The sequence below is a fragment of the Trachemys scripta genome, chromosome 4 (assembly GCF_013100865.1).
Source record: "Trachemys scripta elegans isolate TJP31775 chromosome 4, CAS_Tse_1.0, whole genome shotgun sequence".
Classification (NCBI taxonomy): Eukaryota; Metazoa; Chordata; order Testudines; family Emydidae; genus Trachemys; species Trachemys scripta.
In genome coordinates, this window is record NC_048301.1 from 140,922,071 (window position 1) to 141,023,356 (window position 101,286).

General features: G+C 50.6%; 5 protein-coding genes across 7 annotated transcripts; 3 read left to right on the top strand and 2 right to left on the bottom strand.

The window, feature by feature from the left end:
• Positions 1–1,111: 1,111 nt before the first annotated feature.
• On the bottom strand, positions 1,112–7,980 carry LOC117876302 (NACHT, LRR and PYD domains-containing protein 1-like). Its single transcript, XM_034768326.1, has 10 exons — positions 7,880–7,980; positions 7,341–7,397; positions 6,766–6,848; positions 6,364–6,428; positions 5,465–5,688; positions 4,653–4,912; positions 3,882–4,007; positions 3,479–3,620; positions 2,951–2,992; positions 1,112–1,919 (listed from the first exon to the last, which is right to left on the bottom strand). The coding sequence occupies exons 5-10, from the start codon at positions 5,550–5,552 to the stop codon at positions 1,663–1,665; spliced, it is 915 nt and encodes a 304-aa protein (XP_034624217.1). The 5' UTR covers positions 5,553–5,688; positions 6,364–6,428; positions 6,766–6,848; positions 7,341–7,397; positions 7,880–7,980; the 3' UTR covers positions 1,112–1,662.
• An 11,791-nt stretch (positions 7,981–19,771) lies between these two features.
• Positions 19,772–34,446, top strand: LOC117876243 (NACHT, LRR and PYD domains-containing protein 1-like). The gene is made up of 13 exons (XM_034768197.1): positions 19,772–20,324; positions 21,245–21,327; positions 22,119–22,180; positions 22,948–23,171; positions 23,445–23,707; positions 25,272–25,397; positions 28,586–28,727; positions 29,020–29,061; positions 29,327–29,495; positions 32,502–32,815; positions 33,242–33,307; positions 33,502–33,731; positions 34,321–34,446. The coding sequence occupies exons 1-13, from the start codon at positions 19,832–19,834 to the stop codon at positions 34,345–34,347; spliced, it is 2,241 nt and encodes a 746-aa protein (XP_034624088.1). The 5' UTR covers positions 19,772–19,831; the 3' UTR covers positions 34,348–34,446.
• LOC117876293 (apoptosis-associated speck-like protein containing a CARD) lies at positions 34,348–51,820 on the top strand. Its single transcript, XM_034768307.1, has 5 exons — positions 34,348–34,455; positions 41,496–41,820; positions 46,911–47,126; positions 48,040–48,288; positions 51,329–51,820. Exons 2-5 carry the CDS (start codon positions 41,538–41,540, stop codon positions 51,502–51,504), a joined length of 924 nt encoding a protein of 307 aa, XP_034624198.1. The 5' UTR covers positions 34,348–34,455; positions 41,496–41,537; the 3' UTR covers positions 51,505–51,820.
• A 1,781-nt stretch (positions 51,821–53,601) lies between these two features.
• On the top strand, positions 53,602–75,703 carry LOC117876260 (NACHT, LRR and PYD domains-containing protein 1b allele 2-like). 2 transcript variants are annotated; one of them, XM_034768227.1, is made up of 12 exons: positions 53,602–54,216; positions 55,037–55,147; positions 56,071–56,136; positions 56,683–56,745; positions 57,635–57,717; positions 63,100–63,164; positions 64,308–64,531; positions 67,335–67,405; positions 70,006–70,134; positions 71,109–71,250; positions 73,326–73,367; positions 73,666–75,703. In XM_034768227.1, the coding sequence occupies exons 1-12, from the start codon at positions 54,114–54,116 to the stop codon at positions 73,923–73,925; spliced, it is 1,359 nt and encodes a 452-aa protein (XP_034624118.1). In that variant the 5' UTR covers positions 53,602–54,113; the 3' UTR covers positions 73,926–75,703. The 2 variants fall into 2 exon arrangements, with proteins under 2 accessions (XP_034624118.1, XP_034624117.1); XM_034768226.1 differs by having other exon boundaries at positions 53,969–54,216; positions 67,335–67,588.
• A 9,506-nt stretch (positions 75,704–85,209) lies between these two features.
• On the bottom strand, positions 85,210–99,649 carry LOC117876263. 2 transcript variants are annotated; one of them, XM_034768231.1, is made up of 8 exons: positions 99,279–99,649; positions 95,381–95,637; positions 92,939–93,046; positions 91,684–91,828; positions 88,960–89,001; positions 88,274–88,603; positions 86,622–86,663; positions 85,210–86,250 (listed from the first exon to the last, which is right to left on the bottom strand). In XM_034768231.1, the coding sequence occupies exons 1-8, from the start codon at positions 99,343–99,345 to the stop codon at positions 85,823–85,825; spliced, it is 1,419 nt and encodes a 472-aa protein (XP_034624122.1). In that variant the 5' UTR covers positions 99,346–99,649; the 3' UTR covers positions 85,210–85,822. The 2 variants fall into 2 exon arrangements, with proteins under 2 accessions (XP_034624122.1, XP_034624123.1); XM_034768232.1 differs by lacking the exons at positions 95,381–95,637; positions 99,279–99,649 and adding an exon at positions 94,352–94,934.
• Between the last annotated feature and the right edge of the window lie 1,637 nt (positions 99,650–101,286).

Here is a 101,286-nt window from a genome sequence, read left to right on the forward strand (position 1 = left end):
AGACCATTTCTCCAATTTGTCCAGATCATTTTGAATTATGACCCTGTCCTCCAAAGCAGTTGTAATCCCTCCCAGTTTGGTATCATCCGCAAACGTAATAAGCGTACTTTCTATGCCAATATCTAAGTCGTTGATGAAGATATTGAACAGAGCCGGTCCCAAAACAGACCCCTGCAGAACCCCACTTGTTATGCCTTTCCAGCAGGATTGGGAACCATTAATAACAACTCTCTGAGTACAGTTATCCAGCCAGTTATGCACCCACCTTATAGTAGCCCCATCTAAATTGTATTTGCCTAGTTTATCGATAAGAATATCATGCGAGACCTTATCAAATGCCTTACTAAAATCTAGGTATACTAGTTACTGACCCCTGATGTCACTACTTATTACCCATTTTCTTGTCCATGTTATTTTAATTAAAACATTTTCATTTTTTACATTGTTATTCTGACCTTATCTTTTAGGAATCAGTGTGATTTTGCTATTTTGGGGGGATGTTTTTGTACCATTTTTAATATTGGGATGTTTTGGTACCACTCTTCTGAAATATGTTTGCATAAGTTCTTTGTGCCTAGCACTTCTTAAAAAAACATGTCACTGTAAGACCCCTAGTCTCCATTCTTCCTACTTGGCCCACACATACACAGGAAGGCTTGCAGGTAAATAAACCATTTACAACCAATTGTCCTAGTTAATGGGAGCCATCAAGATTCTAAACCACCATTAATGACCCACACTTGGCAAAATTACAATGGGACCTCAGAAAAAAGAACAGGAGTACTCGTGGCACCTTAGAGACTAACAAATTTATTAGAGCATAAGCTTTCGTAGGCTACAGCCCACTTCTTCGGATGCATATAGAGTGGAACATACATTGAAGAGATATATATACACACATACAGAGAGCATGAACAGGTGGGAGTTGTCTTACCAACTCTCAGAGGCCAATTAAGTAAGAGGAAGGGAAAAAAACAAACAAACAAACCTTTGAAGTGATCATCAAGCTAGCCCAGTACAGACAGGTTGATAAGAAGTGTGGGAATACTTACAAGGGGAGATAGATTCAATGTTTGTAATGGCTCAGCCATTCCCAGTCCTTATTCAATCCTGAGTTGATCGTATCTAGTTTGCATATCAATTCCAGCTCAGCAGTCTCTTGTTGGAGTCTGTTTTTGAAGTTTTTCTGTTGTAAGATAGCCACCCACAGGTCTGTCATTTGTTATAAGTGAAAGGATGGTTGTGGGTGTGCCCAACCTCACCACATATTTCAGTAACACATACAGCAGTACTTCATAACTTCCCATACAATGATAGCACACACAATCCAACAGGCTATTAATGATTCAGATTAAGACTTTAAAAATGATACCTCACAAGGCATCCTTTGTACAAAACTTATAATAATTACATGACTGTGGTGAATATAGGGGTTCCAGGGTGCTGCTTTTGAGGTACAAAGTGTCAGAGCCAGGAAAGTTTAAGGAAGCAGAATGGATTACCCAGTTGGGGACACTGGGTTTAACCCAACATGGGCAGATTAGTCCAGAATTGTCAAGGAGGAGGGTCTTGCACCTTCCTCTGAAGTAGCTGGTACTGGCCCCTGTCACAGACAGGATACTGAGTTAGATGGGCCCCTGCTGTGAGCCAGGGCGGCCAGTCTTATGTCCCCTTAAGCTCCTGGATGAGGAATTTCTGCTTGGCCTCCAGCACCTGGTAGAGCTGGTCCTTGCAGGCCCGGTTCCAACTCGGGAGCAGGTCGAAGAGCTTCCGCATTTTCTCCGGGTCCGTTCTCTCCGCTCGGATGCTCTGATACTGCTCGTTGTCCAGCACGGTGTTGTACAGTTTATCCAGCAAGCTGTCCACCTGGCGCACCCGTTGGATCAGCTGTTCTCGGTGCTGGTCGATGAAATGTTCTTCTGAGGGGAGAGACAGAGAGAAAAAGAGAACTGCTATTTCTCATCATGCCGTGGAACAGCCAGACCTTCCGTTTCTCTAGGGCCTAATGGATTCCAAGCTTTGTACAAGATTTACAGGCTTCCGATGCAAGCATCACATCACTCATTGCCACAGATTGCTCCCCCAGCCCTGAATTGCAGCCACCTCTGGGGTGGAGCACAGCAGCAGTGCTACAAAGGGATTGCTCACTGAGCAGTGAAATGCACCTGCCTCTGGGGTGAGACATGGCAGCTGTTTAGTAACAGTAGTGCACAAGGATCACTCGTGAAGTGGTGAATTGCAGCTGCCTCTGGAGTGGGGAAGGACAGAGAACAGGGACTAGACTCGATCTTGCAGGTGAGTGCCCCAAACACTGGGTTATTGAGTCTTTCTCATGATCTCTCTTTGGTCCAATGACTATTCACGTTTTTATACACAATGGAACAGCTTCAACCGGAGAGACTAAGGGCTTCCTCAGAACAAACTATAGCTTGGTGATCAGGGTCCTCTGCTGGGATGTTGAGACCCAGGTTCAAATTCTTCCTCCAGAGCACAAATTTTAACCAAGGTCTCCCCATCCCAGGTGAGTGCTCTAACACTAGGTATAAGGGGTTAGAGCCCTGCCCCTAGTTTGTGAATCCAGCCCTGCATTTCCTTTGCTTTATTAAAAAGAGCTGAAATCAAAACATTTCCATTTTGGGTCAAATGAAACATTTCATTCGACCCGATATGAATTCCACCCCCACCCGTCCAGGTTTTCGGAGCTGCCAAAGCAAACAAACAAATCCATTATTTGCCCGGCTCTATTCATGTTCCAAAGCAATCTTGCAACTTTCCAATGTGGAGAGTCCACAGGCGCCAGAGATTTCAAGACAAGTCGACATTGTGGGAGGATCAATAACGCTGGACACCAAATGATCACAAAAGGTCGCAGGGGCTTTCACAAGCCGTGTGTGTCCAGAAGTGCTGGGATCGGAGAGCAGGTTTTGCAGCTCAGCGAATCCCTACTAACCTGTCTGCATTTGGGCAGATGAAACACAGACCATCACGTCTTCTGGAAGAGAGAAGGGAAGGGGAGTCAGCGGGCTGGATCCAAAGGGTTTTGATTAATGCTGCTGCTGCTGGTAACGTCCTAGCGGGGACTGTTCGATCTGATTGGCTAAAGTCACATGGTAGCTTATGTATTTATTGCCACCATGTTGCAGCAAAACATCCATCCAGCACTAGACCCTAGGATGCTGGTTTATTTAGCTAGCTACATCCCTGGATCCTCATACGCTGATCTGGCTAATCTAAATAATCCTATTTCATTAGCTGCTGGTCTATCTATTCATCTGTCTATCCATCCCCATACACCCTCCATCCATGCCCATTCATCCCTCCATGCATGCATCCATCCACCCACATACACTTACCATCCATCCCCAGACACACCCATTCATCCCTCCATCTGTATATGGACCATTCTATCTCTCCGCTCATTCCTCCCCCGTCCCCATACACACACTTCTGTCCCCATCTCCGGCTGGGCTGAGCCTACCTGGTCTCACCAAGGCCTTCCAGACTGGTTCCCCTTCTATCTTTTCCAACAGGCTGAGCTGCAGCCCCTCCTGCATGTCCCGGGTGTAGATCTCCAGGTACGGCTGCTCCAGCGTGGGGCCCAGATAACAGAACTCCAGCTCCTGATGGGAAGAGAAGACGGTCCATTAGGAATGACCCTGCCTGAGCCAGCAGACCCTCCTGAGCTCCCCGCTACACATCATTTCCTGCAGTGCAACGGGGGCACGCCATGCTGGGGCATCTGGTCAGCATTGGCTGTGAGGGGAGAGCGCCCCCTACTGAGTCCCTGCCCTTCTCCCTGCAGCACAGCGCCCCCTAGTGCCACACTGGGACAGAACAGAGTACGGACTTGAGGGGCTGGTGATTTTAAGCCTGTCACTCACCTCGGGTATCACCTCAAGCCGGGATGAGCTGGACACCACACAACAGGAGCCAAATTTCAAGGGCTTGGTCCTGGAAGGCTTGTGCACACGCACCGAGGGGCATTTGGACTCATGGTCACTAACGGCCTGTAGGGCACAAGCAGAGCCTTGGCTGGGGATACAGACACAGCCCTGCGTACAGGTTCCTGCCATCAGGGTCCTGCTTCCCCCGGCCTTCCCGCACAGCCGCCCACGACGAGAGGGAAAGGTTGGCTTGTGTTAAGGCATTGAGCTGGGACCCAGGGGAGCCGGGTTCAGCCCTTGGCCCTTCCACAGATTCCCCGTGTGACCTCGGGCTAACCCCTGAATCTCTCTGGGCCTCAGCTTCCCCTCTGTGAAATGGGATGAATAATCCTCCATTGGTTTATTTAGATTGTTAACTGCTAGGGGCAGCGACTGTCTCACTTGATGTGTCAGTGCAGCGCCCGGCCCAAGGGGGGCCCCGATCTCGGTTGGGTCTGTGCAGCGCCCGGCCCAAGGGGGGCCCCGATCTCAGTTGGGGTCTGTGCAGTGCCCGGCCCAAGGGGGGCCCTGATCTCGGTTGGGGTCTGTGCAGCGCCCGGCCCAAGGGGGGCCCCGATCTCGGTTGGGGTCTGTACAGCACCCGGCACAATGGATTTCCTCTGCTGCTCTGTGGGCAGTGCCCGCATGCCCTGCTATCTGCTCTCTCACACTCTAGGCTGACTGGTGGCTCTGGCTCCCCCCGGGTGTGTGCGGTCGGTTCCCGGTTACCTGTCTCAGGGAACGGTCGTTGGGGATCAGGTAGAGGTGCAGGGTTGTGTTCGCAGCCCTGAGCGCCCGGTAGAGCAGTGCCAGGGAGTGGACTTTTGCCTGGCATTTAGACTGTATCTTCCTCCAGAGCACGCCCAGAGGGGAGAAGCTGGGGTTCTGCAGCACGGCGTGGAACGGCCTCACCCCCGTTGGCTCCTCCAGGGTCATCCCCCCTTCAACGAAATGGGCAATTCGCATCCGGGAGGCATCGACCTCTCCCCCTGTGGGTGGATTATAAAGCAAACAAAGGTGACGCGTGGGTAGGTAAGTAGAGTGGCCAGGTGGGAGCCAGGACTCCTGGGTTCTACCCTGGCTCTGGGGAGGGCAGTGGGGGTCTCTGATGGGTTAGAGAAGGGGGGATTGGGCGCACTGGACTCCTGGGTTCTGTCCCTGATTCTGGGGAGGGCAGGTGGGTCTGATGTGTTGGAGAAGGGAGGGCTGGGAGCCAGGACTCCTGGGTTCTGTCCCTGGGAGAGGAGCACAGGCTGGTGGGTGAGAGCAAGGGCTGGAGGCCAGGATTATGAAGATCAGGAGACACTCTATGATTAGGGCTCTGTTTCAGGCTGTGATGTAGCTAAAACCCTGATTGGTCTAAGATTACAACTCACAGTGTCACCGTGGGTCCGACTCAGGAGATGGTGGTTATGGGTCAGTGTGGCTTTCATGGCTGGGTTTCTAGAGTTACCGTTCCCACGGTGATTGCAAGCACACGGGCGACCGGGCTTGCTATTACCAGGTACAGTTATTGCTACGTTGATTATTTCCGGCCGTACCCGCCAGGCACAGGAAGTGCGGGAGGTGAACGGCTGCCACGGCCCTGGCTGGTTCCACTTGGATGTTGAGCAAAGGGCCGGCCACCATCCACTGCTGCTTCTCAGATGGGTTCAGATGCTGATCCCAGGAGTCGTATCCGTACTGGATGGTCACAGCTGCCCTCACCTCGAACCCCAGCTCGGTTTCAGAGCAAAGGAAGGAGCCTGGCCCCAGGAGGTGAACCCTGCACGGCGTGAGGAGAAAAGGGTTAAACAGCACTGGCTGCATCCATCTCGCGTCCTTTTCCAACTGACCCCAGGTGCCCTCACATTTATCCCCTTAACTCTGCCTCCAGCTCAGGCCTGGGCTTCGATATCAGGGTTACTCTGTAACCAACCACTGAAGTTGGGTGATCATGAGAACAGTTGGTCCTTCTCAGACTGTCCCTCTGAGGAGAGTCAGGCTAAATGAGTGGATTCATTACGCTCCTCCGCATCACATGGGGGAACACTGTCTCCCCATTTGGGGAAATTGAGGCACGGGAGAAGTGTCTTGTCCTAGGTCACTCAGGGAGGAAGTGGCAAAGTTGAGAGTAGAACGCAGATCGCCTTAGTCCCAGCTCCCCTGCTCCGACCCACTAAACCCCCACTCCCCTCTCGGTGCTGGGGATAGAACCCAGGAGTCCTGATTCCCAGCCCCTGCTCCTCAGCTCTGACCCACTAGACCCCACTCCCTTCCTAGAGCTCTCAAGACTCCTGGTTCATTCACCCCCTGCTCTGCTCTACCCACCCACACGAGTGTGTCTTTACACAGAGCCCACCCCATGGGATGCTGCGCACTCAGTGTGATGGGAGCTGACCTGTGCTCCCAGACACTGCTGCAGTGGGGGTGACACCGAACTCCCAGCCCCAGCTCTCACCTGTACGTCTCCTGCTTCCCATCTGGGCCCCAAACAGTCTCAGGCTGTATTTCTTCCGGAGGCCCCTAGAACACAGGAACAGGCGTTAACTCGGCCTCACTGGGGATTTCCCACTGCAGAGTCTTTGCAGAGGTAACTGGGCAGCTGTGGCCAAGTGTTCAACTGAGGGATGTTTCTGTGGCCTGGGATCCTGGCAGAGTGGCTGGCAGGGGGGACTCTGTGATCAGCTGGATTCCAGCCCCACAGTCAGTCATTCCCCAGGGGTGTTTCCCAGGTGCCCGAGATGCCCCAGCCCAGAGCATTGGTGAAAGACTCAGAGGTATGGCTGAGGCGAGGGAGAGAAAGGAAGTGCTGATAGATGGACAGACAGACAAGGATGGGAGTGATCCCACAATTCTTTACCTCCTCTCTGGGACATAAGTCACATTTGTCCTGTCCCCAGGGGTCCCTGCTGGGATCCTCACTCAGGCTGGTCTCTTCTGCGGCTGAGAGAGTGAAAGGCCCTTTCACATCTCACATTCTCACAGCATTGAACAAGGGGCCCTCATTCCCTGTGCAGAGCAATGGGACCTGGGCATTTCCATCAGCAAACTCCCCTGCGGATGGGTCGGTTCTGTGTGTCTGCCCAGCCCTGACACTGCCGCTGTGCACAGAGCACTGGGCTCGCAAGGCCCGTGGGAAGGGCTCTATGCTGGGTCAGAGGGTGGGGTGGGAAAGATGGGGTCAGGGAGGGGGATCAGGGCGTAAAGGGGAGAGGAGTGGAAAGGATGTGGGGCAGGTGGAGTGGAGGGAGAGGAGACCCCAGAGTGATCCTGCAGACAGTGGAGATTAAACCTGATGCAGGTGCTGGGGGCAGAGACAAGGTCTGATCAGGGGATGGTCAGAGCCACAAGGGGCTATTTTTGGTTTCTCTCTGCTCAACCATGAGTGAGGCCCTTCAGACCACCCGCCACCTGGTCCATTTCAACCTCACTCACCGGCAGCCCCAGCTGCGGCCCCAGCGGAGAGAAGCACGGTCTGTTCGCAGATGATCTCTGGGGAGGGATGAATTATTAATAATGTCAATAACGTCATTAGCATCTATTTCCCAGGCCTCTTTCATCCCAAACTGCTTTCCAGGGATACATGTGCAGCCACCTCTGGGGTGGGACACAGCAGCTGTGTAACTGCCTCACAGCAACACTGCGCAGAGATAGCATCTCCAATGCTGAAACACAGCCACCTCTGAGGTGTGACAGCTGGGTGAGAGCTGCACAACAGCATCGCATAGGGATTGTTCACTGAGCAGTGAAATGCGGCTGCTTCTGGGGTGGGGCGCAGCGGCTGCCTAACAGCCACACGGTGACACTGGGAATTAGGGGACTCGGAGGCTGTGCACACGCCTAGTTGCTTGTACAGAATTATGGTTGCCCGGAACAAGGTGCCCCATTGGCACGGGGAGGGCAGAAGAACCTCTGGTTGTGATGGGCCAGCGCGTATGGTAGAAGCTGAGGAGCAAATGATCGGTGCCACCCACCTTCAGCCTCAGCTGTCCCTGCCACAGAACTAGGGGTGGGCTCAGTCTTGTCATCAAAAGATCCTGCAGGGCAAAACAGAGGGAAAGGGCCAAAACACTGAAAAAATTAAGCCACATTCTGACCTCAGTGACCGTGGGGTAAATCTGGAGTGACCCCACTGGTGTCAATGGAGTCAGGGCCAGATTCTGATCTCGCTGACCCCAGCTTCCTTAGGGAAAAGTCCAGCAGGGCTGCAGTGAGACCCGGCCCCTGGCGCTGTCATTGGCCACTCTGCAGCGAGTTCCTATCGGGCCCGTTCCATCCCTCTGGGCAATGCTGGACTCACCTGCTGATGCCAATGCTGGGGTTTCATCAAGGGCAATTAAATCACGAAGAGCTGGCGTGGGACGTGCACGTCCTATGGATGAGAGAGACCAGTAATAGTACCTGTCTGTTCAACAGTAGATCACAACAATTTCACTGCTTAGATTGTCAGTTCTTTGGGACTTGTCTTTTTGTTCTGTGTCCATACAGCACCTAGCACAGAGGGATTCTGGGCCAGGACTAGGGCTCTAAGGAGCCAGGATAATACCAATAATAAACAATAACAAAGTACATCAGTAGCGCTCAGGGGGGGAAATGACAGAAATGGATCAATTCCTCCCTCCCCCCCATTTTTTCTTCATGAAATTAATAGGCAGCAGGTTTAAAACAAACAAAAGGAAGTATTTTTTCCACACAACGTACAGTCAACCTGTGGAACTCCTTGCCAGAGGATGGTGTGAAGGCCAAGACTATAACAGGGTTCAAAAAAGAACTAGATAAGTTCATGGAGGATAGGCCCATCAATGGCTATTAACCAGGATGGGCAGGGAGGGTGTCCCTAGCCTGTTAGCCAGAGGCCGGGAATGGGCAACGGGATGGATCACTTGATGAATACCTGTTCTTTTCATTCCCTCTGCAGCACCTGGCATTGGCCACTGTCGGAAGACCAAAAGACAGGATACTGGGCTAGATGGACCTTTGTTCTTATGATCTTATGTTCGTTCAAACTCAAAATGCTGTTGAACTTTGACACATTTTATCCAGCAGGGCTTTTAGTGCTAACCATGATCCTGACACCAGTTGTTTGGTTGAAAACCAGAAAAAAGGGATAATGACAAGAGCTTTTCTGATGCAATGTTTTTCTGTTGAGCGACGCACTTTCATTGGAACTGAAATTGTGCAGATTTTGGCAAATTTTTAGGAGGAGGACGGGGAGGAAGAGGAAGAGGCTGAGGTCTGAGTTTCAAGCAAAATGGAAGGTTTGCAAAAATTTCCATCAAGGGAGATTTGGCAAAAGATTTTGGATTTGGTTCTGATTTGGAACAAAAATGAAGGGTCAACCTCATGCAGAATTTCACAAAATGGAAATTCCAATTTCCAGCCGGTTCTAATGATGGCTTAAAAAAAATCCTTCCATTTTTCTGGTCAAAATGCCAAGTAAACTCTTAAATCCAAATTTTGAAATCTGAAAAATTCCGACCAAGCTTTAGTTGAGTGATTTAAGCCGTGGCGCTCAACGGTTTCAGACAACTGTCCCCCTTTCAGGAGTCTGATTTGTCTTGTGTACCCTCAAGTCTCACCTCACTTAAAAACTACTTCCTTCCAAAATCAGACATAGAAATACAAAAGCGTCAGCCACTATTACTGAAATATTGCTGACTGTCTCGTTTTTACCATATGATTATCAAATAAATCAATTGGGGGATCCTTCCTGACCCCTGCGGGCAACCAGCTGAAGTCCAAAAGCATGAGACTGGGTTCAAGTCAGTGTCTTACTGTGGAGGTAATTGGCAGGGACAATGAGGTCAGCTGCCCGGGGCGTATGGGGGGACTATGACTGGGTGGGAAACAGAGGCAAACAGCCAATCAGAGCAGAGGAAAGAACATCCAAGGTTGACCACGTAGCAGGCAGATTCCACTGACATCAGGTACTGGTGGTGACCAGGCTTGGGAGCAACTGTGGCTACATGTGAGGGGATGTGATGTTATCTGATTGAAACATGAACTGGGGACACGGGTTTTAAGAACCACGTATCCCTATACGGAGTGCTATGGTGGTGGTACAGGGAACTGGAGTATCTGAGGGAATTGCTCCTCTAACTTCTTGATAGCCAGTGTGGTGAGACAGAAGTTCTTTTTGTGGGCTGGTTTGGTGTATCTTATAAGTGGAGGACCTCCAGTCTTGGGCTGGGACTGCCCTGTTTCTCGGCAGTTCGTTCTGAATTGGAGACTCTCAGTAATGTCCCACTAGAGCACATCTGTTTACCGGGGGCCATTCTGGTCTTCAGAGCAGGCTTCTCAGCTGAGCCCAGCCCCTCCATCTGCTCCCAGGATGGGAGGGGGAACCTATACCTTTAAAGGGGAGCCCTCCAGAGCCCATTTGGCTGCAGGGACCTTGTGCCCCACCAATCAGCTCTGCCCGCTCCCTCCCTGTGCGTCCTGTCCGCCACTGATCAGCTGGACCAGAGGAGATCCCCGCTGCCTGTCATGGGGTGATGGCTGGAGAGACAGGGAGTTCACAGATCTGGAGGCCCTGTGCCCAGCTGGGTCACTCTGGAGGCATAGGGGGAAGACGAGGTGGCTTAGTTGTCTGTGAGGTGGTGTCCAGCCCTGGGGGATCCCGCCCCCTTTGTCACCGCTTCACTCGCGGATGCAGTCACAAGACACCCAGCGCACGCCCCTGGGGATCTGGGGCAAGAATGGGGCAGACCCAGGGGCCCAGCTAGTCTGGTATCCCACCCGGGGGGAGCTCCCTGCCCAGTGATTGCTTTCCCAACACACTTGGTCCTCCGAGTGCCTCCAGCAGAGGGGGAACGGGATCCCCGGTCTTTTTCTTCCCCGTCATCTGTGTGACTTTTCCCACGGTCCCAGCCGGCTGGGCAGGAGGTCCCGGTGGGAGGCTGGTATAAACAGAGTCCTCTTGGGCATGGTGCACAGTGCTCCGGGAGCGTTGGGGGAACCCTGCTTCCATAGCAGGGTCCAGGCAGAGAAAGAGAGAGAGAGAAAAGCATCAAAGAATGGGCCCATCTCGCCTGGCATCCCGACTCCTCCCTGCTGCCCTGCGTCAGAGCGACGGGCCCATCTCGCCTGGCATCCCGACTCCTCCCTGCTGCCCTGCGTCAGAGCGATGGGCCCATCTCGCCTGGCATCCCGACTCCTCCCTGCTGCCCTGCGTCACAGCGATGGGCCCATCTCGCCTGGCATCCCGACTCCTCCCTGCTGCCCTGCGGCACAGCAATGGGCCCATCTCGCCTGGTTGCCCCTGCCAAGGCCCAGCGAGTCCCACCCTGGGATGCTCGCTGCCCAGATGCTGCTTTTCCAGGACAGCCTCCAACCAGCCCTAGAGCTCTTTCCACAATGTCCACCCCACGTGTTGTCTTCCAGGCCACCAGCCGCAGCCGGCGGGAACATCCCCGTGAGCTATTATAATGGGCCATCCCCTCCTCCCCATCATTCTCCTGCTCAGTCTCCTTCCCCAGCTCCTCATTCTCCTCCGCCTGGGGACTAGCCCCACCTCTCTGGTTGTACAAGGGGTCCAGGTCTGTAGCTGGGCCCAGAGAGAATGAGAGCATCAAGCAATAACCCCTTCTAGACCGGTATCCCTCCCCCTGCCCTCCCGGATTAGCCCAGCTGGCCCATCTAGCTCAGTATGCCCTCTCCTGGCCCCCCCAAACTTCCTGCTGTCCTGGCTTGGGGGTGCGTGACGGCTGCTTAGCAGACACACAGCGATGCCACGTGGCACTGAAATGCAGCCTTCTCTGGGGTGGGGCACAGCAGCTGGCGAACAGCCACATAGTGACAGGGCACCCATAGGAGTTCGGGACAGGAAGTGAATGAGAATCCTGAGCCAGGAAAACAGCGTCCTGGCCAGCTGCACTCACTGCCTAAGTAGGCCGGACGCTGCTTCCCCTTCTTGCCCGTCAGCGTCCTTAGCCACTGTGGAGGTGTAGGTAGAGTCAGGCTGGGGAAGACGATCTTCATCTTCGCAGTGTGCCCTGAAAACCTGCTCCGCTCGGGCGCCACCAGCCCCATTTCCCGCAGTATGTTGGTGTCCTCAGAGGGCTGTGAGACAGGGCCCTGTTCCCTCCTGGGGTCTGGGGGGAGGCATAGATGGAGTGCGTCACACACACAGCCCAGTACCTGCCCCCCGCCCCCGACTAATGGCCCACCTAGCCTGGGTTCCCACCCCCTCCCTGCTGCCCCGGATCAGACCCCTTGGCCCATCTAGCCCAATATCCCCACCACCACCACCATGTTTTCCGCTGTCTCGATTCGGTGTGGTGTGATGACATTGAAATGCAGCCTTCTCTGGGGTGGGGCGCGGCAGCTGGCTAACTGCCACACAGTGACCGTGCACAGCTCTGCGTTTGGGACAAGATGTGAACAAGAATCCCGAATCAAGTAGATTTTAGGCTGTACATAGGCCTAGTTACTTGTACAGAGTTGTGGTTGCCAGGAGTAAGGTGACCCCGTTAGTACTGTGAAGACAGACACTTTTTACTGCCATGGGTCAGTGTGTATGTTAGGCAGACAGAAGCAGAGCTATCGTCAGCGCTACCCACCTCCTGCCGCCTCTGTCCCCGTACTAGACCTAGGGGTGGATCGAGTCTCTTCACTGAAGGATCCTGAGAAGAAAAACAAAAAAGTAACTGAAAAATGGGAGCCAAATTGTGATAGCAGTGACCCTGATGTAAATCCGGAGTGAATTCACTTTCAGCAATCGAGTCAGGGTTAGATTCTGATCTTGATGACCTTGGGGTAACTCTGGAAGGATCTGGTCCCAAGCAGGCAGGGCTAGGTGGTCCTCACCTCCTTTCTCAGTCGCTGCTGCAGGGCAGTCTGTGCCTTTCCCCCTGGCCCCTGGGGGAGTACCCCCCACCAGCGCCTCCCCCTCGTTCCCCACAGCTAACTGATTGGCACCATCGGCTAGGCGCTGATGCAGTCGCCTACAGACATCACTTGACAGCTGGTCAGGAATTTTTCCACGAGACCCTTTTTTCCCCCCGGTGACAATAAAGCCCTGTTTGTTTTGACACATCAGTAATGAGAACTGCCAGGTTTTCTGGTTCGAACTGACTTTCCGTTTCCAAATCTTAGCTAATTAGACTTTCGAAAAAAGGAGTTGGGGACCACCCACCCGAAGAGCAAGAGGAGTCGAAACCAACCTGAAATGTCCCGAGGGACCTGAACTGAAAAAGTGGTCTGTTTTTTCACTTTGCAGAAATATTTGAGATTTTGCGGTCTCAGCCCGATCGGGGACGGGAAAACTTACTCGAAGGCTTGAAAATCGCCAGGGGATGGGAAAACCGTGCCCTGGCCAGCTGCACTCACCGCGCTGCTTCCCCTTCTTGCCCGTCAACTTCCTGAGCCACGCGGGAGGCAGAGGCAGGCGGGGGGAGGATTTTGCTTTATTCCACTCAAGCTCTGAAAGATTCCTCATCAGCAGCTCATCGGTGACCTCCGAGCCTACAAAGAGTCCAAGAGGGTGCGCGTCATACACAGAGCCCAGTACCTGCCCCCCAGGCACCCTGAGGCCTGATTGGCCCCCTAACTAATGGACCCATCTAGCCTGGGTTCCTGCTCCCTCCCTGCTGTCCCAGATCAGAGCTCTAGGCCCATCTAGCGTAGTATCCAACCCCCGCCTCACACACACACTTCCTGCTATCTTGATTTGGTGGGGTGTGACAACCACTGAGAAGACACACAGCGATGCTAAACAGCATTAGAATGTAGCTATCGCTGAGGTGGGGCCGCTGGTTAACAGCCACACAGCAACGGTGCACATGAATCACTCATCCGCTGCTGAAATGCAGCCACCTCTGGGGTGGGGCACAACAGCTGGCTAACAGCCGCACGGTGATAATGCACAGATCGGAGTTTGGGACAGGAGGTGAGCGAGAATCTTGAATCAAGTAGATTTTAGGCTGTACATGGGCCTAGTTACGTGTAGAGAGTGTGGCTGCCAGGAATAGCACCTGGAAGGGGGACACATTTTTTGCTGCAGTGGGCCAGTGCATATGTTAGACAGAGAGAAGCAGAGCTCCCCTGCGGTCACTGTGTGTGCAGCAGAGCTAGGGGTGAATTCAGCTTCCACTGATTAATCCTGAAAAGAAAAAACAAAATGTGACTGACATTCTGAAAAATGTTAGCCAACTTCTGAGCTCAGTGACCCCCGGTGTGACTCTGGAGTGATGCCAATGGAGACAAGACTAGCCTGGATTCTGATCTCAGTCACCGCAGTGTAAATCTGCCGAGTGGAGGTTGCAGGGGGTGATGGTGGGGATAGGAGTGTAGAGAAGAGGTTGAATTGGGCAGGTGGGTGGGTTGCGGTGGGCAGAGTGCAGGTGATGGGGTGGGTTGTGGTGGGCAGAGTGCAGGTGATGGGGTGGGTTGCGGTGGGCAGAGTGCAGGTGATGGGGTGGGTTGCGGTGGGCAGAGTGCAGGTCACATGGGGTGATTGGGGGTTTGGGACAGACTGGACGTTGTATGGCATCACACAGACCTGGTGGGATGTGTGATGACTGGAATATTGCTATAGAGGGGTTTAGCTTGTTCAGGAAGGACGGGCAGAGAACAAAGGAAGATAGGGTTCCATTGTACATCAAGAGTGTATACGCTTGTCCTGAAGTCCAGAAGGAAGCGAGAGGCAGAGAAGCTGAAAGTCTCTGGGTCAAGATAAAAGAGGTACAAAGTAGAGGTGATGTAGGGGGTCTTCTATAGACCCCCCAAATTAGGAGTGGGGGGAGGGCATGAGGCATTTCTAGAACAAAACAGAAATACCCCAAATACAGGACCTGGTAGTAATGGGAGACTTGAACTCCCCAGCCAGCTGTTGGAAAAGTAATACGGCAAAACACAAGCTGTCCAATAAGTTCTTGGCATGTACCGGGGAAGCTTTTTGATTCAGAAAGTGGAGGAAAAAACCAAGGAGACAGCCGTTTGAGACTTGATTCTGTCTAACCAGGAGGAATTGGTTGCGAATCTGAAGGTGGAAGGCAATTTGGGTGAAAGCAGCCGTGAAAGGATAGATTTCACGATCCTAAGGAAAGGAAGGAGTGAGAGCAGCAGAATGAGGACAATGGACTTCAAAAAAGCCAACCAACAAACTCAGAGAACTGGTAGGTGAGGTCCCCTGGGAAGAAAATCTAAGGGAAAAAGGAGTTCAGGAGAGCTGTCAGTGTCTCAGGGAGACCGTATAAAGGCACAACTATCACGATAAAAAGAAGCGAGAGGAAGGGAAGGATAGCTTAGCGGTTTGAGCATTGGCCTGCTAAACCCAGGGTTATGAGCTCGATTCTGGAGAGGGCCACTTAGGGATCTGGGTTAAAAATCAGTACTTGGTCCTGCTAGTGAAGGCAGGGGGCTGGACTTGATGACCTTCCAAGGTCCCTTCCAGTTCTAGGAAATAGGATATCTCTGTTAATTATTAAAAAGAATAACAACAGACCATTATGGCTTCAGCAGGAGGACTTGAACGACCTGAACATCAAAAAGGAATCCCACAGAAAGGAGACACATGGACAAATTGCTAGAGAGGAGCACAAGCATGTAGGGAAACAATCAGAAAGGCTAAGGCACAAAATGAGTCAGACCTGGCAAGGGACATAAAAGGCAGTAAGGAGAGGTTCTGAAGAAAGACGAAGGAAAGTGTAGGTCCTCCAATCAGTGGGGAAGGAGAGCTAATAATGGATGGCATAAAAACAGGTGAGGTGTTTAATGTCTATTTTGCTTCAGTTCTCACTAAGAAGTTAATGGTGACCAGATACTTAACACAATTAATATTAACAGCAAGGGGAAATGACCACAAACCCAAATAGGGAAGGAAGCACTTAAAGAATAGCTAGATAAGTTAGAGGTTTTCAAGTCAACAAGGCCTGATGAAATTCACCCTAGGGTACTTAAGGAACCAGCTGAAGCAATCTTGGGACCATCAACAATTATCTTTGAGATACCCCAGAGGACAGGTAAGGTTCCAGAGGCCCGAAAAAGGCCAAATGCAATACCTGCCTTTAAAAAGAGGAGCAAAGGGGACCTGGGGAATTAGTGAACTCTGATACCTAGAAAGAGACTGGAACAAATTATTAAATAATCGGTTTATAAGCACCTAGAGGACAACAGGGTTGTAAGGACCATACTCAAAGAGTAGTTATGAATGGTTCACTGTCAAACTGGTAGAATGTATCTAGTGGGGTCCTGCAGGGGTCTCTCCTGGGTCCTGTTCACTATTTTCATTAATGACTTGGATGATGGAGTGGAGAGGATGCTTATAAAATTTGCAGATGCCCTCAAGCTGGGAGAGGTTGCAAGCATTTTGGAGCACGGGATTAGAATTCAGAAGGGTCTTAACAAATTGGTCTGAAAGCAATAAGATGAAGTTCAATGAAGACAAGTGGAAACAAGTACACTTTGGAGGGAAAAGTCAAATGCACAACTACAAAATGGGGAATCACTGGTTTAGGTGTAGTACTGCTGAAAAGGATCTGGCTGTTATCGTGGGTCACAAATTGAATATGAGTCAACAATGTGATGCAGCTGTGAAACAGGCTAATATTCTGGGGTGTATTCACAGGAGTGCTATATGTTAGACATGGAAGGTAACTGTCCTGCTCTACCTAGCACTGATGAGGTCTCAGCTGGAGCACCGTGTCCAATTCTGGGTGCCACACCTTAGGAAAGATTAGGACAACTTGGAGAGAGTGCATGGGAGAGCAACCAAAAGGTTTAGAAAACTTGACCTACAAAGAAAGTTTAAAAAACTGGGCATGTTTAGGCTTGAGAAAAGAAGAGTGAGGGGGACCTGATAAGAGTCCTCAAAGATGTTAAGGGCTTTTATAAGGAGGACAGGGATCAATTGTTCTCCGTGTCCACCAAAGGCAGGGCAAGAAGTAACAGGCTTAATCTGCTGCAGGGGAGATGTAGGTTAGATATTAGGAAAATCTGTCTAACTCTCAGGGTAGCAAAGCTCTGGACCAGGCTTCCAAGGGAGGTTGTGGAGTCCCCGTCACTGGAGGTTTTTAAGAACAGGTTGGACAAACACCTGTCAGGGATGGTCCTGGTTTACTTTGCCCCACCTCGGTGCAGAGGGCTGGACATGATGACCTCTCAAGGTCTCTTCCACCCTGACACGTCTGTGATTCTCTGGGGTGATGGGAGGTAGGGGGCAGAGCGGGGCGTGGTCCAGGACAATGGCGGGGGATGGGGCAGAGATAAGGTTGCTGGAGACAGTTGTTCATTTCCAGGGGCAGCCCCCGCCTTTGCTGCCAGCTATCCTTGGGACAGTGGATTGGGGAGGGCGGGGCATGGGACCTGGGCAGCAGGACGCGCCAGTTTGGGGTGCTGCAATGGGAAGGCCAGGCAGGGATGAGGGGGCTGGATCAAGGCTGGGATTGTCCCGTGACTCTGTTCCCAATCCCTAGAGCGGCTCGCTGGGGGAAGAGGCACTGGGGACCCACTGGGCCAGGTCTCTTCCTGCCTGGTAACTCACCAGCTGCGCTCGAGACATCCGTTGCCGCTTGTTCTGCACTGCACAAAGCCTGTGCTAGTAAAGCCAGCTGCAACCCATACTCCTCCCCGTAGTAGCTGATCAGCAGTTCGGCCAGGGCCGCCGGATCGGCTCTCTCCAGCAGGGCCTGGGGGATGCGCTGGTATCCCTCCTTCAGTGCTATTTTGCTCAGCTTCTCTTTCCATCTCTGGAGCTCGTCCTTCCCCAGCCCTGCCAGGGTCTGCAGCAGGCGGCGTCGCCCCGTCCCCTCCATGCCGCCTGCCGCCCCCCCGGAGGGCAGCGGAGCCAAGCAGAGAAAAATCAGGAAGCTGCATCAGGCAGTGGTGGAAGCGATTGCTCCACATTAACCAACCCCGTTGCTACATGCCCCTGCTCCTCCGGCCTGTTCCGCTCTCCGCTCCCGCCAGCCCCTCCTCCAGGGGGGACGATCGCAGCCCCCCTTGCACACGCCTGATGCAGCCTGGCCAGACGTGAGGGCTCTCCTCTCTCCACGCTGCCTTCCAGCGGCTACGGCAGCTTAAACCAGCGTGAGAAACCGATCCAGTGACCCTAAAGGGAAAGCAGTTTTAGGACAGGATTCAATTACGCCGGGTTCAATACGCTCCGAATCCTGCTGTGACTCCATTACCATCAGTGGGGTTACTCCGGATTCATACCGGAGTCACTGAGGTCAGACTCCAGTTCCGACTCCATTACCATCAGTGGAGTTACTCCGGATTTATACCGGAGTCACTGAGGTCAGACTCCAGCTCTGACTCCATTACCATCAGTGGGGTTACTCCGGATTCATACCGGAGTCACTGAGGTCAGACTCCAGCTCTGACTCCATTGGCATTTGTGGGGCCACTCCAGACTTACACTGGAGGCTGCACAGTCACATAAGAAGGAAAAATTCCTACCCTGAACAGCAATAGACAAAGGATTATCGTCTCCAATGGACAGATGGGGAAACTGAGGCAGCCGGAAATTCCCAGGTGCTAAGTGGGCTGGTTCTGGGATACCGAGAAGATGACCCCCCAGCTCTGGGATTTCCACCATCCTTGGTGGATCCGGACTGCTGATGCAGTGGATTTAGCTACTACAAGGATGAAGCCTGTCTGTGCAGGGGGCAGGGCCTTCTCAGGCCCCAGACTGTGGAACTCACTGCCACTGGAATGAATTGCTAGCACCCCCCCCCCCCCACTGCTCTCCAGCCCTAGTGCATAGTGAACTAACTCCTGCGGTCTTCGCTGACAATTTCACATCACTAGGTCCACTTTGGTCAATTTCATGGTCATAGGATTTTAAAAATAGTAACATTCATTTCAGCTATTTCAATCTGAGCTTTCACGGTGTTGTAACTGCAGGGGTCCTGATCCAAAAGGACCTTGTGACCCCTCCCCTCCTGCGGCAGCACTTTGATGTGTGGGTGTGGTTACGAGTTCTCCCAGCGCTCCTGGTAATCCGCCTCCACCAGAGGAATAGCTCGGAGCACTGGGAGCCTGTCCACACTGGCGCTTCACAGCGTTCAAACTTGCTGCACTTGGGGGTGGGGGGGAGGTGATTTTTCACACCCCTGAGCCAGCAAGTTGGAGCGCTGTAAAATGTAAGTGTAGACAAGCCCCAAGTCACTGCTCAGTCTTCTTCCTGATCCCCTAAACAGATCCAGCTCTTTAAGTCGCTCACGCTCAGGCACTTTCTCCAACCATTTTTGTGGCTTGGCTTTGCACCTTCTCTGATTTTCCAACCTCCTTTTGGAATTGGGACCTCCAGAACTGGACCCAGCACCCCAGCGTTGGTGTCCAGTACCGCACATAGAGGTAAAACCACCTTCCCAAATTTGCTGCCTGAATAAGAGAGAGGATGGTCCACGTGTGACAGCTGCGGGTCACATTGCTTCTTGAATGACTGGATACCATGGTGAAGAGGGCGGGATTAGAACATACAGAAAAGAGAGGGCGGGGCTAAGGGACCATGTGGAGAGGGTTTGGCCTTGTCGCTCCTCCCCTTACTTTCTGAGCATCAGTGCCTCAGCTGCTGATGCAGATGCGTCTCCCTGCTCTTGTCTCTCTGCTGTCCTAGACCCAATGGAGAAGACAGGCAGGCGGCACCTGCTGGAAGCCCTGAAGGAGCTGGGGGGCCGGGAGCTGAAGGAGTTAAGGGCCAAGATCAGTCTGGTCTGGCTGAAGAGGGGGCTGGAGGGCTGGGGGCTGCTGAGCGGAGCAAAGCCCTTCCACCCCTCTCTATGGCGGACGGTGGATGCCGGGCTGGAGGTGACGGTGGAGGGGCTGAGAGCTGTGAACCGGGGAGATCTGGCAGAGGAATTGGCTGTGTTGCTGGACGCTTATGAGGAGCAGCGCCGGGAGCAACAATCAGCCGCCTGCTCTGCACCTTGAATGAGCTGGGGGAGGACGAGCTTGGGAGGTTCAAGGTCAAGCTGGCCGACATGGGGCAGAAAGGGGGCTACAACCCCATCCCCTGGGGCCGGCTGGAGAGAGCGAAGCCTGCAGAGGTCGCCGCGGAGCTGATCAACCACTACGGGGTGCGCTGTGGCTTGGAGACGGCTGGGGAAGTGCTCCGGGCCATCAGACGGGGGGAGCTGGCAGGGGGACTGGCCGAGGCACTGGAGACTTACGAGGAGCGATGCAGGGAGCAGAGACTGGCCCTCTGCGGAGTGCAAGAGATGCAGGCGCGAACCGTGGGAAGCTTGGGCGAGGAGGATCTCAGGAGGATCCGGGAGAGAGCGGCCAAGACCCATCCACAGGGGGGCCCTACGGCCAACCTCTGGGGAGGGCAGGAGAGAGCAGAGGTCGTGGAGATGATTGAGGAGCTGGTGAGCACCTACGGAGAAGGCCATGCTGTGTTGATGACCCAGGAGATGCTGAGAGCCGTGAGCCAGGGACCCCTGGCCGAGCGACTGGCTGAGGCCACCGGGATCGGTAAGGGAGATCTGCCCCCACATCCCAGCTCTGGAAAGGCCTTTCCCCCCTCGCTAACTGGGAGTGATGGAGGCACCAGCTGTTTGCAGCTGGTGCCAATCCCATCCTGTCTTGCTTTAACCCCTTTCCCTGCGCTTGGCTTTTCTGACCCGTGCGATGTAGATTTTGCTGTTGTTTCTCTTCTGAAAGTGGAAATTTCCCCATACTCCAGACCCAGATTCACGGCTGTCTGCAAACTATGGTTCCCCTTTTTATATTTCATGCAAACTCTCTGTTGTTTGCTGGGGCTTTTCTGTGCAGCACAGAAGAATCCCAGCCACGGAGACGGTGAATTGGCTAGAGATCAGATTAATGGGGGATTTGGGCCACTGACTTTGACTGGCTTTGGATCAGGCCGCAAGAGATTGACGGTGTTTTTAACTCCTGGCTCTCCCAGCAGGGAGCAGGGCAGGAGTGCTGGCTGAGGATAGCTCTTGGCCAATCCAACCCTGGCCTTTGCCAGCAGGGGGTGCTGTAGGGATCACGGCAGGAGCTCTGGCTGAGGGGGCGCTCCTGGTTATGCCGTCTCCAAGTCCGGCCTCTGCCAGCAGGGGGCGCTGTAGGGACCAGGGCAGGAGCTCTGGCTGAGGGGGCGCTCTGGCTATGCTGGGTCCAAGTCCGGATTCTGCCAGCAGGGGGCGCTGTAGGGACCAGGGCAGGAGCACTGCGTGCCTGTCCCCTCCAGTCCCAGCCTGTTCTATTGTATAAACTGGAAATCTTGCCCCATGGAGGCGCTGTGGGTCAAGCTGTACCATAGCCGCTCAGGCTGCTCCTTTGCCATGGCGTCAGCTAGCAGAGCAGTCCCACGGCAGCCCGGCCGATGACCCCACTGAGCTGGGCCCGGGGCTGTGCCGAGCTGGAGTGGTGTTTCCTCTCTGCAGCAGGAGATGGACCCGGCGGGGAGGACCTCGCCACGGACCCCTCGGGGAAGCAGGAGAAATGCACGTGGTGTGTGACAGAGGAGGTAGGGATGAGGCCCTCACACTCCCTGCTGGGGTATTCTAGTGCCTCCAGCTGGCTGTTCAGAGGCAGTTACCCAGCTGGGTTGGTGCAGTGCAGTCTGGAGAGGGGAAACAAGACCAATCAGTGGGATCAGAAACTGCTCGGATACTAGGGTGTTTGCGGGAGAGAGGAAATCCACACCGGCGTGGCTCCTTCATTCACTGATTTCAAAGCACTTTAACAATTCTCACCTTGGTACTCATTCCTTCTCCATATCTCCACATGGGTAACTCCCACCTCTTCCGTCACCCTCCTATTTCAGGATCTAGTGGGTTAAAACGGGAGTCAGGACTCCTGGGCTCTATTCACAGCTCTGGGAGGGGAATGGGGTCTATGGGTTAGAGCATGGAGGGGTCTGGGAGTCGGGACTCCAGGGTTCAAGCTCTGGCTCTGGGAGGGGAGTGGGGTCTAGGAGATGAGGGTGGGAGCTGGGAGTCAGGACTCCTGGGTTCTATTCCCAGCTGAAATTAAGTACCTTCTTTAGCCAACTGAACAAGAGCAATGGTTTGCAGAACTCTCCCCCTGAGCTCCTGGCTCCGAGATCGGGGCGGGTGGGGGGTCTCTGTCACCTGGGAACCCCTCTCCCAGGGCAATGGCTGACTGTGGGGCTGGTATCCGGCTGGTCAGGAGTCCATTCTGCCAGCCACACTGGCAGGGTCTCAGGCCAGGGAAACAGCCCCCAGCTGAACACTTGCCCACAGCCACCTGGGTTCCCTCCTCAAAGCCACCTTAACACCTGTTCCTGTGTCTTAGGACCTGTCAGAAGTGAAGCCACAGCTTGTGCTGGAGTCCGAGGGGAAGCCCAGATCCTACAGGTAAGAGCCTGCTGGGGTGAACCTGGAGCCTTCTCGGTAAGACACTAGACTGGGACGTAGGAGACTGGAGTTTAATTCTTGCCTGTGTCACCGACTCCCTGACCCCTCGGGCCAATCATTTAATCCAGGCGTTCTCAACCTTTTTCTTTCTTTCGGAGGCCCCCGCAATGTGCTTTAAAACTCCAGGGCCCACCTGGGCCACAACAGCTGTTAGGGGGTAGCCACCAGGGCAATTGCCCGGGGTCCCACACCACAGGGGGCCCCGCAAAGCTAAGTTGCTCAGGATTCGGCTTCAGCCCTGGGCAGCAGGACTCAGACTTCAGCTTCAGCCCCAGTCCCCGGCGAGTCTAACGCCAGCCCTGCTCTCTGGTTTAGTTTGGCAGAGCTCCTGAAACGCCCCCCAGGGAGCCCCAGGTTGAGAACCACTGATTTAATCCACCCCGGGCCTCGGGTCCCCATCTGTAAAATGAGGAGAACTATTCACTCTTTGGGGCAAGGACTGTCCCTTGTGATGTGTTTGTGCAGCGCCTGGCACCAGAGGGCCCTGATCTCAGCCGGGGTCTGTGCAGCGCCTGGCACAATGGGGCCCTGATCTCGGTTGGGGTTTGTGTGACGACCGGCACAATGGGGACTCAGTTCTGATCTGATCAAGGCCCACACAAACAATGGGGATTAACAGACCTGACTCCAGCTGGTGTCAGTGGGAGCAGGAGGTTGGCGAGTTCCATCTCACACTGATTAATTCCCCCTCTCCCTGCACCATGCAGGGTTCACCTCCCCGGGGCAGGCTCCTTCCGTTGCTCTGAAACCGAACTGGGGTTCGAGGTGAGGGCAGCTGTGACCATCCAGTACAGATACGACTCCTGGGATCGGCATCTGAGCACATCTGAGAAGCAGCAATGGATGGTGGCCGGCCCTTTGTTCAACATCCGGGTGGAACCAGCAGGGGCCGTGGCAGCCGTTCACCTCCCGCACATCCTGTGTCTCAGAGGTACAGCACTCAAGAGCAGTAAGTGGGGTCTAAGCTTTGACTGACAGCTGCGATCCCCATGGCAGACACAGACACGAAGGAGCTGGAGACAGAGCTCAGTGCAGACACAGGACACTGTGATCTCTCCATCTGTGTATCTAGATACCTTTAGTTATAACCCTCCCAGAGTCAGGGATGGAACCCAGGAGTCCTGACTCCCACGCTCTGCTCTGCTCTCTGTATGTGTGAGGAAGCGGTGAAGCAAATTGGAGCCTCCTTTTCCTCCTGTGATAGGCAGAGATGCTGTTCTGCCCCAGATGCGAATCGCTCACTTCACTGACGGGAGGATGACTCTGGAGGAGCCAACACAGGTGAGGCCGTTCCACGCCGTGCTGGAGAACCCCAGCTTCTCCTTCATCGGGGTGCTCTGGAAACCCATCTACGCCGTGTTTCCGTTCATACCCATCCACTCCGTGGTGCTGATCTACCAGGTAGTCAAGGCTGCAGCCATCACCCTCCACCTCTACCTGATTCCCAACGACCGCTCGCTCATCCAGGTAACCGGGAACCGACCACACACCTAGGGGGAGCCAGAGCCACCAGCCATGGCAGGGCCCCCAGGGAGCGAGAACTCCCAGCGGGGCAGGCTGCTCTTGTGGGGCAGCTAAACAGACATCTGGAGCTCTCAGCTGATTCAAACCCAGAGGGAGTCCAGCTTCCTGACCATGTTATCTGTCCACTGTGTCAGTGACCGGGTTGTGAGCGGTCAGGCCTAGTGGTTAGAGCAGGAGTCAGGCCTAGTGGTTAGTGATAGCCAGGACTCGGAACCAGGGGTCAAAGCTGGAGTCAGGAATCAGGCGTCGGCGCTCAGGTCCGAACTGGAGTCAGAGGCCACATGCCAGAGCCTGGGCCAGAGCTGAATTCAGAAATCGCAGCTGCAGATTAGGACCGAGTTACCTGGAATGGGGTAAAGCTGGAGGCACTGCCAGAGCAGGGCTGGGAACAAGCAGGCAACGGAGCTATTGCAGCCTTCAGGAAACGCTTTGAGCAGCCACTGAACTGCTGCTGGGCTTCAGCGCCGGTCTGCTGACTCTTCCCGCCAATCAGGCGGTGTAGCCAATCCAGCAGCCTGCTCAGGCCAGCTGTGCTCGTTAGGTCGTCTGCAGACTGGATCTGCTGCAGGCCCCGAATTCCTGAGACCCTGTGAGCCTGAAAATTGTGGGTGGGGATTTCAAAGTGCCCAAGTGACTTAGAAGCACTCATCTCGGGATTTTCAGAATGGCGTAAGTGGATTAGGCACTAGAACTGGTTGGAAATTTTCCGACACCGTTTACTTTTGTCAAACGATACCAGTTCAGCAGAGTGCAGTGTTTCCCGGCGTCCATCACAGATTCCTTGACTCGTTCATCCAAACACCAGCAGGTTTCCATTCAGCCACAGCAGTGGTGAAACCGACAAGAATGTCAATTGCACACATTTTGGGAACATTTGGAGGGTTTGTTCCTTCACAAAGCTTTTCAGTGAATTTGGGTTCGAGCTGATTTGGAATGAAACCAAATTCTGAAATACCGAAACTTTTCGCAAACGGAACCCCCAACATTTTAGCCTTCTCTGTTAGGTGTCTTGCTCCCGTATGAAGTCAATGGGATGTAGCCTCTTAAATCCCTTAGGAACTCAGGAAAATCCTTTCCTGTATTCAGTCCTCCAGGATCCCTCTGATCTTCGAGGGTGAACAATACCCAAGTCCTATGTTGCTAGATGGTCTTTGCAGCCATTTCCAGGACCCGCTGCAATTCCATCAGGAGATTCTCTCTCACCCTTCATCTTTGAGGGTGAAGGAGGGTCCGTGACTTGGTTGCCTCATGGGTCTTCTTAGATCCCCTTGTGTTCGTAAAATCCAGCTCTTAAGAACCACAATCCTTGCCCAGCATATGCAGAGACCTTGAGTGCTGGCATCTGGATACCATCTTCCCTGGTTTGGTGACAAGCACCTTTCTGCTGTGTGGGGTGATGCAGGACTTCCCAGTCCAGTGGGAGCATGGAGGAAAGAATTGGGCCTTTTCCCATATTTTTTCTGTTGGCCAGTATCTCCTGGAAACACCTGTATTTGAACTCTTATAGGCAGTGAATGAAGAGGAGAAAAAGCACCAGTCCATACAGGTGCTCAAGCCCCCTCAGACGAAGCCCCTCTACTTCGGCTCTTGTTACACTGTGTCCAGTTCATTGGACTTAGAGGTAACCCCCAAGGTGAGTGACATTTAGCTATAAGTCTAAAGAATGAAAACCACTGCCTGGAGGATTAATAGACTTAACAAGAGCATGTTGTTAGATCTCACCCAGATCCCTCCTTGTTACAGCTGGTTGAAAATGTTCTAGTGGAGCAGTGTTCCATCGGCGGATGCTGACTGGACGAAATTGGGAATATGTCCATATCAATTACATATCGTTGCAATGATTCTTTTCTAGAACATCAGAACATTTGATTTTGATTTTTCATTTTGAAATGTTTTTCATTTAACAATTTATATTATATTATTATAATAAATTCACACGTCCCTTCCTGACTCCTTTTCCCGTTTACACAGGGAAATTCTTCGGCACTCTTTGCATGGCACGGGCTTGCAGGTCATGGAGTTCCACTCCTTTTCTCTTCAGATGTCTCTAGACAGAGTCTTTCCAGCTATCCTCAGCCTCCCTTGTCTTTTCTTGCTGTCCTCTTCCTAACATGCTTTCTTTGCTAGTTGTTCTTCTCCCATTCTTATCACATGTCCAACCTACCTGAAACGTGTGCTCTGCGGCCTATCGCTGAGAGTCCCAAATTCATCTTCCTCCTTATTTCTTCCATGTGCACCCTGTCTACCCTCCACTTGGCTCCCATTGTCCTCAGTGTATTATTTTCTACTACCTCTATCTTCTTGTCCTCCATCTCCATAAGATCCACCATTTCCAAACCATAGAGCAGGTAGGGACAAACTCACGCAGAATACACTTTTCCTCTGCATTTGTTACATCACTGCTGGTCCCACAGTGTTCCTGCCACTTTTTTCACTGCTGCCCATGCACACTGGGTTCTTCTTTTCAAAGCTTGAGATCGCTCTCCAATGGCAGTAAGTGTCCTTCCCACGTACACAAACTCTTCTGATTCAGCTTCTCCCCTGAAACTTCAATCAACAGCTCTTGCTTCCACCTTCCCTGAGTAATTTCAGTTTTCTTTGTGTTTACCTTCAAACTAGGGTCTTCAAACACCAATGCCCATCCTGATACCATATTTACCAATTCCGATTTGCTGTCAGCGAGAAGGGCCAGGTTGTTAGCATACGTTCGTTTTCTTTGTGTCTACACAAGCTTGGTTCTCCTACTGATTAACTCCACAACTAGAATGGAGAGAAGTGGACCCAGTGCCCTGCCTTGTCTCAATCACACACCAAAACTCTGAGTTACCACCTTAGCTCCTGACCCTCCCTACAGCTCCCCTAGTACTCTGCTTTTTGAGGTCCCTCTCCCATCCAGCTCAATACTCCAAACACCATCTCCCGTGGAACCACGTCCTGCTTTTCAAGACCAATACATTTTACGTCGCAATTATGACCTCTAGTTACCGTTCTTTCAGACGTCTGTCTCATTGCAAATGTTGCATCTCCTTCCCTTTCTAAAGCCACGCGGCTCCTCTTCTATATTTTCCTCCACCTTCCACCTCAACCTTGCCTCCAAATCTCTTTCATGGACTTTGAGAGGTTGATTTAGCAGGGTGATGCTGTAGTAGATTTTGGATTATGTGCCTCACCCATACCCTTCCGAAGTATTGGGAATAGAGACGTAGGCAGTCTGGCCTGCTGGTCAGAGTGGGAGTCAGGTCTAGTGGGTGGATGCAGCATCCAGATGAGGGAACAGAAGCGGGGGTCAGAGCCAAGGGTCAATCTAGGGAGGGAGTCAGAAGTCAGAGCTGGGGATCAGAGCCAGGAATGGTAGTTCATGGCCAGGAGCGAGGTGTAAGGGCAGGAACCAAAGGAGAGGCAAGGGTCAGGCATGGAATAAGAAGCAATGGTCTCAAGTTGCAGTGGGGGAGGTCTAGGTTGGATATTAGGAAACACTATTTCACTAGGAGGGTGGTGAAGCACAGGAATGGGTTACCTAGGGAGGTGGTGGAATCTCCTTCCTTAGAGGTTTTTAAGGCCCGGCTTGACAAAGCCCTGGCTGGGATGATTTAGTTGGGGATTGGTCCTGCTTTGAGCAGGGGGTTGGACTAGATGACCTCCTGAGGTCTCTTCCAACCCTGATCTTCTATGATTCTATGGAGAAGGAGCAAGGTGGTAGGTAGGAACAAGGGTAGGGGTGAGGCAGGATGGGAGCAGTCAGGAAGAGGGTTGGATGCTGATTGTAGGAGGCAGACAAGACCCAGGTTCGACACGGCAGCAGCAGGGAGTCTGTGCAGCCCTTGGGTTCTACACCCTTGGATGGTTACACAAAGGCACAATCAATCCCATTCTCCAGTCATCTGGTATCCTAGCTTGTTCCCAGTAATCACAGAGTAATCTATGAAGCCACTTGACTCCAGTACCTCCAGCTGCCTTGATCATATCAATAGTTATCTCCTCTTCACCAGCTGCTTTACCGTTGTCCACCTTATGCAGTGCTGCTTCTATCTCCTCTACAGAGATTGATACCCTCTGAAGCTTGCCCATAGCTGCTGGCAGTGCTTGCCCTCCCAGCAACCTCTTCTCATGTAACAGCCTTTGGAAATAGCTCCAGTACCTCTTTAGGGGTCATCACCTCACAGATCCCATCAAAGATTTCTTCACATCTTGTGTTACATTGTTCCTCTTTTTTACCAACCCCAAACCCAATTTCCTGCCATCCTCTTCCTCCGGTTTTCTGCAAAATTCCTCTTCAGCGTTTATTCTTGATTTAGCAACTGCCCTTTTAGCCTCCTTTTTTTTGCATTTGCAGTTTTGATGGTCTCATTATCACAAGCTGCTTCCTCAAACTCTCGAACAGTTCTTTCTTTTTAACTTCCCTTGTACATCAGATTTCCACCACCGGCTTGTTCTCCAAAAGCACCCCACTCGGTGCCAGAGGGTGGCCAGGCCCAGTGCTTGGGGCAGGAGTCAGGCTGAGTGGTCGGAGCAGAAAATCAGCCACCAAGGTCAGAGCCGGAGTCAGAAGCCAGGAGTCGGAGCTGGGTGGGGCATTGCAGTGTGGCAGCTCACATCCAGGCTAGGTTAACCTTGTGTTCAGACCCAGGTGCCAGTCATCTGAATTCACTCAGCAGCATAGATGTGCCCAGAAGGCAGAGGGCTGGGTTTTGGGACAGGGAAGAGGGGCCTCGTTAAGACAATCTGCAAAAGGTCACTGCCTGCTTGGGCTTTTGTCCAAGGAACCAGGACACCAGACTCAGGTGGGGTCTCCCCTACAGGAATTTCTTGTCTCTATACCAGGAAGTGGACTTTCGCTACATGAGTCCAGAGGACCAGCAGCCGTTCATGGAAATCTACACCAAGGACATGAGGGAGGGACTCAAACTCATCGTACTGATGAAACGCTACGGGGAAGTTGTCTGGAAGGTCTTGGTGAGACCAGGTGGGGACCGTCGTTTTGGTCTGTGTTTATACAACGTGAAGCACAATGGGGTCCTGAACCCTGACTCGGCCTTTAGGTGCTATGGTGACACAAATGATAAATAACAGAGTATTCTTTCAATGGGTGGGGTATTCCAGCTGTAAGGCCCTTACTCCAATCACTGGGGCTCTCTGCACCATCATATGTAGCCATTCAGACCTGAAAGTGCTCACTGTGATGTAAAGTGTCTCATATAAATGGGAAATGATTTTGATGAACAGGCTGACTGACCTTATCTTTGTTTCTCTCCTAGAGGACGTGATGCTTTCGGGTTCCTCCTCTGAAAAGTTCAAGGGTCAGTTCTTCTGGGAAAGACCCATGGGTGAATCAGTGGCAAAAGTGGGAAGAGAATCGGGGAATCCCCCTATTCTAACCCACCACACCCCATTTCCCTCCCAGATCCAGGGGTAGAACCCAGGAATCCTGACTCCCAGCCCGCTCACTCTAAACCACTAGACCCCACTCCCTTCCCAGAGCCTATTAGAGGGGGAGCTTAGAAACCTCATTTAAACGACAGATCTCCTAACTAGTCACATTAAGTTTAACCCTTGGTTTTCCAGGGCTTCGGAAACTGCTCCCTGAACTGAAACAAGGGTTTATTGGACTATGCGGCCAGAGAGAGCTCAGACTGTCGCCTGCAGCTGCCTGGAGCTCACCGGCAAGGCCTGTGGATGAGGAAGCAGAGGGAGAGCCAGGCAGCAGCGCTACACTCAGGACAGTGGCTAACGAGTGAGCGATGAGCAGCTGAGACGAGGGTGAAATTGACACCCAAAACTGGGCTATGCAGGAGGTCCAACTAGATGATCAGAATAGTTCCTTCTGGCCTTATCTATGAAACCACAGAGCTGCTGCTCCCGTGATGAAGTTATTATCCCTGGGAAAGGTGATGGCTCCCTTAGAAACCCTTCTCTCCGCATTTTTACATTTATAGGCCAGAAGGAACCATTCTGCTCTCGTCTGACCTCCAACAGGATCTCAGCCGGTGATTCCGCATCCAGCCCTACAACTCCAGTGTTTGAGTGAGAGCTTGTAAGAGACTACAGAGATAGGTGTAAAGATTCCAGGTGCTGGAGAATCCACCACAGCCCATAGAGACTGGCCCCAATTGTAACTGGTGTTGTGGTTGGACCTAGGAGCTCAGCCATGGCCCACCCCACATAGCATGAGGTGCTGGGCAAACCTGTTATGTGTCTTTTTGGAGTCTAGCTGGGTGGGAAATGGTTTTCCCATCTTGTAAAAAATGTCAAGATAGCAGCAAATTTCCCCATTCCAAATCAGGATGAAAAGTCTTGAAAATTTTCAAGAACCGGAAATCTGAAAAAAAAATACTGGTCAGGTCAACCAGAATGCTTTGTTTCAATTGTGACTCTAGCTAGCTATCCTCCTACACCCTATCTATCTATCTAATCTTCAGTTTCAACCTGAAATGTCATGTTGAACCAGAAAACCAGAATGTTTTTCTTTTAAAAAATGTTGACACAAAATGTTTCAACAATTTCAACACTTTTCATTGACATTTTTTTTCGAGTCACTAAAAGTCATTCAAAAATGTTCCCGCAAAAAGTTTCAGTTTCAAAGATGTGGCTGTCACAGTTCAGGGCAACTGCATCTATATTCCCCCCCCCCCCCAACATGGTCCCTTAAGGGCACCCGCCCTAGGCTCCCGGCTCCCCAGCCATCACCTTCTTGGGCAGAGACCCGTGTCTCTCTCCCTCTTGAGCAGGATTTTTCCAGGCTGCACAGTTCCCTGCCCACACTGTGATATTCCCAGCAAGCCTGGCTACCTAAACAGGCCAGCTTCTGTGCTTTGCTTTCTCCTCAGAGGCTATGAACAACGTAATTGCCAGCAGTTATAAGTTACTACACAGCCCTTTATAAGCAAGCACATTTATTCTTAAGGTGAAAGCATTACTGCACCGACATATTAAAATCAATCCGAGTTCCTATATGCAGGCTACAAGCTTCCCAGAAGTTACCCATCAGTCTTATGGGGCCTCAGTAGGCCGAAATCCTTCCAACCTCTCCCAGGAAGGATTGGGGCCCCCTTGGACTGAAGGTCCTGTCTGTTTGCTGGATCAGGAAGAAGGTCCTGAGTCAGTTTGAACTCAGGCTATTTATCCAACAGTCCTTTCTTTGTCTGTTGGTCTCTGGAGAATCCAGTCTGAAATAGTCTATGCCAGTCTCGCCAGGTGCTGGTGCCTCACTGGAGATGTTTCAACCTGATAAAATTTGCCTAATCTCCCCCCTCCCCTGCCCCCCCAACACACACACTGTTCTTAGTTCCTGGCAGGGCTGTGGTTAGCCTCACCCATGGAATTACATACATTCTCTGGTCCACAATGCCACATAAACTTAGACCAGTAAACTCTCCCAAAGATAGTGCAGGAAATTGCCAGATCTGTCACATCAGCACTTTTCAATTAAAAAAAACATTTTGTCAAAACGTTCCTGATCATCTGGTTACGGACCAGGAGCCCAGTGCACTCAGGATTGTACAAATCTGGAACATCTTCCTTTCCCAAAGAGCAGCTGACCATCTACATAAGGGTCCAAGAGTGAATTCCCTTTCCTGTTAGAAAACATTGCACTTCGCTTCCCATTTGCATTTGTCTAGTGTCAGTGCCCAGCCACAGTGCACGGATGGCAAGGAAGGAGCCAGGCTCAATTTCCTACTCTGCCAGACTTTCTGCATGACCTTGGGCCAATCACTTAGCCTCTGTGTGCCTCAGTTCCCCATCTGTTCAATGGGGATAATTAGCCCTGCCCTGCGCCACTGGGGATAAATACATTGAAGATTATAAGGCACTCAGATACTATGGAGGTGGTGCCAGATAAGTACCTTAGATAGATAGAGTGTAAGAGGGTCAAAACACTCTAGTTCAAATGGGAATTAATCCTGTGTTATTCAGGGGTCAGATTAGATGATCTTGATTAGGGTTCTTGCTGGCCTTAGAATCTATGAATGAATATTTATCAATTTCTTGATGGGTAGAAACCCTGAATGAGCATAGAATCTAAAAGTAAAATTTCTCTTGGAAAGCTGGAAAATTTAAATATTAAGGTCAGATTTAAAAAAAACAGTGAATTTTTTCCACCACATAGGAATTGCCAGAATGGATCAGACTTGAGGTCCATATAGTCCAGTGTCCTGTCTCTGAGCATGTTGGTGCCAGATGCTTCAAAGGAAAGCATAAGAACCCACAATAATAGATGCGGAGTAATCTACTCATGACCTTCCGTCTCATCCTGGTCTGTAATAGTGAGAGATCAGCTTAAGTCCTGACGCACAGGGTTTGGTGTCCCTTCCAAAATTGTTCTCAGTTATGATAACTGGATATTCTTGATTTCAGTGGTGGTGTAGCCCTGTTGGTCCCAGGATATGAGAGAGACAAGGTGGGTGAGGCAATATATTTTATTGGACCAACTTCTGTTGGTGAAAGAGACAAGCCTTCAGCTTCACAAGACCTGAAGAGCTCTCTACGGCTCGAAAGCTTGTCTTTTTTACCAACAGAAGTTGGTCGAATTAAAGATATTACTTTGCTCATCTTGTCTCTCTGGATATTCTTGTTATCTATCTAAAAGGCCAGTCCCTTAGTGAATCGTGTTAAATTCCTGACCTCACTTCATGGCTAATGACTCGTTATGTGATTAAATCCCTAGATACCAGCATATCTGCAGGGAACTACCACACTTGCAACTGTCTTCTTGTACAGATGTATTTCCATTCCATTCCAGGCACTGTGACTGGTCAGCAAAGGTGTCGAGTGGGGGCTCCTGGGAAGTGATCCAGCGGCTGAGAAGCGAGTTAATGACAATCCTCCAGAGTGATGCAGAGGCCGTGGTCAGTGCTGCCGACACCCACCTCCTCCTCACGCAGGGAGAGTACCTCGCCCTGAACCGGCTGGAGGATCCAGAGATCAGGGTCGCAACATTGATTGATATGGTGCTGGCCAAGGGGGACCAGGCCCATCACCTGTTCCTGGACTGTCTGAGTAACCTGTGCTTCACCTTCCCTGCCCTGGAGCCTATCATCATGGGGTTACAAACCGGTGAGATTCATCAGTGTCACTTACATTTTTTATTAAGTTAAAAATAACATGGGTTTTGATCTGGGCCAGATCCAGTTTCCAGTGCTCTGCCCTTGAGAGGACAAACTTCCCATTGATCTCAGAGAACCTGAGTCAGGACACTAAGGGCTTGAGTTAAGGCTTATTAAGACCTACCGTTTTGCCGGAACAACGTAGCATGGTGAAGGATGCGTGGGAAATAAAGGCCCCTCTCTGGGTTGCTGCAGTCCCTGGTAGCCCGTTTCCTGCAGAAACAGCGCCCTCAAGTGGTAGAATGTTGAAACGGCAGAGAGGGAAGCCGCTGTAGGGACTGCAGAAAGCTGGTGGGTCCCCTCCTTTGTAATTTCCTTACAAGCCCAAAAGGCATCATTGGTTTTTGTAATGGCTTCTTCTGGTCTCCTCCTACAGGCTTCCAAGCAGATGTGGCTATCCCCAGGCCCAGAGCACAGACAGGAGGCCCAGTCAGTGCTGAAGGTGAGATATGGGGCTCAAGGTGCAACATCTCTGGATTATAACAGGCAAACCCCTTGGGGAGAAGAAGCAGGGAAAGGCAGGGGAGAGATGGAGGAGGGGTTCCCATGCATCCTGGTTGGAGCTTAGGCACTCCAAGGAAGCAAATAGCATGAGACGCTGTATCAATTCAGTGCCTTCTGGTGTCTCCTCCGCAGGGGGACATTTTGTGGATCGGCACCGAGCAGAGCTGATTCAACGGGTCTCTATGGTGGATGGGGTCCTGGACATGCTGTGTGGCACCGTGCTGGATAACGAGCAGTACCAGAGCATCCGAGCTGAGAGAAGCAACCTGGAGAAGATGCGGAAGCTGTATGAGCTCATGCCGAGCTGGAACCGGGGCTGCAAGGACCGGCTCTACCAGGTGCTGAAGGCCAAGCACAAGTTCCTCATAGACTCATAGACTCATAGACTTTAAGGTCAGAAGGGACCATTATGATCATCTGGTCTGACCCCCTGCATGCTGCAGGCCATAAAACCGTCCCTACCCCTTCCCTGGACTCTGCTGTTGAAGTCCCCAATCCTGTTTTAGGTGACTTCAATTGGCAGAAACCCTCCTGCTAGAGATCCCTGCCCCATGCTGCGGAGGAAGGCGAAAAACCTCCAGAGGCTCAGCCAATCTGCCCTGGAGGAAAATTCCTTCCCGACCCCAAATATGGCGATCAGTAAGACCCCGAGCATATAGGCAAGAGTCTCCAGCCTGACCCCTGTCAGCCATTATACAATTTACCTACCATTTCTTGGTTTTCCTTGACTACTATGTTTTACCATTAAACCATTCCCTCCATAAATTTATCTAACTTAATCTTAAAACCAGACAGGTCCGTCGCCCCCACCGTTTCCCTCGGAAGGCCGTTCCAATATTTCACCCCTCTGACGGTCAGAAACCTGCGTCTAATTTCAAGCCTGAACCTCCCCACGGCCAGTTTATATCCATTCGTTCTCGTATCCACATTAGTACTAAGCTGGAATAATTCCTCATTGAAGAGCTCGAGGGGAAATGAACGCAATAAGCCGTCCCTCCTCCTGGAGCGGCTGTGCCTAGAGTCCATTCCATGGCACTCGGGAGTCCAGCTCTGGTTCTTCTCCCTCTTCACCCAGGATCCATTGTGGTGAGCCTCCGGAATCCAGTTCTGGTCCTTCAACCTGTCAATCAGTGCTTGTCTGGTCTTTATCCACCCCACTATGCACATCCCTTACCGTCGTCATAGCTGGGTCTCCGACAGGGGGGCTCCATCCGTGCCCCTCCCCCCGGCCTCGCCTCAGGCTGAACTTGGGTGGAGATTCCATCAAAGGCCCCAGTTCCCTGCTCACCTTCCTCAGCAATGTCACCAGCAGCACCATCTCCATTCTCTGCTGTGTAAGGGCACCTGCCTCAAGCCGGAACACGGCGCGTGCTCTGGGAGTTCCCTGGGCCTTCCACCTCCTCCCCGCCTCCGACGCCCTCGGGACATTCTGTGGGGGAGGGTTTATCGGTCACGGAAGCCGATTAAACAGAACTCGACGTAGTTCACTTGGAAAGTGAGGAACCAGCAGTATGTCTGCACTGCGGCTGGGAGCATGCCTCCCAGCCCACGTCAGCGGTTTAGGCTCCTGAATCAGGCAGCACAACGCTGAGCCTAGTGTTGTCCGTTGGCTGCATGCATGTGTTCTCCCTGTGTGCTTTTTTGGCTCTGGCCAGATCGCCGGCACAGCAGATCTCAGTCCCAGAAAGACCTCAGACTCGGTTCAGTGGCGAAGGCGTGTGGCCAGGTTTATTGCCAATAAGGCATGGAACTAGCACCTGGCAGACTCTACAGGGCCACTAATACATGGATGTCCGTGACAACAGACTCAGCTCAGGCAGTGGTAGGACTTTCCACTGTCCCCTCAGCTGGACAAAGACACTCCTTCTGTGACCCCTCTTTTATACAGATACAAACAAGTTACCTAGTAACTTTCTGACGTGGTTAATGACCACCTTACACCTTGTACCTGTTGGTTCAATCAAAACATCCCCATCCGTTATCCTGCCATCCTGACCTTCTCTTCAGGAGGGTCAGTGTGTCCCTGTACCATTTTCAGGGAGTGTGTTTATACCACAACTTTGTATCGGGTACTACCCTTCTGGACTGTGTTTACATGAATGAGGTAACTCCCTTCTCTTCATGTGTCAGTATATAATGCCTGCATCTGTAATTTTCACTCCATGCATCTAAAGAAGAGAGTGAGCCTGAAACACATGGCCTGGTTCAAGACATAAGGCCTGAACCAAAATCAGCAAGAGTGAGGTTATGAGCAAGAGTCAGGCCCTGCTCTAAAGCAAATGCCACCTCACACGTTCACAGTCGGGTACATGAACTTGCTAAGAATATGGCTGGTGTTGCTAAAACACAGACACTCCTAAGAAGTATTAGACACTAGGTATTCATGAAAACAACATGGAGTCCAGTGGCACCTTAAAGACTAACAGATTTATTTGGGCATAAGCTTTCATAGGTAAGAAACCCACTTCTTCAGATGCATGGAGTGAAAATTGCAGATACAGGCATAAATATATTGGCACACGAAGAGAAGGGAGTTACCTTACAAGTGGAGAACCAGTGTTGAAGGCCAATTCAGTCAGGGTGGATGTGGTCCACTCCCAATAACTAATGAGGAGGTGTCAATACTAAGAGAGGGAAAATTGCTTTTGTAGTGAGCCAGCCACTCCCAGTCCTTATTCAAACCCAAATTAATGGTGTTAAGTTTACCACCGGACTCCTCATTGTTTTACTCTGAAACCTCTCATTGTTTTTGTGGATACAGACTAACACGGCTACCCCTCTGATACTTGGTCTACACTAGAAGTGCTACATTGGCGCAGCTTTGGCACATCTGGTGAAGACGCACTATGATGACGAGAGAGTGCTCTTCCATCAGCATAATTAGGCTAGGTCAGCGGGAAAGCGTCTCCCACCAACATAGCACTAGTATGGACACAGTAACTTGTGTTGCTCAGGGCGGTGTCTTTTTCACACCCATGAGCTAAGTAAGTTGCATCAATTTAAGCGGTAGTGTAGACCTGCCTGCGGCTAGCAACACATTCCCATTAGGGCAATTACAGTAATTGCCTGTATTACCATGAACAGCAGGCTGAGTGTTCTAACTATTGGGTGCAGGGAAACAGCCTCTAGAACTGCCCACCAGGGTGTTTCCACTTGTACACTTGGTAGTTCTTTGATTTGCTGTTGGGTTAGATTAGCTAAAGCTTCTTTGGTTCTTGTTACCAAATCATGCCTATCCAATGGTAATTGCACAAGTGTGTGTGTGTGTGTGTGTGTGTGTGTGTGTGTGTGTGTGTGTGTGTGGAGGGGGCAACGACCAATTTGACCAATAAATCATCTATGTCACCTAGAAGGAGCGGTGAGTTGACAGAGTGCTCACACCACTTGTTGGCCAGAAATCATAAGCTCCAATCTGGACTGTGCTGGTTACCCGTACACAAAAAATGCCTGTAGTATCCCCAGGACAATTTTGTCCGTGCATGGTGAAATTTTATATCCCAACGCGCAAACCACATCTTTTATTTGTACCGCCTCATTGACCAATTCTTTTTGTACCAATCCCCTTTTTTATTATCAATGTCTCTAGTAGCATAGCACTCACATAGTCACCACCCATTATTTTTGGTGCCGCAAGCCTGGTTAATTTCCAAACCTGTTTCAGTTACCAGGTGCACAGTGGGATAATGTTGCATATAGGTATTGTTTATCATGTTTCCCAGACTATTAGCATCATGTACTTTAACTGGGGTTTGGCTCCACCTTGGGATAGCCACTGTGATATAAAGACTCTTACTGTTGTTACTGTCTAGGCCTGAAACCCTATCAAATAGCAAACTGTACCGAATCTGAGCTGAGATTTTATATATCCTGTTCCCAGGGCCACCCAGAGGATTCAGGGGGCGTGGGGCAAAGCAATTTCGGGGGCCCCTTCCATAAAAAAAAGTTGCAATACTATAGTAACATGTATTTGGAAATGTAAAAAATAACCAGTGAAATATGTTCAAAAATTAATTTTTAATAATTTGAAAATACACGAAATACACACCTATGGTGTGATCTAAATAATAATAGGCTTGATTCTCCACTGCCCTGCACCTTGTGTTGTCATCTACACCTGTGCAATGCAGCAGTAACATAGTACCAAGCTGGAATTCCCCATTCACGGCTATGTTCTATGTGCAAATGATATCAAAAGCATTACATGTCCCAGTCTTACAAGGAAGGTGGGGTCTTTTTTGTGTTTTTTGGGTGGCAGGGGGGAGGGAAGGGGCAGGTGCAGAGTTAAGGTTGTTTGGGGAAACTTTGTATTTCCAAGGTCAGAATTAACTTCTGCTTTTGATCAGGTGACACCCAGCAACTAGGAAGTGGAGCCTGTGTGATTTTTAGAGGCAGGAGGGTATTGGCAGGCAGTCTATAGCAGCTGGCAGGCTAGGGGAGTCAGGAAGACAAGTGGAAGCATTGGGATGATTTCAGGAAAGGGGTGTAGAGAGAGAGTGAGGAAACGGTGGTGGATCAAATCAGGAGCACAGGAACCTCGGTAGAAGTGTGTGTGGGGGGGACAAAGCCACACCCCCTCTCTGACCCAGTCTCTGCTCCTCCTTCCCCAGAGCTGCCCAGGGAGTTCAGGCCACTACCCTCGGACCTTCCACCGACCTACTCTGGGTGGCGCACCCCAGGGGACAGGGGCAAGGGACGGGGGCTGCTCGTGGACACCCTACTCTCTCTCCTCCCCACTCCCCCGGGGCAGAGAGAGGTGGGAGGAGGGGGAGGTTCCTGACTGGGGTTAGCGAGTCAGTCAGTGCTGGGATCCTTGTTCCTGTTGGTATAGGTGACGTTTTAGAAAAAAATATATATATAGATGTAAGCAGAGTCAGGATGAGCTCTACCCTGACATCTGGTGGTGAATTATGGCGAGTGTGGAAAAGAACTCCAGGGGCTGATCTTGTTTGCATAGGCACACCCACTCGCCTGACATGAAACAACAGCAACTCAAAGTGGTTACTTTGGCTGGTGTGGGATCCCCAGTTTCTCTGTTATTGGAGCAGGAAGAATAAAGTTTTGTTACCCTGATTCTGTGAATCAAGGCCAGTGGAACTGTGTATGACAGAAGGACTGAGTGAGTCATTCACCATTACCTAAGTAGCATTTGCTTGTCAAGGGGCATGGGTTACAAAACCCAGTGAATTGAGAGAGGATGGGGATAGGTATTTGTACTTGATGGTATGGGCCCCTTCTCTGAGGGGGTTGAAACACCAATTGCATTACCTCCTCTCTCCACTGTTGAATATCAGAGCTAACTTTGGTTCCATTAGAAGTCTAATTACAGACTGCTGAGCTGAATTCATTTTGGGCCAGTGGTGCACTAGCACTGGGGCTCCCCTACTATGAGCTGAAATTGCTAAGAGCTGAAATCACTGAGGTGGTGTTAACTAGTGGGGGAGCCTGAAGCTATAATGCTAAGTGGCTGGTGGAGCAGCTAGCAGAGTGGAGCCTTGTGGGACGGTTGGAGTGGCGCTGAGCGACTCACAGGTCGGTGAGTGGAGCGGCTGGAGGAGCAGCTAGCAGAACAGAGCCTTGTGGGAGCGGCCCAAGGGACGGCCGGAGCGGAGCGGAGCGGAGCGGCTCACAGGTCGGTGAGCGGAGCGGAGCAGCTGCCAGAGCAGTTCGTGGGGCGGCAGGAGTGGGACTGCGGGTGGAGTGGAGCAGTTCGTGGTGAAGGCTGCGGTGGAACCCCACGGAGAAGCAGCCGGTTGGCCTCGGATCACGTAAGGTGCCCCTTAACACCCTGCTCACACACACCCCCCTTTTGAACTCTGGGGCTGCACTGATCAGGGACAGAGACTTTGGGGGGTTGTCGGACTTTTGGGACTTTGGTGATTCTTGGGTCGCTGGTTTCAAGAACCAACGGGAGAGGACACGGCCCAATTTGCTGGGGTGGGTCTTTGCTCATGGTTTGGTCTATGAACTCTAGTTGTGGTGTTTTTCCAATTTAATGCTGATGTCGTTTACCTCATGTTATTAAACATTTTCTGTTACACTCAGACTCCGTGCTTGCGAGAGGGGAAGTATTGCCTCTTAGAGGCACCCAGGGAGTGGTATGTAATTGTCCCAGGTCACTGGGTGGGGGCTCGAGCCGGTTTTGCATTGCGTTATTGAAGCGGAACCCCTAGATACAGAACCCGGCCCTTGTTGCTGCCAACTTAGATGGGCAGAAGGGTTACATATATAAACAGCCAGTTAGGGAAACCCAGCTTTGCAGATCGCCGAGGGGCGGGGTGCAGGTAACAGAGCAAACAGGCTGTGGACCAGCTGGGCTCAGCAGTGAGATCAGACAGAAACGAAAGTGAAAGCTGGACCCTGCGTAGTGGCGGGGAAATGTGGTTTAAATCCTCTGGACCTGATCCTGAGGGAATTTCCCAGCTGGTCCCCACTGACCTCAATGGGAGTTTTGCCTGAGCAAGGAGCGAGGAAGAACAGCGAGGTGGATGTCAGGATTTAGCCCAGTGAAATCAGAAACCTCCCATATTTGTGATATTTACGATAGCATGGCGTTGTCCCCCCCGCCAATTTCTATACCCCGGTTCCATCCTGCAAACTCTCAGCACTAGGCCGCAGCCTGGGGCTTTCCAGCTCCTCTGCCTTTCCCCAGCCCTGCTCAGGTCCCTGCAGCCAAGTCCATCTCCCTCTACAGCTAGAGAGAGACTGCCAAGCTCTTGGCTCACAGCCTCTTATATAGAGCCAGCTGAGGCCTGATTGGGGCATGGCCCAGCTGTGGCTGCTTCCCCAATCAGCCTATTAGCTGCTTTCCCTGCCACAGCCCTCTCCCAGAGCTGTTTTAAGCCCTTCAGGGCAGGAGTGGGATAATCACCCCGCTACACTCAGCTTTATCATTAGTCAATTCACCATGGGTGTCACAGTCGAAGGACTCTTAAGAGGGAATTGGAAGGGGACTAGGAGAATTAATTGCTGTGTGAATAGCTTTGGGGAGGGTGTTCCAGGCACAAGGAGCAGCATGGAAGAAGGTGGGAGAGGGCTTGTGGGAGAGGTGGATAACAGGTTGCCAACTCTTGTGATTTTATGATGAATCTCATCATATTTGATGTGTTTCTCAAAGCCCTAGTTCCTAGAATCCTGTGGAGATGTGAGAAGTTTAGCTTACTTTTTTTTAAGAAGAAAAAAAGTAAGTGTCTAGCCCTCAGGGTTGCAGACAAAAACTAGAAAACATGACCCAAGTGTAACCTAAAAGTTCAAAAGCCAGAAGTTGAATAGAAAGACCCCCAAATGTATTACTGTGGTTTAAAATTGGAGCGTGACTCATTATTTTCACACACCTGGTGTTGGCAGTACTGCTAGTGGTGAACAGTGGCGGCTGCCACCAGGGGCAGAGGGATACAGGGTGCTGGGATAAGAGATTGCATAAGAGAAGTCGTGTATTTCCCTCCCTCCTCCCCTGCCAATTGCATTAGAGGCTTCCTCGCAAACCTGCCTCATGCCAGCAACATCGTGTAATGGAAGGGACCATTTCCCCTTTCTTTGCAAACCATGAAAGAAAGAAAAAATCAACAACCACCCCAGCCCCAAATCACAGATCCCCTCTGCTGATTTCAGTGGATTCCTCCTGATTTACAACGGGGGGGAGGAGAATCTGGCCCCAAGAATCTCTCCTGCCCACAGCAACCGTCCCCCTCACCCCACGTCTGGCTTCATAAACTAGAATTTACCCCCCCTGTGTAAACATCCTCCCCAGCCCTGATTTTGCCCCTCAGCCCCTATCCCCACCCAGCCTCCAGCTGCTTGACCCCCTGGCCACTGAATCCCTCCCCCGCTCAGACCCTGGCCACCTCCACCTCCGATTTGCTCCCTTTGCCCTTTTTTAACCCCTGTAAAAAGCAGGGCGCAGAGTCTCACGCCAGGTGAAGGGAGGGTGAAGGGCAGTGGCTTTAGCAGATGTTACTGAGTCTGCTCATCTCCTGTGCAGGCCGGGCGCACCCTAAGTAGCAAATTCTTGCCGTTTGCAGCTGTTGCTGGGCCTGCCCAGACCACTCCAGCAAACCGGGAGGGGAGCTGAGCAATGAGTAATTTCCTGCTGCTGGTTCCTGCCTCACAGCCCTTCTCTGTCCCTGCAGTTCCTGTCTCTTTGATGAACCATCCCAAGTGGTGCTGGCAGCATGAAGACGGCCGAGACAGTACTGCTGGAGACCCTGGTCTTGCTGAGAGAAAGGGAGCTGCAGAGATTCAAGGACAAACTGAGGGAAATCCAGCCGAAGGAGGGATACCAACATCTCCCCTCTGGGAGCCTAAGAAATGCGGATCCTCGAGCCCTCAAGGACCTGCTCCTCCTTTTCTATGGGATGGACTATGGGGCGGAGGTGGCTGCGGAGGCGCTGAGAGCCATTGACCAGGGAGCCCTAGCAGAGAGAATGGAGACACTCATTGATGCATTGAGACCTGGTAAGGAATGAGCCAGGGAGACTGGCCCCCAGTCTGTCTCTTTCCCTGCAGCCTCCCTGTTGGCGGTGGGATCCTAGCTAGAGCTGTTTGCGGTGCTGTTGTCACCCTGTTGGTGCCAGGACATTAGAGACACAAGGGTGGGGGTCAGGTGATATCTTTTATTGCACCAACTTCTGTTGATGAGAGAGACCAGCCTGTGAGCTGCATGGAGCTCTGCGGAGCTTGAAAGCTGGTCTCACTTAGTTGGCAGCAGCATTTGGTCCAATAAAAGATCGTAACTCACCCACCTTGTCTCTGTCATTAGCTAGAGCAATGGTGCACAAACTGTGTGTGTGTGTGTGTGGGGGGGGAGACGCCCTCTCAGCAAAAGAGGCTCTGGGGGAGGGAGGGCACAAGGAAACTGGGATCCCGTGGGTCCCACAGGACCTGCTGCCATACTAACAGGAGCGGGATAAAACTGGAGTGGGTATTACGGGGCGGGACTAAACGAATAGCCCTCCTGTGCCGCAAAGAACATGAACGCCCCAACCAGCAGCCGCTGCGGCCTGGGAGCTGCCTTCAGAGCTAGGCGGGGCTGCCAGCAGTGACATGGAAGTAAGGGATTATTTCAGTTTACAAGTAAAGCGGGGAGGGGACAAATTCCGTGAATGGTAAAGGGGGGGATGGCTCCCAAACCTTCCTGGTTTACCCACCACCCTCTCAGATACTGGTGGGGGAAGTGCCACATGCAGATTTCTCCTTTTTGTGAACATTTGCAATCTTAACAGGTTGAATTAAAGTATCGACAGATCCCTAGTAAAGTAAGTTTTGATTGCGGCCGGTGGAGTTCTGCCTGGGGAAAGGTTTCAGGGGGTAGCCGTGTTAGTCCGTATCAGCAAAAACAACCAGGAGTCCTTGTGGCACATTAAAGACTAACAAATGTATTTGGGCATAAGCTTTCGTGGGCTAGAACCCACTTCTTCGGATGCATGGAGTGGAAAATACAGGAGCAGGTATAAATACATAAAAAGATGGGAGTTACCTTACCAAGTGTGAGGTCAGTCTAAGGAGACAATTCAATTAACAGTAGGATACCAAGGGAGGAAAATTAACTTTTTTGTAGTGGTAATGAGAGTGGGGAGAGTTAGAAGAGGAGGGAGTTTGGTCAGGGAACTGCAGGGGGACAGTTAAGGGTGCACGTTTTCGAGCGGGTCAGGAATTTTTTTTGTTTATTTGTTTGTTTGGTTGTTTGTTTTAAATAGGAAAATGTCACAAAACTGAAATTGTCAGGAGCTGATTGAGTCTGATAAAACTTTCCTCAGGGCAGGTTTGTCAAGTCCAGCCTGGCATTTCTGCACAGAGAGAGAGACCCAGCCCAGAATAGCCAGGTGGTCAAGGCATTCACCTGAGTCAGGCAGAGCAGGGACTTGAACATGAGCCTCCCCCTTCTCAGGTGAGCGGCCTGACCAGCTGGCTGTTGGCTACTCTGGGATGGGTTGCTCTCTCCCCACGTCCTGGTTTGTGCTGAAATCCCTCATAATGTCTCAGTTCATCATGATGCAGAACAGGAAACTTTTGAAACCACAGAAACAGTTTCCAGCCCAGCACTAAGGAAGTGAGACTGAGGGAGGTGATTGTGGTGGTAGGGCAGGGAGGGCTTTAGTGGGTGTGTGGGTGGGGGAAGGGCAAGGAGAGGGATAGAGAGGTGGGGGCATTTTGGCTGGAATTGGGGTCTTTATTGGGGAACGAGGCAAGTTAGAACTCCAAATCACCCTTCTTCCAAGACTTCAGGTTCCCAGTTCCCCTCAGATTCCCTCTCAGCCAGCGAGATCTGCCAATCCCACTGCTGCTCCTGGCCTCTCTGGAGAGTCTTTCCCACGGATCTGCTCCTACTCGGCTCTCACAATTCCTCCTTGGTTGAGGAGACCCACAGCTCTCCTCCGTGGGGCGGTGTGTGATTCAAGCAGGCTGCCTCTCTGCCCTCTCTCCTTTAACCTCTCAGTGGGGAAATTGCAATAGTTTTTCTCTTTGCTTTGGGGAAAAGCTGCAGTGATTTACAGAAGGGTGGAGGGGAGCTAATTCCTGTCCCCACTCCATTTGTGTCTCACACACAAAGGCACCTTTAATTCAATCAATTTAGTACGTGCTAAGTACACCTTGCCTTGACGTGACTAGAACTTCAGCAGGCACTGGTCAGATCGAGCTAGCTAACGTGCTCTAACACACCTTTAATTCCTAGTCAAGACAGAGCCGGTGGGAAGGGAAAGAACAGAACCCTCCAACTCAGGGATCCCTAACAAAGAAACCCTTCCTCCCATTCCCAGCTCTGCAATCTCCTGGGCCCTTTCCTGCGCAGAACCAGCAAAAGGGACAGGAAAACAAACACACATTCCCCAGCAGATGCATTGCTCTTGCACATTACTTCTCTGCTCATTTTGATTCCTGTGATAGCACACTCATCTGGAACGTGGTGTGCAGTACTGCTCACCCCTTGTCAAGAGGGAGGTTGCAGACTTCGAGGGGCTTCAGAGAAAGATGATAGGAATGATCAAGGTTCTGGAAGACTGGACAGGGACTGTTTACCTTACAGAGGTGACTTGATCACTCTACAAAACAAGGAAGGGGATAGAGAACAGTGATAAGGGGTGTCTGTTCTCCCTCTGTCACATCTGTTATTGCGGGGTTCTCACACCTTCCTCTGCAGCATCTGGTCCTTTCCACTCCTAGAGACAGGGCACTGGACTGGTAGGACCTAGGCTTTGATCCTGTCTAGCCATTTCTGTGTTCCTAGAGCTTGGCATCTGTTGGTTGGCATCTGTTTGAGTGATTGCATGTCCCCAAACCACAACAGGTATGTGTGCCCCCAATGCACAGTTTTTGCTGGAGACTTTTTTCCCCTCACTGGTACCCATCGGGGTGGCACAAATGCCCTCTGGCACCTCACACAACGATGTGCAAGTATAAAGGGCAGTATTGGTCGAGGGTCTGAACGTCCTCCCCCTTCAGACAGCACCATCTACAGACGCTACCCTACTATTTGGCCATTGACTATGTCCATTCTATTCTGCATGGACGTCAGTCACGATGGACCGTTGGGTCTTACAGGTCCATACAATTGGGCTATGCTATCCCCTTCCTCTCCTCCCCACCTACCTTACCCCCCACCCCGTCCCTCTTCAGGGGCCCTTCTCACTAGCATCTGCTGTGAAAGGAAGTGAACCAGCTTCTCCAGCTTGGTGCTGTGGAATCTGTACCTCTGCAACACAGGGGGAAAGGTTTCCATTCCCACTACTTTCTGACCCAGAAGAAAAATGGAGAATAATGTCCCATTCTCGACCTCAGGAAACACAACAAATTTGTCCGATCCCAGAGGTTCAAGATGGTCACTCTAGGCACGATTTTTCTGGCACTGGAACAGGCAGACTGATTTTCAGCCCTCGACCTACAAGACTAAACTGGGAGGAGTGGTAGACACGCTGGAGGGTAGGGATAGGATACAGAGGGATCTAGACAAATTAGAGATTGGGCCAAAAGAAATCTGAATAGGTTCAACAAGGACACGTGCAGAGTCCTGCACTTAGGACGGAAGAATCCCATGCACTGCTACAGACTAGGGACCAAGTGGCTAGGTAGCAGTTCTGCAGAAAAGGACCTAGGGGTTAAAGTGGACAAGAAGCTGGATATGAGTCAACAGTGTGTCCTTGTTGCCAAGAAGGCTAACGGCATTTTGGGCTGTATAAGTAGGGGCATTGCCAGCAGATCGAGGGACGTGATCGTTCCCCTCTATTCGACATTGGTGAGGCCTCATCTGGAATACTGTGTCCAGTTTTGGGCCCCACACTACAAGAAGGATGTGGAAAAATTGGAAAGAGTCCAGCGGAGGGCAACGAAAATGATTAGGGGGCTGGAACACATGAGTTATGAGGAGAGGCTGAGGGAACTGGGATTGTTTAGTCTGCAGAAGAGAAGAGTGAGGGGGGATTTGATAGCTGCTTTCCCCTACCTGAAAGGGGGTTCCAAAGAGGATGGATCTATGTGGTCAGGAGCTGGGGGAGTGACGGTGACTCCTCAATGCATAATCCATCCCCAAACCCTGCTCAGGTCTCTAGCTAAACAGCAGCAAAAGCAACCAAAAAAAGGTGAGGGTGGGGATGGTCCAGGAACCAGAGGAGTCATGTTTGCACTGGAAGCTAGATTGGGGCACACAGAGAAACAAGGATCCACAGGGGACTTCCCTCACTCCTGAAAGACCCCTGTCAGAGAGTGCGGGGGAGTCAGGGCCTTGCACCCTCACTTCCTGTGATTCACTGTGACTGTCAGCCAGACAGTACAACAGAAGGTTTATTAGATGACAGGAACACAGTCCCAAGCGGGGCTTGTAGGTACAACCAGGATCCCTCAGCCAGGTCCCTCTGGGGGGCAAGGATCTTAGACTCCTGACTTGGGGTTCCCTGCGTCTTCCCAGCCAGCCCAAAACTGAAACCAAAACCCCTCCAGCAGGCTCTCTCCCCCTCTCCCTTTGTCCAATTTCCAGGGCAAAGGTGTCGCCTCGCCCCACCCCCTTCCTGGCTCAGGTTACGGGTTCAGGTACCCTTCCTCAATTAAAGTCATCCCCTGCTCTCCCATCCCCCATGCAGACAATCCCAGTAAAACTAGACGACATTCCCAGGTCGATCCGCCCCGTTCCGTACTGCATCACAACCCCATTAAAAGTGTGCATGTCTGCCTAATTGTGTGTGTGTTTGTGTGTATATGTGTCTCCTCTCTGCTTTGTGCTCACCCACCAGGAGGAGGTAGCGTTGCAGTCTCTGGTCTTCCTCCTCCCCTGCAGGATCTGATCCCTGCCACATCCCAGGAGCCAGCACCAGCAGTGGGGGGAGGGGAACAGACAATGGTTTGGTTCAGGTGAGCATTAAGTGGGGATTCACAACAGGAGGAGGACGCTTTAGAGGAAAAATTCTTTTGTTTCCTCCCCAGCCACAGAGGAGGCAGAGTTGGCGGAAAGGGGTGATAAGTTGGGAGGACATGACTAGCCCATCCATTGCCCTGTGCCACGTAACACACGTTCCCTAAAATCATTAGTTCAGGATTTATTTGTAATGACTCCTCAGAGAAACAAAAGCAGCATCCCTTCTTGGGAGGAGGTTTCATGTTTTGGAAATGCACACTGAACGATGAGCAGTACCAGACAATCAGAGCTGAGAAAACCAGCCAGGAGCAGATGCGGAAGCTGTACGAGCTGGTGCCGGGCTGGAACAAATGGCAGAAGGACCGGCTCTACCAGGCACTGAAGGAAACAAACAGAGACCTGGTTGAAGAGCTGGAGGGTAAATAAATGACATCAGGGAAATCCGCTTCCCCTGCTCCCCATCATGAACCCTGATCCCATCTCGAGGGCGACACTAGATCACCTCTCTGGCTGTTTATCCCTCACCCATCACTGCAGCATCAGAGCTGGGCACGGATTATTACGCCACCCCCACAACACTGTATAATGTGCAGTGAGCCTGTGGGAGCGTTTGCCCCCTGGGATGAGATTATTTGGTGCTGTCGGGTCCATTCCGGACAGAGCCGGCTCTGGTTGCACAGCGCAGAGCTGGGCTGCACATTCCCCTATTGGCTGGGGCTCAGTTCTGCTCCCCTTCCCATCCATAGGAGCTACACACCCACTCCTGATGGGGGGGATTGGGTCCCCGGGGGTTGCTTTGGCTTGTTATGTAGGTTGGGGTATTTGTAACATTCAGTCAGATTCTAACCGCTCCAGAATATGGGAGGTGGTGAAGTTTGGCTCATGCCAAAACCCCAGATCCAATCTCTTTACCCAAAGAGGGCAAGGGTGTGAATTAAATCAGGCAGTGGTGGGTGGTGTCTAGAGTAAGTGGTGTGGTTGTATTTACCTTCCCCCTCCTCTCTACCTGGGACCTCCTACCTTCTTTGTTGGATAAGTGACATTTGCCCCCATCCCTGCTCATGTCTCTTTCAGTGTCTGGATTCCTTGTGGAGAAGAAGCAGGTGAGGGGAGAGAAGGAACTCTTGGTCCCAGAGAGAGGGGCAGGGCCTGCCCAGGGGTGGGGAATCACTGAATCACTCTGTGTGTGACCCTGGGGGACAATTCATCCTGGGAGAGGTTTTCAGGGGCAGGGAGGAGGTGGTTTCATGGCCCTGCATGCCCCCCCACTACTCGGTGGAGCACTAAAATCAGCAACTGCCATTTGATTTTAATGAAATGTCTCTCTCCAGGGGAACACTTTGTTGACCGGCACCGGGAGCAGCTGATCCAGCGAGTCTCAGAAGTGGACGGAGTCCTGAAGCTACTTCAGGGGCACACACTAACCCCTGAGCAATACCAGAGCATCAGCACCGGGAGATCCAACGTGGAGAAAATGCAGAAGCTGTACGAGCTGGTGCCGAGCTGGGGGAGGGAGCACAAGGACCGGCTCTACCGGGTGCTGTGTATAACAAACAGAGCCCTTGTTGATGAGTTTGCGGGTAGATAACTATCATCTCTTTCCTCAGGGCAGAGTTTTCAAACTGGGGCACACCTCCCCCTTGGGAGGGTGTGAAGGAACATTTGGGGCATGAGTGGCAATTCCAGGTGGCTAATGCCAGTCCCACACTGACTCACCTCAGTGGGGACACTTAGCCTGTGGGTTAGTGTCAACATCCGCCATGACTGCACCGATTTCTGCTCCCGGCCTCCGCGTCCAGCGATGGCCACCCTGAGAACCCAGCTGGGGAGGGGCAGGTATTGGCCCTGCCGTAGCAGCTGCAGTTACCTCCTCTACTGGGGAGCCCACCAGGGACTCGGCAAGTGGAAAGTGGCACCACAGGTCTAGTTACACCGGAGCCCCTTGCCGACCCCGGCCCTTCACCACAGCTCCAGGGCACGGAGCCCTGTCCTCTGCTGGAAAGAGCCTGTGCAGGGTAAGCAGATGGGGCTGTGCTCAAGGGCCAGGGACAGCAGGGAACTCTGTTCCCCGGGTGTCTGCTCCCCTCCTGACCCTGGCCTTTCAGCTCAGCCCTGTTTGTTTCCCATGAACACAGTATTGGGTGGGGGACAGGCAGGGAGCTGGGTCCACTCATCCAAGACCACCCTAACCACTGAAGGGAGCAGAAGGCTTCCTCAACTGCCATATGGTGAGTACCCACCCCTGGCAGGTGCCAGACACCCCTTGTGGGTACAGGGCTCCCCCTCCCCTGCTCCCTTAGAAAACGGGGGTCGTGCATGTGACTTGAATCTCCAGAAGGGGGTTCATCATAAAAAAGTTTGGGAACTTCTACGTTAGAGAGTTGCAGGCTAGTGTGCTGTCGGTTTACACCGGTTTGCCACACACTAACTGGCCATCTGGACAAGCCCTTTAACGTGTATTCGCCCATTGCAGCCAAAGATCCTTGTTCCCTCACCGTACCAATGGGGCCACTGTATTTGCTCTTTATTCCCAACTGCTGTTCCACAGCAGTTAATTCATGATTCACTTTCACTTCCTGTCCCAGATTCGTTTTTGTGCAGTGTCGCTGTGTGGCTGTTTGTCAACTGCCACGTCCCATCCCAGACGTGGCTGCATTGTAGAACTAGGTTAAAAGCAAGTGTGTGTGTGGGTGGGTGGCAGGGGACAACGGATACTGGGCTAGATGGGCCCATGAGTCTGATCTGGGGTGGCAGGTAGCAGGTGGGATCCCAGGCTAGATGGGTCCATTGGTCTGATCCAGTTCTCGTCCTAGCTCCCCAGGGCTGTATATCTGTTAACTGTGTCCATGGGTGAATTCATCACAAAGGGGGCAGGATCCATTTTCCTCACTGCCCCATGCAGAGCTCAGCAGCTGTCACTCGCACTGGGCTATGAGGAGATCCAGCCCATGGGGGGCTCTGGGCTGTGGATGACTTGCCCGCTCTCACTTGTGCTCTCTGGGCTCCAGGAAGAACCCGTATCTCACGCCTCCAAGGCTCACACTATGCTCCCGAGTGAGGGCAGCCAAAGCACCAGGCGAGCTGCTGGGCTGGACACCACACGAGAGATTGCAATGGCCCATCCCCCCCTCTCTCCATCTCTGCATAGGCCCAGCTTACTGGGGGCCATGCAGGGGCAGCAGCATCATTGCCCCCATGGCAGTGAGCTCCTGCCTCTATAGCCAGGTGTTGAGGACTGGACGGGACTTTGTCTGAGCTTAACCAATGGCTCTGATGAATTGCTGGGGAGAGCCTGTGAGGGGCACTAGGACAGACCGTGCTCCCCCAAGGTCAGCCTCAGTCCTAAGGCATCCAGTCCCCCCAGCTATGTGGGCTCTGGGCATCCCCATCTAAGGTGCGAATTCCCCCTCCCACCCTGGAAGTGGCTGGAGGGGATGAGGCCCACCTGGGCACCCCACTCTGTAGACAGGAATGGCCGACCCCCATGTGTCCCCAGCTATTTTCCCCATCCCTAGGCCAGTTCTCCCCAGTGCCTGGATGCCAGCAGAATCTGCTTTCCACACATCAAACCCCGGATGTTTTTTCCTCTCCTGTGATTGGCTGCTTGCCTCTCCCCCACCTGCCAATCACAATCCTATGTGCAATCACTGCTGACCTTATTCTCTCGGATTGGCTATTTGCTCCACCCCATTCCCCCATCATAGCCATGTCCCCACTGCTGAGTTCACTCACTTTGCCCCCACCATACTCCTTTTCCTTTGCTGTTACATCCCTCCTCTCTTCCTCACATTTTCTCACTCCCTTACTCCAGTGGACCCATTCGTTCCTGCCGTCCCCCACATCCATGCCCCTGCTTTGCCTCTTCCTACCACGGCTCCACCTCTTCCCCCAAGTCCTGCCCCGGCTTGCTCCTCTCTGCCCGCTTCCTTCTCTCCCCTGTTGCTCATACTTAAGGCAGGAAAAAACTGAGAAGGTATATTCAGTGTGAGGGGGTTGTGCAGGGGTATTCTGCATGTTTGTGTGTGTGTGTCGGTGGGTTGTGCAGGGGGGTATAGTGTAGGAAGGGATGGATGGGGGTGAGTGCTAGACAGCCACGTAGCCTGATTCTAACCCCTCCAGAATTTGGGAGGCAGGATGGAGTTTTGCCCAGTCCAAAACCTCAGATCGAATCTTTTCTTACCAAAGAGGGTGAGGCTGTGAATTAAATCAGGCAGTGGTGGGTGGTGTCTAGAGTGCGTGGTGGGGTTGCATGTACCTCCTCCCTTCTCTCCACCCTTGAGCTCCTACCATCTTTGCTGGATGAGCAACATTTCTCCCTCATCCCTGCTTCTTCCTCTACAAGGTCTGGATTCCTCCTGGTGAAGAAGCAGGTAAGGGGAGAGAAGGGACTCCTCCTGTGCAGGGGAGCAGGCTGAACCATGCCCTTGGACAGTGGGGTCAGCACATCCCCTTGCTCGTCGGGAAGGGAGGGTGAGTCGAAGCACAGCTTGTCTGGGAGCTCCTCCAGAGCAGGGCAGCTTTGCCCTAGCTCAGGGCTCTGGCTAAACAGCCCTAGGTAGAAGCTGAAGGAGCCTGGCACTCAAACGCCGTGTTTCAGTGGGGTGTTTTTATGTCCCTCAGGGGAACATTTTGTGGAGCGGCACCGGGAGCAGCTGATTCAACGCGCCTCTTCAGTTGACACAATCCTGGGTGTGCTGAGGCGGAGCCATTACACGTTGGACGCGATGCCGCCGTCCGTGGGGCTGGAGACAACAAACATACACTTCCCCGAAAAGCTAGAGGGTAAAATCAAATAGGGGAAAATGACTTCCCACTGCACCGCCAGGGGGCTGCACCCCAAGCGCCTCCCACGAGGGTCACTAGCTAGGGTTGCCAACTCCCCCGGACCAGACGCCATTTTGTGGCAACAGTGTCCTCATTTTCAGCAATGGCGTCCGGTCCGGGAGCATTGGCAACCCGATCACTATCTCTGCTGTAGGCTATTACCCCACTTGCTGGGACTGGACGCTGTTTTTTAAGCAGCTGGGTGGTGCCAGGGCAGGAGCTGCAGGGGGATATAAATCACCCAGTAGCTTTAACTCTTCAATGACCAAACTAGTGTCGTGGTGAAAATCACCCACGCATTGATTTTAGTTCACAGACTCAAGCCTGAGGCCAGTTTATTGCAATACATACCAACGCGTTGGGGTAGCAGTCCGAAAACCACCCACACCTAGCACAGCACGCAGGCTGCTTTATTCCGTCAAACCGCAAGCATAGTACAAATAATACCTCAAATAATACGTCATTTATGCGAAAATAAGAATAGGGGTCTGTCCTTCTTTCCCGGTAGCTTCCTCATTATTTACGAGAATTGGGTGCCTATTGGGTGGTGGGTTTTCTTGGTGGGTGATACTTGGCACCAGTTAGAGTGTTGTTCTTGTCAAGGTACATATTGTTTTTCCGGGGTTGTACGGTTAAGGGCATAGGGGTTTATTGCCGGACGCCCAAAGATGATATATGATTGGCTGGTTGGCAGATAGCTGGAACTATAGGAGAAGTTGGCCTTTACTAGAAGCAATTTCTTCATATAAGCCGTTATTATGTTTCATCAACAAGCGGTTATCATGTTGCTAAGGCCTTTCGCATGGCTTCCTTCCCCTCCCTCCTCTGGTCATAACCCTTGACCGAATTTGGCAGGGAATTGTACAGCTTAGTCCTGTTCAGGCCCTGGCCTGTACTGCCTTTTGTAAGGGCAGTCAGTATATCGAGCCTTTGTCAGAGGGCCTGATTTTGGGCCCTCGGTGTTACTTTGGCTCTCATAAAGAAGGCCACCTAGTTCTTTTTCCCCACACTAGTGACTCTGAAAAGATCCCAAGACTCCCTGAATTCCAGTGAGCACTTCTCTGCTGCTATTGGTGTTAGGTGGAAGGTGTCCAGAGGCTATGGCGATGGGGGGCAGGATGAAACTGATGACAGCATAGATCCGCAGAGCTGCCCTGTGTCAGGTTAAGCAGAAGGGGGTGGGGCAGAGAGAAAGCCACTTACCCAGACCTGGGGGGAGGGAGGTCCATAGGGGAAACAGCCACTGTGCTGAGCCCCTGGCTGTTGGCAGAGCTGATGGCATAGCAACCGGAGATCAGGTCCGAGCTCCACCCTCAGCTCCTCCTACTTTGGTTCTGACACCCTCGGGCTGGCTTCATCTGTGGACTGGGTCCCTGCAAAGACGGCAGAGGGAGCAGTGGCCAGAAGGAAGGGATCGGGGGTCAAATCCAGCGTGCAGGCTGTAGGTTCGACACCACTGCTCTGTGCCCTTCTGATCCAGCGAGTGACGCTATCCAGAGTCCCATCCTCGTTCCCAACTGCCAAAAACTGCTGCCTTCATTTCTTCCTTTAAATTTGTGCAGGGATGGTAAATGTTTTTCATGCTCCACCCCGAGGCAGCTGCATTTCAGTGCAGAGCAGGTGATCTCGTCTGTACAGCTTGGAAAGTGCTTGGGGATTGCTCTGGGTGAAAGGCATCAGAGGGATGTTTTGTTATGAAGACCTAGATTGTGTCCTGTCCCTGCTGGTTGTGTGTGTGTTTGGGGGGAGGAGGGAAATGGAGGGGGGGCCGGACACCCAAACGAGTCTTGTCCCTTGTGTCCCCTGTGCGAGGACTGAGGATGGGTACAGCCCCAGCACTCCAGGGAGCAGAGGGGCAGCTCTCTGTGTGACCCCGGGGGACAATTCACCCTGTCCGGGCTTTTAAGGGGTGGGGAGGAGGTGGAGCCAGGACCTGCGTGCCGCACACTAGCCTGTGAAGCACTAAAATCAGGAATTGCCATTTATTTTTAAAAAGTCTCTTTCCTCAGGGCATAGATTTGCAAACTGTGGAGCAGCCCCCCCCCGAGAGAGGGCATGGAGAAATGTTCGGCAGGGGCAAACGGTGATGCTGTGCAGCTCATGCCAGCCCTGCGTGGCGGGGCCCAGGCCAGCCCAGCAGCAACACCCTGACTCACCTCAGCGGGCCATACAGTTTGTGGGTCAATGTCAACGTCCACCGCGACTGTTCCCATTTCTGCGCCTGGCAGCCTCCGCGCCCAGCGCTGCCCACCCTGGAAACCCGAGGGAGGAGGGGCCGAGGGACAGGTATTGGCCCAGCCCTAGCAGCTGCAGCAGCCACCACCTCTACTGGGGAGCCCACCAGGGACTTGGCAAGTGGAAAGCTGCACACGGGACTAGTGACTGTCCTGCCAACAGAGCCCCTTGCTGACCCCGGCCCTTCACCACAGCTCCAGGGCACAGAGCCCTGTCCTCTGCTGGAAAGAGCCTGCACAGGACAAGCGAACAGGACTGCACTTAAGGGCTGGGGTCAGCAGGGAACTGTTCAGTAGCTGTGTCCTCCCCCCTGACCCTGGCCTTTCAGCTCAGCTGTTTGTTTTCCATGCGCACAGGGGCATGTTGGAGGCCAGGCAGGGAGCTGAGTGTAGACAGACGAGACGACCCTACCACGGCAGGGACCAGTTGCCTTCCTCCAGTGCAACACGGTAAGTATCTTCCCAAAGGAAGTACCAGGCACCCCTTGTGGGTACAGGGCACCCCTCTCCCCTGCCCCCATAGAAAAAGTGGGGTGGGGGGGAGGGGCCTTGCAAGCAACATGAATCTCCAGATTGACTCAGCAAAAAAAAAAAAGTTTGGGAACATCTGAGTTGGAGAGTTGCAGGCTAGTGTGCTGTAGGTTTATACCCATTTGCCAGGCACTAACTGGCCATCTAGACAACCCCTTTAACATGTGTATTGGGCCATTGCAGCCAAAGGTCCTTCTTCCCTCACCGTACCAATGGGGCCACTGTATTTGCTCTTTATTCATGACAACCCCAGTTTGATAGAAGTAATGAGGGTTTTGCTCTGCCTCAAAAACTGGTGGATTCACACTTGGTTTTCACTCCCTGCCATCAATTCCCTTTTGTGCAGTGTCGCTGTGTGGCTGTTTGTCAGCTGCCATGTCCCATCCCAGACGTGGCTGCATTGCAGAACTAGGTTAAAAGCAAGTGGGTGGGTGGGTGGCAGGGGACAACGGATACTGGGCTAGATGGGCCCATGAGTCTGATCTGGGGTGGCAGGTAGCAGGTGGGGTCCCAGGCTAGATGGGTCCATTGGTCTGATCCAGTTCTCGTCCTAGCTCCCCAGGGCTGTATATCTATTAACTGTGTCCATGAGTGAATCCATCAGAAAGGGGGCAGGATCCATTTTCCCTACTGCCCCATGCAGAGCTCAGCAGCTGTCACTCGCACTGGGCTATGAGGAGATTCACCCATGGGGGGCTCTGGGCTGTGGGTGACTTGCTCTCTCTCATTTGCTCTCTAGACTCCATGAGGAACCAGGGCCCCGTGTCTTACGCCTCCAAGGCTCACCCTGTGTTCCCGGGTGAGGGCAGCCAAGTCACTGGACAAGCCCATCACAGTCTTGCCCCCACTGGTGAGTTCACTCTCTCTGACCCCCCACGCTCCTTTTCCTTCGCTGTTACATCCCTCCTCCCTTCCTCACATTTTCTCACTCCCCCACTCCATCCCTTCCCGCCATCCCCCGCATCCATCTCCGATAATTATAACTCACAAGAGAGGTCCATCCATCACTCACAGTCCCTCACTTTGTTATAGAAAGAATATTTTTTCATGGCTAACACTAGGGTTTTCTCTACATGAACACTTAGTTTGCAGCAAGCTGGGATGTAAATCTACCCCGCACTAGCCTGTAGTGCACTACATGTCCATGTGGACCCTGCTGCCGTGCACTAAAAGTTCCGTAGTGTGTAGTAGCAGGGTCCACAATGACGCTCAATGTGGGGTAGATTTAAACCCGGCTTGCTGTGAACTAAATGTTTGTGTAGGCAAGTCTCAAACTAGAGCTTGGTCAGTATTTTTCAGATTTCAAAATTTTAATTTCAAAATTTACTTGCAATTTTAATGAGAGAAATTTGGGGAATTTTTTTTAAGAGTCATGAACTAGCAAAAAATATGTCAAGAAAAAAACACACCTTTTTAAAAACTTTAATTTTTTTTTAACCAAGTTATTACTATTAGAATTGTGAAAACACCTATAGGTGCCCAATCAGAGATCGGTCTCTATAAGGCTGGTTGAAATGTGTCAGATTCTAACAATTTTGAATCTTAATGAAAAAGCTGGAGGAAAATTCAGCCATTTTTGCAATTTTATTTCCCTGTTTTTTGACCGTCTGGATTCAAAATGACTGAAGCAAAAAGGTTAAATCTAATTTGTATTGTAGATCCCACTGAGATCCAGACATCAATCCCAGTTTGAAAAAAACACCGGCTTCCTTTATAAAGTGCTATGAGATCTACTGAGGAAAAATGCTGTATTGCTCTTTCTCTCATCCATAGGACATTCAGGTCACATGGAAGTTCTTCATGATCAAATTTCCGCTGAAGAACTGACATCAGCATCAGGTGAGTGAGCACAATTGCCCAGGGGGTTGGAACATGCCCCAGTGGAAATTCACTGCAGGGTTGGACAAAAACAGCTCCAGGCCTGGGTGTCACAACACTGTTGCTTCACGGGCCTGGGCTAATATTCTAAAGTCCTTCTGGACTTTTCCCTAAGGAAGGTGCCACATGGTGCTGGGACTGGATCCATTTTCCCCAGCCTGGATTAGACATGGGCAGTGTCCTGGATTTCACTACCTCTGACTTCTTAAAATACCAGTTTTCAAGCTATTCACCTCCTCCTGTATGAGCGCAGAGCTAAGGTGATTTGGGGATATCTTGAGAGACCCCACTAAGGTCAGCAGAGTTAGGACCAGGTTCTGATCTCAGTGACCCTGGGGTTAGTCCATTTGGAGTCACTCCAGAATTGTATCATTGTATCTGAGATCAGAATCTAGCCCTGACTCCATTGTCATCCATGGGGTCACTCTGGATTTACACCAGGGTCACTGAGATCAGAATCTGGCTCAGAGTGTTTGGAATTTTGTCAGTTTCCATTTTTCTTTTCAGGATTCACCAGTGAAGAGACTGAATCCCACTCTAGTTCTGCTGCAGGGATAAAGGCGGCAAGAGGTGGGTAGAGCAGAATATAGCTCTGCTCCTCTTTATCTAACATACACACTGGCCCATTGCAGCCAAAGGTGATTCTGTCTTCACAGGACCAGTGGGGCCCCTGTTTGCTCTTTCTTCCCGACAATCCCAATGCTATACAGGCGGGTAGCCTCAAAGTCCTGTTGATTCATGCTGTGCTTTCACTTCCTGTCCCAAGCTCCTATTTGTACAGCTGTTAGCCAGCTGCTGTGTCCCACCCCAGAGGTGACTGCCCGTATATTCCTTGAAAGCATGGAAAGGGCTGGGGAAAGATGACAGTATGTTAATAATTCATCCCTCCCCAGGGATCATCTGCCAACAGACCCTCCTACCCTCCACTGGTTCTGTGGCAGGAGCTGCAGATAAGTGAGGTTAAAACTGCCTGGGAGGGTGGAGAGGGGGTGGTTTGATGGGCTTTGCTCATGGTGGAGCAGAGAGCAACCAAACAGTCCCCTTGGCCTGTAGCTCTGACCATCCCCTGCTCAGACTCTGCCACTGCCCCCGTCACCTACATCAGGTATAATCTCCAGTGCCTGCAGGATCTCTCTGGGCTCCCCCTCCCATCACTCCCCCAGTCCACATCCTTCCCTCTCCTCTCGACTCCATGATCCCCTTCCCTGACCCCATCTGCCCCATCCCAGCCTCTTCCCCCAGTGCACAGCTCTTCCCACAGGCCTCCTGAGCCCAGCGCTCCCTACATAGCAGAAGCTTTGGAGTTGGGCAGACACACAGAACAGACCCGTCTGCAGGGCAGTTTGTCAGTGTAAATGCTCAGGTCCCATCACTCTGATTCAGGGATGGAGGGGGCTTGTTATTTGGTGCTGCAAGAATGTGACACATGAAAGGGCATTTACCCCCCTCTCTGCCACAGGTGAGACCAGCCGGAGTCAGAGTCCCACTGCCTGCCTCAGAGGACAGCACAAATGTAACTGGTGTGCCAGAGAGGAGGAGAAGGTGGGGCTTGTGGTCTCTCTTTCTCTCCCCATCCCCCACCCTGTTTGTCTGTTGGTCTATTGATCTCCCTTGAAATTTGTCTCTCTCAACTATACCAGAGAATCTTCTCCCTGCCTCTTCAGACCTGGGGCATCTTGGTCACCTGGGAAATGTCCCAGCTGATCACTGGTTCCCTCTGCCAGCCGCACTGCCAGGCTCCCAGGCCACAGAAAGAGCCCCCAGCTGAGCACTTGCCCACACCTGCCCAGGTTCAGTCCTCGCCAGAGCTATTCGCTGACCAGAAAACAATAACAACTACCTGAACACAGAATCAAGGTTTCCCAGAGGTATTTCGTGCCCTTTCAGCACGCCAAATTCAGCAAAACTCAAACTTCTAAAAACCAGAAAATACAGCCTTAAGGTACCTGCCCCCACAACCTTAACTCCACCCTTTTTGGACACTGTCCCAATATGCCCATACTTGCATTCTGCCTTTACTGATAGTGCACATCACATATGTAGCACTGAGGCAAACACACTCTCTTTGTCAAGGTAGAATTTGGTTTTGGTAAGATCTTGTCATGACCCACAGGTCTCAGACCCAGTCTACAGGGGAGCAGCCACCCTCCAGCCCTCCTACATGGGTCCTGATGTTGGCTTACCTAGGACCCATGAAGCTCAGCTACAGCGTGAGGCTCTGCCCCTGAGATCCAATTATTGGTGCCCCAAAGTTGCAGACTGGCCCAGTGGCCCTACTTCAACCAGCAGCAGGAACAGAAAGCTGTCTGAATGACTGGACTCCACTCTGGAATGTGTGCATTGTGCTCCTTGATTTCCTGACAGCCAGATCCAGCTTGACTCTTCATATCAGGCTTATGATTCCTGACCTCCAGTTTGTCTCCTGCTTCTGATCTCTTGGTATCCTGACCCAGCTGGCTCATGTCACCTGTCTTGTGACTGTGGCTCTGACCACTAGGTCTGGCTGCCCACCACCCAGCTGTCACAGCTGGATTCAACAGGAGCTGCATGCACCTGCTCAACGCTCAAACACTGAGCCTGCTCCCCAGAAACAACCCCTCACTTGTTCAATTTTACAATTCCTTCACTCTCTCTGTTACATCTCTTACTCACAGGATTCCATCTATCGCTCTGCTTTCACTTACCCTTCATTTAACACAGACTGCTCTCGTATCCCACCTCACTGCTGACAGTCCCCATGGCAAGAAGAACCGTGTCCTGCCAGTGATCTATCCTCAAGTTACACACGCACCTCTTTTCTTTGAGCACATACCAGGGGCTCAGGCCCACATCTTCTCATATCACAGTCACACCAACCTGCTCCAGCTAACATCTCCATCATTCAATACAGCTACACCTAACAGTGAATGCAGCTGGAGTGCATGCAGATAATTGCTAGTGACTAGTGCCAGCTCCAGCATGGCAGAGTTAAGATTGTGTATGTATTTACCTTAACTCTGTATTTTCTGCTTTGCAGAGGCTTGAGTTTTGCTGAATTCAACATTCTGGGAGAGCATGAGGCAATTTATGCTCTGCGTTATTGTAGGCTTTTTTTAGTGAATTACCGACTTTAAAAAAAGAAAGAAAGAAAGAAAATAGAAATATTGTAGGAGTCAGTGGTCATTTAGACAGTTGTTCAGCATGCCTAGGTTTGCCGTTGATACACTACTGGGGGTAGGTAATAACAAAAAAGACCTAGCTTTTATACAGCACTTTTCATCAATAGATCTCCATGAACTTTACTCCAATATCCCCATTGCACAAATGGGAAACTGCATCTCTGTGCCTCAATGTTTTGTCCAAAGTCATCCAGCGGGCCAGTGGCAGAGTTATGAATAGTTTCAGTCCAAGGGTTTCTCCACGAGGCCACACAGTTGCTCTGTGATTCCTCAGTGCTTTTGCTCCCCACCGTACATTTTGTTATAGTGGAATGGGGATAAAGGCCATGCTGTGAAATGTTTGCAATGTGCAGTTGCTAACAGGGGTCGGTGAGACAAATCTCAGACATGGTTTGCGTCCCAAACCTAGGCAGTTTTATTCCATGATTGTTACAGTAACTTTAGGCAGCTGAGTGGAGAGACTGGGCACCTCTCCTTTTCCAGACTCTGCACAACCATTCTCCACAACTTGTAGTCCCACCACTATTGCCAGCTCACCCTTCCCATCCCATTAAGACATTAGTTGCACTGTAGAAGCCATTAACATGTAAGAAGTTGCTCCTTTCTGTCTCCTGACCTGTGCTGCTGTGTGAACGTATCACAAGCAGCAGTTTGCTCTAGGGCCATACACTACCTTTTTTAATGTAGCCTGAGCTTGCCCCCACCCCACACACACACATTTCAGCCAGGCTTCCCAGCCATACCTCAGGCTCACCCAGTTCATCTCCCCCACCAACTGGACCCCTTCCCCCACCCACTCTGTCACCCACGGAAGGACAGAGCCCTCCCTATCCCTGCTTACAGGGGGGGGGCAAGAAGAGGGGCTGATACACCCTGAGAGGTTTCGCCTGGGATGCAACCTGGAACTGGGGTATTGCTGATCCCTCTTTCTTACCAGCCTGGGCTCCCTCTCACACTGTGAGAAGCTGCAAAGCCCTCCAAGCTTCCCTCCCACAAACAGCCACAGGCAGGGACCGCACCCAGTTCCATTAATGAATACTCCTGTTAGTCACTGCATGAACCAACAATAGAGAGGCTCCAGCCAAAATACCCTAGTTCCCTAGCCTAGGATGCTGGAGCTTCTCCTGTCCCGCCCTGGTCAAAAGCCTGACCAGTATATAAGGTGTTACTCAGTCTGCCACTTCTACAAAGGAAAGTGGACATGCACCAACTTTTGTTCCTGAGCTGAGATTTTCCCCTAAGCACTACACTCAAACCACACTGTTTTAGGTAAAATGTGTATATATAGATATAGATAGATAAACTACAGAAAGATTATAAGTGATAGCAAACAGATCAAAGTAGATTACCTAGCACAAACAAAAATGCAATCTAAGCCTGATATACTAGATAGGATTTGAATCAAGCAGTGTCTCACCCTGTTAGATTGTATAAACAATCCATCCAGGTTTCATACACAAGCAGGTTTCCTTCTTTCCTGCCTGGCACAAGCACTTCCCTAGTTCAAAGTCTTTGTTCTTCCAGCACTATTTACAGGTGTTGAGTTGTGGGAAGAGTGAGGCCAATTGATGATATCACCTCCCCTTTTTATAACTTTTTCCATATGGTGGGAACCCCTTTGTTCCAAGCCAAGTTCCCAACACAGTTTGTGGACAAATACAGGTACCAACATGGAGTTCAGTATCATGTGATCTCATCACATGCCCTTGCATGCTTTGATGAGTCATGGCAGCCATTATTTACAGGCTAATTGAAGCATCCAGAGGTGAGGATAAGCTTTTCCTTGGTCCATATTCTTTGTCAATGGGCCATTCAACTTGAATATTCCATTCACAATGTGCTGGCCAGACTGGATGCAAATTACCCTGTGGGTGTTACCACAGGAGCAAACACATTTGAAATACAGGTATACAGCCAATATCCATAACTTCAGATACAAAAATGATACATTTATACAAATAGGATAATCATATTCAGCAAACGGTAACGGACACCTCACATAGCTTGTATAAGATGCATCATAACGATATCCAAATCTTATCACTATAATGGCTATGGGGTGCACTGTTACAGACAGCCCCCCATATCCTGGCTCCCACATAGGGGCCAGAGATAGGGGATAGCCCCCTGGGCCCAGCTTACATGGGGACAAGGGGAGTCCCCCTGAGATCCTGGTATAGACACAGAACCAGGGAACGTGGGCCTGACAGGTGCCCCCCATCTTTCCCCCTCACTTTGCCACCCCTCCATTTTAATCCCCCCCACTGCTCCACTCCTCATCCCTACCCACTCCCCTGACCCAAGCATGCCAACCCCTCTCCCCTAGCACCCATCCACCTTTACCCCCTCCTAGGGTGACTAGACAGCAAAAATGAAAAATCGGGACGGGGATGGGGGGTTATAGGAACCTATATAAGAAAAAGACCCAAAAATCGGGACTGTCCCTATAAAATCGGGACATCTGGTCACCCTACCCCCTCCTCATAATTTCCTTTTCCCTCACTGCAGCTCCACATCCTCCTCTCCTCTACTACCTTATGCCCACTCCCCTCCCAGCAAGTGTTTGCATGTGTAACTTATTTTCTTTTAAAAATAGCTCAAACACCTTCTGAATGTTCAACTGTACACAGATCACATTTCCCCTATAAAAAAACAAACAAAAAACAAACAAACAAACATTTGAGAGAGGCAGATTGTAGCAACCTGCCTCCTTTTTTCAGATTTCTGCTTATGGTTGTAGTTGAACGCAGTACCTAGGTACACCAGTGATACCATCCCTGAAATATCCCCCTTGAGCTATGCAGGTCTTTGAATTGGGGTTCACTATCATCCTCTTAGTCTCTTTCTCTCTGCCTATGCTCAGTGTAATCCCTTTAGCTCAGGAGCATTAAGGATGACCCTAAAATGAGAGTTAAACTCTTTTGCTGCTAACGTTATGACTTTTGCTCCCTGTAGCAGGGCCCATTCCATGCTCCTGCCTTCTAATACCACAAAAACCACCCTGACTTCACTGGTTGTGTGTCCACACCATGCCATTGATTTATGTTCCCTCCACCAACAGCTCGACACTCCCAGGCAGCAATGCTGTTTGCAGTGTCCTCTGGGCTTTCTGTCCTTCCCCTTGATCTAAGAGGAGCAGAGCTCCCCCTTCTCTGAGGTCTTTGTAAAACTAGGCAGCTAGACATCTCTCCTCCCTTCATTTCCTTCTGTGCCTTTCTGATCAGTCTTGAATTGATGGGCTAATTGGCTCTTTAGTAATCACAACTAATTAGATCAGTAGTTTCCATTACCCCAGTCTGCCTTCTCCAGGGGAACTAATAGGTGTCAGAGTGATCAGAGCCCTGCTCACCTGTGAACTCCCAGCACTCTGTCGCACTCCCACATGAGCTACAGGGTGACAGTCACTCTGTGGGTAACTCTCAAGTGACTGAGACCCTCATGTAACGATCCTGGCCTTGATTTGAGCCTTATCTGTGGGGGAAAATACATGGATAGAATTCATGGGCTTTAGGCAAACCATTGTTAGGGGCTGTACCTTAGGAACCCATGGTCAGTTGGATCACTAACCATCTTCAGCCATCAGTCCCACAAAGCACGCCAAATGTCAAGGCAATCTGAATGACCATGTAGATTTTAGTGGATCTAGAAGACTCAAGCGTAAACAGAAAGCTGATGTAAACCTTAGCTAGAGCAGTCCTGACAGTCCACTATAATCCTCAGGGAAATCCCCAACAGGGCTGCGTTAATGCCTGTTCCTGTGTTTTAGGATCTTCCAGAAGAAATAAAACCAGAGATTATTCAGGACATAGATGGGAACCAGGAAATGTACAGGTGAGAACTGGGGCTGGGAGTTTGGTTTCATCCCCTCTGCAGCTGTCTGCATCTGGGAGCACAGGTCAGACCCTATAACACAGGGCACAGCGTCCCATGGAGACAGGCTCAATATAAACAGATACAGTCGATACAATCAGTATAGTAAACAGAGTAAAGCACTATTAAGTGTGGTGTAGATCAGTGATTCTCAAAGCCGGTCGGCCGCTTGTTCAGGGAAAGCCCCTGGCAGGCCGGGCCGGTTTGTTTACCTACCGCAGCCGCAGGTTCGGCCGATTGCGGCACCCACTGGCCGCAGTTCGCCGCTCCAGGCCAATGGGGGCTGCGGGAAGGGCAGCCAGCACATCCCTCGGCTCGTGCCACTTCCTGCCGCCATTGGCCTGGAGCTGCGAACCGCAGCCAGTGGGAGCCGTGATCGGCCGAACCTGCGGCCGCGGTAGGTAAACAAACCGGCCCGGCCCACCAGGGGCTTTCCCTGAACAAGTGGCGGACTGGCTTTCAGAACCACTGGTGTAGATCAGGCTGACTCCTTCACTGGAGAGGACCCGTCTATTTTATTGGAGAAAACACTTTAGGACATTCTGCCAACTCATAGCACAGGGCTGTACCCCCACAGACACTGCCAGGGTGGGGGATTCGAGCCTTTGTATGTTATAAGAGGAACCTCTGAAATGTATTCATGACTGAGAACAGGGGTCTAGTAGGTCAGAGCAGGGGGATTGGGAATCAGGACTCCTGGGTTCTAGCCTTGGCTATAGGGGGGACTGGTGTTGAGACCAGAGGGACAGAACTCAGGAGTTCTGACTCTGCCACTGATTATCTGTGTGCCCTGGGTAGCAACTAACTGCCCCTCCCCTGTGTTCCTCAACTTCCCCCTCTGTAAAACGTTACATACCTATCTCCTAGTGGGATTTACAATGATGAATTTATTAACAACTGTAAATCACTTTGGAGTCCTTGGACCCTAGGTGCTAGAGAAGGGAAAAGGAGTTTTACTATCTTCCTCCTCATATATATATAAAGAAAAGACCATGATAAATGGAAGTGGTACCACCTGTTACAAGTTAGACCAAAAGCTGGTCTGGTTATATCGAGCATTGTCTAATCCTGCTCTCCCCTCCTCTTGTCACCCCCGGAACGCAGGGTTCATTTCTCTAGGGCAGGCTGGTTCCGTTGCCCTGAAACTGAACTGGAGTTTGAGGTGAGGGCAGCAGTGACCATCCGCTATGGATACGGCTCCTGGAGGCAGCATCTGACTGAATCGCAGCAGGAGCCATGGATGGTGGCTGGCCCTTTGTTTGACATCCGAGTGGAACCGACTGAGACTGTGGCAGCCATTCACCTCCCGCACTTCCTGTGTCTCAGAGGTATAGTTGGAATCAGACACAACAGTGTGACTTTAATCACCATTGTAATAGTATTAACAATAAGGGTAATCTTGATTGTAACCTTAAAGCAGAGTGGCCCAGTGAATAGTGCCCAGGAGTCATAATCACACCCTTAAAGAACATCATAATCACCGCTATTAATGTAATGACATGTTAAAAGAATGTTTAAGGTTGCAAAGTCGAGCATTCAATAGTAAGGAAATGCTGGAATTAAGGCTGCCTATGCAATCTTAATTCAGCCCCCTCTGTGACTAACTGTTAGCAATAGTAGGTTGTCATCTTCTATGTGGATTAGACACTAGAGGGGGATGGGGACACACACTTATCCCATGGGTAACGCAATGATTTGCTGACAGCAGAAGAATGTTGAGAATTGGGAATATAGGATTACATTCCAGGCTCTGGAGGGGACTGTTGGCTTATGGTCACAGACCTTTCTGCTCCCATCCCTCCCAGCCTGTCCCTGTTCCAGCCCTGCCTCTCCACCCCCCTCCAACTACTTGTTTCAGTTTCCTTGCCTAGCCAGACCTAGTCTTTTCCAACTGCCCCCCAGATCTGATCCCCCTCTCCTCCACTACCTGTTCCCAGTCCCTGTGGCCCACCCTCAGGCTCCTCATCCCATCCTGCTCTCTCTGCCTCTCCCCCAGATCTGGCTTTTGTCCCATTGATTTCCAGTCAGAAGGCCTCCTCCTCTGCGGTGCCTGGATGCCTACAAGGGGGCACTGATAGCATAAGAGAGAAGCTCCCTGCTCTCAGTTCTGGTGACACAGCAGTCCTTGGCTGTTGAGAGGATCAGTTGCAGGGAGAGCACAGATCAGAACCTGCAGGCCCAGGTTGGAGCATGCCCAGTGCAAAAGGGCATAAGGAGTGGATCCCACAGGGATCAGTTCTGGGTCAGTTCTGTTCGATATCTTCATCAGTGATTTAGATAACGGCATAGAGTTTTCACTTATAAAGTTTGCAGATGATACCAAGCTGGGAGGGGTTGCAAGTGCTTTGGAGGATAGGATTAAAATTCAAAATGATCTGGACAAACTGGAGAAATAGCCTGAGGTAAATAGGATGAAATTCAATAAGGACAAATGCAAAGTATTTCATTTAGGAAGGAACAATCAGATGCACACATACAGAATGGGAAATGGCGACCTAGGAAGGAGTACTGCAGAAAGGGATCTAGGGTCATAGTGGATCACAAGCTAAATATGAGTCAACAGTTCGACATTCTTGCAAAAAAAGTTATCATTCTGGGATGGATTAGCAGGAACGTTGTAAGCAAGACACTAGAAGTAATTCTTCTGCTCTACTCAGCACCGATTAGGCCTCAACTGGAGTATTGTGTCCAGTTCTGGACATCACATTTCAGGAAAGATGTGGACAAATTGGAGAAAGTCCAGAAAAGAGCAACAAAAATGATTAAAGGCCTAGAAAACATGACCTATGAGGGAAGATTGAAAGAACTGGGTGTGTTTAGTCTGGAAAAGATACAACTGAGAGGAGACGTGATAACAGTTTTCAAGTACATAAAAGGTTGTTACAAGGAGGAGGGAGAAGAATTGTTGTTCTTAACCTCTGATGATAGGACAAGAAGCAAAGGGCTTAAATTGTAGCAAGGGAGGTTTAGGTTGGACATTAGGAAAAACTTCCTAACAGGGTGGTTAGGCACTGGAATAAATTGTGTAGGGAAGTTGTGGAATCTCCATCATTGGAGATTTTTAAGAGCAGGTTGGACAAACACCTGTCAGGAATGGTCTAGAATGATAATACTTAGTCCTGCCATGAGTGCAGGGGACTGAACTAGATGACCTCTCAAAGTCCCTTCCAATCCTATGATTCTATGACTCATCGGGGTTTAGCTGGCACGCTCTAACAAGTTTCTAGTGAACGTGTATAAGGTGAGATGCAAACTCGGACAAACTTGGGTGAATTTTCATAGGAACAGCATAAAGCACAACCCTGCCACATATGCAACCCCCTGCCAAATTTCAAGCCCCTGCTGCTAATCATGGAGGTGTTTGAGCTTCACAAACAATAAGAATATTTTTAACACTGGCAAAACAATGTCATTTTTCCTTAATCTTATTCTTGGAAATGGCTGAACCATTTTTGCTGAAATTAAGAAAATAAAACAAAAAGAGTCATCCATCTGAAGCAGGGACCCGACATGGGAAACTTCAGTCCAAATGGTTAAAGTTTTTCAAAATTATAAGCAATTGTAAACAGGATCTTACATTTCCCATTATAAGGAAACCTTAGCTTAACACCGCCTACACTGCTGTGTGCTGCTAACACAGGCCCTTTCATCCAGCTCTTTCACCTCTCAAAGTAATTTAAATAAATAAATAAAATAAATAAACTTAATGGAGATATCCTATCTCCTAGAACTGGAAGGGAGTCCAGCCCCACTGCCTTCATTAGCAGGACCAAGTACTGATTTTTGCCCCAGATCCCTAAGTGGCAAAGAATAACTGGACTGTGAGCTTTGGTTATGCCCCAGGAGTGTAGATCTTATAGGACCCAGGATCAGGACAGACTGCCTGCATATCCGGGGGTTAATACACAATCAGGCGAGCAGTGGGCTGAGTTGTCCTTGGGAATTGGAGGGTCAGGGAAAGCAGTGGAGGGAAGGTGCCAGAGGGACCTTGTGAAGGTCAGTGCAGAATCCAAGCCACCCGCAGAGCTACAGGGATGGGTGTTTCCAGAACTCAGGTGGACAAACTGCCTCTCTGAATGCAGAATGCAGACAGGCTAACGGAGCCTCACTTGCTTTGTGACCCACTGACAGATGCCGACAAGTCCTGGATGCATATTGCCCATTTCATCGATGAAGGGATGATCCTGGAGAACCCAACGCAGGTGAGGTTGTTCCACGCTGTGCTGGAGAACCCCAGCTTCTCTCCGATTGGAGTGTTTTGGAGGAGGAATAATTCTGATCAGCGTACTCCGATCCATTCCAATGTACTGCTCTACCAGGCACAAAAGAGAGTTAATCTAACCCTCCACCTCTACCTGATACCTGACGACGGCTCACGGGTCAAGGTAATCTGTAGTGTGAGCCTTATGGGAACACACACTTACCCTGTTACAGTCTAACTCTCTCAGGGACAATGGGGCTGTTGTGAAGCACAGAACACACACAAGACACTTTTCCCAAAGCCTAACTCATTATTGCTCTTTCACTTAATCATACAAAGCACAAGAGAGCACAGATCATATAGAAAACAATAAACATCTTAGCTGCAATGCCCCTCACTAGCTCACCCTTCCCTTGGGAGACCGTCTAGGCTCAGGAAAACAGACAGATCTTGCAGCTGCTCCATGCTGGGTGGCTTCTCTCTCATCTAGCCTTCTTCTTCAGCTCATGTGACCTTCCTCTGTCCTTCTCAAAGGTTCCTGTGGGTCTCCCTAGCTTATATCCCCCCTTCCAACATCTGCTTTTCTTTGTTCTGTTTCTTGGTAACTTTCAGCTGCTTCAAAAACTGCCCCCTCAGACAGAGGAGGAAGTATCTTTTCTCTTGGGATGAAGTTGCTCTTTCACATAACTTTTGTTCAGTCATAGCACCATCATTATCCGTAAGTACCTTCCTGTTGTATCTGTTCTAGGAGGATCTGACCCAGCCCTGCTAGCCCTTGGTGGGTCCACACACAGGGTGGCATTGGTGCTGTCACAGTATTCCACAGTAACATTTCAGAATAGCTCCATAATATCAACCAGAATTCAAAAGTTGTACACACAGAGTCCTCAGCTTGTCACAACTCTCAGGGGGTGAGCTGGCCATTAACAGGGGCTGGGGCCCACCTCCCCAGGTGAATGGAATTAAGGGTAGAGTCACTAGACAGAGTCATGTGACACAATCAGGCCTGTTCGGGGGATAAACGCAGTTTTTGGGCAAAGGGGAAGCAGATCATGGAGACAGTAGGGAGAGTAGACCTGGGACTCATTGTTCCATCCAGAGCTTGAGGGCTGGCAGTGTGTAGGAAGAGGCACTAGGAAGGAGCCAGGCAGTCTAGATTATGGGCCAAACACCTGGTTGTGTAGGGTTCTGAGAGCTGAGAAGTCACAGGGGAGGGAGGGTTTGTGTTCCCCCTGTGTTGCCATCCTGTGCTGGGGACCAGCTACCTGTATGAACAAGAGGAAGATGAAGGGACTGAGGAGAGCCCAGGTGGGCTAGAAGATGAGCCCAGATGGGCTGGATGAATATTGGGAGATGACAGACCCTCAAAGGAAGGGCTGTTCCTGGGGTGAGACGGGTGGAAGATTTGTGTGTTGTTTCAATATTGGGACCACCTGGAGGGTTAAGTCATCTCAGTGACATAAAACATTGGATGCCAGCTGTCAACTGTTGGAGAGAGGGAAACTGGGGGCACACCTGGGGAAACTGAGGCAGGTGCAGGGTTCAATGCTGGGTTCAGAGGGACCTTTCTACAGTAACTGAGAACCAACCACCGTGTACAATTGGTGTGATCCGTGTTCACTTGCCATCATATAATAAAGAACATCTCACAACAGGGCAATCAGTTGTAGAAAGATAACTGGCCAAGAGGAGCATAGTGAAACGTTACTGGAGACTGGTTGTCTCCATGTTCTTCATGCAAGTAACTTTCTCTCAGGAGGTTGATGTTCCACTGGGGAAATGATCTCCTACTTTTCACACGAAGTATCAGAGAGTGAGTTATGCTCTGTCCCACTCTGTTCTGGTCACAAGTTCTGTACTCTGGTAATTCTCAGGGTACATCTACACTACAGGGGGGAGTCGATTTAAGATAAGCAAATTCAGCTACGTGAATAGCGCAGCTGAATTCGACTTATCGCAGCCGACTTACCCCGTTGTGAGGACGGCGGCAAAATCGACTTCTGCGGCTTCCTGTCGGCGGCGCTTACTACCACCTCCGCTGGTGGAGTAAGAGCGCCAATTCGGGGATCGATTGTCGCGTCCCGTCGGGACGCGATAAATCGATCCCCGAGAGGTCGATTTCTACCCGCCGATTCAGGCGGGTAGTATAGACCTAGCCTCAGATAACTAACATCAAAAACTACAACCACCCTGGCTCATTCTCTGTGACATCTACAGACTTAAGCATCAAGACAAGCTAGAAATAAACAGGTTCAGTAACTTAGATGAGCAATAGGAAATAATTTCAAACAACAAATCTGAGTAAATCAGTCTGTTTGCAGTCAATTTATAAAAGAAGGCAACATCTGTCATATTAAATTGATTGCTACAAATTACAGTACCTTATTGTCAACATGACAATAATGAACCTTCTCCCCAGATCACAGTCCTGGTCTTAAACCCAGACAGATTTTCTCCTTTCATTTTTAACCAAGACTCTTCTCTGAAAGGCTGCTTTGTAGGAGGAGAATGGGAATTGAGACCCTAACAGATCTGGCTGAGGGACTGCTGTAGTATTTTCTTTTTGTATCTCCCAGACACGATTGTCCTTATGATTCACAGGCAGTTGATGTCTATGAAGAGAAGTGCCGGTCATGGTTTGTGTCTAAGTCTCATTTCACCTCTAAACCCTTGTGCTTCGGCTCTCGCTGCATTGTGTCCAGTCCATCGGAGATAACAGTAACACCCAAAGTAAGTAAAATAATGGAAGTGAACATGGAACTCAAGAACGCTGGGCTGCAGGGACCTGGGCAAAGCACTCTCCTCTCTGAATCAGTGCTGACCCCAGTATTCTAGTGTGGTGCAAGGGGGCCTGTGCTGCTGGGAGCAAGGTGGGGGGCTCAGTATAGGGAGGGGTACTCTCTCCTGCTGACTCCAATGCCCCATCACAGCACTAAGGGTCACTGTGCTGCAGGGACTGCAGTGGTTGGTACAGTGGCTAGAGTAGAGCCCTGGGAGTCAGGATTCACTGGTTCTACTCCCTCCATCTTTCTGTGTGCCTCAGTTTCCCCATCTGTACAATGGGGATAATGATACCGGCCTCGCTTAGTAAAGGGCTTTGGGATCCATGAAAGGAAAAGGGAGTGTATAGTATTAGGGTAGGTCTACACAACGGCAGTAAGTCGCTCTAAGGTACGCAACTCCAGCTACGTGAATAACGTAGCTGGAATCGACATACCTTAGGTTGAGTTACCGCGGGGTCTACACCACGGGGGGTCGATGGGTTACCTTACTCTTCTCATCGGGGGTATAGTACCAGGGTCAATTGGAGAGTGATCTGCAGTCAATTTGGTGGGTCTTCACTAGACCCACTAAATCGACCACCGGTGCATTGATCTCGGAGCACTGATCCTGGCTGTAGTGTAGATGTAGCCCTAGTGTGTTAAAACTATACTGCTGATGTAACCAATCACAAAGCCCGAGTACTGAACACTGATGTGAGATATTTAGTGAATAATGCACAGGCTACTAGTTGGTTCCGTATCATAGAGACGGAATATTTCCAAACATATTTACACAGATGGGGGCTGGCTGGAGAGTGTTTTGTGGAATTAAGTCTTCTATGACCAGCTCTGACTAACATGCCTCACCCCCTTTCCCAGCCCTGCTTGCTTGGGTTGGAGGTGGGAGGGTCACCCCTAATATCACACTTGGTTTTCCTACAGGAACTGCCATTTTTGGATAAACCTGCAGATGCTCTTCAACCATTCACAGAGATCCACACCGAGGATGTAAAGGAGGAGCTGGAGCTCAGCCTGGTAGAGAAAAATGATGAGAAGCTGATCTGGGCGGCTGTCATCAGACCAGGTAGACTCAGCCTGGCAGTGGGGAGATATCTGTGTATGCAGCCCCCAGTCAGCATCTCTCATGATGCCTGGCACATACCTTCTGTGCACAGCAAGGCAGGATTTGGCAGTGTATGAGGGGACTGGGAAATAGATGGGAGAGGCAGAAGGGTACAAAACTCAAGTTTATTGTCCTAAATCTGTGGCCAATGAGAGCTTCACTGTTGTCCTGCTGCTGCAAAACGTGAACACTTGGAATTGCACGGTGACCACAGGGATATAGCATTCACCTTCTGCTATGGGCAACCCCAGGAATGAAGATGAATCCCCACTAGCTGTAAGGTGTCTAGGGATGTTGCTAAATGTATAACCAATTGTTGGATTACACTTGTGGTTTGTTATGAAAAATATTCAAGAAACCAAATAACCCAGCTTAGCCAAATATTGATTGTAGTCATACGTGGCCTTCTGGGAAGTGATCTCACAAAGCTGACCTTACACAGTGGGCTTGCCTCACATCAGCCATATTTACAATCTGGTTGTTTACAAGTGAAAAGCATCACATAGGCCACCTAAAGCTTAATCATAGAATTATAGAAGATTAGGGTTGGAAGAGACCTCAGGAGGTCATCTAGTCCAACCCCCTGCTCAAAGCAGGACCCACACCAACTAAATCATCCCAGCCAGGACTTTGTCAAGCCTGACCTTAAAAACCTCTAAGGATGGAGATTCCACCACCTCCCTAGGTAACGCATTCCAGTGCTTCACCACCCTCCTAGTGAAATAATGTTTCCTAATATCCAACCTAGACCTCCCACATTGCAACTTGAGACCATTGCTCCTTGTTCTGTTAAGTTTGTGTCAGCTTTGTCTTTATACTTCCTTGTAACTTTCCCATATCTTGGTTTGAATACAGCATTTCAAACCAGTTGTCCATGAAAGAACCTCCTAAGCTTGCACTAGGATATAGAATGAATGTATGTCTTTGATAGGTTCTCTATTCACTTTTGCCAAATACTTGTTATAAGGTATTGTGGGAGAAACAGATTAGTATGGGTAAACAAAACTCTGGGAAGAACAAAATCCATTTGGTTAACAGAACTGCCTGCATGCTTGGTGTAGTACAATACAAATACCCACGACCTGGCTATCAGGGCCGATCATGATACCCACTTGAGCCGATCAGCTTCCTACCAGCAGAGGGCATGAGAGCACAAAACACACTAGCCAGTGCATTTCTTGATCATGGATTTTCTCAGTAGCAGATCACAGGCTGACCAGACAGCAAGTGAAAAATTGGAAGGGGGTGGGGGGTAATAGGTGCCTATATAAGGCAAAATCCTGAATATCGGGACTGTCCCTCTAAAATTGGGACATCTGGTCTCCCTACAGCAGTGGTGCTCAAACTTTTTCAATCACCCCCCCCTTATCAGTAACTGAATCTGTCCGTGCCCTCCCTCCATTACTGCACAGCCAAGGCTTCCTCAGTAGCAGAGCTCGGACTAGGCAGAGCTGAGGGTGGAACTGGGGATGGGGAAGGAGCTGGGGCTAGAGGTGGAGCTGTCTGCAGGCGGAGAGGGAGTGAGAGCTGAGCTGGGCCTGGACCCAAAGCAGGACTGGGGCTGGAGGAGAAGTGAGGCTGGGGGTGGAGCGGGGCTGGATGCCTGGCTGGTACTCCCTCCATGCCTCTTGTGGTGGCTGGCACTCCTTCCCCTCTGCGTGCCCCCCCCCATGCCCCTCTAGGGGGTTGCGCCCCACAGTTTGGGGACCTCTGCACTACAGGATGGGGACCGGCGTATTCATATCTTTAGGCCACCTCAATGTGGAGTGAAGTCTTCCAAGTTCAGACTCGGCAGCTTCGGCACTTCCCTTTCTCTGAAAACTGGGGATGCTGTATGAGAGAGATCCTCAGGGATAGAGCTCAGCCCAGATTCTGATCTCAGAAACTCCACTCACATCAAGTGGAGTCAGGGCCAGATTCTGATCTCAGTGACTGGTGTAAAACTAAGTCCTCAGTGCCTCTCAAGGCAATCAAATGTAAAATGGCACCACATTATATATTAGTGAAAAGTAAACAACTTCCCTTTTTTCTTCCAGAGGACCTGATGCCTTCTGTTTCATCCACTAAGATGCGAACAGGTGGGTAGGGATTCACAGAGCTTCAAATGACAGTTTCTAAATCCAGTTCTTCTCTCAAACAGGCTGATTTCTCCTTTCTGAAGCAAAGAAATCAGGTGGAGAAATTCCTTATTAAGGTCTTGTTTTGTCCACATGTTCAGCATTGCTACCTCAGAGGTGGCTGCATTTGGGCACAGGGTGAGCAGTCCCTCTATATCCAGACTGCCAAGTGCTGGGATGAAACTCACTAGGGAAGTGTAAAGATTTATGTTCGCAAACATGCTAACACACCCCAGGTCATTCTCTCTCTTCCTCTCAGACACACATTTTGTTGACCAGCACCGAGAACAGCTGATCCAGCGGGTGACTGCAGTGGACGGCATCCTGGATTCACTGCATAGTCTCTTTCTGGATACTGAACAATACCAGCGTGTCAGAGCCGAGAGAACCAACCCAGACAAGATGCGGAAGCTGTACGAGCTGGTCCCGAGCTGGAATTCAGACTGCAAAGAAAAGCTCTACCAGGTGCTGAAGGACAAACACAGACACCTGGTTGAAGAGCTGAGTGGAAATAGATGAAGGCAGCTCTCCCTCCTCTCAGAGATTGTTTGCATTGGGAGGGGTTAATCCACAGGTTTTTGGTGTGAATCGGGTAACTTACAATACGCAAACTGCAATAATAGTGTGCACATGGGACACCTGTTCCACGTTTCAGTTTGCATCGTGTGTACACGGCAGAGGCTTGCTATGTACTATGCGTGCAGCATTCTCAGAGGGTATCCCACACCCCTTTGCCTTGGTGCTGAGCACTGTGCATTCTGTGATTGTTCTCGCTGTGAATTGTGGGATACGTAGCTAAAGCTGGCCGGGTTCAATTTTTTAAAAAAAAGAAAAATCCCATAGCTCGGTGCCATGTGCTGGCGACCTGGAATTCACAGATGCCGCTAGGGCTATTGTTCAACTGAATGAATTTGGCTTTGGACATTGCCTGCTGCACCACCGCACACATGATAATAGAAAACAGGTTGCTGGAGCAGCTCCACAGCATGCAGCGCCATTTCTGGGCGCAGGAAACCAGCACAGACCAGTGGGAAAGGATTGTTCTGAAGACCTAGAGTGACCACCAGTGGTGAGAGAAGTTCTGGATGGGGAAGACAACTCTTTCTTGAGGTAGCACTGTAACCCTGGAGCTGCAATGGTACCAACATGTGCACAAGAAGGTTGCCATTGCCATCTGGAATCTGGCCACCCCTAAATAATACCAGTACATAGCAAACCAATCTGACATAGGAAGGTCAATTGATGGAGCCGTTGTCATGTGAGTATGTGATGCCAAGGAAAATGTACTGTCACACCGGATTCTAAAGCTTGGTCATACTCAGGAGACTGTTGATGGCTTTGCACACGTGGGTTCCCAAACTCTACTGGGGCAATTGATGGATCACATGTGCCTATTATTTGCACCCCTCTTCCCCTCCACCCAAGTGCAGAATTTATAAACAGAGAGGGGATTCTCTATAGTGCTCCAAGGCCTGGTTGACCACCTGATATGTTTACAGACATGAATGCAGGGTGGCTGGATCGATGGTGATAGGATCTTTTCGACCTCAGGCCTATTTATCTTATTGGAGAAAGGACTGCTTGCCCCCAGGAACACTATGGGCATTGCTCCAGTTATCCTGGGAAACCCAGTTCATCCTCTGCTTCCTGGTTAACGAAGCCATTCGCAGGCCGCTTGGACAGAAGGAAGGAACTGTTCAACTCTCACCTCAGTAGTTGCAGAATGGTAGTGGAGTGTGCATTTGGCTATTTGAAAGAGAGGGGTGCTATTTGTAGAATAGACTGGAAGCAGTAGAAAAAAGCATTCCAACGATTATAGCAGCATGTTGTATTTTGCACAATATTTGTGAGGGGAAGGATGAAGGCCGTAGCCATGGGTGGGAGGTTGAGGTGCAGAGACTTGTGCAGAGGTCTGAGCAGCCAGCAAGGCTTCCCACAGAAAATGGAAACAGTCGGGGCAATATTGTCAGGGATGCCTATTTGCTCTTATCTTGAGTTCAGCCCTGATAATGTTCAGCCGTGTATCCAGCTGTCAACCTGTGAGGAGAGGGGGTTGTGGGAATGAACTGTGAGCTGTGCAGTTTTGTTTATTGGTGGTGGCAGAGGGACATTGGGGCAATCCTTGTTTTACCTTCCGTCTTTGCCTGTACCCTTGGTAAAACCCTGTGAATTATTTCAGTTTTACAGCTTTTCTGTGTTAATGCACTGAGTCATCAGGACTGAAGTTTTAACAGCTTTTGTTATGAAACAACAATCAATTGTGTAAAACAAAAATAAACTTTTAATTGAATTGACAACTTGAGGGAAACCTTTAATTAAAACAAAAGTCTATCAAAAATCTCCAAGTGCAATAGTGCAGATAGAACAGAACAGTGGCTGGGGTGCTTAAAATCACAGGCGAGTGCACACCTCACCTCTGCCTCTCCCTTCTTTGTGGGCCTTCAGGTGCTTAGTGGTGAGGCTCCATATTATCTGGGGCACTGGATGGTTCAAAAGAGCTGGGTTCCTGGTTCTCAGTGCCCTTTCACTAAAATGTCGTGTCTCATGATCCCCCTTCTAAAAATGAATGTTTCCAGGGAATTTCTCCTTTACCTGAGTATAAATTATAAAAGCAGTGATCTTGGAAATACAAAATTTGTTTTTATCCATGCTTATTGCACACTATTCATTACTATTTATCATTACAGTATTTTTTTTACATTATGAAAATGGCACCACTCTTCCAAGATCTCACTTTCGTAGCTTGTGTCACTTGGAATAAGCCTGTTATAAGACAAGGCTCCTATGTTTCATCAAGGAGTATCAGATGTGAAACAGCAGGAAGGTATTTAAGAAGCCAACTCAAAGAGTTCCTCCTACACAAGCATTCAGGTCTTGAGTAGTCCAGGCAAACAGCGCACATTACAACAAAGCTTAAACGTGTTCTTCATAATAATTTTAAAAACAATACTAGCTGCCTATTTCATTTTAAAAACGGCAAAAAATATCAACCTCCCTTTCCATTTCTTACAAGGAGTCTTGACGTTTAAATCTCCTCAGTGTGATAGATGTGCTTGCTTTGATCTGCTTAGCTCTTGGAAGTCCAGGGGCTCTGGGCTGCTGGCCCCTTGCTGCCTGAGGTCTCTAGGGAGAGCTCTGTCCACCATTAGGGAATTTTTCACCGAGAACCTCCTGTAACAAACCCCAGTTTGGGAACCACTGCTCTATCAGTGTTATAGAGGGTGGACAATTTATGAATTTGCCCTGTATAAGCTTTATACAGAGTAAAACGGATTTCTTTGGGGTTTGGATCCCATTGGGAGCTGGGTGTCTGGGTGCTGGAGACAGGTAACTTGCTGAGCTGTTTTCAGTTAAAATCTGCAGCTTTAGGGGGCATGGCTCAGACCCTGGGTCTGTGTTGCGGCAGGCTGGCGTGTCTGGCTCAACAAGGCAGGGTTCTGGAGGCCCAGGCTGGCAGGGAAAATGGTCTCAGAGGTTATTTCAGCACATCAGGTGACAGTCCCAAGGGGGTCTCTGTGACTGAACCCATCACAGGGTGTGCAGGGGGATGGGACTAAGCAGGGTCTGAGGGTGCAGAGCAAACAGCCCCATTGTGAGTCCCCCAGGCTGACACAGAGGTTCCCAGCTGGGCTGATGGGACGGGGTGCAGGGAATAGCAGCAGCTGCCAGGGCCGGGGGCCTGGGAAAGGCCTTAGCTGGTCTTGAGCTGGGCCCTGCTGAAGCCCCAAGGAACACAGCCCGGCCAGGGAAAGGCCCCGTCCTCATCAGCGGAGATGGAAAATGTCTGTCCCACACAGCAGCCCCTGGGGGAGACAGGAATGTCCCTGCTCACTAATGCAGCCTGTGCCTCATGGCCCGAACTACTCCTGCCCCCCGGCAACCGCCCCCCTGAACTGCCTCCACCCCTGAATTTCCCAGCCCCTCTCAAATCCCCCCCACAGCTCCCCAGGGTGCCTCCGTTGTGTCAGTTTAACTGTCACCACAGGGACATTCCGAGCTGCCCTTCCCCCTCCACAGTGCACCTGGGCCCTCGTTAGCCTCAGGGGATGGGGGCAGGGATCATTTGCATACAGGATGCTGGAGCGGCCAGTCACGGGCTGTGCTTGGCGGGGGGCTATAAAGGGCTCCCCAGGACTCAGTGGATGCAGACCCCTGAGCAGGGCTGTGCCCGGGGTCCCTGGCTGCAGGGTTGGGGGAGAGCTCTGTGCCCAGCCCCAGAGCAGGCAGGGCCCCAGGCAGTGGCAGGGGGAGGCTGCCCCACGCAGATGCTGGGGGCTCAGGGACAGTAGGAGGCTGCGGTGCCCAGAGTAGGCTGCATGGGAAGGGCCAGAGCTGAGGTCGCTGGGGATGGGAGTTGGGAGCTACAGCCCATAGGGCTAATTTGTGTTTATTATATTAAGCAGTAACACAAAGGAACCTGCAAGCCTGTATCCTGTCAGACATTAGCTTCAGCCAGTGAGCATAAGGCTTGAGGCCTAGGAACACTGAACAGATAAACGGCCCAACAGAAACCCCAAGTATTGGGGAGCTGAAACTAGAGTGTTTATGGGTATCACGGACTCACAGATCGTGCCCACTCTTGACCCCGTGCAGTCCGTGGGGGGTGCCCCTTTCAGTGAGACAGCCCTTCGCGGGGGTCCACTCTCTCCCAGGGTTAAGCCCCTCTACCTCCTGGAGCCGCACCTCTCTGAGCCTTAGCACATCTGTTTCTCGCCATGGGCCCCCTCAAGGAGTCCACTCGCTCTGGATCCCCCGGGCCTCCGCCCCCAAAGGGATTGATGCAACCCTGTTCTCTAGACTGGAGTGACTCTCAACCAGTGTAAAACAGGACGGTTTATTGAGCATTGAACACAGCACAGGAAACTCTTAGGGCCTCAGGCCTGGCCTCCCTCAGCCCAGCACATCCCAGTCTCCCTGCATCCAGGTGGGCTCTGCCTGCTCCCCCTCTCCAGCCCAGAGCCCCCCTGCTCCCAGCTGGGCATCTGAGATCCCAGGCCCCACCTCTGTCCATTGTCTTCTCTCCAGGTAAACAGGATCGTAAACAGGGTGGCCTGGGCCTTCTCTCCTCTCAGCCCTCCTCTGGCCCCCTCTGGCTGGAACCAGCTGGTTAGGTCACTGAGGTCCTCTCTTCACAGCCCATTGTCCTCCCACTGGCCAGAACCAGCTGTGACCCCTGCGCTGGGTCTCCGGGTCGCCAGGTCACCAGTCGCTGGGGTATCCATCCTACAGGCCATCGGCTGGGGTCCCAAGTTCCCTCTCCGGTCCTCTGTAACAACAAACTCCCTCTTCCCTCACCTTGTTAAACCAGTAACACCCGGGGACACTGAGTCTCACTCCCTCTGCATGCAACCCACTGGAAAACACAGGAAAAAACAAGAAACCCCCCCACTTCGTCACAACGGGGAAGTTCTGACCACAGGAACATGAGTCCAACCACAAGAGTGTCATGGCAACGAATTGACCTACATAATACATACATGGGGTGCATCCGCAGCTACCTAACCACAAAAGGGCCATGGCAATGAACTGATGTATATGATAATAAGTTGAGATCATTGATATACTATCCAATAGGAGAAGAACACACCAACATAATAGGATACGCTGATACCACTATGTTTGATGCATATCCAGTAGGGATTTCTCCTCTTTTCCTTATTTGTGGTTCCTCACCCTACTAAAGCTGGGGTGCTGTTATGGCCCTTTTGTGGTTAGGTATCTGCGGATGCACCCCATGTACCTGTTATGTAGGTCAATTCATTGCCATAACATTCTTGTGGTTGGACTCATGTTCCTGTGGTCAGAACTTCCCCTTAAACACTCTATTGTCAGTTCCCCAATACTTGGGGTTTCCGTTTATCTGTTCAAAGCTTAATTGTTCAAAGTTCATAGGCCTCAAGCCTTATGCTAACTTGCTGAAGCTAATGCCTTACAGGATACAGGCCTGTAGGTTCCTTGTGTTACTGCTGAATATAATAAAGACGAGCTAGCTCTAAAAGCTACAGAGCAGAACCAGCCCAGGGGCAGAGCTGGTCCCTCGCTGGGACAGGAGCCACCCTCAGTCCCTGCTGCCCTCGTTCCCCATCTGACCCCAATGATGTACTGACTGGGCTGTGGCCATGCAGCCAGGACTGCTGGCGTCAAAGAGAAGCAAATTATCCCGATTAGGAAGCAGAACAGTAATTAGAGATTCAGCTGAGTTGGAGGCTGGGTCATCTCCTCAGCAGTCTCAGCGGTTCAGTTGTCTTCTTTTGTATGGCTAGTGTAGAGCAGCAACTACAATTTCACCTGAGGTTGATCGAGCCAAATGGCTACCTCAGGAGTAGCAGAATTTATTGCAGTAATGCCTCCTTCATATTTATAAATTGGGCAGTAGGTAGTGATATGTTCGATGGTCTGTCATGGGGAGCCACATTCTCACACCGGGCAGTCCTTGATTTTCCATTTGTGCATTAGATGTCTGCATCTACCATGGTTGGTTTGGATGTAGTTCAGAGTTGACCAAGATGACCATGGAAGGTCAAACCCAGGAACCTTCTGTGTGGGATCTGGCACAAGGTGCTTATTTTTTACATTTTGTTTAGCCCAATCTGCTTTCCAAGCCTCCTTCTGATGGTAGCCTGATGGCATGAGCCTAAAAAAGTGTTCCCAGAAAGGCTTGTGGGACTTAAGACATTGCGGGTTCGGTGGGAGGGAGGGGACCGTTGTCAAGGTCTTAGTGGATAGGAAGACGTCTATCAGTTATCTCTCATGAGTGACCGATATCACAACCAGGGGTCATATCTTTGGGGACCATCTTGTATTAAATGCATTAATGTTCTAAGTACCATCCTGGGCTAGGATTAGTATCTGCTCCCTGGGGAGGGTTAGCGCAGCCCCACAAGGAACTGCTGATGGAGTTGAGAGGCAGTGTTCCCTCTAATTTTTTAAGTCCATATGTGGAATGAATTTTGTTATGTGCACCAATATGGAGGTGACGTGTGACACATCACCTCCATATCGGTGCACGTAACAACATTCATGTGGTGGGGGTGGGGCCAAGGGGTTCGGAGTGTGGGAGGGGACTCAAGGCTGGGGCAGAGGGATGGGATGTGGGAGGAGGAGGGCTCTGGCTGAGGGTGCGGGCTTTGGGATGTGGCCAGGGATGAGGGGTTAGGGGTGCGGGAGGGAGTTCATGCCTGGGGCAGAGGGTTGCATGCAGGGAGTGCAGGTCCAGCTAGGGGTAAAGGCTCTGGGGCAGGGCTGGGGATGAGGGATTAGGGGTGTGGTAGGGGGCTCAGGGCTCGGGTAGAGGATTGGGGTGTTGGGGGTGTGGGCTCTGAGGTGGAAATGGGGATGAGGTGCTTAGGGGTGCAGGCTGCCCGGGGCTGTGATGGGGAGAGAGGGCTCCCCCCAGCCTTCTCTCACTGCTGCAGCTCAGGGCAAGGGGAGGGGCTCCTCTCCCCCGGCTGCAACAAATCCAGGGCAGGTCCGTGTTGGGGGAGGGGCGCCTCTCCCCCACCTGTGGCTGTTGTAAAGAGGGAGTTAAATGTTGCAATAAATGACGGAGATGGTTGGTAGGGAAGTCAATGAGGAAGGAGGGCGTCATTCTTTGAACAAGGAGACGGCAGATCTAAAGGAGGACAGAACAAGCCTGTAGTGGAGGAAGTTGGCATGCTGATGGGATTCTCTTGAGGTGTCCATCTGCCTGAGAACAGGAGCAAGCCAGGGCTGTGGATTGGTGGGATGGACTTTATGATGGGGAAAGTGGGGCATGGGAGTCAAAGGTGAAGCGGATTGTGGAGTGGGAGGAGTGACCAACAAAGTATAAAAGTGAAGAATGAGGGGCTGAGGGTGTCAGAAGTTATGGCCTATGGTGGACTGAATCCTACTGTATTGTTTCCGAATTTATTTGTTGATTAAAACTATTTGTGAAGTTCTCTCTCTCTCAGCAGTTCACAAAGAGTTCCTTCTGAACATTCCATATTGAACTCTGAAATGAATGCCAGCATGGAGAATTACCAAAATCACATGGCCTTGTTTCTGTTCTCCGATTGGATGGCTTAAGGAACTAGCCAGCATATACCATGACTTTCAAACATTGCAATTAAACTTACAATTCAGAGTCATCTAAACATTCACTTGTCATGAATATTCCTGTTAGTGAAGCTCTGTGCTCAGTAATTGATGGAAAGCTAACAGGAAAGGGCCACAGACATGGTTGGATCGATAACACATTTCAAATGCAAATGGACATGTGGATTATTCTCCCCATTGTTCTCTTTGCTCTAATAAGACCAAAACATCCACCCACTAAGTCTCACTCCCTGGACGTTTTGCTTAAACAAAGCCTGGCTGAAGCAGGACATCTCTTACAGTTATTAATATGGATTGAAGGAAAAACATCACTCTCCCATTCCCAGACCATGCATGTCTGTCTCTACTAGGGCTGGTCCAATTATTCATAGCCAAAATCTGAGTGACCAAGTGAGAAGTGCCTTATACACTGTTGAGAACAGAGAGATGACTGAACTGCACTTATCATCATGTAAGTCAATTCGTTGCCATGGCCCTTTTGTGGTTAGGTATCTGCAGATGCACCCCATGTACCTGTTATGTAGGTCAATTCGTTGCCATGACACTCTTGTGGTTGGACTCATGTTCCTGTGGTCAGAACTTCCGCGTAAACACTCTAGTTTCAGCTCCCCAATACTTGGGGTTTCTGTTGGGCTGTTTATCTGTTCAAAGTTTAGCTGTTCAGAGTTCATAGGCCTCAAGCCTGATGCTAACTTGCTGAAGCTAATGCCTGACAGGATACAGGCCTAAGTTCCTTGCATTACTGCTGAATATAATAAAGACGAGCTAGCTCTATGGGGTACAGAGCTGAACCAGCCCAGGGGCAGAGCTGGTCCCTCGCTGGGACAGGAACCACCCTCAGTCCCTGCTGCTCCAGTTCGCCGTCTGACCCCAGTGATGTTCTGACTGGGCTGTGGCCATGCAGCCAGGACTGCTGGCGTCAAAGAGAAGAAGTAAACAATCCAGATTAGGGAGCAGCACAGTTGATTAGAAATTCAGCTGAGTAGGAGGCAGAGTCACCTCCTCAGGAGGGTCAGTGGTTGTTATCTCCCTTGAGTGTCCGATATTGCAACCACGTGCCGTATCTTTTGGGACCATCTTGTATTAAATGAATGAATGTTCTAAGTACTGTCCTGGGCTAGGGCCCGTGTCTGCATGGGGAGGGTTCCCGCAACTCCGCCAGGAACAATTGATGGGGGTGAGGGGTGATTCCTGCAATCCCTGGGATTATAAACAGCCCCATGGAAGTACCAGCCCCAGGGTGGTTTGCACAGACTTGTTCAACCAGATACCAGAGACCAAAGAGACAAAGGAAGGGCTTTTGGTGTAAAAAGGGCCAGCTTGAACTGAACCCTGGTCTATGTGAGAAAATAGGTCAGTTTAACAACCTCACTCAGGGATGTGAAAAATCCACACACACACTCCCGCGAGTGATGTCATTAAGCTGACCTAAACCCGGATATAGACCATGTCTACACTACATCTTATGTCGGCAAAACTTATGTCATTCAGGAATGTGAATAAACCATCCCCCTGAGCGACATAAATTACGCTGGCATAAGCGCTCGAGTGCACTGTGCTATGTCAGCAGGAGAGCTTCTCCCACTGACATAGCTTCTGCCGCTCACACGGGTAGTTTTATTATGCTGGTGGGAGAGCTCTCTGCCTTCAGCATGCAGCATCTTCCTGAGACGTGTTGCAGCGACACAGCTGCATCGGTCATCGCTGTACATGTAGACATGCCCATAGACAGTGTGAGGCGGTTGGAAGAATTCTTCTGTTCACCAAGTTCCAGCCTCTCAGCGCAGTGGGTTACCTATGTTGATGGGAGGGATTCTCCCATCAGTGTAGGTAGTGTCTACACTGATGGGGTACCCAGTGCTGCAGCCACGCCGCTGTACCGTTTCAAGTGTAGACAAGCCCTGAGAGAGGGGCCTTCTTTTTGATTCAACAGAGGTACATGATCTTTTATCCAAGGGGGACCCGAGTCTGTGGAAAGGATGGCAGAACTGAGGCCTGCCACGGTCCTCAGGGCTGATGGGCGACTTCTGGTACTTTTAATGTGTGTTTAGCCTTTGGTGTTTGTTTTATATGTTTTCTTTGTGTCTTTAAATAAATGTCCTGTGCTTTGAGCGAGCCGGTTGGTGACTGGCAAAACAGTGTCCTTGGGGAAAAAAGCAACACATGCAGGCTGGACTTTGCCCAGAGAGAGGTGATGGCTAGAAACCTGAGAGGGCTCTTCTGGACCAGACCGTGGAGGGAGGAGTCAAAGGTACAGTTACCCCAAAACTGTGACACCATGTTCTCCACTACAGTGTATGGCCAGGCCGGCTGGGTGTCTGAGGCTACAAAAGAGAAGCTGTACTGACCGGCAGGGCGAGGGCTAATACTGCAGGGCCCAGGACAGCTAGCTGTAATGCTGACCCTCCCCGGAACATTGCCGGCTTAACACAGTCACCTGGTTGCCTCTTTGCTTGCAGCTCTTGCCTGCACTGCAACAGGCCAAGAGGCAGCCAGAGTTGGGTCCAGGGTATGGACAGATGGACAGTCGCCAGCAGGAGGGTGGGATCAGTGGTTTAGCGCTGGGGGATGGATCAGAAATCAGAGACCTTTTCCCTGGGAGCAGCGAGATGTAGCAGCAGTTTGGGATGGGGGACAGGTCAACAGTTGGAAGAGATGCTTGAAAGTCCCCCTGCATTGTAGAGCAAAGACACCAAGGGGCAGAGTTAGAGTTCCCCAGTCCTCCTTATCATTGCCATTCTGGGACGTTCTAGGTGTTAACAGTGCATTTTTACTATTGTATTAACACGGACTATTTTTTATAGACTAAAACAGCTAATGGCCATGTAAATATATGAGAAACACTGACCTTGATACCTGATCTTGCAAAGCATAATGAGGTATAATACTAAAAAATACAACAACAACAGAGTGGGCTGCATAAGGAACGGAAAATAATACTGAAAATATTCCTGTGCCATTCTATAAACCTAAGGTGGGCTGGGCACTTCTAGTCACACTTTTCTATAATGCAAGAACAGGGGGACACTTGAACTGAAAGGCAGCAAATTTTAAAATGGATCAAAGCTAACTGGGCTTCGTATAAAATAATAATACTAATTTTAAGGCCTGACAACTCCCTGCCACAAGGTACACGTGAGGCCCAGAACCTAGCTGAATTCAAGAAGGATTAGACATTTATGTGGATAATGAGCACTGGTGCTGGCCCTTGTCAGAGACAGGATACTGAGCTCCATGGGCCTCTGGGTCTTCTCTGCGAAGAAGACAATGCAGTGGGCTCCTTGTATAGAAACAAGGCTGAGCTCCTCTGTGATGGGTCCCTGGGGTGCAACCTGGACTGTGGGACCGCTGAGCCCTCTCTCCCAACCCGGGGTGTCCCTCTCACTCTGTGATGCTGTGTCAAGCCACAAACCTCTGACAGGCACTGCACTTACACAGCCATCCACAGGCAGGGACACACCCAGCTGAGTTACATGAATGAGCTCCTAGCCTCTCATGAACCATCAATAGGGAGGCTCCAGCTAATTCCACCCAGTTCCCCAGTCATGCACCCCAGAACTGTGCTGTCTTGCACTGGTCAGAAGCCTGCCCGGTCTAAGTTCATTACCGACTCCGCCTGTCCCTCAATGTGGAGAGGACGCACACTCGCCTGTGTAAACTGAGCTGAGATTTCCCAAGCACTTCAACCAAAACACACTGTTTTAGGTAAAATATAAAACAGGTTTATTGACTATAAAATGGTAGATTTTAAGTGATTATAAGTAGCAAGTGTAGAGATCAAAGTTGGTTACTTAAAAATAAAAATATATTCGCACAAACTAAATAGGATTTGAATCAAGCAGTGTCTCATCCTGAAGGATGGTACAAGCTGGTCATAGATCCTCAATACACAGGCTGGGACTCTTTTCCAGCCTGAGACCACCCTTCCTCAGTTCAACGTCTTTGTCCTCTAGACATTCCTCCAGGTGTTGAGTTGGGAGGAAGCGGGGAAAGGCCAAGTGATCATGTCACTTCCCCTCTTTTATAGTTTCTTCCAGCTTGCTGGAAAGATCTTTTGCTATGACATGGGGAACAGACAGTCCTCAGTGGTCAAGCAGTCTCCATTGTATGCATGATCCCTTTGAGAAGTCTCCATTGTCTACAGTTTCTGGGATAGTAGATTCTTTCCTTGATGGGTGTTGATGAATCATTAACCACTGTCTGGCTTCTCCATTGTTTTACCTGAAAGGCTGGTTGGGGTGTTCCCAACCTCACACTATATTTCAGTAACAGACACATAGCAAAACTTCACTAACTTCACATACAATGAGAACATATGCAATCTAACAGGATATTAATGTTCAAAAGATCAAGACTTTTAAAATATCTTGCAAAGCATGCATTGTACAAAACTTATAACTATATAACAGTGGTGAATATGGGTATTTGTGGGAAACACCTTGAAATACAGGGAGGCACGGCCAGGCACAGTCTGATTCGTCACCAGTCCCTGTTACGCTTCCTAATCTCCTTGCCAGGTCTTTCCGGTTGATGGCTTCCAGCACTATTGTAGTCACCTCCATCACATAATCCACTGTGTAGTGTCTGATCAAGAGGTCAGTGACTTCTGTAGACTTTGCATTCTCCAGTTTCCCTTTAGGTATGTGGTCGTATCCCTCCTTCAGATCAATGTCGGTCAGTTTGCTCTTGAAGTTCTTCAACTCGCTCTCTCCCAAGTCATCCAATGTGTTTACCAGGAGATCTCTTGTTGTTTTCCCTCTGCTTCTGCCTATAATAAGGGAAACAAACTATATAGTCTAGCCATGCCCCCAGCCAGTCCTGGGTACTTGCCCTTCCTTACCCCCACCCTTCTGTAGATCAAACTTCAGTGCCTCTGCGCTCCCCTCACATCTGTTTTGGATAGAATCCAACCTTGGTCGGGGAGGTTCTACTGTCTAGGGGAGTCTGGGATTTGATTTCTACGTCTGAGCAGGTGGGGGCTGAGGAGGGAAAGGGGGTGGTTCTAGGGATTAGTCCCAGAGAGGGCTTGGACTCTTAGTTCTCTTTCTAGCTCTGCCACTGTCTCAGTAATGTGTCTTTTCCTTCTACTTTCTGTGCTGCAAACAGGACAACTCCCCACACCCTGAAGGATGAACTAACCGGAGGGAGGATCGGACACTGATGCAGGATGTTCCACGCCCCCTGGAAGAGGAAAAAGAATAAGTGAATCAAACCTCTAGCTGAATAATTGTCTGCTTATGCTGCTCCTCTCACACCACAGTGGGCACTCTTAGCCAATCAGATCTGAACCAGGCACATGACATTCTAATTAATTATCTTCAGAGATGCATCTCTATGGGTTTCCCAGAGACTAGAGGTTTTCCTCACCCATTTATGGAAAAAATCCCCCAAATCCCCATGTGATTGGCTACTCTTTCCCAGTTCCCCACCTCCTGGGGAAAGCAGCCAATCCGAGTAGCTACACATGTTGAGGGACAGCCCAGCCCCGCAATCGGTGTCTCTTTTCTGGGTGGACAAAGGGCTGAGATTGCTACTAAGATGCTTCAGTTCTTTGCAGAGCCAACTGGGGAGCAGCTCTGGAGCTGCCCCTCCTCTTTGTGGTGTCTCCTGTTTCCCCATCTCTTTGCCCACTCTTCTGTCACTGATATCTCCACTGCCTAGTGTTACCCCAACTCCCTGAATCCCCCCTGACCTAGGAGAGGACCCTGTCTCAAACGCCCAGTGAAGATAAGCTGTCAAGGAGGAAAGGAGAATTGACAGTTTTAGGAATAGCAGAGAGGTTGAAGGATGAGGCTGGAGCAGAGAGACCCCAAGATCTGAGGAGAAATGGTGTTATAAATGAAGGGGGGGAGTAGATCCCCTTGATGGACACCCAGCCAGTCAGTTAGCTGTAAAATCCCTCTTGGTCTGTTCCCTGCTTGCTTTACCTGTAAAGGGTTAACAAGCCCATAAAAGAAAAGGAGTGGGCACCTGACCAAAAAAGCCAATGGGAAGGTGGCAATTTTTGAAAATTGGGAAAGACACTTCCCCTTTGTCTGTTGTTCTCTGGGTTGCAGAGATGGAGAAGCAATGCTGTAAGCAGCTTAAGCCAGGTATGGTTATAGATTATCAATTCATACCTCGAACCTACTTATCTGAAGCCTCAAATATGTAAGTAAAATTAGGGAATGTCTAAAAAGATGCGATTAGGGTTATCTGTCTTATTTCTTATTGGCTTGTGGACTCCTCTGTGCTAACCCCAGATGCTTTTGTTTGCTTGTAACCTTTAAGCTGAACCCCCAAGAAAGCTATTTTGGGTGCTTAGTTTTTGGAATTGCTCTTTTTAAATCTAGCAAAAGCCTAAGTCCCAGATGTATTTTCTTCCTTTTTGTTTTTAATAACATTTACCCTTTTTTAAGAACAGGATTGGATTTTCGGTGTCCTAAGAGGTTTGTGTATGCTGTTTGATTAGCTCATAGCAACAGCTAATTTCCTTTGTCTTCTTTCTCAGCTCTTCCCCAGAGAGGGGTGAAAGGGCTTGAGGGAGGAATTCCCAAGTGCTCCTTCCTGGGTCCAAGGGGATTTTTTTTGCATTTGGGTGGTGGCAGCATTTACCAAGCCAAAGTCAGAGAAACGCTGTAACCTTGGGGGTTTAATACAAGCCTGGAGTGGCAAGTATTAAATTTTAAAATCCTTGCGGGCCCCACCTTCTATACTCAAAGTGACAGAGTGGGGATTCAGCCTTGACACATGCATTGTACAAAATTTATCATTATATAACAGTGGTGAATATGGGTATTTTTCGGTAACACCTTGAGGTACAGGAAGGCAGAGCCAGCCCTTGGCTGATTCCTGACGAGTCCTTGTTACGCTTCTTAATCTCCTTGCCAGGTCTTTCCGGTTGATGGCTTCCAGCACGGTCATGGTCACCTCCAATGCATAATCCATTGTGTAGTGTCCAATCAAGAGGTCAGTGACCTCTAGAGACTTTGCATTCTCCAGTTTCCCTTTAGGTATGTGGTCATATCCCTCCTTCAGATCAATGTCGGTCAGTTTGCTCTTGAAGTTCTTCAACTCGCTCTCTCCCAAGTCATCCAAGGTATTTACCAGGAAATCTCTTGTTGTTTTCCCTGTGCTTCTGCCTATAACAAGAGAAACAAACTATACAGTCTAGCCATGCCTCCACCCAGGCCTGGGTACCCTCCCTTCCCCACCCTCACCCTTCTGTAGATCAAACGTCAGTGCCTCTGCGCTCCCCTCCGTGGTCAGGGAGGTTCTACTGTCTAGGGGAGTCTGGGGAGTTTGGGAGTTTGTTTCTACGTCTGAGCAGGTGGGGGCTGAGGGGGAAAAGGAGGTAGTTCTAGGGATTAGTCCCAGAGAGGACTCAGACTCTTAGGTTCCCTTTCTAGCTCTGCCACTGTCTCTGTAATGAGTCTTTTCCTTCTACTTTCTGTGCTACAAACAGGACAACTCCCCACACCCTGAAGGATGAACTAACCAGTGGGAGGATCAGACACTGATGCAGGATGTTCCATGTCCCCTGGAAGAGGAAAAAGAAAAAGTGAATCAAACCTCTAGCTGAATAATTGTCTGCTTACGCTGCTCCTCTCACATCACAGCGGACACTCTTACCCAATCAGATCTGAACCAGGCATATGACCCTCTAGTTAATTATCTTCAGAGCTGCAACTCTATTGGTCTCCCAGAGACTACAGATTTTCCTCACCCTAATGGACAAAAGTCTACAAAATACCTATCTGATTGGCTACTCTTCCGCAATTCCCCACCTCCTGGGGAAGGTAGTCAATCTGAGTAGCTACACATGCTGGGGGGCAGCCCAGCCCCGCAATCAGTGTAGCAGGCAGAGCTCTGGCCCTGTCTCTTCACTGGGTGGACAAAGGGCTGAGAATGCTACTAAGATGGTTCAGCCCTTTGGAGAGACAGCTGAGGAGCAGCTCTGCAGCTTTGTGGCATCTCCCTGCTTCCCCATCTCTTTGACCGCTCCTCCCACACTGATATCTCCACTGCCTAGTGTTACCCCAACTCCCTGAATCACCCCTGCTCTAGGAAAGGACCCTGTCTCAAAAGTCCAGTGAGGTTAATCTGTCAAGGAGGAAAGGAGAATTGATAGTTTCAGGAATAGCAGAGAGATTGAAGGATGAGGCTGGAGCAGAGAGACCCCAGGATCTGAGGAGAAAGAGGTTAAGAGAGATCCTAATGAGAGCTGTTTCAGTGGAGTGGAAACGTTGGGAGCCAGAGAATAACGGTCCAAGATGGAGCTGGAAAAGAGGAATTCGATCCATTAGCTGTTGACAGTCCATTTGGTGAGTTTAGAGATGGAGGAGCCAAGAGAGATGGGACAGTAGTTGGAGAGGCAGGCAGGTCTGAGCATGGGTGTTTGATAGAGAAACCATGACAAGCTTGTCTTGTGAGGGGAAGGAGCCAGAGGCCAGTGAGAGGTTGACAAAAGGGGTGATGGAGGGGGTTTAGTACAGGGACAGTTGAGATAAGAAGGTGAGAAGGGACAGGATCACTGGAGCAGGTGATGGAGAGTTAGTCATGGGGATAAGGTGGGAGACTTCAAGGCCAATGATAGGGGAAGGAAGTGGTGGTTGGGCAGGGAGAGGGAAGAAGAAGAGGTATATTTTGGCCAAGTTTGTTTCTCTGTGGAGAAGCTGGTAAGATCCTGGATACAGACGGACGAGTAGGTCATTTGGTGGGTTTAATGAGGAAGTTAAATGTTGCAAATAAATTATGGAGATTGTTGGTAGGGGATGAGGAAGGAAGGTGTCGTTCTTTGAACAAGAAGATGGCAGATCTAAAGGAGGAGAGACCAACCCTGTAATGGAGGAAGTTGGCATGCTCATGGCACTCTCTCATGCTCAAGGCCACATGAGACCAGGGCTGTGGGCTGGTGGGATGGACTTTATGATGGGGAAAGTGGGGTATGGGAGTCAAAGGTGGAGCAGATTGTGGAGTGGGAGGAGTGATGAACAAAGTATAAAAGTGAGGAAAGAAGGGCTGAGGGTGTCAAAAGTTATGGACAACGATGGACTAGAGCCTACTGTATCATTGCTGAGTTTATTTGTTGATTAAAATTATTTGTGAAGTTCTCTCTCTCTCAGCAGCTCACAAAGAGTTCCTTGTGAGTGTCCAATATTTGGACTCTGAAACGAATGCCTGCATGGAAAGATACTGAAGCCACATGGCCTTGTTTCTGTTCTCTGATTGGATGGCTTATGGAACTAGCCAACATATAGCATGACCTTCAAACATTGCAATCGAACCTACAATTCAGAGTCATCTAAACATTTACTTGTTATGAATATTCCTGTTAGTGAAGCTTCGTGCTCAGTAGTTGATAGAAAGCTCACAGGAAAGGGCCACAGACATGGTTGAATCGATAACACATTTCACTTGCAAATGGATGTGTGGATTATTCTCCCCATCATTCACTTTGCTCCAATAAGACCAAAACATCCACCCATTGATTCTCGCTCCCTGGAAGTGTTGCTGAAGCAAAGCCTGACTCAAGCAGGACATCTCTTACAGTTATTATTGTGGACTGAAGGAAAAGCCTCAGTCTCCCATTCCCACACCGCATGTGTCTGTCGCTAATGGGGCTGGTCCAATTATTCATAGCCAAAATCTGAGTGACCAAGCAAGAAATGCTTTGTACGCTCTTTAGAGCAGAGAGGTGGCTAAACTGCCCCCCTCCAGAATATAGAATCCTAGAATAGAATATCAGGGTTGGGAGGGACCTCAGGAGGTCATCTAGTCCAACGCCCTGCTCAAAGCAGGACCAATCCCCAACTATTTTTTTTTTGCTCCAGACCCCTAAATAGCCCCCTCAAGGATTGAACTCATAACCCTGGGTTTAGCAGGCCAATGCTCAAACCACTGAGCTATCCCAATTTGTACTTTTTTTTTTTAACCCTCACTCCAGCTTAGTGCAAATGTTAAGGCAGGATTAGGGTTGTCCAGTGCTGTCTCCTGCCCATCCAGAAACTGGCTAAACGTTAACCTCTGAAAAACAGGAAATACATTTATAGAAAGCCTCCCACACCACAGCGGGTACGCTCAACTGTGTTACATTATTGTCCGCAGCAAACCTGTGACCGCTGGTTGAGTGCACACATCACACAGCATGGCTATTACCCAGGACCACTGAGGAGTTAGAATGATTAAACCATGGATCAAAGCAGTATCCCATTGAGCTTACCTGCTCTCAGAAAGGCAGTCCAGAGAGATTCCCTTGCTCTTTCACTTGTGAAGTATTTTTGCTTTGTCAAGCTGAGCTGCGTTCCCTCTTCCATGTGCCTGGTGTAGGGCTTCCTCTTAGGTCCGATGTAGGTAAATTTCAAATCCTAATACAAAGGCGAGATGACGCGTTAGAAGTAAAACTGCTTTAAGACCGAGGAGGAAGAAGCGGTGAGATTTATAAATAGCCCAAGTGTGTGAGGCGAGGGAGAGGGAGGAATCCAAAATATCCGCAGCTTGTGGGTCGGAGTGATGGGGGATGGGAGGAGTCCAACACCCCTGCCATGGACCATTAGGGGTGATCCAGGGCGCAGCTGGTATCAGTCAGCAGGATCCAGGTTTCTGGGAGTGCTGGGAGACGGAGGCAGTGGGCGATGAAGAGGCTGTGGATGGGGGTGATATTTTTAGAGAAGGAGCAGGTGTTCCAGAGAGAGCAGGGGAAAGGGAGGGACACGGAGGAAGGGTGGGCACAGGGACCAGGTTGGAGCATCTGGATCATGAGGGACAGGTGGGTGGGGGCAAGGGGATGAAGTGAAGAGCGAGCATTGGGGAAGCTGACACCAGGTGCAAGGAGAAGAAGGCAAAAGCGCAGATGGAAGTGGGATGTGATGGGTGGGGGAATGGAGAGAACAGGCAGAAGGAGTGACAGGCAGGATGGAGGGAGAAACAGCGATGCCGGGAGGGGGGCTCAAACTCATCAGCAGAGCAGCAGATTTACTGATCAAGCTGTAATGAATTAATAATACCAGGCTTACATGTACTGCCTATAGTGCTTCTTACCCTCGGAGGAGTCAAAACTGCTTTGCAAACTAAAGAGACACCTGAGGAGGTGGCTATTACCTGACCCATCTTGTCTCTCTACTATCCTGGGACTGACACTGCTGCAACTATTCCATAATGCCAGTTAAAGGCAGGGATCACTTCACCCACCACAGAAATGCAGCCACCTTGGCGTACAGCAGCTGCCTAACAGATTCACAGCAATGCTCTAGAAGCATTTTTTATTTGTTTTTGCCAAATTTTCTTCTAACGTTTAGGAATTCACCCCCGAGTCACCCCCAGACTGGCCTCCTGCCAGATGCTCAACTTGTGGCTACCCTTGAAGGCCATTTGCAACTGGCAACTAGTGCAGAACCAGGCAGCCCATAGACTTATACTTAATGGGGCTTCTCTCAAGGACCACACTACATCCGTGCTCTGTAAATAATCTCACTTACAGCTGGATTTATCACGGCCTCCGGTACACCTGGCACACCATGACGAGTTCCAAAGCGGGGAGGCTTGTCCACAGAAATTGACTGGCACTTCTCATGTTCTTCAATTGCCTGTGAAAGGTCTAGCACAGTCATTTATGGGAGATCCGGTGGAAAAAAACACACACACACAAACACACACGTTATTTCTTTCCTCCTTGCTTCCATTCAACAGGTTTAGGGAATGCCGCAAATGCCAGTTAGAACGGGGTGAATTTCGACTGAAATATTTTTCGGTGAAAAATGCAGATTCAGCAACACTGAAATGTTTCGTGAATTCATGTCAATGTTGCAGAATTTTTGGTCACAAAAAGGGAAAAACAATTCCTAAGACCCTGACATGTTTCATTTTGACATTTTCAAAATGAAACCTTTCCTTCTGAAATTGCCTTTTATTTTAATTTTCAAAATTCAAAAATGTTTTCAAATGCTCAGCTGAAATGAAGCATTTTGTTTTGATCCAAAACAACGTTATTGGGGGGTTCTGAGTGACTGAAAAGTGTGAAAGTTTTCATTTTCAGTTGGACTCGAAACAATTGTTTAAAAAACTTTTTTTAGCTGCCAACGAAACAAAACATCTAGTATTCGCCCAGCTGTAGCCCCAGTTCCCATTACATAACTGATTTGACAAAGAGCTGGAGGTCTGTCAATAATTTCCAACTCATGGCAATAGAAAATTGTTAAACTGGGTCTAGCCAGACACAAGGACCTATGGAATATGCTATCAGTGTTAGGTGGTTAAGCATTTGAAAGAGAGCTATTAATTGTCATTAAAGGGTCTTCTTATCCTCAGTGATCCATCTCCAAGAGGATGCACCCGTTTCCCATCCCTACTGTGTTTGTATGTGTAACGGGAGAAAACTGGTTTGGAAAACACGAGCAGCTTGATAAGCAGCTTGGGTGGGTGGCTGGGTGGGGGAGGTCTCTCTAGCACTGCTGTGTGAGGGGACACTGGCCAGGAGGGTCAGAGGAGGGGTTTGCTTTCTAGACATGTAACATCGTCCTTTCTTCCTTGTCATTGTAACTAAGCTAAGGGTTCCTATGTGTCTGGCCCTTGCGAAGTATTCCTCAGACAGGTTATATGACACAAGCAGTTTCTTTTATTTTAATCCAATTCTCTTTTTAATCTTGTTTCTATTACATCTGCAGCGGTGCAGGTGTTTCACACTCTCCGTCCCTAAAGAGAGCCAAGTCCTTCAAACACTGAAAGGAGGTGAAGGAGGCAAGAAGAGAGGCCAGAGACTAAACCCCATTCTTACAGGTGTGTCTTCACTGCAGCATTAGTCCAGGCTACTCCCCAGGAGCTGCCCTAACCTGCTTCCCATCCACACACAGAAACCTCGCATTTGGATTTAGTGGTGCTTTAAACCCACGTACCTGACCGAGTGCCCAGATTTGGGTTAACTCTGCAATGGAGACATATGCATCATTGACTCCTGCTGGAATTCTGTGCCACTGTGCAATGCAGAATTTGTGCAGAATTAATGTTCTAGGCAGAATTCCCCCCCCACAGACAGAATCTGGGGGTCCAGCTATCATCCCTGGGCAGTGGGGCTCCTGCTGTCAGCCCCGGGCAATGGAAGGGCCACTGCAGGCCCCCCAGGCCTGGGGAGGATGAAGAACTCTAAGAGGAGCAGATCGGGAGGTTATGTTAATTGATCAAAGGATGAAAAAAAATTGGAGGAATTTGGAGGGGGGAATTTGAAGGGTTTTTTTCCAAAAGGGGCTCTGGGGCTTAACAATTACATCAGGATGAAAAGAAGCAAGCGAAGAAAGCTAGAACTGTCCCACCTTCCTGCATTTTGAGTGGCACAAGCAATTCCATTTCAGGGTAAAAAACTCTCAAACTCCTTTCTGCAATGCCCTCTACCCTAGGTACAGAGAAGGGCTCTAACACACTGGGTTTGGGAAGGAGGGGAAAATTGATGCAGCTTATATATTTCCTTCGGGCTCCCTTAGCCCTGGTCTACACTAAGTGGGGGGTCGACCTAAGATACGCAACTTCAGCTACGCGAATAGCGTAGCTGAAGTCGGCGTATCTTAGGTCGACTTACCTGGCCATGAGGACAGCGGCGAGTCGACCGCTCCCGCTCCCGCTCCCCCGTCTACTCCGCTTCCGCCTCTCGCGAGCTGGAGTTCCGGAGTCGATGGGGAGCGCGATCGGGGATCGATTTATCCGCATCTAGACAAGACGCGATAAATCAATCCCCGATAGATCGATCTCTACCCGCCGGGCCCGCCTAAGAGTGTAAGGTTCATCACCACCCACTGTCCTCCGAAGGTGTTCATTGCCCTCATGTGTCACTGCACGGAGGGGCTCAGTTATCACACACCAGCTGCCTGCCCTGCACTGAGAGTGCTGCCTCTGACTCCCTGTACTGTGTATTGCTATCGGCTCTTATTTACCTTTTCTCCTGAACGGTTCTTGGGGATCGGGTGGAGGTGGAGGGTTCTGTCTGTGGCCCTGAATGCCCAATACAGCAGCACCAGTGAGTAGATTGGAATAAACGAAAAAGTGGAAGAGATCAAAATAAGTCCAATCGGGGAGACGCTGGGGTTCTCCAGCACAGCTTGGGACGGCCTCACCCACGTTGGCTTCCGCGGGGTCAGGCCCCCATCAACAATGTGGACAGTTTGCATCTGGGAAGCACCAGCCTTTTCCTCTGCAAATGGACAAAATGGTTAAGTTACAGTTGAGGTTGCCAAGTGCATTTCAAAGGAGGGGGCTACCGTTGAACACAGCGGTAACAAACACTGAAAATGATGGAAGCCACAAGCGAAGGTGACTGAAGAATCTGAGGCTATGGCTACACTGGGGCTTTACAGCGCTGCAACTTTCTCGCTCAGGGGTGTGAAAAAACCACCCCCTGAGCACAGCAAGTGACAGCGCTGTAAAGCACCAGTGTAAACCGTGCCCCTGCGCTGGGAGCTAATCCCCTCAGCTCTCTCCCAGCGCTGGCACGCGACTACACTTGCACTTCAAAGCACTGCCGTGGGAGCGGTCCCGCAGCAGCGCTTTGGAGTTTCGAGTGTAGCCATGCCCTGAAACCAACCTGAACATCCCTTGCATTAGCAAAGAGCCTGGGACAGAAACATTCTCAGTGATCAGCCCACACTCATCCTTAACTCTGCTCCCATAGTGCTATTAACCCGGTGTTTCCCAGACTGTGGGGCGTGTCCTGCTGAGGATGGCAGGATAAAGAACTAGTACAATGGAGGTGAAGGTGCAGACTGACCTCCCAATTGTTTTTCAGAGTCACAGCTTCCATTTTTTAAAATATTAATTAATGGCGATATCCCATCTCCTAGAACTGGAAGGGACCTTGAAAGGTCATCGAGTCCAGCCCCCTGCCTTCACTAGCAGGACCAAGTACTGATTTTTACCCCAGATCCCTAAGTGGCCCCCTCAAGGATTGAACTCACAACCCTGGGTTTAGCAGGCCACTTAGTCATTTTTTAAAAGTTAGTCTCTAGCTGTTATGGTTATAAAGGAAACGTTCAAGAGGTGTGTGACAGAATACAGCCCTGTAGCCACACCCTACACACTACTGTAATAATCTTGGTATGAAGTCTGCCTTATACAAACTTATAATTTGCTGGTCAGTATTGTCCTGGTAAAGTACATGTAGCAATGGTGGGGAAGGGGCAGAGCAGGGAGGGGAAGAGGCAGGGCCACCACAGCCCATGTCCATGCTGAAAGTGAGGGTGGGGGAGAGTGAGTGACAGAGGGAGGGGGGGATGGAGTGAGTGGGGGTGGGGCCCCAGGGAAGGGGCGAGGGTATTTGGTTTTGTGCAGTTAGAAAGTTGGCAACCCTAGTGTCTGGCCCCAGGACTGACCTGAGCCTTCATCCCTGGATGAGCCTGGCCTGTGTTCCCTGGGTAGGGTGACCAGATCACAACACTAAAATATCGGGACACATTGGGGTACCGTCAGCCACGCCCACAGTCCTCCCCCGCTTCTCCTAGACTTCGCCCCCATTCTGTCCCAGGTCCCGCCCCCTCCCCACTCGGCCCTCCCTGCACCCTTCCTCATCCCCTGGCCTGCTGCTCGCCTCCTCACCCCCGCCGCTTGCTTCTTCACCCCCCGCCCGCCACTCACCCCTACGGTGCCGACTTCCCCTCTGCCGGGTGGGTGCTCGCCCATCCCCCACCTCTTCCCGCCCCTGCACCACCCTTGCTCTGCCCCATTCCACCCCCTTCCCCCAAGTCCCCGCCTCTCCCCTGCCTCTTCTTCACCTCCTCCCCTGAGCGCGCTGCGTCCCTGCTCCTCTCTGCTCCCTCCTGGAAAGTGCTAAGCGCCGCCAAACAGCTGTTAGGTGGTGGGAAGCGCTGGGAGCGGGGGAGGAGCGGGGACACGGTGCACTGGGGGGAGAGAGGAAGAAGGAGGCGAGGAGGGGGAAGTTTGGCTGCAATTTTTCCCCGTGGGTCCTCCAGTCCCGGAGCACCCACAGCGTCAGCACCTCCCTCCCGCTCATCTCCTTACCTGAATATCGGGACAAATGGCATCCCAATGGTACATTGATAGGGACGCGGGACAAAGGGTTAAATATCAGGACAGTCCCGATTTTATCAGGACATCTGGTCAGTCTATCTCTGGGCATGTGGGCGGCTACACTTGCTGGGCGACAAAAGGGAGCTCACTCAGAAAGGGACTGGAGCAGCCTCTGCCCCTGCTGGGATCCCTCCTGAAACCCGCCCATTCCAGCAGCCTGCGCTCCCCATGCCACCTGCCTCCCACATTTCCGGGATCCCGCCTCCATCCTTCCATCCCAGCCTACCTGCCCAACCTCCCCCACTGCCAGGATCCCTCCAGTTACCAGAAGAAATGCTTTTGCCAAGTCTCCACTGCACAATCTCAGCTTGTACCAAGGAGCAGCGTGGCCAACCAGCTTCTCGGTGCAGTTAACACAGCGTTATAGAGCTCTCCATCAATCATGTAACAGGCTAGAGGGTGAGACTTGAACATCACCCCAAAACTGCATCACTGGTGCATGGCTCCTCCCTGACACAGCTGGACAAAGGTCAACCCACCCGTGTCTCTGGGCTGGGCGCTGCTGGGCGCCACCTGTAGCCAGTGGCGCTGGAACACTTTTTTATAGTGGGGGAGTTGTAAGCCAGTGAAACTGTAAAGCAGTGGTCCCCAAACTTTTTACCCCTGTCTGCACCCCCTGACCCCTAAGCCAGTGCCGGGAGTAGGACTGTGATTCAGAAGGGGGAGATGTAGACAGGGTAAGGGTGTTGAGGTGGGCCCCAGGCACAGGACCGACAGCTGGGCCCCTGGGTGGGGCCGGGAGCAGAGCCCCACATAACACCAGGGCCTGCTGCTGTAACCCCGCACTCCTAGTTCCTGCACCTGTGCCTGTAGCTGCAGGAGAGACTGGGAGAGGGAGGGAGAGGAGGAAAGAGATTCGGCTCCTGCCCCTCAGGGGCTCCGCCCGAGCGAGCCGCTCCCCCACAAGGACAGGCTTTGGGAGCTATCAGGAGAAGGTTTGGGGTGACCCATAGCTGAAGCAATGGATGTCGCAATGAGGAACTGGCGAGAGGGGGAGATAGAAACAAACCCTCTCCCATAAGAAGGAGAATGTTTGCTTCCTTGTTGGATTGGTGGAGCAAGAAATAACGTTCCTTGGATGTCGGACTCCTCCCTCAGAGTGTGAGTAGCCCCACATCTATCTCGCCCCATACACAGGCCTTCTTCTCTCCCTCGTCCTCCCTTTCCAACACCCCTTCTCTCTTTCCCTCCTTCGCAGTATGAATAGATCTGCCCTGTGTCTCTCTCCTCTGCCCCGTCCCCCCCAAATGTTAGGTCTCTCTCTGGTGTGTGCCTCTGTCTGATGCAGAATTTCCCTGTGTAGTGCATGTAGGAAATTGCTGTAATATTTTTTTTTAAGTGTGACTCTTTTTCCCCACTCAGGATGATTCCCCACTGGGTGTGAAGGGGTTAATTTCCCATTTGCTAAAGGAGAAGTAAGAGAAAGGAGAAGTAAGAGATGGGGGTTGCGCTGGGAGAAGCAAACTGTCAAGTACTGGTCCTTGGTGGTACAATGGAAGTCCCTAACTCCTTTTGAGGAGCTCAGTGGGGGAGTTAGGTGTCTAAACCCCTGTGGATCCACGACACCCAGTGGCAGTCTTGCTTGGGAAGGAACTGCATAATTCTGCCCTTCACACTGTTCCAGGAAGCCAGCAGCATTGCTGATTTCTCTGCCTGGCAGGCCGATAAGCAGGCAGTTCCTGTACAAGGAGACCTATAGACAAGATCCCCCTTAGGGAGCGGACAATCACCTCTTGAGAGCTCCCCACTTACCTGTCCTCGCCGTCTGGAGTAGTCTGTCTCCCAGGTCCTTCTTGTCCCTGGCCCTCAGGACCTCCATGGCCACTCGCACCACCTCTGTACTCAATCAGCCACGGAGTGATTTCTCTGCGTCTTCATTTGCAGGTTCCCGGGACGGAGAAGGAAAGCATGTCGAAGGGGAAAGTAAAAACAAAGTTAGTCACCACCGCCTCTTATACAGCTGAGTCCCGCCCTCTTCCTTTCTGTGACACTGGGCTGGGCTCAGTTAGAAGATTAACAGTTCTGCTCCGGCTCTGGCTCCCGATTTTTGTGGTCCTTTTGTGGGGTCGGGGTTTGGCTGCTATGGGGGCACCAGGGAGCTCAGATTCACTCCTGTTGTCCTGTGTTATTCAAACACTTATGGGCATGGAGATAGGGAGGACAAAGGGCATCTGGCTGGGAAGGCGAGAGCCGATGGGGCAGCAGCAGGGAGAGGAGGCTGCCAGGAGGGGTGGTAAGCGTGATGCACACAGACACAGTTACGCACATCACACAGAGACAGTTACACAAGGACACACCACGCACATGGACCCAGAGACACACAGACATACACCCACAGAGCCAGTTGCACACACAGAATAACACAGGGATAGGAAACAAATAGAGTGAACGCACTCAGTAGATTACAAGCTTGCTAATGACACCGTACAAGGGGTATTTAGCGTGAAGCATATTCTAGTTATGTCATATTCATAAGCCTATTTCCATAAAAGTGTATGGAGTGCAACGTCACACCCAAATAAATCAATCAATCAATCAATCAATAAATAAAAGGTGGGGGGAGAACTGAAAACTCCAGAATGTTACATGCATAGGCAGCCACATGGGCTAGCCTGTTGAGTACAATCCCATCCACCCCCTAGGTCTGTATTCAATTGGCTAGCTTGTGCCATTGCCCATGCTATATATATATATAGAGAGAGACCTATCTCATAGAACTGGAAGGGGCCTTGAAAGTCATTAAGTCCAGTCCCCTGCCTTCACTAGCAGGACCAAGTACTGTCTCTGACAGTTTTTGTTTGTTTGTTTGTTTGTTTCCCCCTGATGCTTAAATGGCCCCCTCAAGGATTGAACTCATAGCCCTGGGTTTAAGCACACCAATGCTTAAACCACGGAGCTACCCCTCCTGTCCTTGTTGTTATTTCCAGTGTACTAGCTTGAGCAAAGCTACCTTGAGTCTGTCCCCCCTTGGGCTGGGAGGCAGCTTCCAAATGCAGTGTAGAGCAGGGGTTCCCCGAGGCCCGCCTCTGCAGCTGCAACAGGCACTGCAACCGACTATTATTATTCGTTTTAATTATTACACACATAGAAACTCTAACACGGTAAATAGACCATGTGCATGTTTCTGTTTCATTGTAATGTGAACAATTGTAATGACAGAAATCCCTAGCAACAGGCACTCAAAGAAATGCTTCAGCATCTTTGAAATCACACAGTTTCAGCAAAACGACACGTTAAAAACATGTTGAGAGCAAAATGTAGCATTCAGACAGGGAACACACAATTTTGGATAAAACTGAACGATAAGCAACACAACCCTGTTAACAAAATTATTAAAAAATACACACTGCGTTACTATTTGTTGATTTTAAATCAAAAGAGTTGTCGAACTTTATATTGTGTTTTACATTTTTGGGGGGTTTAAAATCTGAATTTCTGTGTTGTGTAAGTAAAGACCCAATCCTACACTCTACTAATTAGAAAAGAATCAAATTTTGTAAATAAAAATATAAAAGAACAATTGTATTATAACTGAGGCAACAGGAACTCATCCGGTCCAGGAAAGGAGAATCCAAACTTCAAGTATGTGTCATATATAGAATATATTTTGGTAGGCTCATTGACATATTGGGCTGTATTAGGGTTACCATATTTTGTGCCTCCAAATGGAGGACACTCCCAGGGGCCCCGGCCCCGCCCCCAGCCCCGCCCCTGCCCCCGCCCCAACTCCGCCCCCTCTCAAAGTCTCCGCCCCCTCCCC

Coding starts and splice junctions, on each gene's coding strand:
- LOC117876302 (XM_034768326.1), bottom strand. CDS start 5,552: ATGGTGGCCGGCCCTTTGCTCAACATCCAAGTGGAACCAGCCAGGGCC. Junction 4,913..5,464: donor GCACTTCCTGTGCCTGGCGG/GTACGGCCGGAA, acceptor ATCCACCCACAG/GGGGAGAGGTCGATGCCTCC. Junction 3,621..3,881: donor GGCTTGAGGTGATACCCGAG/GTGAGTGACAGG, acceptor TCTTCCCATCAG/GAGCTGGAGTTCTGTTATCT.
- LOC117876243 (XM_034768197.1), top strand. CDS start 19,832: ATGGGGCAGAAAGGGGGCTACAACCCCATCCCCTGGGGCCGGCTGGAG. Junction 22,181..22,947: donor GGGAAGCCCAGATCCTACAG/GTAAGAGCCTGC, acceptor TGCACCATGCAG/GGTTCACCTCCCCGGGGCAG. Junction 28,728..29,019: donor GAAGGTCTTGGTGAGACCAG/GTGGGGACCGTC, acceptor TTTCTCTCCTAG/AGGACGTGATGCTTTCGGGT.
- LOC117876293 (XM_034768307.1), top strand. CDS start 41,538: ATGAAGACGGCCGAGACAGTACTGCTGGAGACCCTGGTCTTGCTGAGA. Junction 41,821..46,910: donor CATTGATGCATTGAGACCTG/GTAAGGAATGAG, acceptor ATGACTCCTCAG/AGAAACAAAAGCAGCATCCC. Junction 48,289..51,328: donor CCTTGTTGATGAGTTTGCGG/GTAGATAACTAT, acceptor TATGTCCCTCAG/GGGAACATTTTGTGGAGCGG.
- LOC117876260 (XM_034768226.1), top strand. CDS start 54,114: ATGCGCACAGGGGCATGTTGGAGGCCAGGCAGGGAGCTGAGTGTAGAC. Junction 56,137..56,682: donor AGAACTGACATCAGCATCAG/GTGAGTGAGCAC, acceptor TTTTCTTTTCAG/GATTCACCAGTGAAGAGACT. Junction 67,589..70,005: donor ACGACGGCTCACGGGTCAAG/GTAATCTGTAGT, acceptor TATGATTCACAG/GCAGTTGATGTCTATGAAGA.
- LOC117876263 (XM_034768231.1), bottom strand. CDS start 99,345: ATGGAGGTCCTGAGGGCCAGGGACAAGAAGGACCTGGGAGACAGACTA. Junction 95,638..99,278: donor ACTCCAGACGGCGAGGACAG/GTAAGTGGGGAG, acceptor GTCCATTTGCAG/AGGAAAAGGCTGGTGCTTCC. Junction 93,047..95,380: donor AGAACCGTTCAGGAGAAAAG/GTAAATAAGAGC, acceptor GACCTTTCACAG/GCAATTGAAGAACATGAGAA.